This window comes from Hetaerina americana, unplaced genomic scaffold, assembly GCF_022747635.1.
Source record: "Hetaerina americana unplaced genomic scaffold, ioHetAmer1.1.p SCAF_74, whole genome shotgun sequence".
NCBI lineage: Eukaryota > Metazoa > Arthropoda > Insecta > Odonata > Calopterygidae > Hetaerina > Hetaerina americana.
The window spans coordinates 222291-324358 of NW_027287361.1; the positions used below are offsets into that span (position 1 = coordinate 222291).

The 102068-nt window shown below is 35.6% G+C and overlaps 2 protein-coding genes across 3 annotated transcripts; both read left to right on the forward strand.

Annotated features, from left to right (window-relative positions):
• The first annotated feature begins 21372 nt into the window (after positions 1-21372).
• LOC139697378 (uncharacterized) lies at positions 21373-33589 on the forward strand. The gene is made up of 6 exons (XM_071596057.1): positions 21373-21399; positions 21553-21655; positions 23510-23700; positions 26737-26945; positions 27061-27191; positions 32202-33589. The coding sequence occupies exons 1-6, from the start codon at positions 21373-21375 to the stop codon at positions 33587-33589; spliced, it is 2049 nt and encodes a 682-aa protein (XP_071452158.1).
• A 6123-nt stretch (positions 33590-39712) lies between these two features.
• On the forward strand, positions 39713-91195 carry Cnot4 (CCR4-NOT transcription complex subunit 4). Of its 2 annotated transcripts, none has more exons than XM_071596074.1 (16): positions 39713-39797; positions 40929-41068; positions 47440-47553; positions 47687-47836; positions 48212-48298; positions 48546-48735; positions 48883-49159; positions 51844-52001; positions 55765-55924; positions 73723-74014; positions 74986-75388; positions 76247-76686; positions 77982-78354; positions 81980-82285; positions 86624-87166; positions 89003-91195. In XM_071596074.1, the coding sequence occupies exons 2-16, from the start codon at positions 40961-40963 to the stop codon at positions 89008-89010; spliced, it is 3609 nt and encodes a 1202-aa protein (XP_071452175.1). In that variant the 5' UTR covers positions 39713-39797; positions 40929-40960; the 3' UTR covers positions 89011-91195. The 2 variants fall into 2 exon arrangements, with proteins under 2 accessions (XP_071452175.1, XP_071452177.1); XM_071596076.1 differs by having other exon boundaries at positions 81983-82285.
• Positions 91196-102068: the final 10873 nt, after the last annotated feature.

Here is a 102068-nt window from a genome sequence, read left to right on the forward strand (position 1 = left end):
TCATATTAGCCGAGATGATATCAGTGATGAGTTGTTTAGTGCCTTAACTTTCACCTGAAAGGCCCACTTTGCAGTCCGCAGCTAAGTTTTTGTAGGTCTAGGTGAAAATTTGAAGTGCAGGAGCATATTTTAGTCCTTTGCGGAGTAAATTCAATGCGGGATCCGAGAGATTGCATTTGGAAAAATGCACTACTCTCAGGGAGAAGGTGTTCTAAATAGTCATTTGTTGGGACCTATTGCTCATTGATGGGACACTGTGGTTACCTTTCCTTGAGAGATGGAAAAGTTTTTGGTCGATGACTTCACGTTTCCGTTCGCCAATGTCTTGGGACAGGTTTCTCACTCATTCTTCGAAAAATGGGAATTCCACGTGGTGCAGTTTAAAATACAATTCTATATGTAGCATGTGTAGGTAGAAACACAAGGTGTCTTGCTTGCTGTATCACATTTTTAGCTCCTTTTGAACCCACGCCTTTTTTGCTGCGGAAACTGTCATTTGGGCTGCTGCCGAAGAACAAGAGGTTTTGATGTGCACAAACTTTGGGGTAACACCTTAATGGAGACTGCCGCCATCCACCCAATAGGACCACTTCGCACCCTATGACTATATGTACTGTGTTTTTTAACAAGGCCAAAATGTTGTTCCCGCTATTTCTTGTGTCTCCCTTGTCTTCCCCCCTTCCCCCCTCTCCTTCCCCCCCCCCCCCTCGTTGCCTACCACATCCTCTGCCCCTCTTGCGAAATGTATATAAGCCTGCACACAACTTAAGTTTGTTACCTGATGATGATGTAATACATCAAAACCTGGTCGTAAAATAAACAAATTTTATCAAGTGGAAAAGTGCTTCGATCAGTTATTCATCTTCTGTCTTACATTAGTGTATATTGGATCATTGAAACTATTAAAATTGATATCTTTGTATGCACATTCCATCATATTTCTGGTGTGGTTTTGAAAGACTAAAAACATTAATATGTGCTTCAATACTGACACATCAATTATTAAAGCTCTTGAAAATAATATAATTTTATCACTTCATGTTTCTTTGTTGTATTTACTTGCTAGATTTTTCGTGGCTACACACAAAAAGAGAATTCCTGTTTTCTTTCAATTATCAAAAAAAACTTCTGTACACCTCTATATATACTTTATTTTTTTGCTAAGATGAGAAATAAAAAGAAATAATTTTCTAATATATTCCTGCAGTAATATAACTACAGAATTTATTAAATTGATAGTTTATGATCTAGGATTAGATACAAAATAGCTAAAATTGACCATCTCTAATTTAGAGCCAACTCGAATGACAAATACATTCAGATGGAATTTTAATATATTCAATTACCTTTCTCCGATATAAATATGGAATTTCATTGAATTGAAACCAAAATTTACAAAGAATCAAATTAAATATTCAAACATTCAAGTGAAGTTATTCCTTCATCTTATCTGGCACCGGAAAACCAAGCACATACAGGCACACTAATGAGCCAATACCAATATTTAATATTATGTAGTAGCATTAAGTGATGGAGTCACCTTAAAAACACTATTGAGGAATACAATGGGAAATCACCTGACACTAATACAATAGATGCCATGATGAAAATGAGTCCTAGCAACGATGTGGCTATGTCCATCTGTCTGTGTGTGGTGCCCAGTAGGGGAGAGACCATGCTTCCTCAGTCATCATCCCATGAAATCCTGGCAAATCAAGAGCAACACCAGTAGCACAAAAGATGGAGAAAAAAGCCAAATTAGTTAGAATAGGAACTTGGAATGTTAGGAAAATGTTGAAGACAGGAATACTAGAGAATATAAAGTGAGAGATGGAAAGAAGAAATATTGATGTTTTAGGTATAATCGAGATGAGATGAAAGCATAGTGGGGATTACTTGAGTGAGAGTTATTGATTAATATACAGCAGAAGGGACGAGAGCCAATGAGGGGTGACAGTAATATCAAATAAAATGGTAGAAAGAAGCGTAGTAAACATAGAACAAGCAACTGATTGAATTTTATTGATGAAATTAAAAGAATAATTAGCCAACTTGGTTAGTCTAGGTATAAATGCCACCACACAGTCATTGGGAGGAATAAGTGGATAAGGTAAACAATCAGAGGACATAATAGCAGGTTTTCCCGGAGGGAAATATATGACAGCTGTGGGGGAATGGAACATGATTGAAGGCAAAGGAAGAGAGAGTAGTGAGGTGGAGGACTTTCATTTATCGACGAGAAATGACCGCAGGGAGAAAGCAATAAAGCTTTACAGGAGAAAGAGATAATAATCACTAACACTTGGTTTAAACAAAACACAAAAGACCTGGGTGTACATTAAAAATGCTGGAGGATTCAGAAAGGAATTAGTTCGATTTTATTATGGTTAAGCAAGATTTAGAAATAGTGTCATCAATTTGCACAGTTTTTCAAGAGCAAATGCAGACTTGGGTCAAATTTTAGCAATGAATGAGAGCAACTGATTCAAAAAGATAAAACAGGGTAGGTAGTTTAGGAAATGGAATGTAGAAGCATTCACTGGATTGAAAAGGTAGAGTCATGTCATTTTTCCTACAAATGGTTATGTATCAGAGGAAAATTCTGGGACTGCTCCAGGGGGAAAGTATTTTAGGTCAAAAGTAGTCTTCTGTATAATCATCCCTGGGCACATACCCTAGTGGTGGCTTTCAAGGTAATACGTCATAATATCTTGGGTGAGAAAATGGAGTTGGGCACCATAAATGAATTATGGAACATGTAAAATATTTTCTCTTTTCTATCATAGCCTTTTTGCAAGAGGAATTCAGTTGGATGGTTTTGTCAAATCTGAGTTATTTCCTTAATCGAAAAGGGGACGGGTGAGGAATAGAGGATACAATCAGGATGTGTGTGTGTTCAATAGATTTTAAAAAGGCATTAGATTGAGTGAATTGTAAAAAATTAATAAGTATCATAGAAAATAGGAGTTGATTGAAGAGAGGTTAAGGGAGACTAATCCACAACCTGTACGTGTCTCAGACTGCTCAGGTATGAGTGGGGAATGGAGAGTCTGGATGGCCAGTGTTAGTAAGACGATTAAGACAGGGATGTCCATTATCATCTGAGCTGTTAAACATATATTTGGAGGAAATGATTAAGGAGGCATGGGAAAACCTGATGATAAGAATGAAAGTTGTCTGGGAATTCATATAACCAGATAGGTTCGCTTATGACCGAGCTCTAGTTTGTCAGTCAGCCAAGGGGTTGCATGCATTGCTAAGTAAATTGGAAATTCACTGTGATAGATATGGAATGAGAATTAATATAAATAAATAAAGGTTATGCGGTTTTCCAGAAAGAGAAAAGCTAAGCTAAACATTAAAATAGGAGGGCAAAACCTAGAGTAGGCAGAACGGTTTGCATATCTTGGAAACATTCTGGACCAAAGTAGTAGGGACATAAGACAGAGAATTGCATTGGCCAAAGAAGCATTCAAAAAGGAGAAGGGAATAAATGACAGGGACATTGAGTAAGGATATTAAGAAAAGGCTTTTCAAATTTTGATTAGAAGGATGGTTTTGTATGACACACAAAACATGGTCACTGAGGCAGAATAGCAAACATAGATTGGAGGTTTTTGAAAAGTGGGTGTGGAGAAGAATGAAAAAAGTAAAGTGGACTGAAAGGAAAATCAATGAGGAACTGCTAGGCATTGTGGGGGATGAGGGAGGATTGTTGGAAGAAATCCAAAGAAGGTAGGAAAGATGGATTCAGGGCATTTTGATTGGCAATTGGATTTTGAAGGCTGATAGAGGGAAGAAAAAGGAATTTAACGTTTAACCCTCTAGTTATATTTACATCCAATTATAACTTCGCAGAGCAGGTAACTCTCTGCAAGGAAAAGATTGAAGGGATAAGACTTAAAAAATTTTCGATATTGTTTTCCACCTTAAATGGTCCATTATTAGCATTTTTTAATATTTTCTTACCATCATTACTAGGTGTGCCAGTCATCAGTCCCTTGCTCTTTGCAAATGCTTCTTTTTCCAACATAATTTTCATCCAAATATATATATATATTTACTTCTACATGTATATGTCTTTTCCTCCTGTTATTTTCCTACCTATTTTCCTTTGGGCAATATTATGATAAAAAAACTGGCATTATAAAAAGGATGCAATATGTTGCAAGAAATTTATTTTTCTTCATTTATTTGCATTACCGATGTCTCAATTTTCAAGTAGAGATGACTGTGCTCGTTTTTCTTGCCTTAAATTTTAATGCAGGTGTTTATGGCATAAGATTTCTTTAAAAATTCTTTACAGATGTACTTACCTACCTAATCTTGTCATTCTTCTTTATTAGTGAAACAAGATTTAATATTTGGTAAATTCATCAGCCTTGCTGATCTTATTGCAAAAGTTAAGGCTACTTTATTAGATAGTCTGAGAGAAATGGGGCCTATAGTGATTGCTCTCTCTCGAGTTTTCATTCTTGAGGAAATACTCAAAACGGAGGTAAAAAAATTACCCGGGTAAGTGAATTTAATTTTTAAAATTTTCATGATTTAATTTAAGACCATGAGGAGCTGCAACAGTACTTTTAATGGTTTTGAATTGCATTCACATTTAAATATAATTACTTATTGGCCATAAATGTTTATTTTTCTCGATGAAATTGAGTAAAAAAAAGTTACACTAGATATTATGAAAATTTTTAAGCAGTCACTCTATGAAAGAAACCACCATTAGTATGCTAAATTTCAATGTAATTGGCTTGCATTCATGCTTCCCTTACCTAAAGAACCAAGCAAAGACAAAAGGTTCCCATACTGACCCAAGAGATGAATGACCTTTTTCTCTGCTGTCTATGAAAGCTAGTGTCCACTCCCAGAATATTTTTTTGGAAAAAAATGAACTCACATTCTCCCCAAAGTATCCACCATAATCACATGCATGATTAGCCTTTCTATGTACGTGTCATATCAAGTGTAACATTTGTAGCTACTTGATCGCTGGACAAATAAAATGTATTATTATTATTATTATGTAATGCCAATCCTCATCAGAAATTGATGGGGATTGGTACCTCTACCCTCTTAACATTAATCAATGAGTAATCCAATTGAGTTATGTAATTCCCATAACGGTAATTGCAAATATTTCCAGGTGACCATCCCTAAAACATTAACATAAAGCAATAGAAAGATTTTATCACACATATTTACTCTGTAAAAGAGAGCCTAGTTAATCGTAGCTAATTTGGTAACCCTTGATTCTATGCATCACCCATGTGCATGCAAATAAACATAATTAAACAGTGGTAGCCCACTGAGTAGAATGCTGGGTTACTGGTCTGAGAACTGGTCTATTTCACCCAAGTGATATTTTGGATAACAGATCTTCCTGGGAAGCCAAAGGTGGCATAGGGAATGTAACTGGCCTTCTTACCCTGATTTTTGAATTTCACATACCCTGATTTTGAATTTCACTTGCCTATACCCTCTCATACCAAATCAACCTTCAGGTTGATTACTGTAATTTAAACCACACAGAAAATATTTCTGCCCCAATAATGCCCCTCTGACCCACCATTGCACCTGATCAAAAATGTTATGCACCCTCAATTTCATCTGTACTGGCCATTTATCTTAATTTCTATGTCCAATGTTTTCATCAACTAATGCTTACTATAGAACCTACTATATTATAATTTGTGATCATTAAGTAATACTAAGATTAACAGCAATTATTGCTAGTAATATAAACTTCAACAGTAAATATGCTTTAAATCTTACCCATGCAGGTCCCTGAAAAATGACTATAAAATGACTGAAATGAATATTTACAGTAGTAATAAAAAATCAGCCAAAATGGGAATGAAGAGACATGGTAAGCAATAAAGTTAAATCATTATTTATAGAACTTCTTCTATGAAACACAAAAATACGATCTGTATAAGTAAGAAGAAAACATACTTTCACTTCACCACTTACTTTACCCATTCATGCAAGAATTATCAAATAAGAAGAGTGGGTGAGAAAATGCAATAGAGGTCCCTCAGGATATTGTTTTCAGGGGTTGGTACCAGAACCAGTACCTAGGTACTTTTTGTTGGGAAAGCCTTGGCTTATTACTCAAGGTAACAATGCCTAGGATTGTACCAACCTTTGAAACCAATAATAATGTAATAATGTCGATAAATAGCAGGTGTTGATATTGATACCTAGGCAAATTCCAAAGAAACTGCAGGAGATGCCGCAACAGTAACTTTTAACGGAGTCATCCGCTAATGTGCATTTCAATGCAACAATTTCAGAGTGTAAAAATCAGTCAAGGCAAATGATTTTTACACTCTGAAATTGTTGCATTGATACCTAGGCACAAATTAATCCCTAGGATTTTGCCCTAGTTAGTAGTGACCTACGTTTCATACTCGAGAGGATGGTATCAAGGTATCAGGTAATGAACAAATTTAATGATTATGTTGTTTACATGATCAGGATTCACAACCCCCCCGCGGGTAGGGGGATAGAGAATACTCCCGCAGTATCCCTGCTTGTCGTAAGAGGCGACTAAAAGGGCGGGGAGAAAACCCCGAAAACAAACCCCAAGCCAGCAAGGGATGCGTCCGGACAGTGCTGTGGATCCACTGTCTGTGAGCGGCCATACCATCTGGCCTGCGATCCGCCCAGGTGTTTGCCGTGCCTGGAGACCCGTAAGGGAGAAAAGGGGATCCTGGAGGGTGAGCTTTCTGGTTCCCAGCAGGGTGTCGGATGCCCTGTATGGACCGGGGAGTGATACCCCTCTTCGGCCCCGGATTTCGTGTAAACGGGAGGCCGGGAGCTAGCCACTCCCGGTCAATCGGCTTCCGTCGCGTTTTCGCTCCGGTGGCGAGTGCCAAGGTTGTGGGGGTCTGCGTAGGGAGGTCGGAGATGTAAGGGTTTTGGTGGGCCCTTGCACCGAAGATCCACCCCGAAACAGACAACCACTCCAGAAGCGCTATATCCCTCGAGTTAGCCCTGGCGACCGCTCCGGTTTGGCGGAGCGGCGTCCCAAATGTGTGGCTCCGTGGCGGGTGGGGAGGCCGAGGGACGAATTATTTATTATTATGGAGGAAAAACCCTTTCCACCACTAAAAAGATCCCGTCCGGACACCGGCGGGGGAGAAAAGTGCATAGGCGCATGTAAGCGCTATTTAATTATGTCGTGCATAAAGGAAGGTGAAACCTTGAAAAAGGTTTCTCCTTTCTTAATTCGCAGAGTTTTGTCACAGATTGTGCCTGGGGACCCAAAGAGCGTGAAGAAGCTCCGGGATGGTACACTTCTTATAGAGACCCTGAACGATACACAAAGCGATAAACTGCTTGCTATGGGAATGCTCCATGACATTCCGATTAAGGTGGAGGTGCACCGCACTCTTAACACCTGTCGGGGAGTCATCAGTCACTACGACCTCCTATACGTGGACATGGAAGAAATCAAGAGAGAAATGTTCTCTCAGGGAGTGACTGATTGTCGTCGACTCACCACAAGGCGCAACGGAGAAAACGTAAACAGCACCTCCGTGATCTTGACGTTTGCGCGTGATAGACTACCCGACAAGGTGTTTGTGGGCTATGAATCGGTACCAGTGAGGCCATTCATCCCAAATCCCGTGCGTTGTTTCAAATGCCAACGGTTCGGCCATGTCGCGTCGCGCTGCGAGGGTAAGGCCACCTGCCCGCGCTGTGGCAAAGACGCGCACGAGGATAAAGAGTGCTCTTCGGAACCTCTTTGTGTCAATTGCGAGGGTACACACCCAGTGTACTCTCGTGATTGCCCGAAGATGAAAGAAGAGAGGAAAGTCATGGAGATAAAAACCCTTGGAAAAATCCCATATGCGGAAGCGAGGAGAAAATACAGGGCGCTAATCGCTCCAACTTTCTCCCGGTCCTTTGCTTCCGTTGCAACCACGCAATGTGTAAAGTGTACCATCGCCACGCAGACGGAGATACCGAAAGAATCCCCAGTTGAAAACACGCAAGTGCCTAAACCCAAAAGGGTGAAGGATGGGAAGAGTAAGGTGGACAAGGAGCCACCTACTCCTGTGGGCCCTTCAAAGAAGAGCCCACAGAAAACCACCAAGGGGAACACGCCAAAAGGGCGTGAGAATACACCTTCCCCGCCGCCTCCAGTGAAGCCAAAGAAGCCGGAGGTAATTGAAGAGGACCAGAGTATCTCCGATACTGAGGTCTTCGCAAACGAGTGGAAGAGGAAACATCGCTTCAAGCGATAACCTCAATAGAGTTGGTCATCTCCCTTTTTAGTCATCTTATTTATTTATATATTTATTTATTTATTTTAACTGAACACTTTAAATGTGTTCCATTCTGCAGTGGAACTGCAATGGCTTTTATCGGCACAAGGAGGAGCTGGCCATTTTAATCCAAGATTTTAAACCCTCTTGTATTTGTCTCCAAGAGACCCATTTTAAGGCTGAAGATAAGGGTATTTTGAAGGGGTTCACTGTTTTTAGAACGGATGACCTAAGTGGCCAACGAGCCCAAGGGGGAGTAGCAGTTGCGGCCCGTGAGGCCCTTTACACCTCGCGAGTCCAACTGAACTCTCCATTCCAGGCCGTCGCTGTCACGGTGCACACCCCTGAGAGGATGACGTTATGCAACGTGTATCTGCCAGAGGGTGCACCGGTGACCCGCCTGAACCTTGAAGCCCTTGTCCACCAGCTTCCTCAGCCGTTCATTTTGATGGGAGATTTTAATGCCCATGATCCTCTCTGGGGAGGGCCAGAAACCCAAAGCAATAGGAGAGGTCGAATTTTATCCAACTTTATTGAGGATTTTAACCTGTTTTTATTAAATAGCGGCGAAAAAACCCGCTTTAACAGCTTTAATGGGGAATTCTCAGCAATAGATCTTTGTCTATGCTCGAGAAGTCTAGCCCCAAAGCTGAAAATGTCCACCCACAACGATCTCTGTGGGAGTGACCATTTTCCTCTTCTACTCGTTAAAGAAGACTCTTCGCCCACCATTTCAAAACCTCCGGAAAAGTGGCGTATTAACCGTGCGGACTGGCCACTTTTCAAGCGTACGTTTACATATAAACACGACGCAAGTTTCGACGCGTTGCACAACGTCGATAAACTAAGTTCAACGCTGTTGGCGGCAGCTACGAAAAGTATCCCTCGTACGTCCGGGAACATTAATCGAGCTCCTGTCCCTTGGTGGAACGGGGAATGCGACCGGGCGATTCGGGCGAGGAAAAAAGCACTGCATATTTTTAGAAAATATCCCACGGCAACTAATCTGGCATCGTACCGCCGCCTGAGAGCGCGAGCTCGAAGGGCCGTGAAGGAGGCCAAGAGGGCTTCCTGGATAGAATACGTCTCTACCATCAACCATCGCACGCCACTTGGTCAGGTATGGGACAAAGTGAAGAAAATCTCCGGGTCAAAGGGCTCATTTGTCATCTCGCCATTGCTTGTTGCTGGCCGGGTGGTTAATTCACCTGCCGAAATAAGCAACATATTTGCCAGTCAGTTCGCGGCCAATAGCAGTGACGTGGGCTATACCGCGGACTTTGTGTACAGGAAGAGGCGATGCGAGAGAGTCCCTCTCAAATTTGGTGCAGGTCCTACACGGGAATATTACAATGAGCCTTTCACGTCCTGGGAGCTTAAATCCGCCATCGAAGACTCCCATTACACCTCGCCAGGGGCGGACGAAATCCACAACGCATTTCTCCGGAACATTCCGGAAACTGCGATTGGGGAGGTCCTAAATACCCTCAACCAACTTTGGAACGAGGGCAGTTTTCCAAATGCCTGGCGAGAGTCCATCGTGATACCAATCCCAAAACAGGGCAAGGACCAAAATGACCCGAACAACTACCGTCCCATATCTCTCACCAGCTGCCTGTGCAAGGTGATGGAACGGATGGTAAACCGACGTCTCATGTGGTGCTTGGAGAGTCGACACCTGCTCTCCGACGCTCAGTGCGGCTTTCGGCGTGGCAGGTCCACGACAGACCATCTGGTGCGCACTGAGAACTTCATCCAGGAAGCCTTTCTCCACCGTCAACACGTCATAGCAGTCTTCTTCGACCTGGAGAAGGCCTATGATAGTGTGTGGCGATGGAGAATCCTCAACACGCTCCACAAGTGGGGATTTAGAGGCAACATGGCCCTATTTATCAGAAATTTTTTAACTAACCGCCTTTTTAAAGTAAGGACTGGGAAGCACTTATCCCGATCTTTTACACAGGAGAACGGGGTACCCCAGGGTTCAGTACTGAGCGTGACGTTATTTGCCATCGCCATCAACGACGTGGTGGAATGCATCAATGCCCCGGTGATGGCATCGCTCTATGTGGACGACCTAGCCATATTTTGCCGGTCGACACGACTGCCAAACGCTTCCAGGCAAGCCCAGGTGACTCTAAACAAACTGGGAGAGTGGTCGCGAAAGAACGGATTTCGTTTCTCCATGGAGAAAACGAAATGCGTGCACTTTCACCGTCTTCGCGGTTACCACGTTACCCCGACCCTAACCCTGTTGGGTAGGATTCTTCCATTTGTGGAGTCCGTCCGCTTTCTCGGCATGATCCTGGACCAAAAGCTGAACTGGCGGGAGCATATCCGCGTGTTACGCGAGAGGTGTCGCCAAACCCTCAACGTTTTAAAGTTTTTAACTCACTCCACTTGGGGAGCAGACCGCACCACCATGCTTTTATTGTACAGAGGCTTGGTGCGATCCAAATTGGACTATGGTTCCATAGTTTATTCCTCAGGACGAGAGTCTTACTTGAGACCACTCACATGTGTCCACAATGCTGGGATACGGTTGGCCACCGGGGCATTTAGAACAAGCCCAGTCCCAAGCCTACTTGCAGACGCAGGGGAGCCTCCGTTGGAAACCCGCAGGATGATTTTAATGGGCAACTATGCCTGTAAAATTTTATCAGAGACAATCCACCCTTGTTTTAACATAGTTTTTAACCAACGGTTTTTAGACTTATTTAACAGGCGGAGAAGGGCAACTAGACCCTTTGCCGTTCGTTTTAATGATTTTATTAATGAGGTAAATTTTACATTTCCTCAAATATGCCCCGTCTCCTATGCTAAGTATCCGCCTTGGTTAACACCAATGCCGGATATTAAACTCATTGCCAGTGCACGCCGCAAAGCCAAAACGACCGATTCCGAATACCAGCAGCTCTTCAGTGCCGTCCTCAGCTCACTTTCTGACTTTGTCCCAGTCTACACCGACGGGTCAAAGTCAGAATCTGCGTGTGCCTATGCAGTCGTGTCCCACTACCATGGAGTCGTGAGGAAAAAACTGCACACTTCTTGCAGCATTTTTACAGCCGAGCTGTCAGCCATAAGGACGGCCCTAGGAGAAATAAAAGAAAGCAATGGCTCTTTCCTCATCTGCACCGACTCGTTGAGCGCCCTAAAATCTTTATCGGTCTTTGCACCTGTGCACCCGATAGTCCAGGAGATCCATTATACCCTGTTGTCCCTTCAGAGAAAGGGGAACAGGGTCTCCTTTATATGGACTCCTGGTCACGTCGGCATAAGAGGCAACGAAAAAGCTGACCAGGCAGCGAAGGATGCCCTTCGACAACCCGAGACCGACTCCACCTTGGTCCCAATGGAGGACGTGAAGGCCGCCTTGCGGAACTCGGTCCTGCATCAGTGGAAGGAGACTTGGCAGTCTCTGCAAAATAATAAACTCAGGGCAATAAAACCGGTCGTTTCACCATGGTCCTCTTCCATCCGGAACATTCGGAGGGAAGAGGTCATGATTACGCGCCTGAGAATAGGACACTCTGCCCTCACTCATTCGTACCTCTTTGCGGAGGTAAAAGAACAGCCCCGCTGCAATGAGTGTTTCCAACCCCTTACGATAAAACATATCCTGACGGAATGTACAAGATACCAAAGGGCCAGAGACATGTTGAAGATAAGGGGAGACTTAAAAAATATTTTAGGGGATGACTCTGGGTCTATTAACCGAGTCCTAAGTTTTTTAAGGTCAACCGGTTTAATGGGGCAGCTTTAGCTTTGGAGCTCATAATTTTAATGCTTTTGATTTTAACAATTATTTATTTATTTATATTTAACCGTATTTATTTATTTATTATTCCTAAGTAAAAAGGAATTTTAGTTTTATATGTAATGAGTGGTGCAAAATGACCTTAGCTGTCGACGCACCCTAAAACCCAAAACTACTACTAGGATTCACAATGCCAATATGTTTGGAATCTTTATGAATATGAACTAAAATTCAGAGTGTTGTGGCACAGATTAACTTGTCCCTCATGGAGATGATACCTTTAAATTTCCACATAATTTATGATCTAGAGGAAGAAATACCATTTGATGATTACAAACGTAAGATGTAGGTTCACCAACAAAAACATAAGAATTCAAAAAATAAAGAGGCTAACCTAGCAAATCTTATAATCCTGCATGGGTTCTTGAACTTCAAAGGAAGAAACCACAGTTTTTTGTACCACACCTTCTCCATAGATGCCAATCTAAAGATAATTGAATCATAATTTAGGCCTCACTCTAAATGCACTCCGGGTGTAATATTCTTTTACTAAAGAAATTCTTAGATTGAAAATTGTCTCTTTTAACTACCACAAGAGTAGTGATTAAATTATAGCTTCTAATTCTCATGTCAATGTGTAAGTCACAGCAGTCTAGGGGTAGAGCATTGGACTACTGACCAGAGGCCCCGGGTTCAATTCCTGGGCAAGCCTCTCTGGGCACCTATAGATCTGCCAAAGCTGTGTGATTTTTCAGGTACCAGATCTTCCTGAGAAACCATAACAGGAACAGGGAAAGGCACTACCCCCCTTATCCTGTGTGAATTTCACATGCCATTGGGTTTAGTACCGGGTGAACTCTACCATCACCAACCAAACCAACCTTTGGGTTAATTACTGTGTTTATGGTGTGTGTCAATGCGATGCTACGAAATATTATGAGCTACTAAAATTAGTATTAAGGAGAATGTATAATGTGTATCAAACTTGGATGATGAGTGATATGTTAGAAATATGTTCTACTAATTGCAGTTGGTTAAAACAATAATTTATCTAAGAGAACATTTGAATGAATAATAAGATAAATAATGAATAATTAGTATAATAATACACAGAGACTTTTGATTATTAACACATAGAAAAAATGATAAAAATTAGTTAATTAAAGTTTATATACCTTACATAAAATAAAATCTATTTTGATATCAAGATCCCAAAACTTAAAATCGAGTCAAAGGTTGCATAAAAACAGGGTTAAAGGTTCTGATGGGACTTCACAGTTTAAAACATATAATTTGGAATAGTAAAATTATGTTTGTAAAATCTGAATGGTCAAATATTATTTCTTAGATATAAGCATACAGAAAAAAATATTACATGGAAAAATAATAATTCAGTAAAAAAGGCTAAATTTGCATTGTGATGGATAATTTTAGCATGAAGGTGAAAAATAAACTACATTGAAGGCCGAAAAACTTTAAATTGCTCACTTCATAAATTATATTTTAAATTACCTAATCCTCAAGCTGTACATTATTTCAAATAGAAAATTGGTAATAATTCATATAAAAATTTGTTATACAACCCTTTGGTTCCTAAAAAATGTCCATTAAAAAACCATGCATTTCTGATAGTCATTGCTCATTTATCATAGTCCTAAATTTGGGTTGAAATCCATCATATAATAATCAAATAACTATTATTTTCTCACAGGTAACAAGAAGTATTTCATACTACACTCAGGTCTGCTAAACAGCATCATTGAGGAGCAAGAGATTTTACAGGAGGATACAATTAGCAGCATTACACCCAAGGAAGTTGTAAGAAAAGGTTCATCCAATCTTAAAGAAACCATTAAAAAAGACTCACCAACTCCAAGATTGAGAAGAAAACTTCAACCAAGTCGGACCAATAAAAAAGATGAGCCAAACGATTCCTCCAAAGGAAAATATAAATCTCTCCGCAACACTGGCAGAAGTACTGATGTTCTTAGGAAGGTCCCAGCAAAAAAAGGAACCACTGCAAAGAAAGCAGTAGCAGTGGAAATAGCTGAAAACAGCGCAAATAGCAAATCAGACAGCATAAGGAAAAGACAACCTTCGAGAGTAAAAAAACTGATCATTCTTCCAACTAAAATTGGATGCATAAACAATTCTAGGGCAGTAGAAAAAAAGGAAACACTTAAACTTGGCAAACGCAAAGCACCTTTTTTAAATAATAATGAGCCTATTACTAACCAGTTAAACAAGATATCCAACATAAAAGAAACAGAAAATCCTGCCATGGCTAGTGATCAACCCGGCAGAAAGCGGAAACGAATATCATGCAAAGACAACAGTCAGCTGCAAAAGTACCCAAATGACGCTAAGACTGTCACCACTACAAATCTGACCCCAGATTTGATTACCCTCAATGATCAAATGCTGGCAGCTACTAAAAAATCAAGCAAACATCTATCAACTACTTCACCAGTCATTAGAATAAACACCCCAATAAAATTAGAATGCACATTTACAAGCACTGAAGTAGTACTTGACATCATAGAGGTGCCTACAGAGCTAGACAGTGCTCAAAACATTACAGAAAGCAGGTGCTTGGCTCCAGCAAATGCTAAAGGAGCTCTGGAAAATAAAATACCATTAAATACCTCAAAGAATGTTTCCGCTGTAATCATACATGAAGCAGGGAAAGGAAAATTGTCCAATCGAAATTTGAGGAAAAAACCACAATCTAAGTTTCAACAGAGAGGAAATCAGCTGATGGGAATTGAGGAGGAGGAAATTCCAGAGTTTGAAAGTGAAAACAATGCAACTGACACAAACACATTGTCTCAAGAATTGATCAAAGATTATGATTTACCTGCTAAGTTGGATCCAAAAAACACTGATGACATTGTAGATGATGAATCAGACCAAAAATATACATGGAGAGGACTAAGGTCAACCAGTAAAATTCAAAAGTCTCAAGCTGAAAATTTGACTAAAAATCTTCTGATGGACAAATCAAATTCACTTGGTGCCCCATTAATCAATACCAATGAGGAGGATAACCCAGTTCTTTTAAGAGTGGTGAGAAATCAGGAACATTACGGGATTAAAAGAAATATAATGGGACTCAATGATGATGTCCATGATAAAGATTCAGATGTAGAAGTTGAGAAAGTAATTTTTAATGAAACTATCTCTGATGATGATGAGCAAGACCAGCAATCCACAGCGCCATTCTTTCAGAAAAACTGTACAGAAGGTACCAATGAAAATAGCAGAAAGGGAAAGTCCAGCAATGAAAAAACAGCATCAGCCAGTTCAAAAAGTCCTGTGAGCATGTCAGGATTATGGTCTCCAATAGGAAAAAAAAGAAAAGTCAAAGTTTATGGCAAGAAAGAAGGAGAAAATACAAATCTAAGCACCTCAAAAGATGAGATCACTGGCAGTGAATTACTTGACAATGATGATGTTAACACTGCCAATATAAAAATCAATGACATTTTCACATCAGAAATTAAAGCAGAAAAATGGTTCAATGCTGAGTTGATGCCATATGAAAACAGTTCAGAAGAACTAGCACATATGCCTGAGGTAAGTAAAAATTAAATTTCAATTAAATGATTCAATTCTTTCTCCATTTCTTTTTCAGTTATTTTTCACAGAAATAAAGCCAAACGTTGCAATGCATAGAGTGTATACCACATAAATAAATGCTAGAATTAAAGCAATAAGTCTTAAAGTTTACTATATTCTCAATTGAACAAGGCAACTAAACATTATTAATAAGATTTTGCCTGCACAAAAATGAAAAATGGATTTAAATATGTATATATTTCATATGGTCCTTGCATCATATTATTTCTTGAATCCACAGATTCCAGAAATAAGTTGCTTTCTTCACCTATGCCAAAAAGCACTGCGTCTGCCCTTTTTCACTCATTTTGAGTTTGAGCACTCCCTCATAATACCTCATGCATCATGTCTTATGGCTACTGTGGTCACTGCCCTTCTAAGGTTAGTGAAAATGAATATATCAGCAACTAATGGAGGGAATGAGTAGTCTTACTCTATATTGGATAATCTCACTAACTAAATTAAATGTCTTGAGATAAATTTGAGCGCTTGGATACACCTCTCTGCCTCATCACTGATATTTGGAATGATGTTCTCTTCTTAAATTGTGCTTTTACCTCCCTGTATAGTTCACCCATTTCACCCACTTTCTACGAATTCCCCATACCCATAAGTGTTAAGATCTCCATCCAGCTTATTAGGTATTATGGTTATATGAGAACATGTATGTAGATGATTACATTTGTAATGAATTGTTGTGATCAATTATATTATTGCTAGTGGTGGTATTTCTTTTATGATTTGAGCAGGACTTATTCATTTTTTTAAATGATCTTAAATCCTTGGTTCCAAGAAAATTACAGAAATTATTCATAGACTAACAGCAAGTGAACCTTTACTAAGCACAACAGGGATCATTGCTACAGCTTCCCTAGTGTGCACTCACGATAAATGCTTGCCTAAGCTAATCTGAGCTGTTCCAATTTATTTTGCTGTGCCAACTTCTTTATCACTTGACAGCTTACTTTGCCCTTGGGCTAACATATGTAACATTCTCAAATTGGTATTAACTCTCATTACCTGAAAATTCATTAGTAATTACGTTGATTTTCCAGTGGTGCTCCTAGCAGTAAAGAAACAAAAAAATGCTCTCCTCTACCCTATCTTCAATGGAACAGAAAACTTACTGCCAGACTGTCTCACTGGTTCCTCATTTACAAAAGGCTAAAACAAGGATGCAAGGTTAGTAAATGTTAACTGCAGTAGCATTGTTTGATGATGGTAGCTCATGTATACTGATGATTCCAATTAGTCAATCTTGCCTTTCCTGGTACTTCACGAGACCAATCAACTAAATTCACATTATCACTCTACCTTAAGTGGGAATGGCACCCATTACTTTTGTGTTGAAACGTTGGCCCTCTACACTCACGACCAATTCAGATGGTACGACAGTAGTTTTAAAAGGTTCTCAGAATCACCACCAGATGCCAGCATTAGCTCAATGAGTTTCCTGCATAATAATAGGTATTCTTTTATGAGTAAACATGTAACATGCCAGTGCTCCAGAAAGAGATCTGTGGTGCGGACACCTCTCTGTTGTTCCTATACAGTGATTGGTGAAGATGGAAAAAATTGAGATTTGAGGAATGATTAAATACTTCATAAAGAGAGGTATGAAAGCAAAGGAAGTTCATGCAAACTCAGCTCCTTCATATTCAACTGTTACCAAGTGGTCAAACAAGTTTAAGTTTCATCAGGATAGCTTAGATGATAATCCATGGAGTGGTCGGCCAAAATATGTTACTACACCACAAATTATTACAAAAGTGCATAAAATGGTCATGGAGGATCACAGACTGAAAGTGCAAGAAATCGTTAAAGCTGTAGGGATGTCATCTGTATGGGCAAATCACATTTTAACAGTGGAATCGGATATGAGAAAATTATCTGCTAGATGGGTGCCGTGACTCTTGACTTGGGAGGATCACACAAACAAATCAGAATGGAAATTTCCAAAAAATGTTTGGCCCATTTTAAGAGCAACCAACATGATTTTCTGCGCCAGTTTGTCACCACAGATGAAACTTGGGTCCATTATTATACCCCAAAGACAAAACAGCAGTCAAAGCAGTGGAAAAATGTTGATTCACCACCACCAAAGAAATCAAAGGCAATGCGGTCGGCCAGAAAGTTAGCAACTTGTGTTCTGGGAACCATAAGAGATTCTGCTGTTGGATTATCTTCCCACCGGTCAAACAATTACTAAACAATTCTACACTAACCTCCTGGACTCATTGAGACTGTTCAATCAATTTGCTGACTTCTGGAATCTATGTGAAGTTACATATATTTGGAAGTGATTAGAAATTTCATTTAATTATCAACGTAGGTTTGCCAAGGACACAAAGACTAACCAGTGCTGCATTTCAAAATTGTCACTAACATGGCACAACGTGAAACCCAACACTAATTGAAACCCTTCTTCTATTCTACAATTTCTTACCTTCCATGATTCCATTCAAAATGCAAATTATTTCCTCCTCCTACCCCACATTCTCACTTCCTTCTATCATGGTCTTCAGCATCCCATTGCCGATCAAATAATCCTGAATCCACCCTTCCAGCCTCCATTGGACTTCAATCAGCAGCCCTCTCTCCTATAATTCCTAGTCCTTCTCCTTTGTTATCCTAATCATCCATTTCACTTTTTCCATTCTTATCCACACCCACATCTCAAAAGCCTCCAATTATCTGTAGCATTACACTGCAATAAAAGTAATATACATTAATGAGTAGTTTTCAACTTAGTAGATACCAGGCAATGAACTATGAAGTTAGACCAGTAAGAGCGGACACACATGGCTTCTATTTGCTCAAGTAATCATTAATCAAGCAAAAAAAAATAATTAGAAGTCCCTAGTAGTATGAATTCTCAGTGAGGGGAAGGAAAAATGTCGCTCAATATTTTTAAAATGTGGATATCTTTCTTCCATTGCAATAGAAATGATTCACAAATAGTAATGATATCTTCATTTATCTGTAGCATAATATACATTATGATAGATGTTGTCTACAAATACTGTGCGTACAAATGAACATACAGGACTAAACTTAATTTACTGCGAAGGACTACCAATGAAATTACTCATTCCTTGAATAGAGTGGTTTGGTAATGAGCCACTCTGTAAAAATCACTCATAACACCCTATTATCAACAATGCTATACTTTACAACAATATTTTACTACTATTGCAATAAATTGCTTATTTATTTAATGAGATTAATAATACAACATGTAAAAGAACAAAAAATAGATGTTTGTGATCTTAAAATTGAGATGTGTTGGCATGTGGTCACATCAGTAATTAGCAAAAAGAAAATATTGCGAATCATATCTAATACTGAAATCTTTAAAACTATATTGAAGTGCTTGTGGGAACAGACACACTGTCATTTCTAAATATACAAATTTTCCTCCATCAACACCACTTTTGTATTCATTATGGAGAGCATATTCATTCAATGTATAGTTCCTTAAAAACCTTTCAATTTTTAATGACTTCTCCATTATGTATTTCCTCTCTTAATATATAACTCAAAATTGTAACAACACTTTAAATTTATTGTCCATTTTCTTGTTTATGAATTACAGGTACAAGATCTGATAGGTATTGAGCCATCATTTTGGAAAATTTTAGGAAGCAAGAGAAATCCACTATCTTTGAAGCCTTTTCACCAATTACCTATCTACCAACGTGTCATAATCTTGAAAGGTCTATGTGATCATTTGTATGTAAGTAACAGAGAGAAAATCTTCGGTGATGTGAATTTCAGCATAAATCCTCATATTTTAGGAAACCATTTCAAATTATGAAAGTTACTTCTGCTATGCTGCTAACTTTAATTCTCTCTCAATTGAGTTGGCCCTATATTTCATTGAATTTTGATAAGTAAAATGTTGAAAGGCATTTATATCAACCAGACTTAGTTTCACCAAGATAATTTGAAGTTATAAACAAAATATATGAGTACACATACAAACATGATTTGCATACATGCTGGAAAATTATAGTGGAAATGGGAAAAGAGAATTCAATGTTTTCCATAGGAGCATACAATTTACATAGCAGAGATTCATAAATTTTAATAAAATTGCAGCAACTTAGGTAGCTCATTTTATCTTGAGTTTTCTATAATGATCTTATTATGGTGCTTTGAAACAGTATTACGTCATATTTTCATGAGATGGTTTCTTTTGAGATACCTACTTCTGTCTCTTTTATAAATGTCATTATTCTGAAATTTCTCACAATATTTAGCTACCTACCAAGGTTTGCAAAATTCTACCTATAACTCATCATGACAAAAATGTACACCCATGAGAGAATTCAAAGTGTAACTTAAATTAATGTTAAACAATTGGTTACTAAACAGTGCAAAGTTAGAGGCTAAAGAGTCATTTGTTGTTAGACAAGTAAAATGTACATCCTGTGAATGACAAATGGGCTATTGATGATTGGTGATTGAATTAAAGCATGATTTTATTATTATTATTAATCAAGGGAATTTCAAAGGATGATGATGTTTTGCATCAATGAAATCCAGGGCATACAAAATGAAAGTCCAGTGGGAAACCACGTGACTTTGGCTTTTTTAAATCTTAATAATTTATAGGAAGAGTTAAAAACATTCAATATATTAATAATTAATGGACCTATAGTACTATTAAACTGGTTAACATACTTTCAAAATATGATGCTTTCTGACACTTTTCTTTGAACAATGTGTCGAGCAAGAAGAGAAACAGAATATCTTTCAGATTCTCAGATCTATCTGCGTAATATCCCAACTTCTGCCACAAGAGCATGTGAATAGGGGTGTTGGAACACCACCCATAAAATAGAATGCAATATAATGCCCAAAATAGTCCATATTTTTATTTCTCAGTGATTGTGATATTAACAACTTTCCAATTATATATTAATTTATAATGCTATTCAAAAGGCACACTTTTACATGACTATGCATATACATAATGTTTAAAAATGTTGCAAATTAATTTTTGAGCATGAAATACCTTGAAATGACTTTCTTGGTTGAATGATAATTCCCACATAACCATAAGTAATTGAATATTCTCAGTTGAAATATTAGCATGGTTTCTGCAAGTTTCAAAAACTGGAAATAAATCATTAGGTAGAGGGCAACTTTCCCTTTCATCTACTGACAGTTTTATTGAAAAAAGTAGTACCCCAATAATTTGCACTCGCCATCAAATTCCAATCAGGAAAATTTTTACCTTGGCTTGAGACACTTCTCTTTGAATTGTAATTCCCTAAATTTCATTAAATGCAGGAATTTCACTGCATAAAAAACATTCACCTTGATTGGGATTCCAACCCTGCTCCCTCAATTTCCAGCTGACTGCTTTAAACAATTAAGCTACCAAGGCATCCTCTAGAAATTCACTGTGTAAGGGGAAGCCTCAGTAACTTAACTGGTTAAAGCTCTTGACCAGAGATAGAGGGACTCTGGTTTGAATCCCAGTCAAGGTGAATGACTTTTACTCAGTGCAATTCCAGTATTTTAGGTAGATGTATACATAAATATAGAACAGTATAAAATGAATGCTATCACACATTCCATTTCAACAGCATGTCAGCAAAAGGATCCAAACAGCTTTAATATCAACTCCTAATGGTGGTCGTGAAGAGGAAAGGCTCGGAGAAGATAATAAAGGCATTCAGTATTTTTACATTCCAATTTTCCTACGGGATGGCTTTGGAGATTTACGAATATACAGTAGAGACAACACAAAGGTTGACCTAAATGTAAAGGTACATGCATGACTGTACAATGATTTATCATATTTTACTACCACACATCACAATGTGTCCTAACAATGCCTATGGAACATAAATCAAATTTATCACAATTTAATACTTGTTTTTACAGGAGAAACCCTTTCAAGTGAGTGAGACATCCAATGAGTCAAAGGGAGAGCACAATTTACAAAAGGGGGGAAAAAATCAAGAGGAAAAACCAAAAGATGATACAGGTACGCATAAGGATTCGAAAATTCATTGTCTTCTAACATATATGAATAGAAATATAGCTTGATAATTAATGGCAATACTTTCTGTCAATGATAATTTTAAGTAATTACATTTGATTATTTAGGTATCATAAAATTTCTTCATTCCAAAAGAGCATATTCAGGTGATACAACAGTAGGCAATACAACTAATGCTAAGATGAGAATGTAAAAAACAATTAGCATGGAAATTTATGAACACATAGCTGGGGTTAAGGGTATAAAATGTGTTAAACTTGTTGTGTTAGATTACACAACATTTTTGAAAAGAGAGATAGTGAGAGATATTTAAATTACAGTGAGATTCAAATAAAAAAAACAGATGAGAGAAAAACCATTGTCAGGATATGAAGATTAAATTATAACATAAGCAGAAAGCTTCATATATTACTAGCTGGGAAAATGTTTAGCAGCCTGTGGACATCATGAAAACTAAGGCTGAAAGTATCATTCTTTTCCAGGTGACATGAGCAATATAATAATTCTCATCTAAAAGGATTTTTATAAAAGAAATGCTGCAATGCTCACATAAAAAATGTTCTAAAAAACTTAGACATACCCCAACATCCAGGATTAAACTTCTGATTTAGATTTAGGATTGAAATTGTAGTAAAAGAGAACACAAGTAGCCCTTTGATAATACATAAATATTTAACAACTCGGTAGCCAGATGAATTAGGCTATGCAGACTGTCAAGTTATTTTACCTATTACAACTAGGATTTTACCTGGAAAACATATCTCTTACATGGAACAGTGGAGTATAAAAGGAGATGAAGAGCAAAAATTGAGCCTTTTCTCTCATCCAGTTACCAACAATTTGATGAAGGAATTTAGAAAATATGTAGTCTCACCAGCATCCTCATTCCAAAGTTTAGGTTATGCTTCTACAAGGGTTATCCCTTAACACAAGAAAAATTAACAAAAAGACTACTTAGAAAGTTAATTGAAGTTAACTTATTATATAATTTGTAAATAAAGTTAAAGAGGTAGATTCCTATTTCTTGAAACCTCAGAACAACAGAAAATGTAAAATATCTTCCCAATGAACAACACAGAACTGAACCATTAACTCAGCAGGAGTGAAAAAAAAGTAACTAGCCATGATTTAATAATCATAAATTGCAGTATTGCACTCTAGCCACTATGATCAAGAAAAGAGAACGGAGAGAAAATTTAGGTAACTAACTAATCATCAAGCACTCACAACATGTTCCAAAAACCTCAGAACTGAAATCATCTTCTTTAAAAGCATGTATTAGTCATTTAGGAGATATGTATACATTAGTGAAAATGGGTTTATTTCAATATTCATCTTTGGAAGTTATGCTACGCGTTATAATGCGGCCTTTGGATAACAAGCAACATAATGTGCAGAGATTTGTTAATGTGATACAAAGATATCAATAAATACATGCTATCCTCTGAAAAAATATAACTCCTGCTTTAGTAATTGAGCATGCTAAAAAAATGAACAAGTATATATAGACTAATTAACTTATTAATAATATTCAATTACATATCTTTAAAGGTTGATTAATGGTATTACAAACTTTCTTTTTTATCTCCATTATTGATGCAACAACATTAGTTTTGCAATTAGTATCTATGATTTCCCATCCATTTTCCATGAAAATATAAATATTACATTTTTTTCAAAGTTGTAAATTATTAATGGCACATAAAATATTTCACACTGAAACACAATTGCATGGTTATATTTCACTAGCTTCAATAATAATCGCACAAAATATTTTGAGAGCACTAATGGTATTCGACTTTAATATTATCAACTAATGTCATTTCTCAACTAATCTAGATATTGGCAATAGCGATCATCATCTAGATAAAAGATTTTCAGTGGTGGCTGAGAATGTGGGAAAATTGAATGCACTGGTGGCAACTGTTTGTTCACCATTCTTAGATGAAGAGCTCGTGGAGACAGAAAAGAAGCTGGGTCAGCAAGAAGTGGATGAAGAGTTCAAAGCAAATGAAGAACCATTTAATCAGGTATGTAATACTTCTCGGCATCATTGTGTAATTTTTTTATCCTTAAACAAAGAAAGAATAAATTTGTAAACTCTATGCAAAGCCATTTTATTCATTTACTCATATTTCAACCACTTAGAAAGTCATTTTCAAATCGGGCATGAAATTTAAAGCATGAAATATGAATTGGAAGACGAGTAGGGGCATGGGACAAAGTACTAAGCAGTGTGTTAGGAGAAGGAATGGGAAGTGAAAAGAAATAAACCTTAGGACTTAAGTATGACAAACAAATCCAAGTGAGTCAAAAAGATGCCTGGAGAGGGTAATTAATGGGACTGCATGGCAAAGATAATTTCAAGCATAGAAAGGATAGAGAAGATTAGGGCTAATAAAGGAGTGGGAACACATATAAACTAATTTAACAATTACAACTGTTTAATGTGGTAGGCACTTTTACTTGAAGCATGGAGTACTTCAGGGATGGCAAAGTTGGAGGTGATGCCTCCTGAACTGAACTAAGGAATATGAGTTTCATGTGCGAGCAGTATGAGTGATTTTCAACTGAAAGCAATTATAATTTGAAAGTGCTCAAATGTGTTTCTTTTTACGAACAAATATATTATTTTTACCTATGTATATTTTCTAACTTTAACTGCATATATAATCCCATGTTGCACTCTTAAATAATGACTTTCACCTATGGATGTTTTGTTTGGTATTACACATATATGTTAGGACTGTTAGAGGGCTTAGCAATTTAATTTATCAATTACCATGCATGTCATAACTACTGTTTATAATTTTAATAGATGATCTCCAATTTTATGTTTTCAAAGAGTGAGCCTATGGGAATGGCACATCATGTCTATTAAATTCCCAACCTGAGAATCAATCAGTCTATGATGCGTGCATCAGAACCTCAGGTGAACACATTATTATTATTAGGTAATCTACTGTTTAAGGTAGGTTTTTCGATGGACACAACTACAAAATAAATATTTTGTGACTCCTAACAAAACACAATCCAGCAACCTAGTCTAGATCAGGTCCCTCTTCATCTCTGAGTACTTCCTTCCTCCCTTCATCCCGTCCTTAGTTAAGCACACAGGCAAGGAAGAACAGATAACTCTGTGACTGATCTTACACATTCAACTGACCAAACACAGAGATCCCAAGTTCGTCGGTTCTGCTTTTATCTCTGCTAGTAATAATCTCTCCGTTACTTGCTCTATGTTGACTATGCTTCTTCCTACCTGTTCATTTAATACTATGGCAACCCCTCGTTGGCTCTTGTCCCCACCGCTGTATATTATTCTATAATTATCACTCCAGTAATCCTCGCTATCCTTCCATCTCCTTGCACAGACCTAAAATATCTATACTTCCCCTTTCCATCTCTCGCTTAATGTATTCTCTAATTTTCCTATCCTCAACATTGTCCTTACATTCCCAGTTCCTATTCTGACTAAATTGGTGTTCTTCTGCATCTTCTGTTCTGCTGCTGTCGGTTTTCCCCTCCAAGGGTTTCATGGGATGACGACCGCGGAAGCCTTGCCTCCCCCGCTGCCGGGCACCACACACAGCCGATTGGGCCAAGCCCCGTAGTTGCCATGACTAATATTCTCTGTAGTGTCCGTCAAATTAATCTTGGGAATGATAATTGAGGTGGTTTCCTGTTGCCTTCCTCAATAGTGTTTTTAACGTGACACCATCACTCACTGGCCGCTCCACTGGGGTCAGATGCCTTTGCAGTCACCTCACTGAGGAACAGTCGCTATGTGGACTACCTATTGTCTGGCTCCTAACCTTGGGTGACCCTACCAGGAGCATTTATCATTACTCTCACCAGCAGGGCTCCAGGGGTCATCGGAACGCATAAGCCCTTCCACCACATTAAGGTTGTAGTCCATGGGAGGGAGGTGAACACATGCTCTTCTAATAATTTATTGCTAAAGAAAACATCATACCTTCAATTTCACACAAAGAAATCCCCACCTTTGCAGAGTCCCCTTATAATACTAGAGGAGTCATATATTGAAAGGCCACAGACTACGAAGTTCTTTGGTCTATGGCTAAGTGAGGATCTCCATTGGAAACACAACTTAGAGACAACACAAAAAAATATCAACTTGTGTTTTCATGCTTCATCATCTTCAAGACATTTTCAGGGAAAGATGTGTTAAATATGATATATTTTACTTAAGTACCACTTAGTGTATTCCACAGCAGAGCCACTTAGTGTATTGCATCATCTTTTAGTGCCATTCACCTCATTCAAAAAACGCCATTTTCCATTCAAAAGAGGGCTGTCATGGAAATAATCATGAGCACCAATATTGGTCCCAAGGTAGACCATTATTTCAATCTTTGGAAATCCTACCATTACCATTGCTATATTGCACTGTGCAATTTGTGTCAGATTCAATAACACCCATTTTGTGATTAATAAATGTTGATATGACTCTGACACCATCATAAAGGTAATGTGCACAGAGAGGATTACAGACTGACAGACGATCAACAAGGTGTATTTAATGCTGCATTTAAAATGTATAATAAACTCCTACTATTTTTGGAAATATCCCCCAACTATGCCCTTTACAAATAGACTGGTATCCTTCTTCCTGGAAAATAATTTCTATGACTTAGAAGACTATTTTGTCTAACCAGATTTTTAATAAACTCTATGCTGTTAGCTCTGACCTGCTTTATGCCAAAGCTTTAACCTTAGAAGCCAGGAGAGATTATTATTATTTCATTATCACTATTATGTATGATTATCACATGATTTTAGAATATGATGATGCTATCATGTATGTGATAATTATGGGAGTAATTAGATCCTTGTTTCATTGACAAAGCTACCTTGAGCACATAAATAGGTTTAGCTGGCTCATTGATAAATCGTTTATTTTTAATATTAAAGGCATGCTATATGCATTTTGCTGCTTTACTTTGGGAGGGAAGGGTAAAATAATTTTTCAACCTTTGTACCTCATTTGATAATATTCAGCAATAATGAATATTGAAGGCAAACCACTAACTTATATTTTCCAGGGATATGATGTGAAACAAGAAGATTCTGCACCCACAGAACTACATTCGCATTTAGATAATTATTCTCCGAGAAATGAACACTTATTCCTGGCAACAAAACTGCAGTCTCTGGCTAAATATTTGAATCCCATGGAAAACATTCTGGATAAATCTCGAACTGTAGCTCTAGTCAAGTTATACTTGGAATGGACTGAATTCAATAAAGATGGGTAAGGAAGCATTAGTCCACAATTTTAAACAGTAAAAATGTTTTTTGCACATAAAATTATATCCATCCAATTTTTTCCTTAGTCAGTACTAATTACCCATTTTTCATTTTTACAGATTCAGCGTTACGGAAAAATCAAGTGATTTATCTGAACATCATCCAGAAAAGTGGAGAGGAAAGAGATTGAAAGGGGCAAGAACTGGTCAACAAGATGAAAACTTTGAAGAGCCCTCAAATATCAAAAGAGGTAAGTTCTCACCCATTTCTCATACTTCTTGTTCTCAACTTAAATGCACACAATTGATAAAGTTTAACAATAAACTGCACAACAGGGGTAACGTTCTAAAAATTTTTCAGATTGTGCTGAACTTGAGGTCAGAAAAGTTGTCTTTATATCAATAGAATGCAAGGATTTTTTTTATTTTTCTCTGACTCTAGGTTTTACTTCATGGTTGGTTTCAAAATGTAAGGTAATTTACTAAAAAGTGAAAGTAAGTAGAAGAGGGTGCACTGACTCATTTTTTATGTCAAATGATTAAATATAATCATAAGTGATTTAAAAATAGCTTGAAAATACGAATAATACATAAGTGCAGAATACCTAGAATAATGAAAAAAAGCTGCATGATTCAAGGATAGGCAACTCAGGAAGCATGGCAAGGCTTTATATTTCACCTACTTACTGAATTTCACCCAGCCTCTGATGTGTGTAGTATAAGGCATGAATAGAAAAAAGTAAAGACAAATATCTTTCGTGACAATATTTTATTGCGTCTGGCTTCATTTCATAATGAAGCCAGAAACTGGCATCAGTTTCATAATGTTCATCATGTAAAATGAACTGTCAATTTAAATATTTGGTATATGTCTACCCCACAATTTAACGGGTATAATAATAATAATAATAATACTTTATTCATTTTAAAAATGGTACAACCATATTAAATGTCGTCAATCATAATATTACTTAATATATAAACATAAGTTCTTAAATGTGATGAAGATTGTCACAAAAGAATTCATCCAATGAGTAAAGTGGGTGAGCAAGTAACCAGGTATATACCCTATTCTTGAAACTCTGGATACCATCTGATTTCAACTGAGTAGGCAGATAGTTATACAGTCGTATGTTCATATTGTGAAATGTGTTGTAAGTTGATGACAATCTACAATAAGTAGTATTTAGATTCGATTTACCTCTTGTGGAATAGTTATGGAGGTTGGACCTTAATTGGTAAGTTTCTAGATTAACTTTCACATGAATCAGAGCCTTAAAGATATACAAACAAAATACAGTCATGATTCTATACCTAATAAAAAAAGGTTTGCAGGAATCACGTGGTGGTATATTAGCAAGAGAGCGAATAGCTCTCTTTTGCAGTAGCAAAATTTGTTTAACATGAGGGGAATGACCCCATAACTCAACACCATAATTCAAATGACATTGAAAGAAGGCATGGTAAAGTGTTAAACGATACTCATTTGAAATGATAAAGTTGAGCTTTCTTAACATATAAACAGCTTTACTAAGTTTATTACAGGTCTGACTGATGTGAGTCTCCCAATTAAGTTTTGTATCAATATAAATTCCTAGTATTTTAGCAGTTTCAATATCAGTTGTTTTTGATTTAAGACTGCACACAATATGCTGAGTTTTGTTAGTATTTAATTGTAAATGATTAACATCAAACCATTCCTTAGCCTGTTTTTGGGTAGCGCTAGATCGTAACTTTGCATCTTCTGGATGTTGACACTTTTGCACAAAAGTAGTGTCATCAGCATATAAAACAGATCTAGGTTTCATATTACAGGGCAAATCATTAATAATGATAATGAAAAGTACTGGGCCAAGCACAGAGCCCTGTGGTACACCACATTTTACTTTAAGAGCTGCAGACCGACAGCCATCAAGTTCAACCAATTGGTGGCGATCATCCAAATATGACTTCATTAGTTTCAGTGCAACTCCCTTAATACCATAATATTCTAGCTTTGTTAGTAATATTGAATGATTAACACAGTCGAAGGCCTTACTAAGATCACATAGTGTCACTGAGACTGATTCCTTTTCTTCAAATGCATTAATGACATAATTAACTATGGACTCTACTGCCAAAATTGTAGATTTCCCAGATCGAAAGCCGTACTGGGATTTGGAAAAGAGATTATTTAATTATAAACTATGATTTCAACAGATGACTATCAATATTTAGGGACAACATGTAGTCTTTCATGTACCTATATATTATACACCACAGAAGAGAGTTAATAGGCGAGGGGAGAAGGTTATGAAAAGGTAGATTGAAAATGAAATCTGTGCAAGCCAGTACAGGAAGATAAATTCTCCAAAAAGAGGACAGGTGTCAAAGTTGTTGAATTTTAGGTTAGTAACTCATCTCACACTTAAGTAGCCCAAGAAACAATAAGTAATGGGGAATGAGTAGAGAAGACATGGTCATTCAATGAATGAATGAATAAGTTTGAATAACATACATTTTTGAAGTAGGGTTTTTCGTACCACAAATGCAACACATGAAAATCACACATAATTTCACAATCCAACTGATACTTAGTACAATTAGAAAATAAGACACATTAATTCAAGCATTTTTTTGGTTCATTTACTCTTTTCCTAATTTTTCTACCTTTTTGGCCAATCTACATTGCAATGCAAACATTAGAATTTAAAGGATGAATCTCACTTGAACTTAGCAAATCTATATTTTGTATCCACAACATCTTTTCCATCATTATGCTCATAAATAGACTATACATAGTTATTTTTTATAAATAGTTTGCCCACAGCATTCAATATCAGCGATTAATATAGCATATAGCACATTAAGAGTAGATTTTTGAAGCAAAAAGGTGCATTAGCAGTGAAAATATATTCGACAACTGTTTAACTGTCATAGTAGACAATCTTTTTCATTAGAAATGATTCCATCCTCACGTTTATTTGCTGTTGAGTTTATATCTTGTCGTTCCATTGCTTTGAAGCTTGATAATGAATTATTTAACCGAGTTCGAATCCTAGTCCAAGTGAATGATTTTCAAACTTTGACAATGTTGCATTATTATGCTTACATGTATTATCAATCCTTGCTCTGCCATTTTCATGATTTTAAACAGCCTTATACATTTCTATACATTTCATTTTAGCTTTGTGCATTCATCACACAATCACAATTATCCACCTGAAGGTTGGATTGCTAAGTGATGGTACGGTAGAGCTTCACCTAGCACTAAGTACATTTTCCTGTGCCACCTATGGTTTCCCAGGAAGATCTCTATCTAAAAAATAACCAGCTTGAGTGAAGCTGAGGATGCCCAGGGGCATCACCCAGAATCGAACCCAGGCCCTCCAATCAGTAGACCAGCTCTCTACAAAATGGACTACCACATCCCCCCTTTTTACATTATGATTATGAATAATTTCATGTAATTGAATGTTTTCCATGAGATAATTTTCTTCTGTGAAAGCAGGTTCTTTCTCTATTGCTATCAGTCAAATGTAACAATAGCTGATTTGTATAATGAAGTATATATGTATGGCCCTTAATATTTTCATTTCACTGATTTTAAAACTTATAGAGCTCATCGTTATTAAAGGCGAGCATTACATCACATTTATTGGATGCCATTACATTTTCATTTTTGGCATTTATTGTCTTGAAATTAGCATCACTCTCATTTCTTGAGAAACAGGTAAGTTGTTTCATTTTCCCCACTTATGCTTTTTTTGCTGACTCCAGCTCTTTTTATTTTGCCAAATTAACCCTTGAACTGGTTCACTCAATTCCTATTTCTCAATCTGTTGAAAGGGAAATGCTAAATATTCACCAGCAACCCATTCTCATAATGTATTTTGTTTGCCTTATTTTTTTACTAATTCCAACTAAATGCTTTGCAATAAAATGAATCAGGAATACTTTCAAACCTACTTGAATGCTTTTTTCTGGTAAAAGTATACTATGGCCAACAGTGACTCAAATTCAAATTAAATCCTTACATTTACTCTAATGCGGCACCTCATAAACCTATAATGCATTTATGTCTGAGAACAAAACCTCATACCTCCATTGAAATCATAGAGAACTAATAATGGAGGTTGCCAGCCAATTAGTATCTAGGAACTTTGATTAGATAAGTATATTCAGACCAACAAGTCTTGAGCTTTTTAGACAATACAGTGATAACATAAAATATATTCCGGAATGATATCCATTACTGATCATAGAAATAAATGTATATCAAGGTTTAATTTCTATAGAGCATTTTTCCTAAATATCATCATTTTGAAAATGTAAACAATGAGGTGTTACCAAAGCCTCATTTAAATATATAAAAAATCTCATTGAAATCCATAAACCAACAATATTTTCAATAATAATCACATTTTTTACCAATCCCCCTACACAGGCATCAAAAAGCCTTAGCCACAAAGTGCTTGCCTGGTTGCCCAGAAAGAATGACATTGATATTTTTCTGTATATCTCGATATTCTGCACTTATGTTGCCTTATGTTTGCGATTGCTCCACCATTTCTTACCTATTCTATGATGATAATTGTATTTCACAAAAAATGAGGCAGAGTATCCTACCTACTTCAACTTTTTTCCAAAATGACCTAAAATTAAGATATTTTTATCTGACCTAAAATTAAGATATTTTGGGTCCAAAGGAGAATGTAAAAACCTTCTAGAAAATTTACAAAAAAATCCTACATTATATTGAGACATCAAGACAAATTCTATGACCCCAAGCTAAGCACAATTTGAAAAATAATTTTTGATGATCATTCCAAAAGTAAAATGGTCGATTACCTAATACTACTGGTGTCAAAAGTAAATTGCCAATCAACAACTCAATCCTTACATTGATTGACTTCACCTTTCCATAGTTTTCTATCTAATGCTGGGATATCTATTTAACTTATACTCCCTCATTTTTCACTTTATCTGGGCAGTAAATCTCTTCAGCATCACCTTCCTCCATGGCAAATTGACTATCTTTCAGACCAACACTATGAAAGCCTAAGTTGGACAAGCCCACTGCAAACATAGCAGTTTTCTCTAGCGCTTTTTGGAAATATCAGTAAAAACCACTCAAGTGGATTACATTTTGAATAGTAAACATGTTCAAAAATTAGTACCTCATCTTATTCTAGATATGCTGTGTTGCTGGTTGACTTAATATTCTGCCACCACATCCACTGCCATCAGTTAAAATAATATTTTCCCACTCTCTTCTGCAGGGCAGGAATCACTTCCAGCGAGAAAATCACTTTCTAGGAAAGCAAAGTCACAAGCTGGAAAGTTGATGATGGAGAAAGATAACAAATTTCGCAGAGAAATTGTTGAGGAAATGGAGGAAATGGCATTATTAGGAAGTAGCAATTTGATTGAGGAAGAAATGAAGTGGGACATATCACTCTGGGCAGATGAAGATTCTGATGATGACAATGAGTCTGATGAGCCATTGGTAGAAGAGACAATATGGCATGGATATGCTGCCCTCCAAAAAGAAGTCACTCAAAAGACACCAAATCCTAATAGCAAGAGTGTAACTGATGAAAATATAGTATCCCCATCAGCCAAAAGAAATTCCAGGACCATGAAAATTTCAACTAAAAAGGATTCTTTGAGAATAGGGGAAAAAAAACTAAAACATAATTTATCTTCAAGCAATAGTCTTCAAATTGATGAGCCAATTTTAATCAAAGCTAAAGATTCTACAGATGGTCAAGATGAAGTAAAACATCCATGTGAAAAACAAAATGGCACAGGACTGAATTCTTACAAAATTAAGATTAAAAAAGAGGACTTAGACTCCTATTTGGATAAAAATGAACCAGGATTGTTAATTGATTTGGTAAGGAAAACCATGGACCCAAGTGATGACAAAAGCCTACTGGCAAAAAGGAATACCATGTTACCCATTAAACAGGATCAGTCATTAAATAAAAACTCTACAGTGGGTCTTCATGCAGGAAAACTCTCAGAAAATAACGATAACGTAATAGAAATAAAGGAAATTAATCCATCCCAAAGTCTCACAAAAAAAATTTTAAACTCATTCAAACAAAATAAAGATAAGTTGAAAAGTGGCTCCTTGGCTAAACTTGCTGGTGAATGTCCAGCGGAGCAATCCACTTCAGTACCTTTAAAGGTTCTTCAACTTAAGGTCCCAATCATTAAAGAGACTGGAGGAAAAGCAAAGGTATATTCTAAGCAAGAAATGGAAAAGGTCACCAAATTGGCTCTGAATGTATTTAATGAAATCAAAAGGCATAATAATTCAAATGTGCCACCTATGACTCAAATGGACACCACTCTTCAGGATTTCAAAACAAGTGAAGAAGGGAATACAAAAGGAATGCAAATTGTGAAAATCAAAGAGCTTTCAAATTATAATAGTACACCAGGTCAATCATTTATAAATGATAGGTCTGAATTAGATATCAAGAAAGACCAAATTGTGAATGATGAAGAAAGCTCCTCAAAAACATTTTCATTTGATAATTCAGTAATGAGTAAATCTGAGCATTTAGACCAAGAGGTGATATCCTTGCCCCACCATAGTGGCTTCAAACGTTTCCCTCTCAAGTCACTCAAAGCTGTGGGCAAAAATTCTCATAATTAATGTTTCTCTATGAAAGATATATTGATAATTTTTATGCAGAAAAGTTTTCGTTTTTGTCTTAAAGTAACACCACAAGGGATCTTTTAATTTTATAATACTTTTAAATATAAATGTAATGTGCAGTAATAATACAGCTGAAGCTGATGTTACTTTTGTAATTGTTTACTTTGAAGGTAGTTTTTAAGTTAACAGCCATCAAGAAACTTGCTATTTTCAAATTTGTTGAATTATTGAAAATATCATTGACATTGTTTGTATATGCATTTGTATCTGCTGCATTGGAAATAAATTACATTTCAAATAGATGAAGTAAGAGTTTCCCTAAGGGTAAGCAATAACCTCAGTGCAAATCTTGATGAAGCCACTAAACACAGTAGATGCAGAATGATAAAAACATTTGACAACATTGACCCATTTTTTTCAATCACTGATTAAAAAGGGAAATCCCAAGATTTTATGCAATGCACAGAAGAAGCAGAATTTCTTTTGAAGCAGCAGTTTGATCCATTGCACCTCCATGCAAAGAAACAAAATTTATCGCCATTTAGACATGATTTGAATCAATAAAATGATGAGTTGACAAGAGTTACTGATAGTTCACAGCGTTTGCTAGAATTTACACTGATTAACTTCAACAGTAACTATTTCACTCAAGATGGATATCACAATGGGCATATGAATCTATGGACAAATTTCCAGGGCTTTTTCATACTAAAATTTGTGAATTTTCCAGGTTGTTTTTCTTACGATTAATGATGTACAAAAGCTCATAAAACTATAATAAATATTGCCTTTTAATCAGCATAGCCTTAAGTTCTAACGGGAAATAATATTGTCATAACCGTAAAACTTGTGAGATAAAACTATTGAGAAAAGTTTATGTTATGAGGAGTGTGCATGTGGTGAACACAAGGTTAGTGAACAGCTGATTTTCTGATCAACTGACAAAATGTTGCTGTACTCATACACAATTCCAAGATATTTCCAGCTGTTCCAGGTAAGTAAATATTCTGGATATGAATGATAATTTACTTTATTGTTGCAAAATTTAAATTGGTTGTGTTTTTTAACAGCTCCCATTCCTTAAATGAAGTGCTCCTAAAACTTTTCTACAGTGGTCAGCATGATATAGTACAAGGTATCCTATTTGAAAGGCATAACTATTCCATTCTTTCAATGGACATTATTTCACATATTTTGGCTTCAGTAAAACTTAATGATGGCTCATTCAAGGCAAAATAAAATTAATTTAAAAAGTACAAGTTATTTACCTCAAATAAGTTCCTAAAATTTTATTCTTCCCTGCAATTTTGCTCTGCCAAGACTGTTATTTCACCAATCATTAAATTTGGTAATTGCTAATCATTTTAGCAATCATTCAGCATAGACAACATTGTAGTTCAAAAGTCGCAAGGTTTCAGTGTCACTGCCTCTAACAATTTAAGATTTTTTCACAAAAGCATCTGGAGTCATCGGGGTTGACCCATCAGAATGACATCATACTCAAAACTCAAATATTTCCTATGCTTTTGGAAAGATCTCCTGAGTTCCTTGACACTGAACTTACCAACACAGGATTTAATCAAGATCTGTTGCATCCGATAAAAAGCATTAATTCCCTCATTGGTACCATTCCAATCTCTCACGTAATTTTTTCCACTTTTTGTACCTCACCATTCAATATATATGTAAGGAAAATTATTTATTATTATTAGGTAATCTACTGGTTAAGGTAGGTTTTTGGATGGACACAGCTACTAAATAAAACATTTTGTGACTCCTAACAAAACACAAAATCCAGCATCCTACTCTTTATCAGGTCCCTCTTCATCTCTGAGTACTTTCTTCATCCCATCTAATATCCCTATCCTGTTCCTTCCCTTTCCTCATTTGCCTAACATTCTCCCCTCAATTACAGTCTTCAACATCCTGCTGCCGGTCAATACGCCCCTCATCCATTTTTCCTGCCTCCATAGGATTTCTCCCAACAAACCCCTCTCTTTGCCCACCATATCAAGTACTTCCTCATTTGTTTTCTTCTCTGTCCATTTCACCTTCTCCATTCTTCTCAGCACCCACATTTCAAAAGCCTCCAGTCTATGTCTATCCTCCTGCTTCAATGACCACGTTTCCGCACCCTGCATTAGCTCTTGGAAAGCTGTGCGACTTGATCAAAGTGTTCCTAAATCTGAGCCTAATTATGATTTAATCTAACTGATTATTTCATTAGTCATCTGGCATTTTCCATGAACGCCTACGTCTTGTGTGGTGTTGAAACTAAGTGTTGGTGATGACTAATCCCTGTCTCCTGCACAATTGAATTGATTTCTTCCAAGATCAAGATGGTGCTGGGGCTAACGTACTGGCTTCCCACCCAGAGGGCCCGGGTTCAAATCCGGGCGGTGTTGAATATTTTTCAGAGGTATCTCGATCCCTACTTGTGGAGGGCACTTTAAGTGAGTACGCCGTCCGTCGGATGGGATGTTAAGCTGCGGACCCGTTGGCGCCTTTCGTAAAGAGCAGGCTAATGCCGAGGCCGGGTTTCTCTCCACCCTTCATCCTTTCCTGTCCATCCCCTATGGTGCAAATTACCTCAGCTGTCAGTCGCTTCCCCTAAATACTACTAATACTGATTTCTCCCAATGGTCATTCACGGTCCCAGATGATGTTAAATCATAGAACCAGGCTGCAAAACATCGCCCTCATTATCTTGCACTCGTTTTTATTAAACATCAAACCAAATGGTTGAAAAAAAATATTACTTCTTACTTTTCTCTGTCCCTATCTCAATTTTTTTCCTTTGTTTTTTCTTCATTTGTATGATGGAATGAAACATCACTCCTTAGTTACATAGTTGATTTTTTTAATTCTTCTTTCTATCAACTCTAATCCCTGGTTCAGATATAATGCAGACAATAAATGTGTATGTGCTTACAAAATGCCATTGGCAATAGGAACCTGACATTCAGTCGTAGAAATGTAGTAATAATATTAATAATAATTAAGTGGTATAAGAGTAGAAAACGTTTTCTCAGTTCTCATGGTACCTATGTTTCAGGCCGAAGCTTTGGCCACTGTGTTCTCTCTTATCATTGTGTTAACCATGTCGCCTGAATCTGCTATTATTTTAATGTGGATGGATAACAAAGCCATTCTAGCCTCGCTGCGTCGATGTAGAAGTTTATTGTTAGCGGATCAGACTTTATTGACTTATAGGTACAAATGTTGACAATAAGGAAACTGTCCCAGACTGTGAACGGTTAGTCCCCTTGACAGCCAATCTAGTCAACCATCTTTGCTGGACTATCCTGCCCTTATAATATGATTTGGTCGGCCATATTGGTCACTTAAGTGTATATATACAGGAGGAATTTTGAGTGAGGGACAGATTCGCAGATTAGTTTGCTGAATAGGCATACATCAGTCTATTTTTTAACAATTAGCCAGCAGCAATATGACTCATCCCTAGGTACTTCTACTGAGACAAGAATAATAAAAGAATGGTATTAATCTGAATGTCTAACACAGTTAGCCAGTTCTCACCTAATTTTTATGTTGCAGCATATGTAAGCACTTTCTAAAGCATCAGTGGGTTGATTCAAGACTTCACCTTGGCATTTAATAAATCATTAATTTTTCTAAGTTCATCAAGCATTTAACATTATGCAACTACCAATTTTCCTTTTTCGGGCTTTTAGAGCATTTAATCACCTAATTGTAAATATTACTCAAGCCGTTTGCTTGTTGGGCTGGATCACAGTAGACCACAGGCTTGGAACCCTAGTATTTATCATAGTAATTTAACTTTCACCAACTAGTACCATTACCATCACACCCACTTAGTAGTAACACAAGTTAGTGTTCATATCATGCTTTTTATCATCTTAATTTCATATATTTTATGCTTCAACCATGACTTGTAAGCATTCATCACTAAGTGATGCCATGTGCTGAATCGTGCTCTGCCCTAGTGGCAGGGAGCGATTCGTCATGAGGCATGTAAACTAAATATTGGGGTTTTCTTAAATGTTAGTCAGCAATAAAAATATAAAATATTTCAAATAATGAAGGTAATACGAACTATAGCTACATAAAGGTGCAAATACTTCTTCACGCATGCTGTACAATCTAAGATTACAAGAATAATATTAAAAGAAGTGTTAGATAAAACAATGAAAACATTTTAGGTTGCTTAGCATTAAAAAAAGATATTTTTAGTGGAATTGCTAATTCTGCTATGAGAGGTGCTTTGTGGAGAGTTACGGGTGGTGACCTAACGCCACATGCCCTTGCAAGGTATTATGTAGATATAAGTAAGCATTTCAAGTTGTGCGAAGCTCTAAAATTGGTAATCTGTTAAGTAATAAGCGATGGGAATATGCTGTTATTTTTTTCATTCCTGAAGTGGGTAATATTTTTCATAATTAATGCAATGGTTTTGCCCAGGCTACACATACAAGTGATGCTTACAATAGATTAGCCAAATACAAAGCTTGAACACAGGTTTGCCATGCTACTGAGGAATTCAGGAATATGTTATATATTCAGGAATATGTTATATATTCAGGAATATGACTTTTGATCAGAACATCTTCAGGAGCTAAGCAGCGAGAATTGAGTAATTTACAAGTTCTTGGAGAGTGGGTCAACTCTTTTCCCTTTGTTTCTGCTGTAGAGATGCTATCAATAACAAAAAGCATACAAATTAGCCTTTGGCATACAAAAAATAAAAATGTAATGCTACTGAGATTTGTTGGTGAGGATTTGACCCACATGTTGAAGTGCTTCAGAGGACTTCACATGAGTGACATCCAAATCAGTTGAATATGTTTTAGGATAAAAAGGATCATATAAGTGAATGTACTCATGGAATATGCTTGTTTCATCCACAGATGAAAAAACACATGAATAGTAGGTACATAAGAAATTTAGCTCGTATGAATATTGCTCAAGCCTGACAACTAATATTTATGTAAAGATGACATGTGTACTTAAATTCTTCTACTGCATTCATCACTTATTTGAGTTTCAATCATCAAGACAAGTTACTTCTGTTAAAAGGTGACAGTCATGTTTTTTCAACAAAATGATTATGTGCATATCAAGGCAACCATCTACAAAGTCAAAAAGTTACAATAAGGTCGCAAATAAATATTTAAAGTTTACTTTAATAATGTAAATATTAAACATACTTCCTCAGAAGAACAAATTGAAATTAACATGAGAATCGCATGATGAAATATTTCTACAAAGATGAGATATATTTCACACTTAAAAATTATGACATTTTTGGGAAAAGCTTGAGTAATTCGCGGCTACTCTGGCGGTTGATTTTAAGGTTCGTGACGAGATACTTTCCGTGAGAATAAAAGGTAATGGGGAAAACCATTTGAACGTGTCAAGATTGTTCTAATAAAATATGTAAATCAGTAAAAAATTAAAACACGATTATTTACGGCGATTTTTCCTCAAAAAGAACCCAAGAAATTATTACACCAAGTATTACTGAAAATTGGAGCTCTACTCTCTAAATAACAGAGGACGTTTACATAATGATATCGGAATAGGTCGAGCATCGTATGAAAATTACAGTTAACCGTGCTCTTCTGCACCATTCCAATTTGAATCCAGTACTCTTCCGCCACTAGCAGAATTCAAGTCAATGGGTAATAATTTTGGTAATTTAAATGAGAAACAAAATATTTGTTTAGACAAACCTTAACATTGGGGTGACATCGCGACTCCATTTTAGGTACAACCGACCGTGATAGTTCAGATTTCACCATCCGAAATGCATCATTGCTCGCTATACGGCAAATCGACGAAAACATGGACAATTTACAATTCAATAAACATGAGACATAATCAGATAATGAAGAATCGGTCACAGTTTCTATAATTCAAAATGAAAATTTTACATAAAAGTGACCAAAGAATGTATATGTTTGCCAGTTCATTTACATATTGATGACACATTATCTTCGTAGCCCTCATAGTTAAATGAAACAATCCAATGTTCTTAAAGTATTCACAATCTTAAACTTTCCGTCAAATACAAATTTTGCGCTTCTTTAGTTATTCAGTTGTCAAAATGCATTCGATGCTGTTCTGCTTGTACATCCGGGAGTTTTGCGCCGAACAGCTGCGCAAATAACCTGATTTCATCAACCATAAATTTCCTAATAGAGATTCTGATAGAAAGTGTAACGTAAGTAAACACTCTGAAGTAGTGTATACTCCCTATTGAAATATTTAGATATTAAATGTGTAAGGTGCAGTACACGCATTTTATCCATTGCTCTAGTTATGAATTGTTGATGTGTTTTCACTTAATTGAGACCTAGCCGAGCAGTTAAAAATCCTTGGTTTTCTTGCCAGGACGTTCAAAAGTGAGACTTATGAGTATTGAGTGATTTTTTATGCTTAGTTAGTATTTATCTCGGGTGTTAGATAACTTTATATTATTAGTGAGAAATAATGGGCGGCGGCGCAAGACGGAAGTATTCGTTATGGATCTGATTAAAACTACCAACATGGCAGTTTGACAACCTGGCGAGAAACGTTCCAATTTATTTCTTCGTGTTATAAGTCCTGTTTTTTTAGTATTAATCGTGACAGTACTGTTGTGAAGTTTTTATAAACTATCAGGCGTATGTATCTTTGTTTTTAGGGTATAAACAAGAATGATTTACGTAATGTGAAGCCTTAAATAGGAAATAGAGGATTTCAGTTTATATATTTTGCCCTTGTTTTGCATTCGTCTTAGGAAGAATTAAACTATTTTGTATATACTTTGACAGCAGAATTGAGCTCCGTGATTCATGTAGTCTTAATTAAAATGTACGTTTGGTAGTTTGACGTAAACATTTAAAACTTTTAAAAATTATTTTAACTTCGGAATTATTCGTATCTTTGATGTTGCAGCTGTGTGTATTTTGGACTGCGTTGGTAATGAAATGTTAGAGCTGGAATCTGTTAAGACCGTGATTAGTAGAATAGCATATTCGTTTATTTCCGTAGTGTCAACTGGATTCGTTCGTTGTCATCCTTTCCAATGTCGAACAGATTTTCTTCGTAGGTTTCATTTAGTATTTCACACCGAACAAGTAATAAAAATATGACTTGTACGTGATATTACCCTTCAATATATACTTGAATGGTCGTTTTTGTAGAAAATCGTTGAACGAGGTCATATGTGTCAAACCGATGTTCTTAGTAAACCGTCAGAATATTCGATTCTCTCTTATAATCATTAGTTATTGAAATTTAATTCAGGATATATGTTATTTTTGTTTTCAATATAGGTAATTCTAGTCTGTCGTATACTTTTTGTTGACAGTTGAGCTGTATTTACCCGAGTAGGAAAGAATCATGTCAGTTCTCAACCAAAGTGGAGATGAGCAAGTGGAATGCCCCCTATGTATGGAACCACTTGAGGTGGACGATCTCAACTTCTTCCCTTGCACGTGTGGATATCAAGTAAGTGGCAAACATTATTTTCAAAGACGCTGGCTACTCTGGATGCATAATTTCTCTTTGCCTATTCAGGCAAGGGTGAGACATCACATGATTATTTATCACCACAATGCTCCATGTTAAAATTTTATTTCCAAGTGCCCATATATATTTGGCAATACAAAATGCATCATCGTTGACTATTCCACATCAGGTATTTTTCTTGATATTTCAGTGTATCGGATCTTTCTGTTAAGCAGTTTCATTTTAGTGTTTCTCAAAAGTTAAAAGTGTGGGTAACCTCAGTATATCAGTTTAAATTGTGAAGACTTTTTCGAGGGCTTTATATGCACAATTTTCATTAATCACATGTAAAATGAAACTTATTTGCCCTTTAACCTAAGGATTTCAAGATTAAATTAATGATAATTACCTTTGTATTTATCAAAAAGTATGAGTGTTATTATTTTTTGCGAATAGAATTTTAAGAGACAATGGCTTTGCATTTTCAAAATGCTCGTTGTGGTTGCATTGCACAATGTATCTTCATATTATCCTGGAAATTGTCAAATGAATATGTTTTTTTATATTGGACAAGGGCAATGAGCTAATTTAAAATAAATTGTAGGGATAACTTTCCCTAATGGATAATTACCAAATTAAGAGAATATCATTGGGTTTGCAGTTTCTAATAATCAATTTGTGAACGTTAAAAAGGAAACCATTATGAATTTAGAAATCACTTAATACTGGATAATTCAGATATTGGGATTGTGTCTGATGGTACAATATTAGCTTGAATGTAAAAGGTGTGGGTCCCTATCACTTTTCTGAAATATATTCAACTCTTATCAGATAAATGGCGACATTAAGTTTTGAGCAAAGTGTTAGAATGATCCAATGTTCTATGGCTGACACTTAAATGAAATCCTTTCAGATTTATAGACATTGATGCAGTTTGTTTGTCGATCAATAGTAGCATCATCATCTTCATCAGTATTTCAATCCTAAGATTAGTTTACTGCAGCCCTCCATTCTTCCCTACCTAGTTTTACTTTCCTCACTCTCTGATAGGTTCCCTGTTTTACGTCCTTCTTAATTTGCCCTATGTACTTGTCTCAAAAGTAGCAAGCTTTTTAGAATGATATGTTGCCAAGAAACTACTTTTATTAATTATCAGTAGTGGTTATGACCCATGGTTAAAAAACAATCTTGCATGTTCACAACCATTACATCTCCTTCCTCTTCTCACATTTCCTTTCATCGCCCCAGTTCTTCATATTTACTCAGTGAGGTGATTAATTCCTCTCATCATATTGCAAAAAGGCCCTGAAACAAGGACTTTGATATGTTAAGTTTCAAAAGGTATATATTCCTATAGCTAACTTGGTTGTACAGAGATAAAAGTCGAATATCACTTTTGTAGTGTGTGCAATCTCAGATTTGTCAGAGCTGTGTATAGGGAAGGAAAACTAAGAACAGAGAAAAGCATAAAATTGAAATTTTTTTAATGGGATCATATTGTTTTATTATTAGGAACTAAATTGGGATTGAAGTCAATAGTGTATTTTTGTGAATATCAATTGTTTTGCTAATCATTTTCTCATGATCCGTTAGATTTTAGGGTTGTTTGAAGCATTAAGTTTGAAGGTTTCATCTGATTTGAGTAAAGTTGCATCCTTTGGAGTGATGTGGTGAACAGTTTAAAAAAAGATGCATTTAGCAAACACTGATTGAGCAAAATGACTTCTGAAGGTGCACAAAGTATTCTTGAATATTATGATTGTTATATGAATGTTGACAGATTTTACATTTTATTTTGTAAATGAAAGTGTAGTCATAAGGTGGCATTTTATCATTATGGTTTCTCAATAAATGATCAAATGTGATGTCTCTTTGTGAATTGTGTCAATGTCTGCCCGCTTGAACAAATTGAAGTTATTGAATAATACTAATTTGTCCTTCGTGTGATTTTTACCAAATTTTATTTTTGCTTAAATTATTAGATATTAATAAGAACCATTTAAACAGTTATACTCCCAACATCACATGGTATGAGAAATCCTTTTATAAGGGGCCAGGAGGGTCATTTCCTTTCCTTTTATCACCTGCAGTTTTACAGAAAGACATGGTACCTAAAAACCTTACTACTTGGCTAAAGTTGGGATCATGCTAAGTCGCCAGGTTTCAAACTGGTTGGTATGGTATGTAAATTGAATACCTTACTCAACTACCATCCCCATATCTATAGGCAAATAAGGTGGTCTCTCATCAGCTGATGAAGTGAAGAGCTATGGTGTGGCTAGAGTTTGCGCCAAATAGGAGTTCAATTTTCCTTTCCCCCCCTGAGATTTTCATTACCCCCAATATTTTTAGTTTTATCCATTTCATGTAACTTATCCCAGTTACCTTACCACAGTAGTCGAGGCAAAGTGCCAGTCAGGGGTGGACAAAATCATTAACAACAACTTTATTTCAATAGTAGATCATTTAATTTAGTACCATATTTCAAAAAAAGAATCTGCAAACATATATATGGATGCTGCCCTCAGGCCATTTCTCCACGTTTTTCATTCCTTTTTGCTTTTGATCATCCCCCTCGCCCTGCAATAGGTGGGTAATCCCAAAAGTACCCGACCCAACAAAGAAAGCACAAAACTTTTGGAAAAAAATGTATTTATTTTTCAACATAATCTCCGTTCAGCTACATACACTTTTCCAGCGATTTTCAATAAGTTTGTTACCCTTTTTATAATAAGAACTGTCTTGTTCCTCAAAATTGCCATTAACTGTCGACATCACTTCTTCACGGTTGGAAAATCTTTGACCACCGAGCCATTTTTTCAAATTTGCGAACAGAAAATAATCTGAGGGAGGCTTAATTTGGCAAATAGGGTGCATGAGGTAACAACTCCATCTGAAATTCATGAATATTGGCGATTAGTAATGGATTTCTGAACTGGTGAATTGTCTTGATGAAACAACACTTTCTTTTTAGCCAAATGCGGCCGCTTTTGCTTGATTTCTTTGCTTTGTTACTTCTAATACAGTGATATTTTTCAAGCTACTACCGCCAACTCTAGGTCAGGCTGGGTACATATGCTGGGTCCCCCCCCCTTGTACAGCTCAATATTAACCCTCCCTGCCCAATATGAACATACAGTTATTACAGGCAATGACTCAGAACACATCTTTCCATGTCCACATTTTGACAGCGGGAAGGTCATAGAATTAGTTTTTTGGGATGCAAAAGGAATTGTTGATCATCTATCTTGTAAATGGTAAAGCAATAAGTGGGGATTATTAGTCTAATCTTCTAAAAAAACAAGGTGCAAAGTTAATGATAACAGAACTGTCCTGCCAAGAAAAAAATTATTTTCCATCCAGACAATGCACCTGGCCTCAAAAGTGTCTTGGTGATGGGAAAATTGAGGGATATTCACTATGAAGTGCTGGAACATTCACCCTGTTCCCTGGATTTGGCTCTCTTGTAATTCCACTTCTTCCATAAACTCCAGTTTCCTCACTGGTCAATGTTTAACCTCCAATCAATAAGCAATTGCGACAGTTGTAGATAAGTACTTCATGGCACTTTTGAAAGAACCCTATTGAGGTGGGATAATGGCACCGGAACACCACCAGATGAAATGTATCAATATTAAAGGTGATTATTTTGGGGAAAAAAATTTTTAAAATAATTTTCATCATCAGGCAGAGAACTTTTCAGATCACCCTCGTATGTTACCTAGTTGACTGGAATGTTGATATCAAAGAACTTTTTCCATTAATGCTGTAAAAATTTATTACAGTTTTATCACTTAACAACCAGGTTTTAATATGATTAATTGGTTCCTGTGGATATCTTTGAAGTCAGCCTTCTCTAATGATTATACTGCTAGGATATCAGTTAAGTGAGTGCTGTGAAAACAAGTACCATTTCAATTTCATACTCCTTTTCCCCAGGATACTTGAGAAGTATAGTAATGCTACACGGGTTATCTGTAGCTTAAATGTTGGTTCATTATATCATGTGATCACTGCAACATTGATATTGGTATATTTTGTCAATTTATAATCTCGTACTCTGAATTGTTGCGTCTTATACATATCACTTTTGCCAACAAAGATGTTTGAAGTTCTTATTCATTAGCACAGTTTTTCATGTATATTTCATCACATAGTTTGCAGGTGTATTAATTTTTAGGGCTGTTTACTATTCAAATGTAATTAGTTACAAATTACTTTCAAAATCAAGAATTAATAATTCAAGACTGCGATATTCTTAAATTAATCATTGATGTAATCAGCATCATCTCAAATGTAATTTTAATTGATTGCTTTTATAAATAGAGGGATACAGTCGGTGCAGTGCCTAGTGTGCTGGCTTGTCACCGTAAGGGTCCAGGGTCAAATCCCGGTGTTGGGAGGGTTATTCAGTGTAATCCCAGTTCATACTTGGGGTGTTATGTGGAAGGCACTTTGGCAAGTGGTGTGTGCCATCCATTGGATAAGATGTTAAATTGAGTGCCTTTTGTTAAGAATATGTCATTGGGTTTCTTTCCACCCATCCTTCATTTCCTGAATATCCTACCTCTAACAAGTTACCCTCCTATCCTCAATGGCACAAATGACCTCAGCTGCTGGTTTCCTCCCATAATGACTCTGCCACACCTTTTAAAATAATCATTGTGGTGAGATTAATTAATCATGATAACTGCCAAATTAGCATAATTAGATGACATGTAATCATAATAAAGGCAACTTAATATTTTTAATGTTATCCCTGTCTTGTGTATATTTTAAAGTTATTTTAATATTAGTATAAAACTAATTTTTCTCATCTTGCTCAGTGTTAAGGAATTATAAAATTATCCAAATTAAATATGACTGGGATAAAGATTTGAATGTGCTGTAAGGGGGAAGGCTTGAGAGTTGAACTTTTTGAATTCGAACTTGAGGGAGATTTTTAAAAGTATCCAGACTATGTATCTACCAACATTATGATGGCTAAGCAAGCTGGACACAACACATACAATACAAATATGTAATAATTTAATGAGGAAACTGTAGTAATTATAGCTTAGGTATTGGAGTCTCTGTAAAATCTTACCTTATTATTGAGTATAGGATTGTATAAAATATTGCATATTTTATCTTTACGACAAGCTGTTCAATGGGCCTCTGACATGAAATTCTTATCCTGCTTCATGAAAGGATCTTTCCCAACCTGCCCTACTCTCAGTATAAGTCTTGGGCACACCATAAATGTTGTCTGTTCATTTTCCAATGAAGTCCCTAATCTGCTGCATCCCTTATTTGTGCAATTCCCTAGGATTAGTTACCTTAAGCTCTTCTCCCTGGCAACATCTTCATTTCACTCTGTGATTATCACTTCACTGAATAATCAGTTTTCTTCATTCCCTCCTCACTTAATCCTGTTTTAATTGTAGGTTCTATTATGCTGTCCAGCGTCATTTATTTGATTTTTTATATGAATTGAACCTATTAAGAAAGACCCTTATAGCTGTTTTTGGTTTGTTTGTGAACAAACAAATTTTTCATGTCATGACATTAGTTCAAGGTCATTCTTCTCTTTGTAATATTTTATTCAAACTAATTATAGGAGCTATAGAAAATGTTGTCATGGTTATCTCCTAAACTTTCTTTTGTTAAAGAGGTATATTTAACATTATAAATTAAAATAGTCCATTACAGTGCAATGCATGGTCAGTCTGTCCAGATTAAATTGGTTTTAAGAGACAACTTTGGTTCAGATTAGCAAGGATGTATCATTTTCACCATTTAGTGGATATATAAAATTACAATCTAGCATCTTCTGCGAGATATTTACAAATATAGTACTGATATATTTAGGTTTTATAGAACTATGGTATGCTTAATGAGTTTCATCAAATGATGGAATTCCTAAATTCTGTATGAATAAGATTCCCTATCTGGCAAGCATTTAAACATTCTGAATTAGGAGCCTGTTAGGTGGCTTTTGATTATGTATTATTTATTGTATATATGCTTTTTATAGATATATCAAATTAATTGTCATGTGTGGATTATAGTAAAATAAAAGATTGACCTCAAAACTATTAAACACTGCTATGGATTTGGAGAATGGCAAGCTACATAGTAATGCCTTTTAGAGGACACTAAATCATTCATTAGCTGATCCATGTTTCCCTCATCCCTCCATGATGTATAAAATGATGATTCTTTTCCATCTTCTATCTTAACTGTAAGCTTTCCCATAAATCCTAGTGTTGTATTGATTGCTGATATTTTTATGCTATCATGGCCTTCTGGTGACATAAATATTTCCTTTGGAATACTAGACTGAAACATTTTTACTAACTTTAGTTCAAATACAACTTGTCCTCTTCCAGATTTGTAGGTTCTGCTGGCATCGAATTCGGACGGATGAAAATGGGCTTTGTCCAGCATGTCGGAAAGCATATCCAGAGGATCCAGCTGACTTCAAGCCATTGACTCAGGAGGAGGTATGTATGCTTTTACTGCTCAATTCATGTTGCTGGTTCTTCACATTTAGTTCATTTAAAAATAAATATATGCTCCATAGTTAAGTATTTCCTTTTTAAAGCTTATTTAACTAGCACATTATTTGTCTTTTAGATAGCAAAATTGAAGGCTGAAAAACGGCAGCGAGATTCTCGGAGAAAGAATAAACTTTCTGAAGGAAGGCGGCATTTAGCTAACGTTCGTGTGGTGCAAAGTAACTTAGTATTTGTTGTTGGTCTACCTCTTCGGTTAGCAGATCCTGAGGTAAGTTACATCTTGAATGTGTTTTTCTAGTATCATTTTAATAGAAGCAATCTGTAATGTTATCCTTAGAGAGATAGATATGATTACTGTTCTACAATATGTTGTTGCTATGTTATTCTTATTGTCTTTTACTAAAATTTAAAATAAAAGTCCAAATACTTACTGTTTATACCCTGCCTGTGCAAAGATGAGAATGAAAGGGAATAATATCAAATGTATAGTAATCAATTACCTCTATTATTTCAAAATCAAAATGTATGAAATTACATCCACATTCCCTATTTTGTAGTGTTTTAATTGAAGTTCTCTCACATTCTATATTTCATGCAAGTTAATGTTAATGAATTTATCAATTGGAAATTATCTTAATTTCAGGTTTTGAAAAAGTACGACTATTTTGGGAAGTATGGGAAAATCCACAAAGTTGTGATAAATCAAAGCACTTCATATGCTGGTTCTCAGGTAATTTCTGCGTTAATTTTAGTGTTATATCCTAAAATGTTGCGTATACATACTTGGTAAATGTCCCAATTGATTTTTGTTTTCTATTATATTTTCTATGCCTGCTTATTAGGTGAAAATCTTGCTGTCATATTTTTACTGTTGTGAAAAAGGTCACTTTATCCTTGTGTAATTTTAAATGAGCTTATAATAATTACATAGTTGAGTTTATGTATTTTCCTTATTATAGTTATGCTTTCATTTATAGGGCCCAAGTGCCAGTGCATATGTGACATATTCTAGGGCAGAAGAAGCTCTTCGAGCTATACAAGCTGTTTCATCTGTTGTGATGGATGGCCGCCCGCTAAAGGCTTCCTTAGGCACCACTAAATATTGTGCCCATTTTATGAAAGGCTTGTCATGCCCTAAACCAGACTGCATGTATCTCCATGAACTAGGTGAGCCATTAAATTCCTGGAAAATTTTCAATGAAATGTCCAGACTGCCTTTCTTTATGGCATCCTTTTTAGACATCGACAGATAATTGCATTTGTTGACATCCATTATTAGCTTGTTATGATATTCAATCTGTTTTGATTTGACAGGCGATCGAGAGGCCAGCTTTACTAAGGAAGAAATGCAACAGGGAAAACATACTGAGTATGAACGTAAGCTGCACGAACAGTTAAATGTGTCTTCAGCACCAACTTCTACAGCTCCCCTTTCCAACCACCTAACTTCTTCACCTTCACCTTCCTCTGCCTCTCCTTCATCTTCGTCATCTTCATCATCTTCTTCTATATCACTGTCATCCGGTTCATCTGCCTCTTCAATTCCTCCAGCCTCCCTGACCCATAATCACATCAATTGCAAGGAAGGAAAGTAAGTATCGAAAAATATTTTTACTCTCATTTCTCTCTTGTAAAAATTGTCCGATAGAGTTAATGTAAATATTGGGTAATTTTCATATGCCTTACTAATGTAAAAGAGTATTAGTAAAAAATAATCTAATCCATGAAAATATAGCTAGAGTGTGAAGACAAATATTTATAACTATGGATGCTTGATTCCATTAAATAAATCTATTCACTGATGCCAAAATACTGCTATGCTTAGACTGTTTCTCCATTGCCATTGAGTGGTATAAAACTTACATTTATGCCATTACTATTACTATTATTATTGGTGTTCTACCGATTAGGACAGGTTTTGGTCAAACTAAACAAAGGTGCAAAATTACATTTCTTCGACTATCATAACCAAACACAAGCTGACATCTAATACTACAATAAGCCCATCTTCAATCCTATATACTTCCTCCCTTCATTCCATTATTCCATTGAACACACCCATCCTATTCTTACCTCTTCCTCACTTAGTCATCATTCTCCCCCCCCCCCCCTATACCACAGATTACAAAACTCATGGCCAATCACAATCGATTAGCAATTTCTCCAACTCCTCTCTTCTTCACCAATTGCTCCTCTTTTCCTTCTCTTCCAAACAGTTTCTCCTCTCTTCCTTCACCATGCCTAGCACTTTTCAAATACTCGATGCTTATCATGTTGCTTCAACAACTATGTTACCATGCTATACAAAAAATTATTAAAATTTAATTAAATATAATGTTTGTAATTAACCATTAAATTCTAAATTTGTGCAAATTATCTACTGTTAAAGATGCATTGTTATATTAAGTAGATTAACCATTTAGTGAATGTCATCAATGGTTAGATTTGCATTTACTTTTAAGTAAAGACAGAACTCTATGGCAACATGAAGATTAATAGTTCCCTGTTGATTACTGGGTGCTAATTTGTAAAAATGAAAGATTTGGGCTAGCTTAATGATATGGATTAAGAATCATACAGGTCTAATAATGTAATTATTATGCAATAATTATAATTGAAATAATGTTTACAAAATGTAGGTATTTAATAATTCATCTGGAAATTGAGTTTTGCACCATGTCAATTCAATAGGGATAAAGACATTACTAGTCTGCTCAGGTTGAATGGAAGTCTAGGGAGTGATTAAATTAGGGATGCCATACAATATTTTCTCATTCCTCTAACTATGGTTAGATAACTGCCATGTATCCTTTTCATTTGCTGTAATAGACTGAAAATGAAAGACATGGTGAGTAAAATGAGTAATGAACTTTCATGTTTAAAAAGCTTTTAATGGATTGATGCCATCAACTGGCTTAAATTGTGGGACTAAGTGATACAAAATAGACTGGCTTCTGCATCACAATCAGTAGTACACCTCCTGTTATTAGAAACATATTTCCTCTTAATCTATGATTGAACTGAGTGTAAAATCTCCATTTTTAGAAAATAATTATGTTCAGTGAAAGAGTGAAAAGTAAAAATATCAAGTCACTTGCTTAGAAAGAAAGTTCTTCCCAACAATAATATAATTTAACTTTTTGTATGCTGTTAAACCCAAAAAAGAAAAACAGTGTCGACTTAAACTGTTAATTTATGAAAAATATTTGTAGATTAAAAGTAAAGAAGGTTGTACCTTGATTATGCTTTTGTCTTGGTAGCGCATACATTAGTTCAAATCCCAATTATAGCCATTTAAATAATAGTGAGTTGCATATTTTGATTGCCTCATCTGTGTTTGACAGGTGTCCAAAATTAAAATTTGTCTGTGAATAAATAGCAAGAGATGAAGTCTATTTAATGATAAGAACTTAATAAAGGACACAAGGAAGAGTGCAAATAGCATAGCTATAAGAGTTATGGCTGCTAAATTAAGGAAATGGAAAATGGTAGATTGAATAATTCGAATTTTTTAAAGGATGTGCTCCATCCTTTGAATGTGTTGTTGATAGGAACGTAAGATCAAGCTGTACCAGTTCCTGCATGAAAGCATTTTGAATCTCAATCTATCATATCCCAGAGTATGTTGTGTATATTGTCTAGGAACCTTCTTGGCATGGTGCTTGGATACATTTTTTTCTATGGAAAAGCTTTTCTGTGGCTGAGGCACCTGAAGAGTAATATTATAGCTATCACAAGTGTTTCATTTCATTCCTTATAAGCAGTTGTGAGATATTTCATGGCATATCAGAAATATTTCATGTAACAAAGCTGAGTTTGTTTATAAGAGTAATTAATTTTCTTGTAAAAGATTTTTTGTTAAAAACTGTGGTTGCAATTTCTTTTCTTTTTTAAAGCATTGTGGACTTTTTCTCTGCTATTTCCTGTGAAGTGTGATTTGTACTATCTGCTGAAAATTTCTAGCTAATTGAAGCCAACACATAAATGTTAAGTGTTTTAATTATGAGGTCCATTTAAGTCAATAGCTTAATGGATATAAAAATCTCCATTCCATCAAAATAATACCTTGAAAATATTTCAAGTGTAATGCCCCCTTTATTTCTCCCTATAAAGCTATAATACAAGGTCCTAGAATGACATAATTTATCTTTATATTTAAGTTTATTTTTCTCTGTGAAATGACAAATTTAGTATTATTTTATATGAAATTTAAAAGATTGAATTTAAGTTGAAGGAAAACTGAATTCATATAAGTATAAAATTATTTTCCTGTAGAAAACTAGGTGGGTCATCGTGCTCACCTCCATCCCAGAGTCTGCAGCAGCAGAGTATCCAATGCCTTGGTGCTGCCCCCAATATACTAAACCAGCATCATCCTCCACATCAAAACCTTTCCCAACAGCAGTCATCAGCATGGTCTTCTAATGGCAACAGTAAGTCATGCTTATTTTTTGTGAAAGATATTTGATGCTCTTTTATTAGTCATTTAACAAAATTGATTATCAGTTAACATTAGAGTAAGTGAAAGCAACAAGATTATTGATTTATACATCTTGATAATATATTTTTTATTATAAGTTTCTGATTATAATATGCACCCATTGCATTAGAACCTCGTAATACGAGCATGATCCATCTCACAACCTTTCTCGTAAAACACAAAACTCATTTTGTGAATCTTTTTTTTCCATATGAAGTAATGTAATATACGATAATGTTTTCCATACCGAAAGAAAATAAATTTTGCACAAGGTTTATTCAAAGAAAATTATTTGGACATTATTTAGGATCATTTTCATGTTCACCTTCTCTTCTATTGTGGAATGAAACCACTAGGAATGTGAATTTGATTCGCACAAAAAAAACTTTCAAAATAGTTTGTTAATTATTATGATACATTTATAATTCATTTTTACTAGAAATCTACCAATAGGCATTTGTTTTTACCAACTCATCAGTTTTTTGAAAATGCAACAGTATCATTATGTAATTTTTAGTGCGCATAGCCAGTCTTATTAGGGTGATACTTCTCAATATTTGATGCAATAGAGAATTATAGTCTACCCTTCTTCCTCTATTGTATATTGAACCAACCTGAAATGCAAATTAGATTTGTAGAAAAAATGCATTAAAATAATTAGTTTATTATTTATGTCACATAACTAATTCTTTTTCTCTTGGTGAATGTCGAGATAAATTTGTCTTTTTCGACTCTTCAAAATATTGCTAAAATGCAATACAGCATTATCATTATATAAATTTGTAGCTCATGTAACAATTGCCGCATTAGGGTGATGCTTCTTAACGTATGTTGCATTAGTTTCTCATGGAGAGGATAGTGAACTGCCAACTTGGTTGGTTTCTAGAACTGCGGAACTTTTTCTCTGACATTCAGTGCAGGTTTTGGTGCAGTTGGTCCACGGATTTAAAAAAAACTAGAATCATAGGATTTGTTTGAAGAGCAGACCTCTGTCATTAAGGCACTCAGAAATTAATCACTGCTTATTCATACCTCTGTTTCAACCTTCTCCCTAGCATAATCTCATCTCTCCACTTCTCATGGAACCTCCCTTAAATAGGAAACCTCATTTTCTTAATGGCCTTTCTGGTTTCCTTGAGAATTTTGTTTGAAGAAGATTATATTTTATGGTGGTACCAAGGCATTCTATTTTCTTTCATTCAGTATGTCAACTGAATTTATAAAATATGTGCATGCCATGTTTCAAGACAACCTGTTCCGTTATTGTCTTTTTCATCCTCTTTCTTCCTCTGATTTTGCAAAAAATACACTCGTGACATGATGTAAATGATTTTGCAAATAAAATGTCTGATAGCAAGGGAAATGAACTTCTTGCATCCATGAGGACAGCAGTTAATGGAAAGGAAGCCCCAAATATCTGCCTTAGTATGCTCATGTGCATATAATATTTGTTAATGTTGCTGAATTACTCAACTGAACATATAATGCATTTACATATGATTGAATGATAATACTTTGTAGCCCTACAGAATGAAGTATAATACAGGGATGAGTTTGCAAGCTTCTTTGGACCAATGGAGTATTTGTAATCAAGTTTAGTTCATTGTTTATAAATGAATATGACTCAGCTTTTTTTGCTTGCTTCTTCAAGATGTTATCATGATTAAATGAATCATAGTGTATTTTCATGGTGTCACAGGTAAAAATAATTCATACTGTACCCCTAAAATTGTGTGAAGATTTCCCGTTGGTTAAATCCTAATGCCAGCTTGATTTGGCATTAAAATCTTAGGATGAGATTTTAAATGAGATTTAAAGTTCTGGATTGAGGCTGAGTAATTGATATTGAAAGAAAATAAGACTTTCGTTGAGATTAAAAGCCTAAGAATGGAATTGAATTGAATTCAATCATTCATGTTTAAAACGATGGGATAAAGGAAATACGAGGGTAATCCCAGAAGTACCCGACCCAACAAAGACAATACAAAAATTTTGGAAAAAAATGTATTTAACTTTCAACATAATCTCCTTTTAGCTCTATGCACTTTTCCCAGCAATGTTCAATAAGTTCGATACTCTTTTTATAGTAAGAACTGTCTTGCTCTTCAAAATAGCCATTAACTGCCAGCATCACTTCTTCACAGTTGGAAATCTTTGACCACCAAGCCATTTTTTCAAATTTGTGAACAGAAAATAATCCAAGTGGGGCTAAATCTGGCAAATAGGGTGCATGAGGTAGCAATTCAAACTTTAATTCTTGAATTTTGGCTATTGCAATAACGTATTTGCTGGTGCATTGTCCTGTGAAACAACACTTTCTTCTTAGCCAAATGCGGCCGCTTTTGCTTGATTTCTTTGCTCAAACCTTGAAATAATTTTGCATAATACTAGCCGTTGATAGTTTTACCTTTTTCAAGATACTCAATGAAAATTATCCCACGCATATCCCAAAAAACCAACACCATGACCTTGCCTGCGGATGAAATGGTCTTCGCCTTCTTTTGAGTCTGTTCCCTCTTTTGAATCCATTGTTTTGATAGTTCTTTGGTCTCGGGTAATGCACCCATGATTCATTCATGGTTATGAAACGGCAAAAATTCGGCTTTGTTGCTATGAAAATTTGCTAAACAGTCAATTTAAACATCTTCATGACACTGGTTTTGTTTGAGTGTGAGCAAACGCGGCACCCATGCTGCACACAGCTTTCTCATGTCCAAATTTTCTCTTAATATGCAGTGTACCGCACTTTTTGAAATACCTACTATGTCTGATAGCTTGGGCACTTTCAGTCGACAATCATCAGTATCACTTTGTGAATTTTCTTCACCATTTCTTGAGTTGTCACCTCATTTGGTCGACCAATGGGATGCTCATCTTGACAGCTTGTACGGCCTCATTTAAACTCTGCTACCCAATATTTTACTGTTGTAAACAAAGGAGCAGACTCACCCAGAGTAGAATCCAGGTCAGCTTTTATATTGTTGGGCTGAGGCCTTTCAAATAAAAGTATTGTATCACATAACGATGACCAATTTTCTCCATTTTCACAATCACTGAAAACGTTCACTATTGATGGCTGCCCAGCAAATACTAATCAATGTAGCATCTTCACACTTGAAACATATGCCTTATAGATTGCATACTTTCTATTGCAGTGATATTTTTCAAACTACTACCACAATCTCTAGGTTAGACCGGGTACTTCTGGGCCTTCCCATGCATGATATGAAGTGGTAGAAATTTTAATTACTGGATGAAGTGAGCAATTATGCATTGTTTAAAATATTTTTTAGGATTAATGTGTATACCTATTTTGCACCCTGCATTCCAACTTTGAATTGTAATTCTGACCTTCAAATATGTTGAGAAAATTCATCGCCTTCGTTAACTTCAACTTTTATTTCTTTTGTGGACATAATTATGTGATGCTACTAGTTAAATTTGCTTTATTACAGGTATTTTTCCATAATATGAAACATACCCTTGAAATATTAAGTATTGCCATTTGTGAAATAATATTCTTATTTTCCATCAGTTTTGGCAAAAAGTAGATGTAAAAACATTCTCTTTCACAGTTTGCTAGTGTTGGCATCTTTGAACCCCTGAAGTAAATTACCCATACTTCACTGCCAGATTCTGTCCACATTAATCAGGAGTCTGAACAATTGAGAATTTCTTGCACTTGAAAATAATTGTCTACATTTTCTCTCTTTCAGGTGGTACAAATGTGATTTTGGCTGGGGGAGGTGGGGAAAGGGTAGCAGGAGGTAGTAACCGAAGAGGAGGTAAAGGGGGAGGAAATGGTAGTAATAGTAACAATAACAATGTCAATAGCCAACGAAGAAGGCACACATCCGGAGATGATGTTCCTAAAGGGTAAGTGAACATAATTTTTCTCTGTTATGCAAATCTGCTTTGATCCTTAATTTGTTATCCGAGTGTTTGAAGTTTAGTCTGTCATATTAAAATTGATTGTTTTGTTGACTCATTATTCATGTTGCATGTTCAAGTTTAGTGTTCTGCATGAGGGAAAGGCTAGGTTATTTTGCAAGTCATTCCTCAATTTGTCTAAAAACTAATTTTTCCTCTGTGGCTCAATAAGCTTAAGGAGCAATCTTTGGGCTATACCAGTGATAATTGCTTATATGTTGTGTTTATTGCTGCTTCACTTGCTAGTCCACAGCATCCAATGTTTTATACCTTCTGCTTAATACACTAATTTATATAAAACCAAGATGCATCACTAATACATTTAGGTAAATTCAGATTTAAGTTCTCATTTTTAATGTTTTTGTTAGGTTTTCTTAAAATTAATTTTGCAATCCTTATTTTTTCATATTCCCCTTTGATTGCAACATGTGAAGAAAAAGTCCTCTTTTTCAGAGCTTCCTAAACTTGCAATGAGTAAGTGTGAGCACATTATTCCACACACTTACAAAGCATTCAGGATCATTTCACATGGGGAAATATCTCTCTAAGCCTGGTCCATCCTAAAATATGAATCTCCAAGGTGCAACATTAAAAGTAAATTCTATGCAGAGGCATACACACCTACTCATTAAAAAATACAGCGTATTCATAATTCAGGTGCTTATTCCACAATGGAGTAAATTAATTGATAAAAACTAATCTGGTAGAGTGGCCTTTAATATATAGTACAAAAGCCTAAATCATCAAATGGAAAGGTAGCTAAAGGTAGAAAATAATTACAAAAAGAATAATCGCGTAAAAGAAAAAAGTATGGAAGAGATGGCTAGAGCTTGAACCTGAATCCTTTGGTTTTGATCCAGCTGGTTCCTCTTACTTGCCAACTCATGCTGATTCACTAATTGAAAAAAGTGTTACCTTGACTCATCAGTGGTTATTATTGGAATGCTCTCAATCTTCGCTTCTTTGTGCCCCCACAAATCACTCATTCTCCAGAAACAACACTCCTAATCCATGATGGTGGTAACAGCTGAAAATAAATATGCCACATCACAGGTAGGGTAATCCAAACAGCTAAAAAAGTGCCCAGCTATGACCTAATATTAATACACAACCAATGGTTAAAACTTACAAACCTGTAGAGCTAGTCAAAATCATAAGCTTGTAATGTTTTTTAATGGCTCAGATTCCATATATTGTGAGATATTTTTATCAATAGTGCCATGCGACACCAAACACTGATTTACTTCTTGAATGTCACCATCTCCTAGCTGGCATTAACAAAGACCAGTGAGAAACATTGAAATTAAGCATTGATTTTGTTTTGTTGCCAGCCACTTACCTCGTGAAACAGTAAATCTAAATCAAAGTTGGATAACAGGATTGCTTTCCCTGAATGTTGGAGTCCATCTCATAACATTTTGTGGGCACATTAGCCATCATCTATTTTTTCAGGGTGGAGGTGGAATACAGTCCTTTTTTATCTTCTCTATAGAAACCCTTTAGGTTAGAGTCAACGTATATTCAAGCCATCCCTGAATGAATTTCTTCTCATCCAATTTAATAGCCCATCAAACATTGTTAAATCTCTGTCTTGTCTTGCTCACCATTGTTCCCTGCTTTTGCCTAGATTAGAGGCTTATTTTTACTGATGACACAGCCAGTATTCAGTACATGAATCCAGCTGTTGATTTCTGCCAACGAAATCACTGAAATGGGTAGATGGTGTCTGGAATTTTAATCTGGTTTTAATAACATTTATAACTCATGGTAGTACCACGGCCTGACTGAAATGGAGAAGTCTCATAGCTAACAAACAAGTCACGAAAGGAACCTATGCCCAGAAATTGCTATTGGGAAGGCTAAAACCGTAGAAAAAATTACACTTGATCATAAAATAGTGGCACAGTTTGATGATTTTCATTTTTATTCAGATTTTGAAACTCTTATCATAACAAACAACCTCTGTGGATAGAATATATAGGTATTTTTTTCAGACAAACCTTGTATTTACTATGAAGCTGTTCTACATATTCTTTCCATGAAAAGTGGATTTCGGCCATTGATTTTTGTCACAGGATGAAATTGGCTGTCATTTCATCATTTTTTGAAGGACTCACCACTTACAGTGATGCCATTTGAATTTTTTTATTTCTTGTCCTCATAACTGTGAAAGGGGTTATAAAAATGATTCAAATGATTTTTTTAACAATTGAATTGATTAGAATCGGCCTTCCACAGATCAGTGTCCAAAAGATTTAAACCCCACAAATAGCTCTGTACACTTTTTTGGTCTTGGTTATTGTAGCATCAGTGTGAAATCATTTGGATTTCTTTTTCTCACTTCATTCGCTAAAGGGATCTTAGATCTGTCATAAGTATATATAACCTAAAAATAAGAAGCATGTTAGCTTAATGCAATTGATTGCATAGCCTCATTGACCAATCTCTCCATAAAACACATTTATTTACTATATAAGCATCTTAGCTTTTAGAAAAATTAGTGCAGGTAAAACTTGGACTAATTTTGTTTAATAAAATCTAACTAAAGGTGTTTAATAATTAAATGATGTGACAATTTCCATGCCGTTTTCCTTTATTAATCATGGGGTTATTTCCTGAAAATATTGCCACTAAGTTTTTACCCACTAAATAGGGAACTAAATGAGAAATAGGGTTTAGGTTTCATACTCCACATTTCTATGGCTGCAGAGCAAATCTTCCTAATTTTACTTTTATTTCCGCAATCCGTATAAAAGTCAGGGCAGAAATGTTCACTCCTCCTTTCCAATTGTGTTTTTACATTTGATATTTAATAGGCCCATCAATGAAGGCAAAAGAAGGGAAAAGTCAATGATCTAATCTGTATATCTATTTCTAGTAATGATTGCACTCACTGAGCTGCTATCCTGACCTAAGGGATAAATTGAATGGTAGAAGATCATAGTTACTTCCCAGAATTGTCATTATATTCTGTAATTTATGTTATGTTGCATTTAAAAAAGTACCAACATTAATGGAGAAGATGAACATAATTTATATTGCTGCTCATAGTGAATTTTATTCAACTTCTCAGATTTGTAATATCCTGCAATGCTATTTTTTTTAATTATCAAGAAAGTCTCTTGAAATTAAATCTTCTAATTATGAAGATTTTTTTCCTTCTCAAAATTCTCACGCTAACACTTTCTTGGATCAGATTCTCAGCTCTCCAAAGTGCTCATTTTGTGACACAGTATAGTTTGTTATCACGTGTCTTGTTCTCAGACTGCAGTTTGCTGAACAGAACTTTTAATATTTGATGATTTCTTCATTATTAGTGTATTTGCCACTTAACTATTGTTTTCCTTTCATTCTTCCCCATTAACTTTTTACGACAGGAGTACAGAGTGCCATGGAGTCAAGCGTATTTAACACTTACCCCTTATTATGTAATGCCATTACATTTCACTCGTGTATGCATTTCTTAGAGACTCAATTGTCTGGTAGTCCAGAGCTAGTCATTCTATGTTGAGGAATGTATCCTTAGCCATAGGCGCACTTCATGCCTGCAACCAATGGAAGTTCAAAATAGAAATACACCAAAATGCTCCATCCTTACACCATCTTTCAATGGATTTTGTAATCCTAATGCTATGGTATATTTATGTTTGAATCTATGGTGTAATTATGAAAAATTAAATAAGGCCCATTTCATTGAGATATCATTCCAGTAGGCACACAGTCTTTGTAAAAGTAATTCTCATTTCATCCTCAGGAGAACATGTGCTTGCATGTTAGGGAAAGACCCTGTGATCATTTAGTGTACAACTCAAAACATCAGCAGCTAGGAGTGTAGTAGTTATAAATGCCTTTGACAAAGAAACCTGTATTACAATGATACCTATTTTTTATGGTGTTATTTAATTAACCAAGGATTACTTGGCTCATATCCCAGTGTGTTAATCCATTATATGTACATTCATTGGCTTGGCTACTGATTGCCATTTTTGTGTAGAATATTACTACCGACATACTGGTTTGAAATTTTGTCTGATACAATTATGCAAATGAGCGAAGGAGAAAAGAGATTTTTAGGCATTGCTTTGATAGTATGTCTTATTATAGTATATTTTCGCTGTCAATGTTTAACTGTGTGCATTTTTTTATGGTCCTATTTTTGGGAAGAGTAATTTTTGCACGCATAATGAAGCTCTGACTTTTTTTAGTGTGTGTCAAATAATGAAAGCTTTAAATGGGTAAACTATTTGTGCTTAGACACAGTTCATTATCTTCTCTTTTCTGAATTCATCCTGTTTTTTTTCACGTTGCTTTATTAATTTGCACTTCTTAATCCCCTCCTGCATTTATTCCCCATCTATTTCCTTAAGGGTAGTTATGGAAACAGTTACATCATTCCTGGCTCAAAAATAAACTGGAATAGATATTTGTCATTTGATGGATCTTTTAGTTTTTAGTACTCAGTCATCCAGTCTCAATCAGCTCTAATATTGTTTATTTAACAATGTTTTTCCCTAAAAATTAGAGTCAAGAAAGAACAAATGTTTATGTAACTTTCAGCCACCAAAAACTAAAGTGCCAAGCTGATGAGTTTTTCTTCATGGCTTATGTTTTCAATATTTACTCAAAGAAAATATCTTCAGTGTTTCTGGATCAAGAAATGGATACCTCTAAAGTGTCTTAGGGTGTGTTGTAGAAATAACCAAGTTTCTATGAAGACAAATGAAAAGGAACCCCTTAGACAACACAGTTTCTAAGACATCATCTCATGCTTGAAAAGTAAATTTCAAAAAATTTTATTGTAATTATATTTTTCCACAATGGATGTTTGTGAAAATGTTATGATTTGATTTTATTTTGTTAAATTATTGAGTTAATAATGAGTTTCATTAGTTACCATCAGTATAGTGGATGACCCATCATTTTGCATATTGTGCAGTTATGAGCTTTATTTTTTGTTAAGTTGTGTTGATTTGCAATAATAAGTACTAAAAAGATAAAACTATTTAATGATACTATTTTTCGTTGTGATTTCAAATAAATGATATAAAGTTATTGGTGTTTTGGATTATTTAAAAAATTAAAATACTATTTTTTTCATACAATAAATTAAAATTTTGCATGTGCAGCATGCAAATTTGTAATTGAATAGCCATTAAGGAAATTGTACCTGTCACCATAATTAGTGATAATCATTAGGATATAAAAAAGTTATTCATGCTGGAAAGTAAGCAAGAACTCTTTTCCAATAACTAACAATATGCAACATGTATTCTGTCATATACATTGTTCTATACTGTTTTTACACATGTAGTCATGTGGATAGGGTGCTGGGCTTTTGACCAAAGGGCCTGGGTTCAGTTCAGGTGATCTCTCTGAGCTCTCCCCAGCTTCATCCAAGCTGTTTGGTTTGTAGAAATCACCTTTTTCTGGGAAACCAATGATGGCATTTGCCCCCTCCTCCCTTTCCCTTCACTGATGTGTGAATTTCTTGCACTACACTAGGGCTTAGTATTAGTAAAGGTCTACCTTTACATATAAAACCAGCCTTCAGGTCAATTTCTGTGGTTTGGTTATATGGAAACATCAACATAATGAATAAATGCACAAAATTTGTTTAAACATGAAAAAAAAGCTTTTAAAGTAATTACTATGGTCATTCATTCATTAAAACATCTTTGAAAGGCCAAAATTTTGGAAAAAAAACATTTGACATGAGAAATACATGAATAAAAACTAAAATGCAGGTTCAACAATCTGCTAGTATAACTTTTCAAGTATAGTTCTGCTGAACATAGCACTTTTTTGCCGAATTGAAATGATTGTCTTTGGAAATTTAATGAAGCTGTAACTAGCATTTCATTAAGCTTAATTTACTTTTGATAAACTCCTGAAAACATTAATCCAAACAAACAGGTTGCATGGGCTAAAAATGTGAAATAGTGCTAAGTGTATATGTATTAAATGCAGATTTATTTACATTTTTTTTATTGAAAATAAATTAATCCAAAAACCATATGCTCTGTATGACTACACATTTCAGGCAGAAGCATTAAACTTGGAGTTAGCTGTAAGTGCAAATTGCTTTCGATCCTAATTTTCAGAAACCTCCCTTATTCAAAATAATCAAGTCCTAATATGCTATGTTACCTCTTTTTTGTCACTTTTTTAATGTAATTTAGAACTCTGAATTGTCTACCTCTCTTTTTAGCAGAAAATTTCTTAGATTTCAAATTAATTATCCACCACTTCATTTGGCATAGAAGAATAATTCTGTCAGACTTTGTTAATGTGAGTTTACGACTTGACATTTTATATTCATGTGCAAGGTAGATAAAACTAAGCATCTAAAGTGGCTCTTGTTCATTTTTTAATGGTTATCTTTCCATGTCCACATTATCTCATATGCAATTCAAAAAAATTTACCTATAAATCAAAAATCTATGTAATTTAAGGAAAAAAAGATGTCTTTGAAGTTCTCAATAAGTTTTATTGAGTGGTCATTTTATCAAAGTAAATTTACAAGTGAAATGAAAAAACATTTTCTTTTTCTATTCTCTTCCCCTTATACTTTTAATGGATTCACCAATCTCCTGTTAAATGAATTAGGGACAAAAATCAATGGAATTACTGCTATGATGAATTGGCAGTAGAATAATTGGATTTTTTTACATTTTGGCGGAAGTATTGGCTTTTGATGTGAGGAGCTGTAAAATATTGCTGGAAATATGAATCATTCGTAAGCTTATTTTAATGTGAAGTGTTGCTCATAAGTGTTGTGACCCATCAAATGTAACAGTCTTGGTGCGTATGAAAAGATGTTTCCCTCAAATTTGTACAATAAAACACCTGAATAATGGAGACTAACTTGCCGGTGCATGGTTTGGTAGAAGTGAAATTTTGCAAAGGATGTTACATTTTCATATTACAGGAACGTATTTAATAAATAACCTTAAAATATATGATGATTGAGTAAAGAATTGACTGTGGGTGTCAATGGTAAGCTTTGATAACTTTGCAATGAATGTTTTGCATTTTCTTTGCTTGGTGAGTGATTGTTTGCCATGGTGATGGTGCATGGTAGAGCATAAGAAGAAGCATGTTTATTATATGAAGTATAATTTGTCTTAGGTTAACTTTCCATCATTTCCATATAGCCCAGGATAATGCTCAGAATGTTCATTTTTACATTTTGAAGTGACATTATTGGGAGACAAATGGCTGTTATCCCCATTAAATTGAATATTTATCATGATATATAGCTGTACTATACCATGTTAAATGAAACACTTAAAAGTAGCATGTATTATTAGAAGAAAATTGTGATGTATTATTCCATGCTGGCTTATTTGTGACCAACCAGTTTTCTCCCTTAAAAGTTTTGTTGTAATGATGTGGCATGTTAAACTGGTGAGTTACAAATAAATCAATGCCAAATTTTAAAGTTATTTTCTTCTATTGATTTTACTCGACTTTTTATAACATTGTTACACACAGAATGACTACTTAAATGAAACCTAATTGTTTGAAGTGGGCTGGAGATTAAGAATTTGTCATTTGGTAAATTTAACTTTGAAAAATCTTATGCATAATGAAAGAAAAAGTTGCCATTAGTACCCATGACTTAAACTGAGTAAGAAAATATCTGAATAGTTCAGATTAAAACAGTTTTTAAGAATAATAGGGTACATAGCCATACAACCCTATGAACTGCCTTATGTATTCTAATTTGATTGCTATTTTTTGTTTATGAAATGGCATTTCTTCCTTAAATAAGTTCATGTAAAATTGCTATGCATCATATTGTCAATATTAGCTTCGGTATTAACAGTTAAGCTATAGGACATAAGTATCTGGTATTCTTGGAAGACTTCAAGTGAACTGAACTGGCAAATATCCCTGTGATAAAAATGAGCCTCTGACTATAGTAATGCTTTACAGCACATTTAGGGGAAGGCTCTGTTAAAAGTTACTGTTGTGGTATCTCCTGCAGTTTCTTGGAGTGTAGTAGTGCTTTTGAAACGTTGGTGGAACAAGCTGCAAAAGTTTCCATTCATGCTAGTTGTTTGTAGATAGGTATTAAGAAACTATGTTTTTTACCTATCTCTTTCATACAAGGGTTGCTTTTTTTATTTTCAGCCTAATAATGAAAAGACAGTAATTTTTATTGAAAATGGCTTTATTGTTTTTTAAGTATTCTCCATGATAAGCAATACACTTTTGCATGTGCTCGTACCAATTTTCGTAACACTTTTTCCACTCAGATTGAAGTACCTCCATAACATGGTTTTTGAATGCATCAACGGCTTCTTCAGGTGCCGAAAAACGTTGGCCATGCAATTTTTTCTTAATCAACTAAAATAAAAAGAAGTAATTTGGTAATAAATCACATGTGTACAGAGTGACCCATCAATTCGACGTTTTGGCCAGTCAAATAGGTATTTGACCAATACCGGTGTTGGAGTTCTTCTTAATTATTTTTATTGGCTATAGGATTCTCTTCTTGTGACAATTTCTTCAACAGCCAATAGCTCCACAACCTCTATTTTGAGTATGGCCCTCCAGCCTAAGGAGCTCAACTTATTACAAACCCTCAGATTTAAGACGCACACAATTACTTCTGATATTCACTTCCTAAAACGCTGCAAGAAACACAACGTATTTCCTAAGTTCATGAAAATCACTGCTCCTAGAAACAACCTTAATGCCTCAAAAGCTATCCTCTTAGCGAAAAGACACTGGTTAAACACAGAAATCAAACAAAAATACGCTAAACTTGCACACACCGAAACTCAGACTTACAACCTACACCTAAAGATCACGAAACACTTAAATTTTATACAACTACCGACATTCAACGAAAGACTTCTAAACATGGACACAGTAAACCAACACAGACTGCATAAAAAACTTAAAACTTTAGACCGAAAATTCCAAGCTATTCACAAAAATATTCCTAGTCCTGAAAGTAAACCCAATCCCGTAAGAAATTTCATCTTAAACCTTTCCTCCAAACATTTCACTGGTGAAGAAAACAACATTTTGAACAAAAGCCTAAAACATTGCCTCCCATACAAATATCCCCCCACCGAAGATATAGTTGTGGACATAGAATCGCACATTAAACGCCTTAAAGACACCGAGAAACAATTTGTAAGACATGCCTGACAATTACAGTTGGAACACAACAACACAAAACTTAACACTAGACCGCATAACGATTCGGTAGAACGCGCACTCATAAAAGAACTTAGAAATAAAGACTGTTATTACATTAAGGCCGATAAAGGTAACACCACAGTTATACTCGACAAAGCCGATTACATTGAACGCACCGAAAACACAATCGCCGAAGGCCCATACATTAAAATACACAAGAACCCACTCAACAAAATGATTACGGACACAAAAACCGCACTCAATCATAGACAAAAAATCACGTTTCACCTTAAAAACGGAAAACCCTATGGTGCCTAAACTCTACACTTTGCCCAAAATACACAAAGCTGGTAAGAAAATGAGACGTATCATTTCAGCTTTAAATTCCCCCACCTACAAACTGGCTAAATGGCTCACCAAACAGTACAAACAATTAGGGTCCGAAGAAACCTTTGGGGTCAAGAACAGCAAAAATTTCATCAACACCATAAAACACCTAAGCATCCAGCCCCATGAGATTCTTGTCTCTTTTGACGTGGAACAACTCTTCCCGAGCGTACCCGTTGATATTGCCCTTAAAAACATCACAAATTGGCTACACACTAAAGACATTACACCCATTGAAATTAAAGAATACGTTGCTCTTACGAAAACTTGCATGGACATAACATACTTTCAATTCAACCAAAAATTTTACAAACAAACGCAAGGCACAGCTATGGGAAATCCTCTTTCCTGCTTTGTCGCTAACATCTTCCTACATTACTTTGAAAAAGACTGTAGACACAAGTTTGACTATTTCCCTAACCCTTGGCTTAGATACGTAGACGACATTTTTGACACCAGCAAGTGTGACTTAAGTGACTTTTTGGACCGGCTGAACAAAAAACACGATTCCATAAAATTTACATTTGAAGTCAAACAACACAACTCACTGCCTTTCTTGGACATACTAGTGATTAGAAACCAAGAGGTCTTAGAGTTTGACATTTTTAGGAAACAGACCCACACCGACAACTACATCAAAGCAGATTCACACCACCCCTTTCAACAAAAAATGGCAGCTTTTAATTTTCTCATACAAAGATTACTGACGACACCACTCAACAAACAACGCTATTTCAAAGAGTTGGAAAACATCAAAAAAATAGCCATTAACAACGGATACACACCCCAAATTATAGACAAATTAGTTAGAAACAAAAAAAGAAAACTTGCTAATAAACATACTACACTCCTACCACAACGGGAAGACAACTATGATAAATTTATCGCATTACCTTTCTACCCCACATTAACCCGAGGCCTTGATAAGGTCTTTAAACAAATTGGCGCCAAAGTCACTTACTCTAACCGTAACACTCTTCTTATGTGTTTAGGGAACCTGAAAGACATAACACCACATTTAGACAAATCGGGTATTTACGAAATAACTTGCTCACACTGCCAACTCTCCTACATTGGACAGACGAAACGTAATCCCAAAATCAGATTTAAGGAACACATAGCACACTTTAAGAATGGACGTTTCGATAGATCAGCTGTCGCCAAACACATTTTTGAAACTGAACACTCCATCACTCCAAACGACTTAACATTATTAAAACCGATACAACACTGTAAACTCGATGCATGCGAGAGTTGACACATTCACTTAAACAAGAATAAACTTATGAACAATGAACCAGACATCATCAACAGTTCACTCTTTAACTTTGTTAGGCAATTTTTAAAAATAGGCAGCCCCCTCCTAATAGCCACCACCCTTCCCCCACTCCTTCCCACGTGACCTCAACTAACTCCCCCCCCCACCTACCGACCATCACTTACCCCCTCCAGGTATATATACACCCCACCCCCCGACCTGAACACCCACTTGACTTTGGACAGTGCCTAGTGCATAGTCTTCCAAATTCAAGGCCCCATTTGATTCTCCCCGTAGATGGTCACCAGGTGACCGAAATACCGTTATTGGAGTTCTTCTTAATTATTTTTATTGGCTATAGGATTCTCTTCTTGTGACAAATAGGTATTTGTTTCAGCGATCTGTGAGAGCTTGCTTTGTCATGATGAAGAATTATCCTTTATTGCCGCTTCTTTTTCTGTATTTCACCGAGCATTTCTGGCAAACAAATGCTCATGTGCTATTCAGAATTCGTATTTCTACGTTGCCCTGATGGTATGGTTGCCACATGTTCAGTTATTCCAAAGAAACAGGCAATCATTTGCTTCGATGTACTTTGTGCACAAATCCCTTATGTCAGGTTTGGCTCGTCTTGGAAGACCCCTACAGTGAATTGCTGTTTTGTTTCGGGCTCATACGCATAGATCCAAGATTTGTCACCTGTGAAGATGTTATGCACAGCTTTTGATACACCGGGATTATATTTGTTGAGCATTTCTTTGCACCAATTGACAAAAGCATCTTTTTGAGCTTTTGTCGAATTATGTGGGATCCAACGCAGACAAATTTTGTTCACAGCTAAATGTTCATGCAATATCTTATTGATGCTCGTCATACTAATCCCCAAGGATGCCTCAATCTCAATAATCTAATATATGATGGAATTCTTTATACCATCATTTCAGAGTGGTAAAGGATGGGTCTTCATCACCAAAAGTGGAAGTAAGTTGATCGATGCACTACTGTCTTGATAATCCACGTTGAAAGTCACGAAAAATCATTGCACAAAAGTGTTCAGGAGTGAACTCCTTTTTTTTGCTGGGACAAAATTTTGAAGTCACTGTAAACAACACAAGTTATGATCAAACGAAAAAATATTCTGAACAAAGTTAGCGTAAAAAGGGTCAAACTTTCAGGTGGAAAAGTCAGATAGCATCTAAAGCTCTTAGTGTTGTCAAGGCTCAAAATATAAAGAGCAACTATATTCTATTGTTTCAGGCTTCACTTCGTGGAAGTATTTAATATCCATGCTAAAAAGAAAGACTCGTACTTTTCCACAGATTTTATTATACGGTACAACGCGTTTCACCGACTTGCGGCATCATCAGGTACAAATTTGCTAAACAGACAGAGCAAGAATGAATCCATCAATACACATGGTCTGGGCAATAAATGTGCAAACTGATGCAATCTGGCAGCCATGACATGGACTATAGCTCCGCCCACTGGCGGCACTCGTTGTCTGAGATCCAATGAGCTGTCTGTGCATGGTGGATCGTTGAGCTGTGCATATGGTGCCAGTTATGTTAGTTTCTGCTGACCTTGTTGTTACTGTTTTTCGTAAATGGAAATTGAGGAAATCATGAAGCAACAAATCAACATCAAGTTTTCTGGTGAAGTACGATAAAAGTTATCAAGAAATTACTGAAATGTTGACAGCTGTTTACAGTGATAATGCTCGGAAGAAAACGTCAATTTTCAAGTGAATTGTGCCTTTTAAAGATGACCAACAAGACCCCATGGATGATGCAAGGCCAGAATGACCTTCAACCACTTGTGTTGGCGACAACATTGATCATGGTCCCTTGCACTTACGGATCGTCGAAAAACTGTCCGAACGATAGCTGATGAACTGAATTTAGGAAAATCAATAGTGAACACCATTTTAACCAAACATGATGGATAGATCCTTCACCATGACAATGCTCCTGCACATTCAGCATTAATTGATCGCTAGTTTCTGGCAAAAAATTCAATCACCATCCTTGATCATCCTCCTTATTAGCCAGATCTCACCCCCTGCAACTTTTTATTATTCCCAAAATGCAAAAATGTGATGAGGGGACATCACTGGGAAGAAGTGGACACAATAAAGCAAGAAGCGACGAGAAAACTAAAAAGCCTAACTGCCGAGGACTTCCAAGGGTGCTTTAAGCAGTGGAAAAGAAAATGGAATAAGTGCATAGCAAGAAATGGAGAGTACTTTGAAGGGGACAAACGATTTATACTAAATTTATCAAAATAAGGTTTTCATGGCCTCGGTTTGCGTATTTGTTAGACCGAGTAGTATGTAAAATGTATTGGTTGTTATAGATCAAGTTCAACTGGATAGGCATAAGATCCTTGCTATAATATGTCTCACATATTGTGAGGGACTTCTGTTTGTCCATATGTTGGATTCTTACTTAATGATAGAATTCTTGAATTTCTCTTGCAATATGAGAAAGCCAGCTCACTTTTTGGGGTAACGTAAGGTTTGAGGTGTGCTGTAACACCTATACTCAATCTAAGAATAGATAAATGATGCTAGATAAAGGCAAAGGCTACTAGGCTCTTAGTTGTTCATTTTCCTTATTTTATATTGCCACTCAATTTTACATTACCCAATGTAAACAAATCCATTACTGTTCAGTAATAAACCCCTGGGATACATTACCACACCATCTCTTAATCTATGCCTATATCATTTCCCCAAGTCCTCCACAATGACATTCGAGTATGACCAGTTGTATAACGTGGCTTTGGACCCATCTAAAATCCATCCCCAAGTACATGGATGAGTCAGAGTCAGCCATGCATGGCTTGCACATGCATACCCTTGTCACCAGGAAACCATTAAGTGAAGCTCCAAATGTTTAGTGTTTGCATGGCAGAACTATTTGCCATTAATATGGCCATCCAATATGCATTGTCATGGGATAATAATAACTTTATCTCAGTGTGCTCAAACTGCTTAAGTGCTTTGCAAAGCCTTCAGAGTTTTTGTCCATCTCCCCCCCTAGTCAAGGATATACGGTCATCCATCAAATACCGTAAGGTGAAAGGAGTATTGATCAGTTTTATGTTGGTTCCTGGCCATGTCAGTATAAAAGAAAAGGAAACAACCACTTTATTGGCAAAAGTGCACTTTACATCACTGCCTCAATCTCATCAGGTAAATGGCAATGTTCGTAACATAGCCTTGGAGGAATGCAGGCAAATTTGTGCAGAGACCAATGGCAGTTGGCTGCTCCAAGTAAAATTAGTAATACTATTATGTAATTCCTTCCACCAGGAACTTCTGTAGTAACTGCTCTTCATTGTGTGACTGAGAATAGGGCACTGCCCTGACACATTTTTTTTTCACTGAATAGAAGATGCCACCACATTGCAATGAATGTCCGTGAGTGTCTCGGTGTGATATACAGATATTTGTTATATGAAGTGTTACAAATACTGGATCGTGCTCCTCTCACTTGGGATCGTGAGAGGCCTAGAATACTTGTACATTCTAGGCAATGTCCCTGACCAATTACATGAGGCCATAAACTTTCTGCAGGAGACAGGACTTTTTCATGAAATATGACTATTTTTACCTATTGTATTATATAATGGTGTTTTTCATCAATTTATTTAGTTTATTTCTATAAATTTTTTAGAGGTGTGAAATAATCTATAGCCATCAATGCACCTAATAAATTTTAAAACTACATACCCAGAATGAAATGCATGTATGAAGATGTGCTAACTCGATCTGCAAAATAATTTTAAAATGAGAAAATGACTATACATCACCTGATCCTTCTTTTGCAGTCTTCCTAGGTCAACCTCTTTCTATCAATTTCTAAGAGTTTGTGATTTCTGTGAACCAGTTCTTTTTAGAACATGGGAAATTAAATTGGGCAGCAGAAATTGATTTTCTATGATTCAGTGTAGTTAGCGCGTTAAATACATTTTATCCCTATACATCTACTCATTGGTTACAAATCTGTTATTCCTGAGTGGGAGTTCAGTCCAGCATGGCAGTCAGTCGTCCCTTAAGTCTGGGCCTTCAAATTGCTGCAGCAATATCTGATACTTTATACAATCAGATTCTTTGTTCATCGCTTAAGGCCTTAATCAGTGCTGCCCTATTCTGAGAATTTCTTTCTCCAACCTGCTTCTTACTCCTCATATTAATGACAGTTTGTCTTATGGAAACATTTTTGCATATCTCCACAAAATATATGCTTTCACATCTCTTAGAAATGTATAGTAATGTAAGAGGTTTCAAACGTGTGATCATGAGTGTCATGTGCATCAGAATCCATTGTGTACATTTGACTTGTACATTAGATTTGAAGGCTCTTCAGATAAATGTACAGGGATTAGAAGGGAAATATTTTAAGAATAACTTTTAATTTTACCTAGTTTTCAAATGAATACTCCAGCATTTAGGTTCTTTCTGAGTCAACTCATCCCCACGTCACTTAGGATTGCATGACTTTCAGTTAATTCTACATTCAGGATCTGTCCCAAAAAGAAGTAGAATAAATTGGGCAAAATCATTTATTGCCAATGAAAGTATAAATTACAGAAACTCCTTAGAATCGCATCCATGCGCATTAAATGAAGAACACAATGTATTTTTCAACTTTTCTTTATTTTCATACTTCTAGTTTCAATGCTTAGGTGCCATCATCAGGTACAAATTAGTTGAGTTGCAGTCCATTTATATGCCATTCATGTGGGGGAAGGAGGGGAAAAGGTGGTGTTGTGATCAGCGTAGGTGGGAAGGAGGGTGTTAAGCATCAGGAAAGTTGATTACTGGGTTCACAGTGGGGGGATAATTGGGTCTTTCTGTGAAGGAAAGGGATGCTTCCAGCATTGGTGAGAGGTATTCAAACAACAAGTCGTTAACCAAATGACCCATTTTCAAATTCTTTCTGATTTCCAGCTCTTCCCACTTGCCCATCTTCCTTCCTTTGTCCATCTGTGAAAATAAAGAACAGTGGAAAAATACATTGTGTTCTTCATTTAATGAACATGAACTTCCACAAAGTTGAGTCTGAAACAATAGAAAGCATTCTTGTGCGTTGATACACCAATATTTGTGCCTCTGCCAGTTGCTGTCCACTTCCTAGAATGCATCAATGAGAACCTCATACAGGTACATTTTCATGGCCACTTTAATATTATCCTGTATTCCAAAATGGTTGCTTTTCAAGCTCTTTTTATTTTGGGAATAACAGTTACCAGCAACCACGTTATCTAAAAAAATTCAAGTCACTTTTATAGTGGTCCAAGAGATTATGTGAGATTTTCAAAGAAGTAGCCTTCTGATTTTCTGACAGCATCTTGGGGAACATCTTGGTGCATACCTTTCTCATGGCTACATCTGCTGCAAGAATTCAATTTACTCCTGTTTTTGGAAATTGTACTCTTCTAATAACATTTCTACAGTCTGGGGTCAATCAGAATTTAGTCTCTCAGGTTTTGCACATTTTCATCCTACTGTGTCATTGATGGATGTCCAGCGTGTTCCTCTTCGTCAACAATCTCACTACCCTCCTGGAACATCTTGTGCAAATGGAAAACCATTCCTTGGGACATGGTCATGGTTGATTTTATAACCTTATAACAAAATAACAAGACATCATGAATTTGTGACAATTTTTCTGATGGGTCTAGACTAGCACTTATCCACCAGCTGTAACAACCTACAGACAACTGTAGCGGGTTCCATTGCTTTTTTAAGACCTCTCACAATCTTTCCCACTACAAATCATCCACTCCAGCCATTTATGTTAGTGGGAAAAAATCATTACAGTATTTTTGGGATGAACCCTGTATTCTTTATTACTTATTCTCTTACGTGAATATAGTGCCGACTGCTTTCAGTGTTCTCTATTCCCAAATGAGATTATTTTGTCTTCTGATTGTACATGTAAATTTCAATGAAATAAATTCATTGTAGTAATTCTCATTGAATAATGAACTTCTATTTCCACCCTATAGATGCCTGAAAATTTCATATATTTATGTAAGCATCTCATGAATATAATGTTGCATTAATGAAAAGAGAAAATAAAATTTTTCACTTTTTCATTATTCTCTTCATAGGTGCAATTGTCTTTCAGCTTCCTTATTCAAAATTGTTTTTTTAATGGGATGTTTCCCTTATCCTCACTGGCATTATGGGAAAGCTCATGAAAGTAAATATTTATCATGGTTACCTATGATAAAATATAACAGAAAGCTACCAATGGATAATAAGCAGTCAGTAATGGGTTCATAACCTGAACGAGTTGACCAAAAAAGCTACTGAAAAGAAAATGATGGTAGTAGATCAGGCTAAGAATATTTTGACTGAGAGGCCTCTACTCATTCAGGATAAGGTGCATCAAATATAAAATCTTCTCTTTTAATACATACCTCTTATTATTGTTATAACAAATGCTTACTGAATCTTAGAAAATTAGCTTATTATTTCTAATTAACACAAAATAAACTTAATACCACCTCCACAAAATTAATTAAAAAGGCATCCTATTAATGCAGATAGTAGGGTTTTTGTAGAGAACAATGCTTTAATTGATGAAATTGAATATCATTTTTTAATTTAAATGATTCACATGAAATCACATTTAATGGCAATTTCACTGGTAATTATTTACTGAATCGAATGATGAAATAACACCTTTGATTAATACAAGCATCCGTTCCTTCTCTGGAGACAAATGGTGGAATTGAACCTATGACCTCAAGATTGGCTAATTATAGTATTGCCTCCCTGGTACAAAGATTGGCTCTAGGAATACATGGAAAAATGTATTCTTGATATTGAATCAATCGTGAAAAATCAGTGAATAATCTTGTTGATGAAAGAAGTGAAAAGCTGTATTGAACAGTTCATAATGACCACGATATTTTTCCCTCCACACAGCAAAAACAGAGATAAACAGCAAAGCAATGGGATGTCAAATAGTGGTAATCGAGGAAGCAAAGGAGGCCCGTCTCCGTCCCCTCCACTCTCTTCTTCAGCGCCAAGGAAAGTGAACTCATCTGGGAATGGAGCTCCAGCTAGGGGCACCTCCTCAAACACAGGTTCTTTGCCTACTTCCCTGACTGCTCGTTCTCAGTCAGGGAAATCTGGGCATTCATCTCACCCCCACGCACAGAACAATTCTCAAGACACTGGCCAGGATGATTTACAGGAAGATACGCTCATGAATCAGGTAATACTTATTTTTTTGTTTTACATTTCAGACTATTTACAAAAAAAGGGGCATGGCTAGTGCTCATGATATGGGAGACATAAAGGAGAGATTTCTATCAATTATTGGGGTCTTATTGCTGTGTACAGTAATGGGATCCTGTTGAGTTTAAAAAAACCAGTTTGCTCTCTCCTTTTTTGTCTTTATCTTCTTCACTCATTTGTTAAACCTTAATCATACCAAGTCTGAAATATTAAGTATTGATTCAGTTTCTTTTTTAAATTTTGGGGATCAGTTTGGGTTGACCAGCGAAATCCCATAACTGATTGTCTGGTTTCAAATATATTGTTAGAGTGGAAAAACAGGAGTGTCTGCTTGGTTGGTGAAAGGGTAGTAGCAGTACAGATCTGGAAAATGCGGAAATAGAGATTGAGAAATAGAGGCATGGAGAGTTGGATATTAAAGCATTTATAAGGAAGAGAGTTAAAGATCTGGGGAAAATAGAGAGGAAGTTATGAGGAACTGAAAAGAGTAATGGCTGGAATGGCATGTCAACTGGTATTCAGTTACCTTTCAAATTGAGACAGTTCAGGTTTGATATACTAATTATAATAAATTAAACCACCTAAAATCATCTACCTGTGAAGATCATAATTATGTTTTTTACTATAGAGTGCATCATCATATTGCAACGACCATAAAATTAAACCAGTAGAAATAGGAAAATATCTGAAAATTGTAATGAGCTGTATGTGCTTTTTTATCTATATGAATGTTTTGTTTAAAATGCATAGACATTTTTAAACGAATACAAGTTGATTTCTAATCAATTCCCTTCCTTTATAAGATAGATACATCTCTCAATAAACCTATTGTATTTAATTTTCCATCAAAATATAAGAATTATAACTCTAACCTAAATAGTTTTTCCCAAATCCTAGTCATTCTTTGCATGACTGTAAAGGTTTTCATATCATATTCGTTCTTTGCAGGATTTGCAAAATGAAGAGCAGCTTCAGGGTACACAACAGACTGGAAATCAAAGGCAGGGGGGGGCATTGAAGGGGGCGCTGTCTGGGCTGGCACTGTCACCTCGATTGCAGTGGCGCATGGGAGCAGCATTCTTCGGCGCCCCCGAGCAGGACAACAATTCTTTCTTTTCAAATCATCACTGCTTCCCAATGCGGAGTATTGTACGCCCACAGGCTACAGCAATGTCGCCAAGGGGCAGTGTAGATGGGGTGGGAAGCTCGGCGGGTCCGGGAACAAGCCACCCATCAGACGAAACTTCCCTCCATTCTTCGCCGCCCTCCTCGCCTTCACCCTCGCCATCCTCCTCGTCCTCTGCATCTTCTCCTACGTCTTCATCGCCGTCCATGGCTCTCCTTCCCAATGGTAAGCAGATGTTATTGTATCAATACTTCTGTCTCTTGAGCTGAGTTTCCAAGCTGATTATTCTAGAAAGCCATTATAATTGAAGCTAAAAGATTGAGTGGTAATTAGTGAAGAGATGGTTGATAATACTCTGCCTCTGAGTTAGTACATGATGTTCATACTGTAAGACACTTGTTCAAAATTTTCCATTAAGTTCTCTTAAACTTTTACAATGTCCCGCATTCATTGCACAGGACTTACAACAAGCCACCTATATGAATCTCAGTCATTCTTTCTCTTCCCATGAATATCACCTAATGAAAAAATATGTGATAGAGGCAGAGTTTCTTCCTTGTAGCTCCTAGATATCCTCTTGAAGCCCTCAAGCTTCTGTCATTTTTTGCCATTATTTCATACAGTTTATTAGCATGTATATAGGCTATAATTATATCAATTTAGGTATTTATCTAAATTGGGAATTTAAAAATTGTGCATCTAGACCATTCTTGCTACAACCAGAAAGAATTGGAAATGCAAGTTCATTGGTTTACCTCATGAATATTTAATTTGGGTTTAAAAACCTTTAAAAAGGGTTAAATTCATATGATAATTTTAGTTTCAGGTGTTTAAATATGTTATGATTATTGTACAACATGAAGTTGCCCAGGTTTCATATGGTAGCTTGGAGTATTTTTGGTCATCTAGATTAATTTAATTTTCTTATTACTTGTACTCACCATTCATCTAATAGTTGTTTTTGGTAAACTGTAAGTATACTTACTGAAGTAAATAGTTTCTAACCAAACAATTTAATGAGATTGATTTCATTGATTCAGTCTTTACATTTCAGTTGTACAATTATCTTTTTGTTTTCCACAGGGATTGGCAGTAGCAGTGTGGCTACCTCTCTAGGATCGAACGAATGGGTCTCAGGGGTTGGTAGCAATTTGGAAGGGGGTCTTGCCATTCCAGATGCTCTTCCAGCAATACACAGTACTACAGATTGGCAAGCTGCCTTTGGATTCTCAAATAGCCAGACACGATCCATTGGAGACATAGAGAGGAGGTCAAGGCCTGAATTTGGACCACTTGGTCATGGACTGGAAGGCCTTGGAATGTCTAGAAGCCACAATGAAGCAGAAGTTGTGACTGGTATCCCTCCTGGAATCAGTAATTCCTTGAGGGGTACTCATCATATAAGTTGTGTTCCTGTCGTTGGTGGGAGATCTGTGGATGATGATCTTGGCTTCGATCCTTTCCATGAAACACAGAAAGCCTTAGCAGAAATGATGGAGAAAGAAGACCAGCAGATGTTGAGGGTATGTTCATGCTAAATGATCAAAAATATTTAAAAGAGTATTGGTGTATAATTATGTACAAAGCTGGAAGAATCATTCAGCTCAGGTTGGAGTACAACATGCGTTCTCAAGTAATTATTTAACTGTAATAGTAGTAAGTGAACTGCTGAGAGGTGCTTGTAGTTAACTTATCTGTTGGAATAGAAACTGACCCTATATTTTTGCCAGCCCTCCAAAAAAAAAGAATTTGTGCTAAAGTATTCCAGGCATACACAGGCAACATAAAATATGTTATACTATGCATTTTTACAATGACATCACAAGAAATTGTGGTAATTATAGGTGTATAGTGAAGGAAGGTTAAGATGATTTTTAACTTTCCTTACCCTCATCGCAATCACCCAAACCAATGGAAGTCTCTAAATGGTCTGCTAATTCAGACTGAGTAATATTTTGATAGACCCTACCTAGTGCGCACAATACTTCCATCAACTTCTACAACCCTCTCTTCAAGTAGGTTATTTTGTTAAGAGCTGTTAAAAAGCAGAATCCTTGGAACAATGGAGTCATGTGGTTTCAACATACCATGTTAATTTTTATTCACCAGTGGCATTCAGCTCCTTCAAAACCACATCTGATTGCATTTGCATGTATATTTAATGATGAATGCTATTACTTTGTGTCATCATGTTTTTCTATACCCCTGCAATTCCACAATTCATATCCTTTGCTAGAGATTGGGTCTTTAGATCACTTGAAATATAAAAATTTGCATCATTAGCACTCTTTTCTTTAAAAAAAACAGTTCTTACATTTCAGTCACCTGTATACAATCACCTATAAAACCTGGATGTTGCATCTTTCTGATCCTTTACTTGTGTTTTAGAGTTCAAGATACCGCTCAATTTATAGGAGAATTCTACTTATTCTATATAAAACAGTGTGAAATCAAAATTCAAATATTAATTAATATTGTTTTAATCAACAAATCAAATTTTAATAGAACCTTAGACTCAAATAGACTAATATAAACAATAATAATAATCAAGTAAAATTAAAGAAACTTATTATAAATTAAGTGAAAAATAATGCAAATCACTATACTGTGTGTATATACGTCAAATATTCCTGAGAAATTGAAAGAATTTCTTCTGAGGCATGAAGTTAAGCTGATGTGTGATTTAAAAAAAATTATGATGTGTAATAATAAATGTTGGCTTATATTCGCGCATATACAGTATTTGCATTATAATTTTAAATTTTCAGTCAAAATCTTCTGCCAGTTCATAAGTGGAATTTCCTATTGATTTTTTCAGAGTCAACAGCAAAATGAGCAGGACATGAGTCAGCAGTGCCTCCACATGAATGATATGCATCGAGAAATGCAGAGGGAGCAGCTGGGCTCCATTGGTCCAATCCACCACCTCCCCCAAAATTATCCTCCCCACCATCTTCGGCACTCAGTTGGAGGTGGTCTTGGTGATGGCACTCCATTGTCGTCTTCTTCAGTCACTCCAAAGCCAGCCCAAGCCCTCCATTCACCCTTAGCCCCACACATACAGAGAGGTGTTCCCCTCCCTGGTGCTGGTAGTGGGCGCCCTGGACCCCCATTACCTCCACCTGGATTCTCAGCACCAAACCACATGAATGCCTTTGGCCTCGGTATTCCAAGGCCACCATCTGGAGCAGGTGTGTTGTCACTTTAAAAAAAAAACTGCAGTAAGGGCCTATGTTAGATTTATTGATTTGCTATTAGGGTGGATCTAGATGGAGGTTTTGTGATTCAAATATGTCGAATCAGGTGTGATGTTGTGGAAGAAGTTGACTCGATCGATTTGTAGTAAATAATAATGCACTGTTCCACTGTTAATGAAGATTTATTTTGACATAAGTTTTGACCTAACTTCATCATTATCAGGTGCATGATGTTGATAGGTGCAAGCTTATATAGCCTCCAAGATAACAAGGGGCTCCCAGGTGATCACACGCAGTGAGGCCCCTGCCCTAGACTTGACTTTCTATATATATTTTGCAACTTCTGCTGAACCTTACTTTGTTCCTTCCCTTCCCATTCACCTCCACTCATCCCTATTTGTCCCCTATCAAGCCACTCCTTGGAGGAAATTGTATACATTTGCACTTATCAATATTATGTATCTGATGGTGATGAAGTAACGTTGAAATTAATCTTTATTAGCAGTGGAACAATATATTATTATTTGCTGTAAATTAAGGAGGATTGGGTTATTTGCCTCGGGCATCAATTGGTTTCCTACTGTATGATTTTCTGGATATATTCTATGAGGGTGGTCTGAAAAGTTCTTGGCCTTGCCCATTGCTGACATCACTGCTCGTATATTTTTTCTCTAGTTGGCACAACTGTGATTAGATTACAAGTGAAACTGCAAGTCATTCCATCAGCAGTTTGCTGTAGGCAGCCATTTGAATCAGTTGCAATGGGGCTTGTTGTTAGCAATGGAAAAAATAGAATATTGTGCAGTGAAAAATTCTTCAAACAAATCTTCTCTTAATATCCCGACTCAAAGTCCGTGTCATTAACTCCTTGTGAAAGCCTCTTTGCCTAGCGCAATTCTTCTCCTTACGTCTCTACTACTTTGACCATGTTGGTCCAAAACACTTCCGAGGTACGTAAACAGTTATACCTGCTCTAGTTTTTGCCCTCCTATTTTAATGTTTAGCTTAGCCTTTTTCTTTCTGGAAAATTGCATAACCTTTGTTTTATTAATATTGATTTTCATCCCATACTCGTCGCACTGAATTTTTATTGTCCTGTAGTCCTCACATGATGTAGCCTTGACCTTTTTCGGAATAGGAACTAAAACTGATCTCACAAAGTCTTCTGGCCAGATTCCTTCCTCATAAATACTACGCATCAGCCCATATAGCCTCTTCCTGCCACACTTTCCTAAACATTGCAATAGTTCCGTGGGAATGTTATCCACCCCCAAGGCCTTATTTAGTTTCATCTCCCTTAATGCCCTTTCTATCTCGTCATCTAGTATGCCTGGACCTAAGCTATCTTCCTCTACGTCATATTCTTTTTCAATGTCTAACTTTGTTGGAGAAGTTCTTTACTATACAGTTCTTCTATATATTCCTTCCATCTCTCTTGGATTTTTCCTGTGTCAACTATTACCTTACCCGCCTTATCTCTCACTGTTAGCATAGATTTTCCTTTCTTACTTCTCGATTAAGATTTAATGTTGCTATATAGCACACCAATTTCATCCTTCCTCTGCAAACTTTCCATATTCTCGCACTGCGTCTACTACCATGCTTCTTTTGCCTGCCTCAATTTATTATTTAACTCTTTGGACTTCCTTTTGTCTAACTCCGTGTTTCCATTCTTCAATTTTCTCCTCTCATGCATCTTTGTAATCATCTCATCCGTGATCCATGGTTTCCTACTCCTTTTCGCGTTAACGGTTCCAGTAGTATCTTTTGCGGCTTCCGAATACCCTTTCTTGATACTTTTCCATTTTTCTTCGATAGTGCTTAACTCTATACCATCCTCCATGATTTCCTCTACCGCCTGTTGGTACTCCTTCCTTTTCAATCCATTTAATGTTCTACATTCCATTTTTTAACCTGCCGCCCCTGCCTTATCTTTTTGAAGCGGATGTTACTTTTCATAACAACTAAATTGTGGTCAAGAGTCTGCATCCACTCCCGGGAAGCTGTGTGTATTTATCACACTGTTCCTAAACCTGTGTCTAACCGGAATATAATCTAGCTGATACCTTTCTGAGTCGCCTTGCATTTTCCATGTATACCTGCGTCTTTTGTGGTGTCTAAACCAAGTGTTGGTGATGACTAACCCCTGTCTCCTGCAGAACTCAACTGCTTTCTCCCCGCGGTCATTCCTCGTGCCTAAACTGTAGCCCCCCACCTCATCACCATCTCTTCCTTCGCCTGCCGTCGCATTCCAATCCCCCATCACTATCAAATGTTTCCCTGCAGGAACACACGCGATTATGTCCTCTAATTGATCATATATTCTATCGACCTCTTCTTCTGTATGGTTGCTCGGTGGCATGTATACCTTGATAATAACCAAGTTTGTCGGTTTTGCTTTTATCTCTACTAGTAATATGCTATTTGTTACCTGTTCTGTTGACTATGCTTCTTCCTACCTCTTTATTTAATACTATCTCGTCCCGGCCGCTTTATAACATTCTAGATTACTTAATTATAATATATATATATATATATATATATATATATATATATAATATTTATATATATATATTATATATAAATTATATTATATTTATATATTATTATATTATATATATATATAATACATGGATAATACCTGATACCTAAGTAGGTAAATGTTTTACTTCATTCTTGCTGATTGCTGATTATTCTGGTGAAGGGTTGATGATCTCCAAGGCGAGGCATTAAGATCTATATCTTAAATAATTTGAAGAAATGTCAATGTATAATTAATTTTAATGTGTCAGCATGCATTTTCATTTTCTATTAGTTTTAAAATATGAGCTTATACCGCTGTTTCATTTCATTGGCTACTTGCTGACAGTCAACACTATGGAGTTTTTCCAAAGTTCTATTCTTTTATCGATAAATAAAAATACACATGAAACTCTAATAATTCAGTTTGGTGAATGTTTGCCCAGTGCCAGTTTCCTTAAGTAATGGTTACGTTCTTATACTACTAGAATACATATATTTCATACATACTTGATATTGTATTCTTCTCTAACGTAAATGTCTTTTGACATGCTTTCTACCTTACCCTAAAAATTTTGATCAATTTTGAGAATTTTTTTATTTGGATAAATTATTACTTCAGTTTCTTACCATTTTAAATTGCATGGTAATAATTTAATTCATCATGTTAATCAACCATTTCAGACCTTTGAAGTTATAAGGTCACATCTCTAATCCAATTTACACTTTATATATATTAAAATATGTATCATAAAGCTTCAGCTTGAAGAATGAAATTGATGAACATTAGGAACAAATTTGCAACCTTTTAGTATTTTCCATGGTTTTCACTATTTGGAATTTTGGGCAAAGTGGTCATAATAGCTTAATAATCAAAAATTTGTTTTTTACTGAAAACCCTTTCTGTAGTGTATTCATTCCAATCATGCCTGTTAGTTATTGTATTGTGTTATTAATGAAGTAAGAAGAGAAGATATTATTGGTGTCTTTGCCTGGAATCTTCCATCCCTGGTTACCGCTGCTGGATATTTTCATTGATTATTTGATACACAATTATAATACATCAATTTTTTCTCTGCTTAATGTTTCATGTCCATAGCAGGGAGCAAAATCCTTCCGTTCATGGGACTTGGCTCTGCTGCATCTTCGTCAGTGGCTATCCCAGGACCTCCTTCCCCGTCGCTTACAGGAGGAGTTTCTGGAGGAACTCCATTTGGTTCCATCATGTGCAATGGCCCATCTCCTTCTAATATACCCAATGGACCTTCTTCAAACTGTCCCCCCTCTCCTCATGCCCCCCCAACGAAAGGGGAGACCCGCAAGATAGGGGAGAGTGGAGCATTTAACATGAGGGAATTCCATGATGGATTGCGGGCAATTTTGCCTGGACTCGGAATGCTCAAGGGTAATATGTAGTGAATAGTGAATGTGAAGGGTGACCGCCTGTGATTTATCATTGTCTGTGTGGTGGTGGATCTGGTAATTTTCTGTGAAAGAAGGGTTTGGTAATTCTGGAGTCTAAGAAATGTGGAAAACAGAAAATTACCCTGGAATTCCTTACCTCTATTCCCCCTATGAAAATGAAGTTGATAGCATGAACTCCAGTGAGGAAAGTTAGTTCCTCATTTGGTTTTTTTTTATTTTATTGCTCTTAGCTTGTACTCATCTCCAATTATCTCAGTTTGATGCATTGCTCTGTTGACTGTGTTATTTTATCTCATTAGGGACAAGGCAGAAATCTCAGCATTTTCTGCTGAAGTCTTTTATGGTCAGTGATGGTCATGCTTAAATCAAACTTGGTAAACCTTTCAGAGGATTAACTTGTTTCTTACTACCCTATTTCGCCTGTTCATATAAAGGATAAGCTGTGACATAATTACATACTTTTGGTCATACCATGTCAAATAATCAGGGGTCTATTGTGAAATGTTAACCCTTCCAGAACATGTGAATATTCAGGAACACTTGAGCCACATGAGAAAACACAATTTAGCAATACGAATCCCATGGTCACATAAATTTCCCAGAGTGAAGTTACTCAGTATTTCTCATATGTTCAATATTAGTTTATAATTTTCTGAAGAAACATCACATGTGATTATAGTGATTTCATAAGAATTTACCCAATAAGAATGCTAAAATGGTCTCTATCTGAATTATTTCATTTATGTAGCTATTTTGTGTGTAAATAAGTCTCGTACTCATAGTATTCAATCTTGCATTCAAATATTGAATGCTTCAAGTCATGTGTCATTGGTTTTAGTTGTTGGCCATAAGCTTATTAGCAGTCAATAATGTGCTGTTCAACTTAACATCATGAAATTGCAGTCATTTAAAAAAAGTTTGATTTTGAAAAAATAAATTTTAGCATGTTCATTATTTTAAAAGTCATTGCAGTCAAATGCAGTGTACACGATTGATACCCTGGAATAAGTATTATAAAGTTCAGATATGCCCGATAATTTGCTCTAGTCTTATCAAATTTACAGAGCACCTGGAATGAAAAAGAATTTCACAGATATCGGAAAACTTCAACTTCAATAAAATATTCTTCAATTCACTAAAAATATTTTTGGAAAAATGGGAAATTCTCTTATAGTGCTTTTGATTTTGGGTTGATAGATTTTACATTGGATTGAAATTTTATGGACTTTAAAAATGGAGCAGGTAAGTATGAAACCCTTTGGACCAAAAAATATGATATTTTTTACTAAATCATATTCATAACATAAAAGGAGATTTCAAAGCATCTGGCGGATGGGCTCCTTTCTTCTGGAAAAGAAAACAATAGCAGCAAATTTAAAAGCTTTTAACAAAAATTTGATAAGGGAGAAGTTTCATAATCATCAATGCAAGTCATCTAAAGATCCAATATTTACTTTAGTGTCATTCTCCTAATTCATTTGATTAACTTACATTATCACTCGGGTATCAATTTCTAATGGTGCTTATTTCCCTGCAATGTACTCTGAGTTAGCCTGAAGTTGTACCTGTACTATGTAATAGAAAATCACCCAATAGGGTAGCTAGTGCTGCCTTTTTGCTACTGTGGAACTGTAATTTCCGATATCTTTGTCTTTCATTAATACATCACAACTTTAATTGGGGAAATTTAAATATCAATAGTGCTGATTGATTACCCACCCTAGTAAACAAAGAGAAATCAGCCCCATAAATGCTCTTTGTTCTGAATTAAGGAACCAATAGCGCATTTGCCGGCCACTTGCATATGTCATATACTGTTGTAATCTTCCCCCTAACACTCATTTTTCTCTCTCTCTCTGTCTTGCTTTTTCTTCCCTATTCGCCTTCACTCTCCTGTGGATTTTCCAAGAATAAACAAGGACATTCATTTAATCTTAGAGTCATTTCAGAAGAAATTAGTTAAACATTATATTGTGTATGCTGAAGGATATAATAGTGACGTTGCTGTGGTATTTATCTTGAGTGGAACATATCTGTGATAGAAAGACTATAATACAATCTTGCTATTATAGCATTGTTTTTTTAGTTAAAAAATATGTCTTTTGCTTTCCATCATATGATGGTAATGCTTAATCAAAATTAAGGTCATATTAATCTTCATAAAAAAATTACTAATACTCCTATCACAGCTATCCTTTTGATTCTCCCTCTCTTGCCTGGACTCAAGAGGCTTACTTAAGAAGTTTATATCTATTCATGGAAGAAAACAAACTCAGATGTAACTCTAGAGTTACACTAAGGGTAATGCCAATGCATTTGAAGCCTCTATTCATGTTAATCCATTAAGAAATTTACGTAAGAATTTAGTTTGAATAACTCAAATGATTAATCCATGTTGAAATCAAAATTTGACTGATTCCTTGTAAGCATTCTGAGAGAAATTTTTTATTATATATGTATGTCTCACATGGGTGGAAAATCATTAGGTAGTAGCTTTAATTTTGACTTATCATTGACAAATATAGTTTTTAATCACCAAGTTTTAAAAGAATTTCTCAAATTCCTTAGGAGATAGAAATTACAAAGGCCTATTTCCATTTTTATTAGTCCTTGGCATTAATTGCATGGGTCAAAATAAGCATGACATTTTAAAAGAAAATAATCTGAATTGCTGTGGATTGACTAACCGAAAAAAAAAGCAAAATTTATGATAATGCCACTCAACAAATTGTCTAAGTGATCCCCTATCAGCATTTAGTGAGACGTATAAAAACCTTCGAAAAACACACTGCTATTTTTCTCTGAATGCTTATGCAATTATAATTAGAAAGATGAATGTATTTCCATTCGGTTGAAATGAGAACTATGTATGGTAGCTTGCTCTAAACAAATGTATGAGCAAGAGAGATAAACAATGTAGGTAAAAGAGAACTTGATTAAAGAAGTAGTGGGGCATGAAATTTGCACAGTACTTGTTGGTGTGTGCCCTTTGCTTCCTAAGTTTGAGTGAGGAGCACTTAGCCCCGATGAAAAAATTCGTAGCTATCATCTTACTGTTTCAACTTTACTATAAATCACCTTGGCAACCCAAGAATATTAGAAAAAAGTTAATGAACGGAAAATAAAGGTTCTCTTCTTGTCACAAAAGTGGCAGTGTTCAAATTGTGCTCTGAAAATTGTATTTCAAAAATAAAGAATGGAAAAAATGGAGTTAAAAATGATGGGAATAATGTGGGGTGGGAGAAAGAGTGAGTAGAAAGAAGATAAGAAAAGAAGACACGAAGCATCCCTTTGTAGAAGATAAAAATGACTTTTTAGACTTCCAAGTTAACTACAAAGCCTTGATTCGATGTTGGACTGTATTAGCATTAGGGTTTCTTGGTGTAATCACAAAATTGTTAAAAAAAATATCAGATATTTTAACCTAACTAGTAACTAAATCTGTGAGCCAGGGCCGGTCATATTCATGTAATCAGCTTTTTGTAGGAAATTCTATGTGGTCTCATTGGCCCAGATTAAAATGGTAGATTAACTATCCTGTGTAAAGAAATAAATTCCCATTTATAGTGTTTAGCCCTGGTATTAATTTTTGGGTGGTATGGTCGTACTTCTACATCTGTTTTCTCTCATCACCTTTATGTTGGTGTGTTATCATGTGTCAGCCGATATGCTTATACATGATAATGAAATTAAGAATACAAAGTAACTTTCCACTGTCCTTTATTACCGTACAACTGGTTTCAACGCTCAAGCGTCATCATCAGGTACGCTTGAGCGTTGAAACCGGTTGTACGCTAATAAAGGACAGTGGAAAGTTACTTTGTATTCTTAATTTCATTAAAATGAATTTCCACAAGGTTGAGCCAAAAACAATTGAATATGCTTATACATTACTGTACAGCAGGTATTTTTCAGCAGTGCCTCTTTTGAATCAGGCAGAGGTCTTGAATATATTTTTTAAGCCTAATTGGCATGCTTACAATTGCACAAAAAACCAATGGCAGTTGCCATAATTGTAGAAAATAGAATTCTTCATAAAATATCACTATCTGGTAACCCTTAGATTTTACTTCAAAATACCATATCATACCTCCATTACATCAATAGATCTAAAACAAAATGTTATAAGATTAAAATTATGAACAATATAATCAGAGGATTTCTACTTCATGCCAAATTACAAAATTCAATTTTTCTCTGCACTAAAAATTTCAGATATCATAATGTTGCTGTGCACTGTGTCTATTATCACCCTTAACATATGAATCAGCTGCACCCAAGAGCAAGTGCTGAATTTTTTCTATATTCTGATTTATAGGTATGTGTCAACATCCCCCTGCCCACCAGCAGCAACAAGACTGGACAGCATTAGATCCTGCAATTGTATCCTCTACCCCACACCTACACAATTCACACTCAACTGGATCCCTCAACTTGGCACACTCACATTGGGCCAAGTCTTTGGAAGCCCTCTCAACCATCCCCCCACTCAACCAGCCTTCGTCCGCATCCACGTCTCAGCTCCCTCCCTCGACCACTGACCACCATTACTACCGAGGCCATAGTCATTTCCAAGACTTTGGTGGCAGCAGTGGTGGAGGCTGGTCACAAATGAACAGCGGAGTCCACCTTGGTCCCGTTGCCATAGGTGGCCCAGGACGCTACCAACCCAACCTCCTTCAGATGCAGAGTCAGCAGCAGCAACAGGCTGGACTAATGGGAGGTCACCAAGTGCACCAGCACCCATTTCTAATGAGACCGCAGGATGTGGGAAACTCAGGGCCATCACCTGCCGCCCCTCCTCCAGGCTTTAATCCTTTACGCTCCTCAAAGACAGTCCCCGAAGTGGCTGGCATGGAGAGTAAGTGAATCAGCTTGTCGGTTGCCATGATATTATGTTGATCCTAGCATGTTGTGGTTATAGCGCAACAGACTTACAAATTTACAACAAAATTGGCAATAATGAATTGAAATTCATGTCAGTAAATGTATTCAATATGGGACCAAATCATCGCTAAAATGAGCCATTTAGGAGGATTCTGAAATGCTAGTCAGTTTAGGAGGTTTGATCGTAACTGCCTGAGTCATTCGTCACCATTATTCATCTATTAATGAAATTAATGTGACATGCATTGTCAGTAAACAGGGTATGAATATACAGTTACTAAGCACTCTTAGCTTCTTACTATTTTTTTAAACATGCTCTACAGCATATTTTGGACTAGTACCAAGGTCCCAATTTTTGCAAATTTGCAGTTTTGGCTATTTTCCTCTTTTAATTTTGTACACATTTCATTTTGTGAGTAGGGTGAACTTAGGTTTCCCCAATATTAAAGTATGTACATAAACTGCAAGAGTTACTATCCAGTTTATTGTTACATATTTTATTAGATGTAGTAATGACTTGGTGAGTAAATTTTCTCAATTAAACTTACCATGACCACCCACATCCCAAAAATATAGGATTATTTATTCTAAATGTTTACTGACAACATTCACAGAGCACCGCCATTGTGCTAAACATATTTTGCTATAAAAGGAAGTGCCATATGTTTTTTTTTAATTTTAATATCCAACATTTTAGAGACATTTCAAAGAAATGGTGATTAATTAACTGTCTAGAAATCAAGTACCTATTCCCACAATTGTGTTAAATGTAACCATGTAAATAATGTATATTTAGTAGAATATTCATGGAAAGAGATATGGAACTGACTCTAATGTCATACAGCAATATATTTTATCATGAATTTAATTTTGACTGGTCATAAGCTATGTTGCCACACTTGTTGTTATTTAATGGATTGAGTACAGTTAAACCAAAAAAGAATACACAATTCTGGAGACAAGCACCCCCCATAACCAATTTAAGAAAAATTACCAATCGCAATTTCATCTGTTTCACCACTATAAATAAATTGACTTAAGAAAAATTGTCTGTCTAGGAAATAGCCAAAAATTACCCTTCAAATGGAAAGTAAAAAATGTGGCTATGATTTAAATAGTGCTCAGTAGTTAAATGAAGGGATAATTTGTTAATCATTGCCAACAAAGTGATCTTAAATTAACTCAAGTCTAGTATGGGCCACCCTATTTGATAATAAGTAACCTTGAAATAATTTTCCACTTCAAGCACATTATTTATAGGTGTAAAGAGGTTGAAGTTTAAACTGGCAATGTAAAATTAAAAAATTCAAATGAACTTGAAAATTAGTACAAACAGAAAAACCTTTATGAACATATTTATCCTTGTTGTCTGTTTTTTAGTGCACAAAAATGTGAAATTAGTATTAATGATGCATTTAAGAAATTATCATTGAATAATTCAATTGTAATTGGATACCCTCAAAGCTCTAGGGCTGAATCAGTGTGGCATTCATAAAAATAATTCTTGCATAAAGCACTCAACTGGACTACAGATCCTAAATGACAAATCATAGATGTCTCCATACAACTATGAAATGAAGCCATCCAGGATGTGCTCATTGATTCATCTCTGTTCCCTGTCTTAACTGTCTACCAATATAACCAGTTTTGGAAGTGTGCCCAAAATTGATTTTATAATGTGTATACCAGTACAAAAACATTTATATTGGGCATAAAAGTTTTTGTCCATCACTTTTATACTTGGTTAATTGAATTTGAGTTAGGGGTTCTGATTAATATTACATGCTACAACTTATCCTTTATTTTTCAGATTTATGAATTTGGTCAGCCATCAGTAAGCAGCATCACGCTATCTTGAGTTTTTGGCAGCTGACTGCAAGTAATCAGATTGGAATGGTGTTTAGAAGGCAGGCTTGCATGATTATGGCAAGAGGGAATTGGATTTTGCTGCACACATGTCTAAAACTTCTGACCTACCTCTACTGGCCAATATCACATCACCCTTAGCATCCACAAAATAGATTTTTCTGATGTATCATTTGATCAGGTTTATCAGATTAACCACTGATCTTGACATCTTTTGTGTATACTAATGCTCTCTTTTGAAGCAGTACGCTGTGGTATTTATGCCTGTAATTTCTTTAACCATTTTTTCCCCAAACGACTGCTAACCCATAAGTTACCTGTATTTTTTTAAAAGAAGTTACAGTATGTGAGCATTATGAATTGCATTATCAGGTCATTTTTATTTGCTCTCTAAATAATGGGGTGAGCATTTTATGGAGTCATAACTCACCAACTTTATGCAATCCAGTTTAAGGCCATTTTCAGTATTGGCAAGACTAGACCGCCCAAACCTCTAAAAAATGATGTAGTTTATCAAAGTACTAGTAATTCAATTTTATGTATTTGTGATATCACAGTTTTCTTTGCAATCTCAATATTTCAAACTAGTGGTAGCTCCAATTTATGATGTTGGTGCTCAGTGACTATGACCTAATGAAAGTAATTTGTTTCTCATATATGTCCATAGGACAAATTGCATTTTATAAATACGTTGATACTGCGAAATTATATTTGTAGTTTTATTGGTTGAACAAAATTATTTAAGAAAATGCAGTTTATTTGCAAGAATGCAATGAAATGCTGTCATCCTTTTGGGCTCTTATACAGAAAGAAAATTGATATGTAATATGCAAAAGACAGTAAATATAAAGGAAAGAAGTCACTTCCCTCATACTATATCTTTTAATTTAGGGAAGTTTAGATATTCAGTAGGAAACCTCATTTGTTTACGTAAACATATATTATCATTTATATTTTCTAAATTTTCATATTTAGTTTTTCCTTGGTGCTAAAAAGTTTATGGAAAACACATTTCTTTGATTAAAATAATCTCAAATGTGTCAAATTATGCAATTTAACTAGATATAAAAATAATTTATATGAGTACAACCCCAAAGTAAAAATATAGTTCTAGTTCCAGTTTTTGACCTTGACAATTATTACCATGGGAACAAAAAATGCTCACCCTAAAGGATTTTGATATCTGAGATTAAATATGCAAAATTGAAATTGTTTCCTTTATTAGCCATGGAAGTTGACATGGTTTTAGCACAGAAGCCCATTTCATTGTTTCTTTGATGTTCTAAACCAGGATGGCCTTATTCTTGTTAAAATTCTTTTAAATCCACAGTTTCTGAAATGGAGACATAGTCTTTGTCATCTCTGTTCAGCATTTCAAATGTGGTGCTTGTGAAGCCCCTTTGGACTGACATATGTGTGTGGCCCCTGTATTGCAAAAGAGGGTTTCTCAAAGTTAATTTGTTGGCCTTGCCTTTTTTTATAAGCATATGAGCTTAATACCATTTTCTCTAATGCTTTATCTTCATTCTAACAACTTGAGTGAATGTACATTCACTTGCCTGGCCTTCTCCATGCTTGCTGTATGTGGCAAATGGGGAAGATTGTCTCAACTTCTGTGATCCCATGCAGACGAGTAAGTTTTACTGGCCATGGTGCAGAGGTCCCAGCCTTAATTGACTACCCTTCCTAAGAGTGCTCCTAATTGGGAATACTCACCAGGCTGTACTAAGATTTTTGTGGTTTGCACAACCTCGGTAATGGTTGTCATGAAGAAGCCAGCTGAAAAATAATGGCATCAGGAAAAGATGTGAATCGACCACATCTATATATATATATAAAAAGAAAGATATATAAAGAAAAATATATATATATATATATACAAACACATGTATACACGCTGCTTTACCTTTGTTTTGTGGTTATTTTTTGTTGTAACATTCGGACATTTATTTTGACCTATCATGTCTCACTTCTAAGTTTGGTGGTCCTAATATCCTTCTTTCATTTCTTTGCCAATTTGATCTTGTTGATTTGTTACAATTCTTGGGACAGGTCCCAGAATGTGTAGCATTCTTTACCGTATCATGCAATTCTTTCCTGAAATGAAGAATAAAATGAAAAAATGCATTTGAAATCAGATCAGTTTTGTGTTTAATTATTTTCCTTCCCTCTTAGAACCTTGACTTCTGTAGTATTCGAGGGTCCTTTGATGAAAGATTTCTTATCAAAACATTTTGATTCATATAATCAATAAAACATTAATGCTATATTTTTGGAGTGATCAAGTTGCCTTTATTGAAATTATTTTTGTTGGTAACATTGAAGAGGACTTTTTTAGAATTTTGCACACCAGATGGGCAATTAAAGATTATGCAACTTCAAATTTTGTGAGGGATAAGGAAGCAAACATGGATTTCCCCAGTTTTATGTTCCATATCATATGGAGATCCAAGAGTATGGAAAGTTGGCAAAGTAGATTTTCCAGCATCTCAAGTAATAAATTACCTTAGAATGCCAGCTAATTAGTTTTTATATAATTGGAAAATTACTAGTAGACACAAATGTTGGGGTCGTGGATCATTGAAAATCAGGGGATAGAGTGCTGGGCTATTGGCCTGAGGACCCGGATTTGCTTCTTCTGGGTGACCTCAGCTTTACCCTAACTATTATGTTCTTCGGTTATCAAATCGTTGAGGGAAAACATTGATGGCACAGGGAAAGAAATGCCCCCACAACACGTGTGGATTTCACACACCATTGAGGTTAGTATTTGGTGAACTCTGCCCTCACCTAACAACCTAACCTTGGAGTTAATCACTGTGATTTCTTTGGTGTGTACATGAATGGAAAGATGCAAAGGAAATTAAAAACTTTACCCAAACAATGTTGGAGTGAGTTTATTTCAAAAAAGGTAACATCGTTTTAGCTATTGATATAAAAATAATAGTATTTATTGTTCCCAAGACTTAATAAAGTAAAATACAGGACAAGTCAGAGAACAAACAATGAGCTATTTTAGTGTTCTGAAGACTCCAGAAACTCTTCCTCACTATAATAGCATTTATCTATCAGAAAATGTACGAGCTATATCTTAAAAGCACCCCTAGAAGGAGGAGATTTTATGACTTGTGGCAGTTGGTTGAAAATTTTGATGGCAACATGTAAGGGACTCCTATTATACGTGGTCTGCACAATGAATGTGCTAACTGGTGCAATCTGGTGGCAATGAGGTGGACTACAGCCCTACCCACTTGTGGCGCTGGCTGCCTGAGACACAATAAGCCATCTGTACTTGGCGGATCATCGAGCTGTGCGTATGGTGCCAGTTATGTTAGTTTCTGCTGACTTTTTTTTGCTGTTTGTCGGAAATGGAAATAGATGAAATCACGGAGCTACGAATCAATATCAAGTTTTTTGGTGAAGTGCTGTAAAAGTTATCAAGAAATTTCTGAAATGTTGATAGCTGTTTACAGTGATAATGCTCTGAAGAAAAGATCCATTTTCAAGTAAATTAAGTGTTTTAAAGATGGCCAACAAGATGCCATGGATGGTACTAGGCCAGGATGGCCTTGTACCACTTGTGTTGATGACAGCATTGCTCGTACGCGGTCCCTTCCCCTTACCGATTGTCGAAAAACTGTCCGAATGATAGCTGATGAACTGAATTTAGGAAAATCAACAGTGAACACTATTTTAACCGAACATGATGGATGGATCCTTCACCATGACAATGCCGTTGCACATTTAGCAATGATTGTTCGCCAGTTTCTGGCAAACAATTCAATCACCATCCTTGATTATCCTCCTTATTGGCCAGATCTCCCCCCTGCGACTTTTTACTATTCCAAAATATATATATATATATTCCTAAATGCAAAAATATGATGAGGGGACATCACTGGGAAGATGGGGACATAATAAAGCAAGAAACGATGAGAAAACTATAAAGCCTAACTGCCGAGGACTTCTAAGGGTGCTTTAAACTGTAGAAAAGAAGATTAAATAAGTGAATAGCAACAAATGGATAGCACTGTGAAGGGGACAAAATCGATATAGACTAAATTTGACAAAATAAAGTTTTCATGGCCTCAGTTTGCATATTTATTGGACTGAGTAGTACATAGCAGAAGAGTGGTATCAACCAATACACTGTCAAGTATCATGCCCAAGCACTTGAGCATTGGTGATTAGTGTTTCATATTATCCTTAGCATACAGAAGTAATAAATTACAGATATGGTAAAGTTAGAATTTTCTATTCTTTAAAATAAGGTTTACCATGGGGGTATTTTTGGTATATACCTAATACATCTTTTATGCATTATAAAAACTATGGAAGTCAAGTAATGCTCCCCAGAAAATAATGCCGTAGCTCATATGTGACTGAAAGTTGCCATAGTAAACCATTTTTAGTATATTTAAATCTACAATGTTTGTAAGATTCGGTAGAATTAATCTAATTTTTGCCTAAGTGGAACATAGGCCATTGGTATGGATCCCCCAGTTGAAGGACACATCAATTGGCAAACTGAAAACCTTGGTGCCATGTACCCTTTCTAAGAATTGGCCTTTAAAGGAGAGGTCTAACTGACGAACTTCCCTTCTTTTTTAAATTATTTTTAGTACATTTAGAGAGTGCTTGTTTATGTCAAGCAATTTTTTCAAGAGCAATCAAGCTTAGCTTGCAACAAGTTAGGGTCCTTGGGGCTCATTACCACAGTTGTATCATCTGCATACAGAACTATGTTGTTATTCTCAATATATCTAGGTGAATCATTGATATACAGTAGAAATAATAATGACCCAAGAATGCTACCTTGTAGTACTCTGACACTTATTGTTTCTATGGGTGATAGGTGATTTATCATAATGTTCTTGACCCCAACGCCAGAAACCTCCACCAACTGCAATTCTCGTGATCCCATAACATTCACATTTACTTCGAAGAATTTTATGGACCACTGTATCAAATGCTCATGAAAGATCATTGAATACACAAACAGGGTATTCTTTCTAGTCCCAAGAAGTCATTATCTTTTTAGAATACTTGCAAGTGCATCATTGGTACTTTTCCCTCTTAGAATCCAATTTGTTCCATATTTAAAATTTGTACATTTACTAAGCCTGTTTCTCATTAAGGACTCAAATATTTTAGAAAAATTTGTCTATAGGACACTGGGCAGTAATTGTTGACATCATAGGGGTTGTAGTAGTTTTTATTGGAGGCGACCAACAGCTAAGGTCATTGGCACCATTTTGGATGGATGGGGAAGGAAGGGTGGAGAGAAACCCAGCATTGGCATTAGCCTACTCTTGTTAATAGGTAAAAAGAGGTCTGAAGTTTAACATTCCATCCGAGAGACGTCGTACTCACACCATACAAAATACTGCTTACTGCTCTCTGATCCCTGTTCTCAAAGCACTTCAAGCAGGGATTGGGATACGGCTGAAAAATATTTGCTGTCTGCAGGATTTGAACCCTCTGGGTTCTCAGTGGGAAGCCTGTATGTTAGATATGGCACCATCCTGATCCCCATTAAGATCATCCTCATTCACTTTTTTATGAATAAGTTTTGTCTTTGCTATTTTTAGATAGTCTGGAAATTCACCATTTGTGAAGAACTCATTTATTATAAATGTTGAGGGTTTGCTTTTTGCCATGAAGCCTTTTTCTATAATCTGTAGGGCTATTGCCAATTCTGACTGATAGTTCACTTTTAAGGCTGATGATTCGTTTCAAGACCTCATCCTCTGTTGCAGGTAGGAGGACCATGGAAGATGTCACATGCTGGCAAAACCTTGCATCAATCAAATCCATTGCTACCCATTATTCCATTTTGTAAATTCAGAAGCACATTAGTTAGGTAATTGGAAACTCTGCTACTTGTTTTGGATCGGACAGACGTCTCCTCCCCATTTTCTCATGTTAAAATTCCTTTCTTTTGAACCTTTCCCCCGGTTATATTATTACCAAGTATCAAACAAAGCAGTCCATGTATTCTAGTACTGTTACATTTGTCAATGACAATCAATTGTTCTGTAAATTATATATTTATTATGATAGACTGCAGAGTAGCTTTGTGAAGAGAGAGGTGCTGACTGAATTCTAATTCTAGTCTATGGAAAGTTACATTTTCCATAATATACTTTCAAATTCATCTTTATGTGGTCTGGTAGTTCCTAGCCAGCTTTACCTTCACAGAAACAGTATTAACTTTTTTGTCCACACTTATAACTACAGGGTGCAGCAACATAACTTCCTATTTTGAAAGCGTTTTGCATTTGAAAAAAGGAAGTTATGTAGCCGCACCCTGTATTTTACAGGTAAAATAAATGATGACATAGTTAGATTGCTGTATTGTAGTAATAACACTGTTATGGTCAAAGAGAAGTGCCAGGATCCACAGTGTCCAACAGCCAAGCAAAAGGTTTTACAAAGGAGTTTTTTCACTACTCAAATTATGCAGGAACAAATAGAGGTTAGTGTGGAAGTAGGTAGGTAACCCCAGCATAATTTGGCTTAAGAAGAAATACATCTCACTGTCCAGCGCATGGCACTTCCTAAGAAAACTCACTGCTTTTCCACATTACATAGCTTCCAAATCAATCAAGTTTTACGAAAAATATTGGTTGACAGTATATGTTGATGTGAAGTAAATGCTGACAGGTTTCCTGCCCCCTTCATGGATGGAAATCACCCTAAATGTTGAGAACATTTCATCCTCACAGTTATGGACCACAGTGGCCTGTACTATAGGAATAAATGCCAATGCAGACAATTATTTTACAAATGTAGGCATGGCCAAGAATCTTAAAAAAGCATGGGTACAACTTTGGTTAGTACAGTGAATAAGGTGTAACAGGAAAGTCCTACAGTAAAAACTATGAGCAGTATCTAAAAAAACTTGAGTTAATGATTTTAAAAAAGCATGAATTTATGATTTGAAAGTACCCCAGAGAAAAAAAATGTGACACTGCTGAGCTGAATATTTATGTTGTTAGTGAAAAGAAGATCCTAGAAACTATAAGGCACTACAACAACACAAAATATGGGTGGATATAATTGACTTAAGTCCAAGTAATATTAAGCAAAGGTTGATCAGAAAAAACAATTTACCTAATACTGTAAACAAAGGTGGCAAGGTATAATATTTCAGTGTCCTGTTTGAGGTACTAACTCAGAGTAAGTGGTTGCCTAACTTACTTCAGAATTGCAACAGCTTGGGGTGATTATCTATCATACATTCTATGAGTGAAAACTTCGTTCATGGCACTAGAGTAAAATTATGAAAAATCAGTATTTGCATGTGCAAGTCCTATAATAGCTGTGTATGGAAAATTCAGAACAATAACTGAGTTTATGGACATTAACTTCTGTTTTCTCACAGATATCATGTACACCTTTTTCAATGACCAACCAAAGCTGAACCTACAAGTTTTTACTAATAATTATGGTGTTCCCCTGATCAAAAAACATGTACATATTCATTTTCACAAAATTGCGCACCACTGCATTTGAAGTTTATAAACAAGATATAAAAATGACAATTATTTTCCACCAAAGTGTCCTGCCACCTAGACTTCCAACAAAGTTAGTTCCTTAAAAAAGTTCTTGTATTTGAAAAGAATGTGGATTCATTAAAAATAATTTTTTGCATTCTTTAAATAACATGCAGCATACTGTCGTAGACTTTGAGAATTATTAAAAATAAACCATATATGTACATATAGTTGATGCACGAGTCCAATTAATCCACCATGCACATCCAGTTTGTCTTAGCAGTCCAGGCAGCCATAGTGTTTGTTTTTAGCCATCAGCTGATTAGCATGGCATTTGATGGTTCATTCACTCACACATATGTAACCTAAAAATATATATTGTTTCCCAGATGAATGTGGTTTACACATCTTAGAGTATTTATAATTTCTTGCATAATAGCTACAAAAAACCCAGGCATAACTTTTAGTTCTCTCAAGGTGGGATCACACAAGATCAGGCACTATACTTTCTGGTCACTTTATCAGGGACACTAGAGACAATGAAATTTGGGCAAATTAATTCTGAAAAAATGAAACATTTCTCGATTAAATCAATTTTAATCCAATTCATCTACTTAATGAATCTTGTCACCAGAATTAATTTGTGATCTAAGTGCCAAATTAAATTTAAATATCTTCTATGAAAAAATAACCAGAGATGATACAATCCTTATGCCCAAAATAGAATTGGAACTAGTACTAGATTTGTGCTATTCTAACTTATATTGAATGCCTAGGTGCCAACTTTAAACTTAAGAATGTTCAAATCACACATTCGATTGTTGCTGATAAATCAGGGCTTTTATAAGTGTAGCTTATAATATGATTAGGAGAAATGAATGGCAAGGCAAAATGTTAGGAACACACAAATTGAGTCTTGTGTGTGTTTTCATAGATTTGAAATGAAATTAGGTAGTTCTACTCAGCTATGAAAGGCCATAGAGATTTAGATCCACCAACAATCGGTAAGATTGGACTAAAACATTATGAAAATGTGGTAAAATATTTCAATGAAAGGTGGCAATAAAAATGGTTTCCTCTATAAATAATTTTTATTGAAATTAAGCTACTCTACAAATACCGGATTTTCCCATCGATAACCCGCACCTTACGTATAACACGCATCTAGAACTTAGTAGTTATTATGAATTTGTATAGATACCGCGCATCCTTGTTCTCATGGATTTTTGAGATGAAATAACTCTAACAGTAGCAGATCAGTATAAAATAGAATGCATTTAGAAAGGCATGCTTCTAGACTAATTTATTTTTGTGAGACCCTTCTTTAAATTATTGCATACATAGGTATGTAAATGTTTGGATTTTTTCAATTTTCATTTTACATAACCCGCAATGTCATTTTTTTCTAAAATATGAACATTTTTCTATAGATAACGCATGCATTATCGATGGGAAAATATGGTAATTATTTTTAATTCTTCACACTAAATGAGGCCCAGTTAATATTTTCACTAACCCTTTCTACAATTAATCATTTCAATTAGCCCAAGTTTAATGTAAATGACATCACTTAATTATGTAGCAGCGAGCCAAAAATACCCTTAAGTAACAAGTACATACATTTATTCTATGAAAGGCTTTTCATATGAGAACTCATTTTGACCATCAGAGAGTGGCATTTTGAGACAAAGACAATATCATTTCAACCAAGATTATTGGTTGAGTACAGCTAAATTATTATTACTGATTTCAACTAATTGGTATCTCATTTTTTTTGGTAGATAATTATCCTATCATGCAAAATATCACCATAATATTGAAAACGAATTGATGGTAACAGTCATTACCTTCAAATAAGTCTCAAGTTCATATCATGCTGAATTGTCCGAAGTCATTAAGAGCATTAAAAGTATGCGTAGTCCATGATTGGCCATTTCACCAATGTCTATTCCCAAAGAGCCTGTTCTTCCTAGTGCAGAGCTACTGTATACTTACCACCTAATTAGGCTTAACCTTAAAAAAGCTATTTTAAAAACTTCATGCATAGGAAAAATCTCAGCAAGAGGATAATTCCATGTTCCTTACCAATTCTAAGTCAGGGAATGTATAAAAAAGTAGGTAATCCAATTAAGTGTACTGATTTACACGTTTAGTAAAATTACAGTTCAACGCATTTACTAAATGAAAAATATATTATGTACAGTGATTATTTCTTACTGGCTGAAAACTATGCGTATATTTATCATACAAACATGAGGCACACATAAAACTATGACATATATGAATGATGTTTATATTTTATCATAAATTGCAGTTTCTTTTCATTAAAATTTGCATATGAATGAAACTCATTACCTTTAACAACTATGAGTCCAAGACTAGTTTACATATCACAGCTTTTACTTTTAAAATTATCAAATATCAAAGAGTAATTCATTACATATCTTGCAATACACCATCATGTTTTTAATGTAATTTTAAATTCTTGTTTATATGCATCAAAATTTAAATTAAGAGCCAGAAATTGTTTTGAAAGCAGGAAAATTTTATTTTATAGTAAAAATTTATTATTTTCATCTAGGTCATCAGAAAGTCATGATATGCTGTTAATGGCTGTTGGTTTCCACTAATTTAAAAGTAAATTAACATATTTATTTGCACTAGTCCATCAAATTTATGGCAAGGTCATTAGTGGGAATTAGCATGCCAGCGACCAACTTAGAGGTATTTAGTATTTTTAAATGTCAACATAAGATTTCCAAATATAATATATTTTTATCAGGTGGGTAAAATGTTATTCTAATGGTTCTCAAATAATTCATTTTAAAGTAGCATGTATAAAAATATACAATAATAAAACACCATTAAGCCAAATGAGATGTTCTGAACAAATGCTCTTAAAGTGATTTTGAGCTATCCTTCTGATACTGAGATGCACTAATAATCAATTTACATAAACAAAGGTATCCCTAAAAGCTTCCCTTTTGAATGACACATCCACACAAAATTTACGACATTATTTGTAAATTATATTGCTATTTAAATGTCAGTCAATTACAAACTTACTCCAAATGATATTATCACTTTCTCAAACTACTTACAAAAGTGATACATCAAAATGTTAACAATGAACTCAGCAAGAGAATCACAGAATGAAAACTAGGCTATGAAAAAATGTGGAGAGAAAGTCATTAGGATGCAGAACAGGGAGAAGGGATAGCAGACTGATTCAATTTGGAGCACTGGCATATTACTAAAGATTGATCTTGATTTACACTTTGTTTATTAATTTATTGACTTGTCCTACATTAGTGTGCCACTTTTCCTGACACTAATAACATTTACTAATAATAATGATCTTTATTTACTTCTCATGTCAAAGGTTTGACATAAAGCATTATTGTTTGAAAATCTTACAGAATAATAGCTGTAAAGCCCATAACTTTCTTTCTTACAGGCTGAGATGGTATTAATCATGAGCATTAAAATCAAACCTGATCAGTTACAATCCAAAAACAGGTTTTATGCCATTCAATCACAGGATTATCTCTCTTCCAACAAATCAACAATTTTTATAGCTGAACCTAAATAGAATTTCATCCAGGATACAAGGCATCGTATTTTGCCACTAAATAAAATTCAACATGAATGTAGACAAACAAAGTCTTGAATGTCTACATAAAACCTTAAGTCACGCCCCATCTTGCGTAGGAGTTCATAATATTGTTCCTATTGCTTTATTCCCTCCATCTTTTCTTCGGTCCATATTCATTCCTGTTATTTCATCCCTCCTCCCTTTCCCTTCCCCAATAAATGGTAGATGGGTAGCAAAGTATATATCCATAATAATCCACAAAGTATATATCCACATAATAATCATATCATGTTTTTACAAACATATTTCATACATCATCAGGTAAGGTCACTTTGACCAGAAGATTCCCCCTAAAATGGGGTGAATCTGTTACCGCAAGAAAACAATGAACATCGCGGCGGACCGAAATCATGTCATCAATCACTACTAAGAAGCACGGAGGTTCATTGGTACATAAGGATCGTAATAACTCAAGAAAAACTGATAATTATTGAATTTTAACCTTTCTTGAAAAGACAGTTTCAAAGACCTTTTCGTAAATAGGCTTTTATGTTTTGCACCCAGTCATATTGTTTCAGTGTTTTCAAGTCAAAGTTTTTGGTAATTTAAGCCTTATTAAATTAAAATATACATTTAGCAGTGTTGTTTATCATTTTGGGAGACAAAAGAGACAAGTGTATTCACTTATTACCACAGGAAGAAACAGAAAATTTCTGTTATGGACCAGTACCATGGCTGTCTCTCTCAGGAGCTTGCTACTCCCCGGTTCTTTGCTCCCATGTTCCCTGCTAACAATTGTTTAATTAATATTAAAAATGTGAAATGTTTTAATATTAAAATATTTTAATATTATTATTTAAATAAAATGTTTTAATATTAAAAATAATTCTCTTCTCCCTCCCTAGGCTTATTGTGGTGCAAACAATATCCCCTTCCTACTGCTGGGAAATATGTTCACAGATTTTGACTGCAAAGGACCATACAAGAGAAATTTTTTGTTCAGATTTGTAGACTATCAATTTATAGGCCACATTCAGTTCAATAATCAATTTATGTAAGAATTTTTATAATTGAAAACTTAGCTGCCATCTAACAAACAATTTTTTTAACAGTTGCATATTCCTTAATTATATAAGAATTATAAATACAAGGAAATAGCAATGTTTTTCTGGGTTGACCCTAAAAACCTAGTATTATTTGTGACCTTGTTTAATTTCAGCCAACATATTTGTGACTGGGTACAAATTCATCAAAATACGGGTTTGATTCTTCATTGACATCAGTCCTGTTCGGGATGGCCGGTTAATTAACAGAAAATTTATTGGACTGATTCAAGGCCCATTCATATTTCCCAGATGCTACAGAAAGGTATGTTTTCAAACTATTCAGTTCTAGTAGCCTTTCTCTAGGTGCGTGGAAAGACTTTGGAAGTCACCTCACTTGGCACTTGAATGAAAGAAACCTGTGATTATTTAAGCATAAATAATTATACATGTATTTAGTGGGTGGCAGTAGTCCAAGGGTAGAGCATTGGACTATTGACCAGAGGTCAAGGTTTCAATTCCTGGGCAAGCCTCTCTGGGCACCCTCATCTTTGTGATTTTTTGGGTATTAGATCTTCCTAGGGAACCATAACTGGCACAGGGAAAGGCACTGGGCCCCCATACCCTAATGTGTGAATTTCACATTCCGTTGGGCTTATTAATGGGTGAACTCTACCATCACCTACCAAACTGGTTGATATTGTTTTCATGATATTTTTGATTATACTTACTTAGTGGCCATAATATATCAAAATGCTGAAATTACAACTGCATTTATCTTCTTACGTGTTGGAGATGCCTGATCAAGTGAAAAATGCTTAAGTTCCATCGAGCTTAAAAATATTATTTGTGGCAAATGCACATAGGTTAAAC

Excerpts from the sequence above, each read along its gene's own strand:
- Cnot4 (XM_071596074.1), top strand. The coding sequence starts at position 40,961 with ATGTCAGTTCTCAACCAAAGTGGAGATGAGCAAGTGGAATGCCCCCTA. Across the intron at positions 52,002-55,764 it reads ATGGTCTTCTAATGGCAACA|GTGGTACAAATGTGATTTTG; the intron begins GTAAGTCATGCT and ends TCTCTCTTTCAG. Across the intron at positions 75,389-76,246 it reads CATGGCTCTCCTTCCCAATG|GGATTGGCAGTAGCAGTGTG; the intron begins GTAAGCAGATGT and ends TGTTTTCCACAG.
- LOC139697378 (XM_071596057.1), top strand. The coding sequence starts at position 21,373 with ATGGCTTTGGAGATTTACGAATATACA. Across the intron at positions 26,946-27,060 it reads ACTGAATTCAATAAAGATGG|ATTCAGCGTTACGGAAAAAT; the intron begins GTAAGGAAGCAT and ends TCATTTTTACAG. Across the intron at positions 27,192-32,201 it reads GCCCTCAAATATCAAAAGAG|GGCAGGAATCACTTCCAGCG; the intron begins GTAAGTTCTCAC and ends TCTCTTCTGCAG.